The 144,179-nt window shown below is 25.9% G+C and overlaps 1 long non-coding RNA gene and 1 other non-coding gene across 2 annotated transcripts; one reads left to right on the forward strand and one right to left on the reverse strand.

Moving 5' to 3' along the window:
- Positions 1-36,380: 36,380 nt before the first annotated feature.
- Positions 36,381-36,452, reverse strand: Trnah-gug (transfer RNA histidin (anticodon GUG)). The gene has a single exon. It is a non-coding gene; the product is annotated as a tRNA-His (tRNA).
- Positions 36,453-55,678: 19,226 nt separating this feature from the next.
- LOC129607463 (uncharacterized) lies at positions 55,679-113,609 on the forward strand. Its single transcript, XR_008696815.1, has 3 exons — positions 55,679-55,816; positions 74,887-74,969; positions 113,494-113,609. It is a non-coding gene; the product is annotated as an uncharacterized LOC129607463 (long non-coding RNA).
- Positions 113,610-144,179: the final 30,570 nt, after the last annotated feature.

The raw sequence follows: 144,179 nt of genomic DNA on the forward strand, positions 1-144,179 counted from the left end.
AAATGAAAAACGAGGAAAAAAAATCTAAAAATGAGTGCACTTTTTCCATTTACTTCATATTTAGAATTTCAATCGTGTATACACACCAGAAAAAATAATACAAACAAGAAAATAGGAAGAATATTAAACAAAATACTATTTTTTTACAGTGGAGCTTATATAATTTGAACAAGAGGAGTATATCTAAAATCTACTTTCAAAGAAATATACTCTCGATATGCTACAAGATTACGAGTTCGATGGTCTCTCAAATTTCGGCTTTGTCAGTTAAATCTGCGATAAAGTAAAGTCAACATACGAATTGATAAATATACATTCAAATAAAGGAGCATTTATATTCTTTTTTTCCGTAGGGTTACCGAGGGTGAAGTTTAAGGGCAACTCCATGTTCTGAATGTTGTTGTTCTCCGTCACAATACTAAAGTGGCAACTAAGGTGGTTACGAAGCTTAGAATTTTATATTGATTTATTCGAAATGCTCCCAATGTTATACCAAGGCAAAAAAAGCACGGAAGTCACGTAAGAGTGGCACGTGCCCCAGCTTCTGCCTCCATACGACAAAATATTGTGTTACAATTGGTCGGACAGTAGGGTAGGTCTATCAACCACTTTTAGTTTAAAAATCCATGTTCACACAGCGTTGTCGAAGCTCATAGAGCTCAAATGGCTCTATCGACGGCTCCTTTAAGATGTGGCCCCTAATTTATTCACTGATGCATGATATAATTCTGTCAACCTATGACTATAACTGCTTTGTAAGGGCTATAGCTAAGGACCCTTTGCTAGGGTTATAGTCAAAGACTCAAACTTGTGTCCACTCCCAAATGATGCTCTCGGTCTATTGCATTCGGTCAACTACGACACCATCATGCTGGTCTCTCACAACAAAAACTAAATCATCAGCGTAGTCTTATACATTATACCCGCTGTTGGTCAGTTTGTACCGTAGGCCATCCATCACCATACACCAAAACAAAGCCGCTCCCTGCGGGCAGCAGAACTTTCCATCTCTATTTCATCGTCTCGATTAGAATAATGTGTAATTCGTTGCGAGTTTGTACTGTGTTTTATGCATTCAAAATGTTAAATATAAGTGTGTATGTGTGTATATATTACACAAAAATGAATTATTGCAGTGTGTATTTATAATAATTAAACAAGGAACAAAATATAGAAGCAAAAAAATAATAATAATAAAAATGCAAAAATGCAAAAATATTTTTCATTTTTTATTTTTTTATGTATATGCTAAAATTAGGTTGATTTAAACCACAATATATGAATCACCTAAATATACAAACAAATCCCTATTTGTTTTAAACAAAATAATATTATAGTCATATACATATATGTAAATATATGTAAATATGGTATAAATTTTATATACATATTCATATAATATACAATTCATACAAACAAAGTTTGTATTTTAGTTGCTATATGCATATAAATTGATGCACCCTAACGCTTTTTTTTATGATTCACTTTGTTGTGTATTATTTTACAATAGCTTGGACGTATGCACAAAATATAGATATACATACAAAAATATAGCCTTGTATGTATGTAATATGCATGTATATATATGTATGAATAAATGCCAGTTATAATATAACGAAAAGGGTAAAACTTAAATTTATTGTAAACTAACAGAGTTTCCAGATAATTATACAGGATTAGTGGGGATCAATTTTATGAAAAGAAAACTCGTATACTCGTACTGAGCCCCATAATATAGAATAAAATAAATAAAAGATCAGAAAAACGTGTACAGCTTTAAAAAATAAAAAAAAAATAATTTTTTTTCCCCAAGTTTTTTTTTTGTTGGTTTAATTAACTTTACTATTATACACACGTACATATATGCATATAACAGTTTTGTGTCAAGCGTCCTTCTTTTATATCTTTTAGGATTTATTAAAGTTAATTTATATTATATAGAAAATTTAAAAAATTATTTAAAGAAATTTTGTATTTAAGAATTTTTTGAATTTATTATTCTAATTTACTAAATATAATTTATTATACTTCTTTTATACTGCAGTATTTTTCAATAAAATATATTGCTACTAAATTTCAACTTATTGCTCATAAATTTTAATGTATTGATGAAGTGATAACATAATAACAATGAGAATTTTACCCTACATTAGAGAACAGCAGCATCTGCAGAATGAAATTTCAGCTACTATGATATCTTAATAGGTATGTAAATATTTATACGTGTAATTTGTCAAAGTTTTTGAAGTTCGAAAGAAATTTGATGTACCTATATTTCGAGTATTAAAAGACTATTGTTTATCGTTAATTATAAAATCTAACTTCGTGACCGAGAGTTGACATAAAACCGTAATATTTTAATTAATTCCATTATGTCCGAAGTTTTTTCTAGCTTGTTATATTTTTAATATAACACTTTAAAATTTAATTTTTATTAACTTTAAGAAAAAACAAATTAACTTCACACCAATTTTATTTTTACTTATTTGTTTCTTTTTTTTAATAAAAATAAATTAAAATTTTACATCCTTAATTTAATTATCTTTTCCATATAAAATTTTAGGGGGATATCTATACATATTACTTTTCTTTTGTTTATCTACATCCTTGAACATATTTTGTTTACATATATCTATACATAATATAAATATGTAAATTTATTGTACATTAAAAACTAATAACCAGATAAAATTTTCAAAAAAAAAAAAAAACATAAAAAGGAAAGTGTTATTTAAGAATGAGTTGAGTAAAGTGAAAATCAGTGGTGTATAAGTCGTAAAGGAGAAGATCGTAAGAGATTTTATTGACACTCGAGGTTTTTAATGAAAATGTTTGCTCTTACGGTGAAAAATTAACAAAGTGTCACCATTTGGCTAAAAATTTGGAACAAGATTTAAAAAATTACAACTGGGAAATAATTTTCGTTTTCGATTTGGTTTAAAAAAATAACCTCAAAAGCGTTTCTAAATGGCATAAACTTGAATAATTTTCTGATTTTTTTTATAATTATACGAGTATTTCAGTTTTATATTTCCCTTTAGTATTTATATTATTAAATTAACTTAATTTATTTTTATGTTTCCTTTTATTTTATAAGAATCTTTTCCTCTTATATTTTTTGTTAAAGTATTGGCACGTTTACTCTTCGGGTACTTATTACAGAATGACTTATTTTCTAATATCTATATAATAGATAATAATATTCAACAACACATAACGATATAGAAGTAATAATACATCACTGATACAAAATGTATCAATGTATGCACCAAAATGTATCAAACTATACAAAAAATGTATCAAAAATGTGTCGATTGAAACATAAATAGCATAACACACTACAAACTTCCCACATGCTTCTCAAGACGCTTAGTGTTAAATAAAATTTGGTCCAATTAGGTTAAATAAATTATATAAAAGTATGGGCAGTAGTATGTAAACAATATTTTTGATTAATTTTTTTTTAAATTGTGACATTTGAATGTATGTAAGTAATTATTGTACACCACTGCCTAATCGTTTTTAAAAGTTATGTAGAATTTTTTAAAAAATTTAATTACAAGAAAATAATAATTGTGGTTTTTATGGACATAGATAAAAAAGATGTGCATTCCCTTAAACATACAAGATGTATGACGTACGTGTGTATATGTGCTTAAATAATATGCATATACACATAATATTTATATAATTTACAGAAAATTAATTTATTTTTTGATTTTCTGGAAATAATTAATTTGAATTAATGCATAAATTAAAAAAAAAAAAATAGTTATATTATAAAAAATTTTTATTAGGAAGGAGACGGCTGACGATTTTCTAATTCATTCGGTTTAAAATTTAATTCAATAAAGAATGTGGTAAATTTATAAATTACAACCTTTAATCAATTAAAAATTTAAAAATTTCACTTGACACAGTCTGCCCTTTTTCTATTTGAACGTAGAATCATACATGTCTATCATACATGTTTGTATTAAAAATTTTTTGATTTGAAACACATTCTGCCCCTTTTTTTATTTGAATGTAGAATCATACATGTCTATCATACATGTTTCTATTAAAAATTTTTGGATTTGAAACACATACTGCCCATTTAAGTTTAATATAAGAACAAATTTAAGTTTAATAAAATGAAATATAACAATAATATTTGTATATAAATTTATGAGATTAATTACAAAATTTATTTGTCTATACTCATGCACGCATATAATTTAATTTTAAATAAAATTTACACACTAATTTTCTAGGTCATAAGACATTAATTTTAATTGTTATATTAACAGCACATTAAATCAAAATTTTTATTATATAAGTATATAGTATAGTTTCTTATTTTCATAATCATCATATAAAAATGTATGTATGTAAAACTTCAATTCATTCTAAACTGATTGTTATATGGTTGTCACTTAAATATACAATTATTTCATACATATATGTGATATCATAATGACAATGATATATGCAGGAACACAAATTATAAAGCAATTAAGAATTCAAAAATTTGCATAATATTCATCTAATTCAAAGGATTAACGTTATATTTATACTTTAATGTTAAAGATAAATCTAAATTATAAATAAATTTTAATTTATATTCTTCTTAAATAACCCGTGATATTTTATGCGTGATATAATATAATACGTATCCTGTTTATCCAAATATTTATTACCAAATAAAGATTTTTCAAATTCAATATTAAACGCATAAATACTAAAATATTGTAAAAACAGTTATTAATCCATAATACCAATCTAGGCATATTAAATATTGTAATTCTGAAATAAATTAAGAATGAGTTCATAAATCGAATGTGATAAATTTTGTAAAGTAGCGTTTAAATAATGATTTTTGTATGTATGTACGAATATTAATGATTTTCGCTTGTCTTACAGAGTGTATTAGTGATATAAAAGTTACAGACTTTATCTAAGTTTGATTAACCCTTTCCACTCAAATGTCGAGTGTCACTCGACATTGATTTTGTTCCACTAGCTCCACTATCGAGTGATATTCGACATGGTGTAATACCTGTCAAATGTAAAAATTTTATCGATACTACATAATAAAACTAGTTGTTATCGCACCGTTACACGTTCGCATTAACTATCGGATTTTATTCTGCGTGAGAAGAAAATAATTGAGCTTTTCCCAAGAAATATGAACGTGAGAACGAATTAGAGATTTAAGTAAGAGAAGGATAACACAATTTAAATCATTAATTTGAAAATTTAACAAAACACACTGAGAAAAAAAAAATGCGATTTTCGAAAATTTAAGTATTTCAATAATATAGGTGGCGCAATTATTCAAACAAAATCAATCATTTGACACATTGACACATAAACATGATTATGTTACAAAAATAATTTAATAAATTGGGTTTTTTAATTAATATTGTGTAACAGTGCAAATTTTTTTTGCACCGGAAAATATTATGGTACTTTCTTTTTAGTATTTTTAAATTGTAATTTTAAAATATTTATAAATTTATAGCGCTAAGAAGTTTATGTAAGCAAAATTTGAAAGGGTTGTGCATAATTATGCACTCTTTTGAACATGAAAACAACCACAAATGCGCACAACTGTCAAAATTTTTAAATTTGCACCGGTGCAAAATTTTGCACTATGCACAACCTATTTGCACCATCTCGTGAATACCCCTAGTGTATTAAATTTATTGAATATTTATTGTAAAGTAGAAACACAATACTTATTATATGTGTACACAAACCTCTAAGGATATATAAAACGACTAATAAATAACAACGATATGACGTTAATCCTGGTTTAATGGTTAAAATTTATATTTTCTTTTGATCTTTTATGTATGAATGTATGTGTGTGATAGTCAAAAATTATTTTTCAATAAATTTTTTTTCATTCTTTTTTTTCTATAACATTTTCGACAAATTTAACAAAATTTTTTTTTTTTCATAAAAGAATTAACAAAGAAGAAAACTCTGTTTGACATCATCATGTGAACTGTGTTTTATACAAAATGTATTTGTTTGTATGTATGCGTTTTGTATATGTATAAAATAATTATAAATTTATGAATCGTGTAATAAAGTTTCCAGACTTTATTTTAGTATTATTCTTTGCTTTAAAACTTTAATTAATATTGATTGAAACCGGAGCTTTATATAGTTTTTATTTCATTAATCCTTGGTATTACATGAAATATACAAAAGTACCTCAAACAAAAAAAAAAAACGAAAATTAAAAAATGTTTTTATTAATTTATTACATGCAAATGTTTAATCTCAAAAAAATTTTGTACAAAAAAAAAGTTAATGAAAATTTATGAAGAACCAAAACTGTTCTATATGAATTCGTTAATGAACAATTTGAGGCGATAGAAATGCTTACAACATTAAACAGGGATGAGAACTAAATCGAAATTTTTTTAAATTTGCCAATATAAATTCTGTAAATTGTCAAAATTTGGCATTATACAAGTTAAATTTTATGTTAATTCAGTTGTGTTCTGGTATATTATCTAAGTTGTTGCGTACCGGCAGCAAAGCAGTACTTAAGTGATACAAAATGAATGATATAACGCAATATATCAATTTGAATTAGTGACTTCTTTTCGAAAAAGAGAATGCCAAAACAAAACTCTTGTTCCTGAAAGCAATAAAGTAACTTTAATAGGTTAATTGGCTTGGGTGACAGTTCAATTTTAAAACTAATTCAATATCATCCGAGTTTTATTTTAAATGTATAAGAATAGACGTAAAAATAAATACTAAAATAGTTTTAGTATTTATTTCAGCATTCTTACAGGCTACGGTAGTGAAAATATAAAAGCAAACGAGTAGTTTCAGCCGAAACGTGCATGAATTTATTTTTGTAAACGCAACCAACTCAGGTAAGTAATCAATTCATTTGATATAAAAATTTTGATTGATGATTACAAATTGCCATTTTCTTTATTTTACTTTATGATTCGATGTTTAGGTAAATTTTAAACCGCATAGGTTTTACTACATTTAATAATTTTCAATGAATTTGATCTTATCAAAGAACTAACATAACTGATTCGGAGTACTGGAAGGTAGCAATTGTGATCAATTTTTATTTGTCATATCGAACGATGACACCTTTGATTCTGTAACTCTCTGTAGACTCTGTAGAGCTTTGAAAATTACATTAAGATTTCTCAAATATATACAAATTTTAAAATTTGTTTTTAATGTTTTAACAATTTTTTTTTCAATTTAAAAATTTTAAATTCGCCTCTAGTATTTTAGTATTCATTGTTAAAAAAAAAACAAATCGACATTCCACTCTGTCATAAAAATTGACAAGAAGTTTTAAAGTTTATCGTATTTTTGAATAATAATAACATATACATTTAATTTAAAAGGTAAAAAAAAAATTAGTATCTAATTATCTATGAAATCTTTAATAGTTTAAAAATATTAATCTTATAAATGTAAATTCGTCGCATAATTATTTAACTAATCGATTCTTGAATACTAGCTTAAGGTAACACTGAAGAAAATGATAACAAGTTAGTAGAAAATTAAATCAGATTAGAGAAGCAAATTTTATTTTTGTGAAAATTCTTAGACGCAAATGAATTGGATTTTGAAAATGACAAAAACAAATCGTAAAAGTTAGTTATAATTTTAAAAACTAAATTTAGGTACCTTAAATAATCAACAATTTTTATTGTTTCAGTATTTGAGTTAAATTTTGAAATGTCACTGTCATTATTAAATTTTAATGACAGTCACTAATAATTAAACAAGTATATGGATCTCACTTTTTAATTGTATTCCCTTAAGCCTTCAGACAGTACAATGTAGAAAGCAGATAAGAAAATACGGCTTCGAATAAAAAACTTTTGCAAAAATTTGTAAATTGTCAAATGAGCGGAGAAAATCGACTGAAAAAATTACGTAGTTCATTATCTTTCAAAATTTTTCTTTTTTAATTTGAAATTAAACCCGAAAATATTTCATTATTATTAATTACTTTTAAAATATATAGAATACGATTTAATGACGCTTTTTATTTTCATCATAAATACAAAAAAAAATATCAAAACATTTTCATAACTAATTCAAAATCACCTGAATCATAATTTATTCATAACCAAAATAATAATGTTATAAATTATTTATACACGTTATTAATATTTTTGTGATAGGTACCTGTTTTCATATTATATATAGAGCTATTCGCATTATCATAAAAATTTATAAAAATTATTATACATAATTCGCTTCTAAAATTAAGTTTACCTTGAGAAGAGTTGTCGTACCGTTTTTCTAGATTTTATTTTTGTTTTTGTATTACAACGACAAAATGATTTATGATTTTTTTGACTATGTGAATGGTTCTTTATAGTCTGGGTGGACGATTGATCAAAATGTATATATTTGCATATTCTTTGGTATACAGAGTGTTTCAAAAATTAAAATCGATTCGGATTATAATATATGAAGGCTATGAATATTATAATCCGAATTAATTTTACGACATTATTTTTTGGAGTTGTTGACAGTAGTTCACAAGTAGTAAAAACTGAGCTGCAAATTTTAGTAATTGAAAATTTTACGCTTGTTTTCCATATGAGAATAAGAAGCCATATACCGGAATAAATATGCATAGCTACTCATGTCAACTTCTCTTTCGTGTATTATTTATGTTCTGAATAGTTACTAGTTAAGAGTTTTATAACAGAAGAAGAGGAAAAAAGTCTCAAAGAGAGAAAGATGTATTAGAGATATTTCAAATTTAAAATCAATTCTAACTTGAACACTCAATATTTAATCGTTTCAATCTGATTTGTAACATTTTGGTTATAATATCAAAGAGGAGAATATTAACTGCGTTCAAGTTATTCAACAATTTACCAAGCACCTATTTGTACATTTACAAGCACACACTTAGATACTCACGCTTAATAATATGCGAATAGGTTTTTGGGAAAAATATGTAGACATAATGTTATAATTTCTATATGATTTTCATGTTTGGAGAGCAAAAAAATTTTGATTTATAATGATTTTAACACTTAAGGAAAATAAAATAAATCATTTCTAATATTAAATGTTAACTTTTGCAAATAAATGTGAATATTAAAAAGATTAGCGCTTTAAAAATTGAAATAAATGATTAACTGTAGAAAAAAAAAACAAATGAATAAAATATTTAGTTTGTAATTTATTTGAAATATAAAGTTACAGAAACAAAATCTCCGAATCAACGTTTTTGAATTAGTGTAGATTGCAGACAAATTGCAAAATTACACACGTACACAAATTATTTCGTTCTTTTTGGGTTAAAAATAGATAATTGGTCTTAAGCTCACTACGATGCGTTTTGCATTCTTATACACTATATATATAGGTAAATGATGGGATTAAGTCGAAAAACCAAAATTAAAAAAGTAGGAGGGAAATAAAGCAGGCTATTACTCAATGAGATAGCGGGATTGTTTGAAACGGACCTGATTTGAGTTCCGGATCATAGCAGAATCCAAGCAAACTGCAGGGTGAATAAACTCGTGAGAAATGGAACTATTCTTGAGGTCCTACCTGAACCTCAAATCACATATTTAACCACATCATCACATATTTAGTTCTGCGTCGCAAGGCGGATCTGATATCTCTCCCTCGGGGCCTTTGAAACAATCACAGATTTGTGCAGAGGCAGTTATGACAAGGGGGAGACGAAGGCTGTTGAATGTAATTACCGGATCCAAATCGGCTGGTTCAGGTTGAAGTTGGTGGTATGGCAATTCGGCGCGTTACTATTGTGCCATTTTTATTTTATGATGGAATATTGCTATCATAATATGTAGGGTAAGTTTAAAATTTATTGGCCGCTGTCAACATTTTTTATACACAAACGTCTAACATTTAAAATTTTAAATTTTTGAGATAATAAAAGATTACGTCATCTAACATACAGTTAAATCCAAGCTAGAGTATGGAACATTAACAAAATATTACTCTCATAAAAAATGTTAGTGTCACAAATGATTTTAGATAGGTGTTAATAATATTATATGTAAAATTATTATTATTACACATGTTATGTTAAAATAACAAAATATTTTTATTAATTTTCAGACATCTTTGTAATTTATTACTTTTAAGAGATCGTTATTATAGAACATAAATTTAGTTATTAGTTAAAAATATGATTTTGAACAATACAACAAAAGTTAATCTATTAAACTACTCTAGGATGTTTTTATCAGTATTGCCGTCGATTAATAAAAAAATCAAAAAATTTATATGGAATTGTGATTCTTTCATAGATAACTAGGGCTGCAATTTCCTCCAACCTCAATATTTTTTGAAAATAATCAAATTATTACTATACACTTAAAACACTTCTATCTGTAAGAAGTATAATAAAGACAAACTATTTTTGGTTCTTCATTTCATTTGGCTCAGTAAGCAAATCTAGTAAAACATTCCTAAGTATACAGTGCCAGTAGGTATTTCAATTAATTTTTTGCAATTCTTAAATTGTAAGCAAATTTTTAAAGTAAATTATAACAAGTTTCGTATTCAATTTATACTTTTTTAACATAGAACAGCGGTAGGCGGGTGGTATTACCTATATGCATAATATGTTATTGATCCATTTTTTTATTTCTATTTTATTATAACAATTTAAAAATGTTCCAATAACTAAGATAAGATACTAAAACAATATTTTAATAAAAATATTTAAATTGTAATAAAAAAAATTAATAGTAACAATAATAATCGTAAAAATTCATAATTCTAATTACCAAACCTTAAAAAAAAAAAATAGAAAACAATCAAATTTTACAAAAATAAAAAAATACAAGAGAATAAAAAGAAAAAAACAAAAATTAATTTTATTTTGGAATTAGAAAAAAAATACAAAAACACAAAAATTACATGCCCTCTTGAAACTCGTGAATAAATAGTTACGATATTAATTTTTAGTATTTTATCGAAAAAAAAAAAAACTTGATTGCCAATCACCGTCAAATCGAGGAGTAAAATTAGAATTAAGACCTTTTAATTAATAAAAATTCTAGAAATTGAACAAGAATAGAGTAAATTTACTACTAAACTAAAGTTTATCATCGAAAATAAGAAAAATCATTAGAAAAATTAAACACGAAGCTATGTAAATTGGGAATTCAGAACTCAATATTTATCAGAACCACGAGAAACTATTAATAAGAACCTCGTTAGCCATTTCCGGACATTCTAGTAGACACGAATACAATATTTACACTATTGTTATCTAAACAATGTGTCTGAAATGATATTATGGCTCCCATATGTGAATAATCATTTAACCGGTTAAATTTAGATTCCATAAGTGAATATAATCAGTTTATTAGAGCAGTTTCCACCTTCACTCAAAATTGCCTTTCATTAGTTGGCTTTACCTCAATTAATTAAGCTCCTTTTAATCTGCGAAATTCGAAAATCCTCTTGAAACAAGTTAAATTAATTCTGCTATATTGCGAATTCTACAACAAATGAATTTATTTTGGTGACCGCAGTTGTAGACTCGCAGTCGCAAAAGATGGTAACCCTTGTATACATCATTTATGTTCATTATTATGTTGGAAATGAATTTTTTTTCATTTACATAGTTACAAATTCATTTATAAACTTAAAGACCAATTCAAGAAAAATATAAAAATAATAACAAGGAAACAAAAAAAAAAGGAAAATTAATTTTCATTGTCCATTGTTATTTACTCTTTTTTTTTTTACTTTACCTTTTATTATTTTTATTATTACCATTTTCTTATTTTTTAAAATGAATTCACGATCGAGTTGTCACTTCATTATAGCACTATTCAAAATGTTGACAGAATCACGACAAAATCTAAAATAAATAGGAAAAGAAAACAAATAAACCAACAACCAAACTATAAAAGAAATGACAAAAGCAAAGAGAATCAAAAAAGAAGAACAGAAGAAACACAAAAAAAAAAAGAACTTAAAAACCGTTAACACGCTGTTTTGACTTTTCTCATCATGAAAAATGAATTTTTTCTATTTTTTTTTAAACCTTTACAAGTTGGGCTTTTAATTCCGTTATTATTATTATTTTTTCTCTTTCTTTTATATTTAGTGGGATATTTTTAGTTTTCTTTCAAAAATTTTCGTATTTAAATGTAAATAATGGCGCCCTCTTTTTTTTTTTTGTTTTATTTTTCTCTTTTCAATTCATTGAAATGTGATCAAATTAAATTGCTGTTAACTTTTGATAACATATTCAATCACTTCAAAATAGAAAATGTTATCTATAAACATATAAATAGGTGTACACACTTATTTATGTACATACATACATACAAACCTATTACATGCAAAATTAAATAGATTTTTAATTTCCATTTAAGGCGATTTCTCTCTCTCTTTCTCCCTACATAACTATTTTTATATAATTTGAATGACTGACAGTTTGTAATAGATTTAGTGACAATTCAGTGTGAAAAAATAAATTTTTAGAAATCACTTACATTTTTTTTTGTATATGAGCACTTCAATTCAAACTTCAATTGCTCAGTGTTAAAAGTTTATTTTGGATAAGGAAAAAAAACTAAAATTGTTTTGTTTTTAATATTGTTGTTCAAAATGTCATTTAAAAATGTTTATTTGTAAAGTTGATCAGCGTGCATATTTGAAGTTTGACGTTTATTTATGTTGATATTTTGGTTGGAAGACTCCTAATTTGGTATTAAAAAGAAACTATGTTTTGTATGTTCATTTGGTGTATTTTTATTTTGTATAGTTTATAAGTGGGTACAGCATTAAAAAGTTAAAATTCTGTAGATTGAACAGTGATTATAAAAAACTTAAAATATATTAAAAATTCAGTCGAAATTTTGCGATTTTCAGCCAAAGCTTTAAGCGTACTTGAAGCCTATTATATGTCCATATAAACGTTATTTGACGTAAGTCCGGTTTCACTCAACTAATAGCAAATGATCATTTTCGAGCTTTCCAGCTGACATTGTGGAAACGCAGGATGAGTTTCGAAATGGTTTCAAGTCAAGTACTCAAGCTACCATATAAATGAGATTAAACTTTTCTCAAATTACTCGAACTATGTTAAAGGCACAAATATTTAAAGAATACTTTAAAACTCACCATCCGCTCTATAACATAACAGTAATCTTGCGGTATTTTTACTTAGCTGCTCACGTCATAATATTTTAGACAAAAATTTTACTAAATCATTTTGAGTTACAGATTTAATTGTGTATTAGTTCTGGCAATTCTTGATTTCATCACTAACACACCTAAAATTTATTTGTAATTAAAATATAATTATTGTGAAATTTAAGTTAGTAAAACTAAAGTAATTGTTATTAATAGTTCTTTTTTTCTGTTAAAACAAAAATATAGTAGAATATTATAAATTTAATAGCTTAATTGAATTTAATTGGTGTACTACACAAAAGGCTTTATTAAAATTTCCCCACGATTCACTTTTTGTGACCAAAATTTGGTACACAACCAAAAAATAAATTTCTTTCACACCTTCTTTTTCCCTCCAAATTTCATGAAAATTTCTTATTCAAATATTACAATCGAAAATATTTGATATTTTCTCTGAGTTTCTCGCTTTTTGTTAAATTGAACAAGAATTAATGATGAAATGACCAATTAAATTTTGTTATCTTAAAAGATCACACCGCCTATTTTTTTCCCTTCTTATACGTTTGAAAGCATAGAAATGTAAAAGCAAAAATAAATAATAAAAATAATTGAAGGGATGACCAAAATAAAGAAAAAATGACTGAAAAGATTATCTTTAACTTCCCATTACATTTTACGATGACCTTTTAGGCTAAATTGTGATACGTGTAAGAGATATAGAAACAGAAATGTAATTAAGTCAAAAATGTTTCCATTTAAAATATTAATCAACCTAAAACCATTATTAAAATAATAACAATTTCACATTAAAATTTTTTTTTGACATTTGAATAACGCCAAATACTCAAAATTACATATTGGTTGTCATTTAAATAACGGTGTTTCTGTCTTCTCTTTAACAATCGTGATTCAACAAAATCTTAAATTGAAATGTCATTTTTACAAAAAAAAAAAAAAAAAATTGCCGAAAATGTTAATTTTACATATAATTACTATATGAGAATATAAATACGTTGGTATTTTGAACAGCTGCTCCCGAAAATTAATAAAGTAATTATAGAAGAAAAAGGAGACATTTAATTAAATGCGTGCATTTTCGTTTAGATGGTGTTTAAATAAAAAGTTATAAATTAATTAATTTTTTCCCCTGACAATCAAAAATTTAGTTAACTTTGTGATTGTAAAACAAAATGACACTTTGCAAGATTTTACAAATTTTTGTGCGCTTTTGGGCTCAAGATCCTGAAAATTTGAGGAAGAGAATAGAAAAATGTAAATAAAAATATGACTATTTGGTACGGGGTATATCGTTGGGTCAAAAAAAGCTCCGTATACACGTTTCGTGTGTCGACAAAATTGATCTTGTTCGAAACGTTGTGGAGTGTACAAACTAAAAGGCAGTGTACCAGAGCGCTGCATCATTCTAAAAGAAGATCCTTGAACGGATGAGACAAGGTCTAAAGCAGTTTTAGAAAACGGTAAGGTTAATCGCACCACACTGGTAGGGGTGCTGACGGAGTATTGGTTCTTCGGGAAGATTCCTGAGAAGCTTAGAGTCGTTATAAAAGATGCCTGTCGGGGATGTCGGAATATTGTGGAAATGGAGGATGTAAAACATGTTCTTTGCCCCTGTCCCCCTCTAATATTAAAGAAGAAGCGTATCCTGGCGGACATTCCTTTACGACAGTGTGGGGGAGCTGTCGGCGGAGTCTATGGCGCTTCTTTTGAGACTCGATGGTTTTTTAAGGTTTGTATTACATTTGGGTTGTCGGGGTTGTCGGTTGTTGTCCTAGCCAATGGACTCCGTGTAGGTGTTCACGAGAGGTTCCCGTGTCCTACTACTACTACTGCTACTATCACTTTGCGATCATTTACGCATTAATAATCAATTTTTCCTGTTATGCGTAAAGTAAATATGATTAAATATTCATGGTGTAAGTGTTTTTAAATTCAATTTATTCAATTTTTCTATGTGCCTATTTTTCAAAGTGCCTATGAACTATGGATTCCCATAAATTTGTCTGGATTTTCAAATTTATTTAAAATTTTAAAAATATTTAAAAGCATTATGAAAAAAGCATAAGTTCTAATTTTTTTTTTATTTTCAAATGAAAATCAGTTATAAGCTAGAATATTTTTTATTAAAACAAAAAAATTCAAGAAAAATGTGAAAATTCTAGACAAAATTCTATTGAAAATGATTTTTACCTCAGATTTCTATATTTTTATTACACACATACGATCCTAATAAATTTGAAAATAAAAAAAAGGATAATGAAATTATGTTTTCTCTTTTTTTTTGTTTTCTCTCTCTATGTTTACTATAAAGTCAGCATTAGAATTTTCTCATTGTTTATTTTTATTTTTCTATTGCATGTCCCCACGTCGCGCGCCATCATTGGACGAAAAAAATATTTTTTTTTGATTTTTTATTTAATAGTATTTGTGAATTCATAAATATAAAATTTATTTCATGTCATATCTTAGAGATTTATTTTAACATTAAAAAAAATATCGGCAAAAGTTGTAAATTTCTAAAAAAAAAAATGAATAAAAAGCTATTATGATAATTGTATTCGAAATGTGTTACGAGGCAATATTTAAGGATTAAAATATTGGAGAAAAAAATATGAAATGTGTTTGAAGGGGGAGTTTTTTTTATTTTTGCCTACTTCTATAAATGCGAATGCAATATTATGAATTATATGGAATTTTGGATTGAAAGGATTTTGGATAATAATGATGAAATTGATTGATTGTCGCCATAACACAAAAATTCATATATGTATAATGTATGTATGCCCTTGTTATACATATTTATATGTAGTAAAATATTTAGATACAATTTATGAAAGATTTTTATCAATTTTAGGTTATATTTTCTCAGTCAGTTCAGTTTATTGTTATGGTCGTTTTTAAAGAAATCCTTTTTCTTTTATTATTTATTTTTTTTTAAATCAATCTTTTTTTTTATCTTGATAACACTGTCCGGTAATAAACTCACTAAAGAACTGTATACAAAAAAAAAATTATTTTTTTATTTATTTATTTTGGTCGTTTTATTAAATTCAATGGATGGTAATTCTGGTTATGTCTGTGAGGTTGCTAAAAATGAATTATTTTATTCGCAAATAAATTTCGAAATGGTGTTGAGGATTGATATTACAATAAACTTGCAAAATTAATATATTCAACTGCATTTAAGAGAACTTGATAAAGAGGAAAGTAAAACCTCAAACCAGTCACACAATGCAAAACCAACAAAAAGTCTATGTATACTTTCTAAAACTCCTCCTAGTTTTAAATTGGAATTCTTCCGAAATTCAATTCTTTCTTATATTAAACTAGGACAGTCTTATTTAAAAGTTGTTACATGTCCTCTGCCGTGGGCGTCAATAGCTGTTAAAAAAACTAACCGTAATATTTAATATTCCATCGGTCAGAAGTCAGTTAACTAAACGTCGTAATCTTGCTTCGTATCTCTTTAACTACAATACTTTAGTCAACTCATATCTCTGGATACCGATCCAAAATCTTCTTTTTCTTTCCTTATCTATAATATTTCTCAACTGATCCATTGGTAAAGGCGCGGAGCAGTTCTTTTCTGTAAATTTTGTTTATATTAAGTACACATCTACACTATTAGTAACAAAAATACTACTTTTGGCATTTAATGTTTTGCAATATCTACATTGAGTTATAAATAAACTGTTCAAATGGACGAGAACTTTAGTCATTTTTGTTCTCAGTTGCAAAATTTTTTTTGCAAAAATTTATTATCCTTTTCATATTTTTATCTGACTTAATTTGAAATAAAAAAAAAGAAGTAAATAAATATTATAGAAATTCCCTCATATGTTCTTTTATTGTGTTACTTGCGTGTATGCATACATATGTATACGTGGTCAAATATAGCGATAATCTGATTCCAATATATGACATTACCGTAACCATAACATCAGTCATCTTAATTTTTTTTGCTCTTGTTATCTTTTTTTTGTTATTATTAATTCATAAATTTCCTTAATACATAACTGTTTTTTAAATGTTATAAATTTTGTTTTCCTTTATACATAATATAATGAATATGAATGTGTTTTTACAATTTATAGGTTGTGTACAGTTAACATTTTTGTTTCCTATTTATTTATTTTTGTTCATGCTGCAGATTTCCCGAATTTGATAGTGTTGTTACAAAAAAAAAAACAAATGTAGAATTTTTTTTCCAATGTTGCTTTACTTATACGCGTTTGACCATTAGTTGTAAATCTCATGGGATTTAGTTTTTTTGAGATTTTTTTGAGAGTTTAAGCCATCATAATAATATATTAGAGAGAAGAATAACAGTAATTTTGAAAGTTTAAGTGCAATTTGATTGATTTGAATGAATTTTAAGTGGGACAAAATGAAATCCTTGTCAAATATTTTATTGTAAAAATTTTTTTTGTATTTTGTTTAAATAACACTTATAAATATGTTTATTTTTTTTTTAGTTTAGCTATTTCAGAAATTTTTTTATACGTTTTAATTGGAACTAATTGGTACTTAATATTGTTCATTTTTTGTTTTCATAAGTACCTAGATTATTTTATATTTTTTTCTATTTCACTATAATATTATCCTTAAAAACTTAGGAACAAGCACGAAATTGTAATTTTTTATTTGAAATTTATAATCGGCTGAGTTTATTATTATTTGTTATACATATTTGTGAACTGTTGTTGCATTTTTGTTCTGAAATATACATATAAGGTTAATGTTGTTAATTAGAAATTAAATATGGCATCAATGTTTGAGTAACTTGAAAATAATATTAGAAGAGCACTAGTTAGCACAATAGTTTAAAGTCTCCATAACTTCTCGGTTATGTAGACATTAAACTATTGTAAACTGCATAATTTATAAAAGAGCTGTATTAAAGAGAGTTTTTTGAGAGTTTAAGCCATCATAATAATATATTAGAGAGAAGAATAACAGTAATTTTATATATTTTGAAGTATCGACATTTTCGATATATCAAAAAACTATCACAATATATCTATAATTGTGTAATATCCAAAGTATAATGCATTGTATGAGTGTCAAATTTAAAATTTTTGATGCAACACTGCAATAGCAGTACTAAATTGAAAATCGATTCGCATTAACTTTTAACCTTAAGCCGCAAATCATATTGTTAAATTTCTATGAGTGTTAAATTTCAATTCTGAGTTTTGACATGACTATTATTATTTGTGTTGGTTGCTCATTTCAATGAATAAAAAAATTAACTAGTCAGTGACAACTTTAAGAAGTATTGAGAGCTAGTGGGATAAACGACGGTTGCCCGACAAAAAACAAAAGAAAAATTCAAATTTCGTGAATTAAAACATAAAACAAATATGAACTTATGTATACGTTATTACTAAACATTTAAATATAAATATTGTTAAGGAATTTATAAAAATCAAAAGAAAATTTATACGCTCTTACCTGTCAAACTTTTCATTTAGAAAATTAATAATACCTAAATAGGACTCTAAATAGTTTATTTTACAATAGTATTATATCGACTTTAAAAACCTCGATAGTTTCGATATTGGAAACAATCGATAGTATCGATAATGCTATAATTCAATTATTATTCAATAAATTTATGAAAAAATTGATTGAAAGTTCTATTGAACATAATTAAATGACAATTTTTCGATATACGAAGTCAACGACATCTATCGCAATATTTCGGAAAACATTTGTTATTTGTTGTCTTAGCCGTTCATTTTGACAGCTGACTGACTTATTCTTATAAATAGAATCTTTTTTCCGGATTTTTTTTTGTTTTTATGTTTGAACTAATAAGTTGAGGTAAACACAGAAATAATATATCATATTTTAAATTTTCTTCATACAAATTTGAAATAAATTGTGTTAAAATTGTTAATTTTCATTATAATTCGACGCAGTCAACTAATATCTTCTTGTTCCTTGTATTATCAAACATTTTCCATATTAATGAATTCAACAATCATATTTTTGACCATTGAACTCTTTAACTCTTAATTACCTGTATGAAAAATTTTTTTACCTTAATGTTTAAATATACTTTGAATATTCAACAAACTATTAAATTCAATTTTTAATTGCTCTGTGAAATTTATACTTTCCGTTTTATTTTTGTATTTATGTTTTTTTTTCATTAATCGTATTTTGTTCCTTGAAAGCTGCAAAAAAAAAGTAAAAGAGTTTTAAACTACTTTATCTATTATTTTCTTTGAAGAAATTTATTCAACTACAGAATCCATAATGTTAAGAACTTTATGTCCTTTTATAATTGGTGAAAACAAAAAAGGGTTAAAGCAAACGTTTTTTGTTCTTGTACGTGTATTTTTTTTTGTATACAATTTTAACCCGATCTAATTCAATTATCTTAACACTAAAGGCCTTTATTACAGTATATATAGAGAGTATTTTTGTTCAAATAGTGTTTGTATATAATATTTTGAGCTTAGGTGAGTTTCAACGTTAATTTTTTTACGTTTTTTACAAGTTCATTGCGTTATTGCTAGTTTTTCCCCCTGTTTCTTTCTCCCTCTCTCTTTCACTATGTTTATCTTCTGTTCCTTTCATGTTTTATGTGTTTTGTTTTTCTCTGTAAATGTGTAATTTTTCAACAAAAATAAAAATAAAAAAACAAGGTATATAAAAAGTTGGGCTAAAAATTTTCTATACGATTTTATAATATTTTTCTTTCTTTCAATGCGTTTCTCTATATTATATACATACCTTTACGTATTAACCCGGTTCTTTTATCGACACGGCGAAAATATTTTTTCGAAAACCTTAAGGCTATTATATTCAATATACAAAATTCATTCATATGCAATATATACAAACGTGTATAATATTATTTTAGTCCTTTCTTTTGACTGAAAGTATTTAAACGGATGTTAACATTCTGAATACCAGAGGGAATAGAAAATCAAAAAAAAAACGAGAGAAAAATAGAGAAACAAAAAAAAATTTTTATATTCTTTCTCTTTTATATTCGCTATTGTTGTACAATTATAATGCTTAAAACTTATTTGTTACCTAAAATAGAGAAAGAGCACAAAAAAAAAGTAATAACGACATCTAACGGCATGAAAAATAAATACAAAGAAAAAAAAATAAAAGTCGCGTATAAAAAAAACTTTTAATTAAAACCATTTTTTTTCTTGTTCTTGTTATCTTTTTTCCTTGTCCATATTACAGATTTTCTTTTGCTTGAGTTTTTCCAGATTTTTAGAATTACAGTTTTTTTTTCTGTATTTTTTGCTTATTTTTGTGTGTAAATTTATTCGCGTTTGACTGAACACTGACTGACTAAATGACTCACTCATTCTTATAAATATAGAATCCTTTTTTTTCTCGGATTCCTTTTTTGTTATTTTTTTTTTTTTACGTTTGAACTGACAAGTTGAGAAGAACACAGAGATAATTAATGAAAGGACATGGAATTGTATAGAAAGAGAGGTGAGAGGCGGTTTTTTGTTTTTAAAGGTGAGCAAATAATGAAATCGTAATGTCTAATTAAGTTGTTGTATTTTTACCTCAGCTCGGGGGCCAGTAATACTAAAAATAAAATATTTTTGAATTGAAAGGTTTCAATAATAATTTTATGTAGTTTAATAAGTACAAAATACTTGTTTTATATGCAATATTTTAAATTCCTACAGTATTTCCTATACTATTCCTACAACTTTCCTACAATATTCCTACAATATTTTAAATTGTGTTACCAAAATACAGTAAATGAAAAAAAATGAAACCAGAAAATTCTTCTTACTTATTTACCACAATATTTTTTACATTTAGCAGATTTTAAACTAAATTTTATATTTCCGCATTTCTTTTTAGACCATTTTATCACAATCGAAATCCCCCTTCATTTTAGAATTTGTATAGTAAATATGAAAGTCAAAGCGACCTTAATTTTCATAATCCACTATTGTAAATTTTTTCAATTACTATATTTTTTCCTTTTTTTCAACTCTGTCCGTAAACTTGGGCTCAAAATAACACTCGTTACCTCAAAACTAAAAAAAAAAATTTGCAATAACACAAGTAACAGCGATACGTAGTATGTATACATTTAATTGAAGTTATTAAAAAGTTATGCTAACATAAATATTGAATTTTATGAAGCAAAAAGAATATTAAGAAAAAAAAAAGAAAAATAAACAAGAATCGAAAACGAAAATTAAAAAAAAAAATAAACTAGTAACGAAAGCAATAAAAACTACCAACAATTTTCATTTTTCATCCTTTTTTAACAAAACAGCAATAGAACATAGTAAAGAGGCGCACAATATAACAACTAAAATCGCAGCATGATGCATTTTTAGAGTTGTGTTTTTGCTTTTTACTTTGGTTTAGACGAAACGGAAGTTTTGCCATATTTTTTTCCGCCTTTTTCTTTTTTTTTCTCTGTGTATACTTCAAACATTCTACACTCTCTATTGAAACGTTTACCATTTTGGCTAGATTAAAGGGGTATTTTGTTTTTTTTTTTTAGAAAAACAACAAAACAGTAAAATAAACTGTAAAAAAAAAACGAAGAACCGGAAAGTTTTCAAATGAAGTTTAATAAAAGCGTTTGCAAATTTGCGTTTTGATGAAATATTTTGTTTTCACCATTTTGTTTTTTTTTTTCTTTTTTCGATTTTTATTTTCACTTTCTCTACTTTAACTTTATATTTTTCTTTTGCATAAAAAATGAAAATTATCGTGAAAAGTGTGAAATTTTGAACAAAAAAAAAAAATGCATTAAAACTTTCATATTTTTCTAAAAAAATATATAACAGGCAGCCCCTAACACTTGCAACTTGTAATATAGAACCCAAAAAACAAAAAGAAAAAAAAAGATTTTGTTAAAAACAAACACCATAAAATATTGAAAATTAAGTGATGACTTGTGTTAAAAAATAATTGTGTTGGGTTTAATGTGAGTGCACGAAAAGTAAAATAAAATCAAAATAATGATGAGCGCTTAATGTGAAAAACTAAATTTAAAATATTTATACTTACGTACGTATACGTTCATATGATGTCAAAAAGGAGTCGTTCGAATACATTTGGGAATATTGGAATTCAAGCATAAAATGGGTTCTTTGTCTCAGAAACTACAAAACAAGAAAGCGAATAGTATCGTCGAAATTATCATGCAAAAATTATGAAAAATGAAATTTTTCTTTCTTTACATATTTTCATCATCTTTCATTATGTCGTCTTAGTTCTTTTATTCTCCACTATATAATATTCATATAATAGTTAAGAATTATTAAACGTTCTCTTTATATTATACAATGGCAATGATTATTGTTAAAATATTATTGTTATTTTTATTATAAAATAATAACATTAAAATAAAATTTAATTATCACCTTTTGTTTTACAAAATGCAATTTTAAAGGAAATTTATACAATGACTTGTAGAAAAAAATTTTTTGAAATCTTTTTAAAAATATTATATAAATCAATTCTAGTTATACATTTAATGATAATTAAACATTGTTTTTTCATTGTTTTTTCGTTATACTATGTATTTTTAGGAATGTTATAAATTTACAATTCCATTTTTAATATAAAATATTATTTTCCATTGATTTTACACTATAAACGTATCATTCAATTTTCACCGGTTCGAAGCTCAGCTATTTTGAGCGAAATCAATTTTTCACTTAGTGATTCATTGGTTTTTATGAAATAAACTGCGCGGATTTATTTTTTATTACTATTTGTTGATCACATTCTTTTTATTGACAAGATATGAACTAATAACAAAATGTTGACATTTTAAAAAAATCTCCGTATCAAAGTTGAATTTGACCTAACCATTTTCACAGAGAGAGAGAGAGAAAGATAAAGAGAGGGAGAGAAAACGGCCTGTACTAAAAATGAGAGGAATAGTCAAAATTTGAAATTTTGGTTTAAATAAAAAGTAGTTCACGAGAAATTACAAAAATTCATTCCGATAGATGGCTTTAATGTGATTCTTAAAGCGGGAGCTTCTTTTATTCTTTAAACCGAAATTCGAATGACGAGAGTCAGCCAACTTTAAGTTATGGTTAGCACTCTTATTCCTGGCATTTATACGCTCTAGGAAAATTTCAACTAATGCAACACTTTAATACAATTATTATTTCATGAAAAGTGCGATTAAGATAGAAATTTGATATTACAAAATTTTATGAATTCTTATTATTAGTAAGATCAACTATACAAATTTCTTTGTTTTGTTTATAAAATAAATTAAGAATTTTAAAGAATATTAACATTAAAAACCTATTAAGGAATAAAAAAGAAGAGAAGCAGCAAAAACAAGTTTAACTGTAAGAATAATTTAATTAATGGAAAGCAGTTTTAAATTTTTACCACTTATAACATTACACAGTTTCATTCGAATAGTTCATACAGTTCAACTATGTACATTTTCTTATTTAATAATTACTAAATAATAATTATTTTGTTTAAATATTGTTGTACATTAAATGCACTTTTTGGTAAAAAGCAAACATTTTGTCCTTCATTCCATAATTTGCTAAAAAATCTGTGAAAAAATTTAAAATTTTATATAAGTCTAAATTAAGATATACGTTACATTAATATCAGAAAGTTCCTCAATTAATGCCATAATTAAATTAGAGCGCCATTAAAATGAAATCAAAGCATGCTTTTATGTTTCTCTTTGCTTATTGGTTCGGAGAAAATGCGGATTTAGAGTTCTCATTTTCGATATTAGATATTCCACTCTCAACGAAGAAATAACAACAGAAATGAGTGAGTTAAAATTTACCATCAAAGCTTACTATGGTTTAAAACAAAACAATTAATTCGGCATATTTCTTCTCATACTTCTGGAAAAAGAGAAATGCAGAATCGGTATACCATTCTTCTCACTTGAAAAGTACATGACACTTCTCCATTTAAAATTTATTTTAATTAAATTAAGGTAACTCTCAAAACTTATGATGACAAATTAATAAATTCGGCCATTTTGACATTCCCCTACTTAAGTGTTCCCAACCAAAAAAAATTCAAATAAAAGTTGATTGAAAAAAGAAGGTGAACAATTGCTGAAAATCTCAAAAAAATTTTAATTAGTTTGCTCATTTTTAAATCTGTTCAACATCTTAAATGAGCAGTCTAATAGTTTAACTTATTATGTATAGCTATAACTATAAAGCTTTTTTCCCTAAATTCTATAACAAAAGAAGAGTTTTAATCAATCATTTTTATTTCAGGAAAGAAGAAAACACCAAAAAAAGAAAAAAAGAACTTCGAAGAAAATTTTGTGGTAAAATTCTAAGGATAAAAAATTAAACAAAGAGAGCGAGATAGTTAAAATTATCCTTATTTTAAGTTAAACTAGTTAAAATTTTCCCTATAAATTTTATTTGAACTTTGAATGCCTGCCTTCTTATTTTCATTTAAAATAATGTTAAAAAGAACTTAAATGAAATTTTTTGTTCCTTAATGCATGGCAGAAACCAAAATAATTTGTACAACCAATTTTATCCCGGTGAATATTAAAAATTGTAAATAGTTTTTTCGCCGTAAATTCAATTGTTAATTTTGAAACAGAAAGAACATTGACAAGAAAAAAAATTTTGAGCTTAAATATTAAAAGCGTTACAGTTTTCCACGGAAAGCGGAAAGTTTTCTTGGTCATCAGATTTTTCAAGGCTTTATTTTAACCCTTATTTATTTCAATTTTTCAGCCTCAGGGCTCACAGTTCTAAAAAAAGTAGTAGAATTCGCTAAAAATATGATCTTCCAATGAAGAGTATATCGAAAGGGCGAATTGTTTAACACGAACGGTTTTGTTACTTAATTGTAACTAAATATTCACTAAGTTTGGAATTGAAGGGCTGTCTGATTGTATAAGCACATTCTTCTTCAATTGCAAGTAATTTTGCTATTACTTTTCAATTCAGTTGTTTTACGGAGATACCCGATTTTTCATCGTGAAATTTCGGTTTTAGTCGGGTGCAGGAAATTCAGACGACAATTAGAACATAGAAAGACGGCCCAAGATCGGTTTATTATCAATTTTTTTTTTTTGAAAATTTATTAAATTAGTTTTATAAAGCCATCAAATTTAAAAGTTAAGAAAAAGAACTAAAATTTCATTTAAAAATGTAGAGAAAAGTTTTAAATTTTTATTATTAAATTTTTCGCTCACATGAAGATATGTGGTTGAAGTAGGTATCTGTTATATACTAGAGATGTGTGTGAACCACTGGAAGTAATTATAAGGAAGATGATATTAAGGATATGGTTCTTATTTTTTTTATATTTTTTCTTTTTTCTTGGTTTTTTCAATTAGTCATCCGCCGAATATGTTTTAGTTAAATAGTAAAAAAAAAAACTAAATTAAACGGGAAATTTAAAAAAACCACCAACATCTTTTTTTTTCTCTTACAAAAATTTTTATGTAAGAAAAACTTTAAAAATAAATTTTAAAATAATTTCATTAAATAAATTTTCGAAAACTTTTTTTAAATTGAAATTTTTAAATTAGGCAGAAGAAAACTTTATGTAATTATGTAACAATAACACAAAATTTTTAAGAATACAGAAAGAAAACTAAGTGTCAGCAGTCACTATAAAGAGAACAAATAATGAGATTTTATTGGGTGGAAAATGAAAAACTCATAGAACTTTCTTAAAGTGTCAAAAAAGTTATACTTACAACGAAGGGAATTAAATTTTCTATTATATTGAGATAGGATTCAGGATTGTTACAAGGAAATATTATTCAGTAAACAAGTTTGAATGAAAAGTTTTAAGGAGGCCTCTCTTCCAAGACATTTTATGCTTTTAGTTCGTTACGTTCGTCAACATAAAAGAAATTTAGTTTGCTTTACTAATTCATTGTGGCGATACTTGCGCCCGAGCAACTGTTCAAAATTATTAAAATATTATTTAATTGATGTTTATTAGTAAATCTGCCTCTACAAAACAATGCTGATCGTGTAATTGGTGATTGCTAGAATAGAAAACAATTCTTAAGAATCACTGATTTAAAAATGAGGGGTATATAAATTAATACGAGTATCTAATTATATTTTCATTAAGACGTCTTCAATATTTTTGTTTTAGGATAAATAGAATCCAAATATAAGTTTTTAAGTTTTCCGTCTTATTTACCTTCGTCAAAGCCTAATCACCGATAACCTTCATTAAAGTAATTTTTTACATGAAATATGCAAGTTCTCTCAATATGAAAATGCAAATTATAAAAAAGACTGAGGTAAGAATAAAAGTAAATCACAAAAAATAACATAAAAAACTGTAAAATATAATTTCGTATATAACAGATAACAGGTGCATAATTTGAAAAAAGATGAAAAATGTTTTGAAGCTTTTGTTCTTATTTTTTTGAATTTTTTTCTTCTTTTTTCCTCTTCAACATTGAATACTCTATTTTGTAACTGTAGATAATGTTTTTTTTTCAACAATTTAACTCTCTTCGCTTCAGTTAATTATTAATTGAAGCCATCTAAATGGTAAAATGATTTTTTTTTGTTGTTGCAATGGTAAAAAAGTTTTTAATTTTTTCAACATTTGATGTGTCATTTGAGTAAAAAAACAAAACAAAAAAAAAGAATTTTTTTTTTACTTTGTATTCCATTTTTTTTATTTTATTCTTTTTTTCTTTTTAAATTTCTAATTTAATAATTTGTAATGAGATATACCATTCAATAGAAAACAAAAATATAAACTAACTACAACGATATGGCGTTCATGATAAAGGAATCCGTTTTGAATACGGTAGAATTGAGAATGACTTATGCCTATACCATGCGCGTCATTCTAGATAAGACGCTCAAAGAATGCATAAAACTATTAATTTCGGTGTTATGTAACAAATTGTTCGACTATGTTTAAATTTCTGTTTCAATTCAATTTTGTTTTTGAAAAAAAAACGGCGGAAACAGTTATAAATTTATTAGGTACCACAGCTCATTTTGCCGATATATTAAAAATCATCATTATTATTGTTCCTAAACTTGTCATATTGGAAAAATCCTTTCTCAAAATAAGAAACGCACAATATCATTCTTGGTAGCAAAATAATACTCTTTAAATTTTGAAAACCTGGAATCAAACGTTGGGTGGCAGAATTTTAAGTTAACGTTGTGATAAAATTTGAAATGTGAAAGTTGTCGGAGCCGTAATCAAAGCATGGTTCTTGCAAAAACATTAATAATTTTATCATTTAATAAAAATTGAATAACCTCATAAATGCTAGTCATAATAATTTTCACATATTTATACATCCACTTTCCAAGTTAGGCTTTTTTCCTATTTTTATTTGATATATACCAACATAATATGTAATTGTGCAACTGTTCGCATATTATATAATATTAAACAGGTGATTTTTAATTTATATATATCAGTGAAATTATTGTGTGTTATTAATACTGTCATAACAAGTACCTACATTAACATAAGGGACAGATGATTTCATAATAGAAAAAAAACGAAAAAGAAAAAGTATTTAAATAAAAAAAAATCTACCTATTTACACTTGTTTTTCAATTCTACATTAACAACAATATTCTATCATCACTTTTCACCATTTTATAAATTTACCGTACCTGTTCTACCCTCTCTTTTTCTATATTAAGTGTATTGTATACGTATCTCTTTCATCATTATTATTGCTGTTTTTTTTTAACCAAAAAGCCTAACTAGGCATATCGGTCGGAAATTTCTTTTTGATAAAATAGAAGCAACAAAAACTAAATCTACTCACTTAGTGTCATCGATGCAAAAAAAAAAAATAAGTAAAAAGTAAAAATATTGTCTTTTTGGCTTCAAAATACAAAAATTAAAAAAAAAAACAGAAAGAGAAAGAGAGAAAAAATAAATATTTTTTTTATTATTTTAATAGAAAGATATTGTTTAATAATAATAATAAATACAAGAAAAATAATAAATAAAAAAAAAACATTACAGGTAATAACATTACAACAACGAGAAAAAAGAGAAAAAAAAATGCAGAACATCAAAGGAAGAGAGGAACAAAACGGTGAAACATCAAAAGGATTTCTTACTGTTTTTCTATAATTTTTTTTACCTCATTTCTGTTTTTGTTTTCATTTTTCTATTGCCGACAAAGGAATCGGTTCAACTTTGATGTTCATTAAAATAATATTGTGTATTATAAGAGAGTAGGGACTCTTAAGCAACCGTAAGAATAAATTTTTACAAAAAAAAAAAAACATATTGAAATACAAAAAAAATGGAATAAAGCTGCAAAAAAAACAAGAACTTATTAACAATAATGCATATGCATAAATAAAATCGACTATCATTACTAATAGTACATTTATACATACATACTGAAATGCATATTATATAATATTCATAATGTAACCAAACTATAAACAATATATACAAAGTCATTGAGTAATTAAATATTATGATTTTCTAGTTACACAACAATATTTTTCTTTAACTGCGTTTTGCAAAGTTTATGTGTAAACTTATACGTTAACAAGCGTGTGCACTTTTCCATTACATAATATAATACATGAATATATAATATTGAGAACACAGTTGTTGTTACCGGATTTCCTGAAATCTTGATCCCTTAACATATAAAAATTATACATTATAAACAGAGATATTTTATACGCATAACGTACAGAGTGCGGGAGAGATGAAAAAAGAGAGAGAGAATAATATTAAGGATTTTATTACAATAAAAATATAAAGATAAAGTTTAATCATTTCTGTGTTATTTATTCAATTTACCTATTCAAATGTAAATGAATAAATAAATAAAAAATCATTATTGAAATAAAAATCATTAACTCTTTAAATTACTTTATATAAGAGAATAATCTAAAGGAATGTCAATAGTAAAAATTGTATTATCACTCTCTATTGAATTAAATACTTACGAGTATTATAAGGATCAAAACAAAAATGTTTTATTTGAGTAACGCCGCTATATTCAATTTTTAGCTAACATTTATTTTCTAAAAGGAAGGCTGTAAATAAATTTTCTCCTTCGTCTGCCCAGTTCCTTTTATCGCATAGTAATAAGGTGAAATTTTTCTCAAAGCTATATCTTCTAACCATATCATCCCTAGATAGTGCAAGGAGAGGAACATCACCAGTGAGACGCTCCCGATACTCTTACAGTTACCGTTTTTGACACTATCTCAACAATGAGATATAGTGGAGTTAGTTCCAAAATCACCTCCATTGCCGCGGTTGAACGCGTCCCAGTAACGCAAATTCATGCAAGTATCTGCAAATGTTCTAGGTCACTTGTTGTTTTTTCAAGTTTCACTATTTTGCCATCATGATATTATGATATACATCCCAGTCGTGTTGGACGGGGAGCAACCCCAAGTTATACCTGAGATAGCTCTGCACACCATGGGCGCCCAGATAGCCTTAGCCTTTTTCTTTTCTACTGTTTCTCCGAATAACTGAATATTTCCCCAAAATTTTTCACACTCCTAGGGACCAATATTTTGACCAAGCGTCTTATATGGTTAATTATAACCGGCCAATTCAAGCGTCGAACGACATTCTCGGATTTACTTGTATATCTGTCAGATGAGAAAATAAAAAAATATATTTATATATAAATTATATATGCAAAAAAGTCGAGCATCGAGTCGAGAATGAGAACGAGATAGATATATACAAACTTCTTCTTGTAAATTCTACTGGAATTTTGTACATCAAACGATACATTTTTGTCTTAAGTAAGGCCTTTTTACTTTCTTTAAATTAAACCCAAGTTGATCTCATTATTGAATTACATTTAATTGTGTTACTTTTAATCACAGTAAATTACAACTATATAAACGCGGGTGTAAATTTAATTTTTCAAAAAAAAATATAGAAATTATTTAATTTAAATAAAAGAAAAAAAAAATTTACAAATTCAAAAGAATTTACTTTAACTTTGTTATTTATATTTTGAAGTAATTTGTTAATTTTCTTTACCACTTAACTTATTTACTTTGAAAATATTAAAATTAAACATTCCAGTTTTTCATTCTGTGTTTTTCTTTAAAAAGGCATAAAATGGAAATCATAACTTTTGTACAAGCTTCAAATATAAACAAAACGACAAGAACAACAACACAATCAGAAAAATGGTTTTCTCCTTCTTTACTTTACATAAATTACAACAAGAAACTTAAAAATGTTTTCTTTTCTTTTTTAATTTTCATAAGCTTAACTAGTATAATTTTCTAGCTTTAATGTACTAAAATACTTTTTAAGAAAATAAGAATAAGAAAAAATTTTTAAAAGAGTTTGAAAATGAAGCACTCAAAGCTTTAATTTTCCTTCTCTAGGTAAAATGATAAAAATCCTTCAAAATAAAATTACATCAACTTCAAGTTTTTCCATTCTAAAGTATAAAACTCTTTTTCAAGTTCCAAGTAAAATTTTATGTAAAAAAAAGAAGAGGAAGAAAAGTTTTCTAATTGAAAACTTGTTGTATTCTTACCTTTTATTCTTATGTCCTTTTCTTCTCACATTTTTTTTTCTTGTCTTTGCTTTTTCCACTAATTTATTCTAAGAATATCTCATCACCTTATATTTAACCTAAAAGTGTATGTATATGTGAAATAAAATAATATAAGAATTTTAAATAATAATATAATAATAGAGAAACAAAAGCAAAAAGAACAAAATTAAAATATTAAAAAAAAGGATAATAAGAAAATTTATAGAGGAGAAAAACATTAAAAGTTCATTAAACTAACGCTCCTTTAACACCGACTAAAGAGGAACTATTAGAATGAAATAGAATAATTTATTATAGAAATATTATTATGAGTGATACCCAGCCAAAAAATATCAGATAATAGTATCAGTAATAGTGCAATAAGTTTTGAATTTCTTTCATCCTGTATGTGAATATTTTCATATTATTTTACAATAATTTGTTCCAAGGTAATGGGTAATTTTTTAAGCATTTTGTTTTTCGAATTTGAAGAAAAACGCTAAGAATTTCATATATTTTTAATTAACAAAACACTCACTTGTTTTTTTTTCGAATATAACTTCATGTAAATGTACTCCTGAATACGTATTAAGATTTAAGAAGCTACATAAATGAAAGGATCTAATTTTAAAGAAAACCTATTCGGACATTTCAGTCAAAAATATTAAAAATCGCACGCTCATTATTGTTTTCCAAGGTTTCAAATTACTCAATTTATGTTGGCTACCCGATATTTACAAGAGATTTGAGAAAAGAGAAAAAAAATTTAGAATTCGAATTCAGCTAATAAAAATTGCACATAAGAGGTTAAATTGCTCGCTTATTGTCTGAAGACCACTGTTAGGGCGTCAGCATCTCAACTGTGCGAATGTTGAACCAAAGAAATTTGATTAACCGTTAACAACTCTAACAAATCACGTATCAAACATAAAAACACCTTATAATCTTTCACCTTTTATAATTTATGCTGCACTAAATATTATAAAATACTATAAATTTCTACTCTTTCAAATTACTCATTCTTTTACAATAATATTATAAAATTTCGAAATTTAATATTTCTGGTATCTTTTATTATAATGTCCGTCCGTTAAAAACTTAAATAAAACTGATTATATAATATTATAATATATAAAAGTTCAAAGGAAGTACAGGATTCCTTTGTGAATTAAAATTGAACAAGAAGTTAAAAAATTAATAATAAAAGAAAAAAAAAACAGAAAAAATATAAAAGAGAAATTAAAAAACAGTTTGAATTCTCTTTTGATGTTTTCTTTAAAGTGTACTGGGAGACCGATATCGCACAAAGTAATTAAAGTAACATTATACAAATTTATATTCATTTGTGTATATACGTGTGTATGTATTATAAATAACATAAGTATTAATGTACTTTAAATATAGGTAGGTATATAAAGAAAAAATTGTTTAACCATAAAAGTAATTCACCTGGATGGACTTGTTGGAACTAACCGCTTGTTATAATTGCATATAACTAAATATATATATGTATGTATATAATTATGTAATTATATTTTAAATACAAAAACAAAAAAAAAAAATAAGAAGGGTCTTGCTTTTTTTTTACATAATTCTTTCTTTAATCGCCACCACTTATTAACCACTTTATTTCAACTCTTTAAGTATGACTTTATAATTTAAAAAAAAAAATCTTTGTATTTAAAATACTTAGTTGCAAATTTTGTTTTCCCGTTTAATATATGAGAAAATTTAATATTATAGGGTGACAATTTATTTTTAAATTGAGAAATGACTTCGGTTAACTTCATTTATTAATTCGTTACTTTACAAATGCATAGCTCCAACATTTACCAGTTATGCCATAAAAAGTATAAAAGAAACATTATTTAGGTACAATTTGAGGCTACCACAGCCATAGTCAAGGTTCTGATTACTCATGAAAATTTTTCAATGTTCAATTACAATTTCGATAAGTATTTCAAACAATTGCCTCACACTTCCTTAAATCAAATCGATGCCAATAATAACGTAAAGCTATAAAAATTGAAAACTTTTGAGTTAGCAAGTCGATCACACGAAAGAAAAGTGAATAGTATTGTAATAAGAGATCAATACGGAGCAATGTTCAGTGAAATACCATTTAATATACTCTATTTCCAATTTTTAGGCAAGACATTTGGAATGAGAAATTCGTTAGCAATTGTTCAAAAATTCCGGCTTAGGCTGCCATTGTTAAAAGCACGGCCGGGCGTTAAAGAGTTTAAAATAATAGATGAATCATCTTCCTGTGCTCTTTAACATTAAGCCTTCATTTTTTAAATAGCCATTGTCACATATGCATGTACATACATTGAAATTACATAATAGTCATTACAAGAGCGGGAAAGTGTCAAAGGGTAGATTCTTATGATTTTTAATAGTTTGCTTATTTTCTCGATTTTTTTTTTAATAAAATGTTATAAATAAAAAAATCCTTTTGAAGTTTTGATCTACATCTAACCTATTTTTTGAGCATTTTCTTTTTTTTGTAGCAGTTAAGTCATTAAACTTAAAATTGAGATATTCAATAAACTTCCAATTAAAAACGTAATCTAGTAAAAGCCGGCATACAAAAATATTTTGCATATAATAGTCATCATTGTCTAAAACGTAAAAATTAAAATATTTATTTCAATTAAATATATTTACCTACCTTCTTTGTCTTGAGTATCGAATTAAAACATATAGTGTATTGTAAATGTGTGCATTGTTTTATACATGCCTTCCCATTTATGTGTAAACAAATTAGGTAGACCGATTTGAATTGTGCACGTAAATAACCATTCATTATATTATTAATCCTTATGGTTTACATAGCCATAATCAAATACTTCAAAAATTAAATACAGTTATCTTAATGTTTATAAGTAAATACTTATTTATATATAACTGTCCGATGTATACATATGTATATTAAACATTATTCTTTCCGGAATCAGTAAAGAAAATTCCAATGTGAGGCAAATTTTTTTTGAATAAGAACAAAAGATTACTGTTATTGCTAATTTTTATTAAGAATCCAAGTATGTATGTAATGTAGGTATTTGTTTATTTTGTAAATGGCTATTAAGTAAATATGCTTACAAAATATTTTCGTATTGTAATCAAAAAATTTTAATTAAAATTGTTAATATTATTTTTCATGTTGAATTCTACGTTGTTTTCCAAGCTAACATACAAATTAGAATGTTAAGGAATTCTATTTTCTTTAATTAATATGCGTTTTTCGAAAAAGCTTTCGAAAATAATGTTATTATTGGCTTCTTTCCTGCCTTAAAATATGTATAAGTACAAAACTGATTTCTTTTTTACAGAATCACAAAGATGGAAATTTTCTGAAATTGAAAAACCCTAGAACGTCGGAATGTTGAACTGCTCCGTTATATAAAAAAGGTGACTGTAATTATACAACTCACAAAGGTTACTGTACAATCTCAAATAAGCTCTAAAACTCCGCAATATATGTATATAAAATGTCAAAATTTTTTTTTCCTAAACCAAAATTTTTTGCACTTCTTGGTGGCTTATTTCTTTGGCAGCAGAAATTTCTTCGAATTCTTGCGTACTGTTTCTTTCAGTTTTTTCATTTCTTGAATTCCAGTGGCATTTTTAAAAAAACTTAAGTTAAATTTGAAACAACAGATTCCATAATTCAATTGATTGTAATCAAAAATTGGATTACAAAATTTAATTGCTTTTAAACTTCCACATTTTTGGTATTTACACTTATTGCATATTTTGAAATTATTTATGTATATCCTTCAGCACTCGATTTCACAGTTTAGAACTTAAAATAACACGTTATTTGTAAAATTTTTCCTTTTGGTGTTCATAAACCTACAAAGAAATCAACTAAATATTTTTGGACAAAAACAGACAAATATTATTATAGGTGGAGACCTCTAAATGAATAAATTTGAAGTAACCTGAAATGTCACGTTCAACTATAAAATTTGAAAATCAAATTTCTGGTTATGTACGCCTGGTGTGCCAACTGCGTTCATGTCAGTATTAAGAAGATAATTTTCTTTTATTTAAATATCTATGTGTACTTTTTAAGAAAATAGAAAAAAAAATTATTTAATTTAAATTCACATTTTTTTAAACACTTCTTATATGAAATAAAAATTTTTTATAGCTACGCCATCTGCAAATCGTATAATTAAACTATAAAAATATAGTTTCAATATTTTTATATACAATTTTGGTGTCTTTTATTTTTGAAAAACTTTTCTGGGACGGAAGGTACTTATTCTATAAATTTATTTGGAAAAAAAGGGGGAAGAACGCATATAACGTTGTAATAATGAAGATAGAGTTTTCAATCCTGATTTATCAAATAAACATATACAAAATATTCAACGAAAAAAGGATCATATAAAAAATGTACATATTATGCATTTATATGCGATTTAAAAAAAAAAAATAAAATAAAAAACACAAGATAATGTTATTATGTGCGCTTTGAAACGCTATATTTGTATTGCGCGACGTCTGTATGTTCCTCGTAAAAAAATATAATAATAAATATAATAAAATTAAAAAAAAATCTCTGAAAATATGTAAGTAATAAATGGAATGCATTTGAATCTAAAATTTTGTATAGAGAAAAAGAAAAAAATTGGCAAAATAAAAAAATACTAAAATAACAGTATAAACTGTCAAACTAAATCGTCAATAGTTATTATGCAAGCTACTATAAATATATTCAAGTAAAATTCCAATGTGATGCAGTGAAAATTTTTATATACGAGAAAAAAATAAGAGAGAAATACTAAGAATAAGGTTTAATCGTTAGTGCAATCGAAATTGTGATGAAAAAAAAACTTATAACGTTTATGAGAATTTCATCACAGTATGGCACTGCCGTTTAAAAATCCGCCGTCTTATTTAGAAAAAGCGTGTTACGTATAAAATTTAATACACAACATTTCAAATTCTAGGCTCAAATCAAACACTATCTTCAAATGTTTATTAAAACGTCAAATACAAATTAGAAAAAAATTGAATTTAAAATTTTGAGTTTCAATCAATTTTGATCTACGGAAAACTTTAAACGAATATCATGTTTTACGCTATCTACTTACTCAACTCAGAAGCTTTAATAAATTATTCAAAAATTTTTAAAGAAATAAGTAAAAAATGAAAACAAAAATTATGCTTAAATATTTTTTAAAAAGTTGAAATTGTTTTTATGCTAATTCAACCGCAAAAATTTATCATTTAAAAATATTATTGTTTTTCCAATAAAGATGGAAGTATAAAAAATAAAAATAAAATTATAAAGGAAAATGACAAAAAAAAATTTATATAAATTTCAGAAGAAATTGTAAATTTTTAAGCGGCAAACATTTTTTTTTATTTTATAGCGTATATTTAATAGAATTTTGTAAGAATTTTATTGAATTGCTGATATTAGAAAGAAAGAAAAAATTTAGAGGGGCAAAATATCGATTACTTCTATTGATGTTTAAAAAAATGATTTCGATATCATTGAGGAATTTAAATGTTTTTTGACAAACGGCTTGTCAAACATCTGACTGAAAAACAAATTTTGTGTAAATTGAAAAAATATTTGAAATTTTATGTTTTTTTTTTTTTAAATATTCAAAATAACTAAATGATATAGGTAGTATAGATAATAATTTTTGAAAAAAAAAAAAATTCAAAAAAAAAAGTCTCCAATCCGTGACAATGTTTTTCACATTGCCGTGACCAGGATTCGAACCTGGGTTACTACGGCCACAACGTAGGGTCCTAACCACTAGACGATCACGGCTATATGGAGAACTATAAATACCGTTACTTTATATTAATTTTCTTTTATACAAGTTATTTGATTAAGCTTTTTATTTTTATTTTGCTTCATTTTCATAATAAAAAAAAAGAAAAAGGAAAAAACAGAAACTCAATTGAATATAATTTTATAGCAGCAAAATAATTTTTTTTTAAAGGTATAATACAAAAATACACAAATTTAAAAGCATAACCGTATTTTACCTCGAAGGTAAGGTAGGAAAGAATTAACAAGTAATATAAGAAAAAAATCTCATTATAAATGATTAAATACCAAAACACAAACCAAATCAATCAAATATTCAAAAAGCCAAAGCCATTACAAAAAGTCAACTTGTTTTTTTTTTATATTTTTTTCGTTTTTCTCTTTATCCATTGAAATAATTTCAAAGTATAAACTCGTTGTAACGTACCCGGTCGATACATGAATTTTATTTTTGTAAGTATGTTAAATTACTCACTTGTAATCATTTACCATGACGTTTGTTTTTTAGAGTATAGAGAGATTAAAAGAGTACGCACAACACAACAGCACAGCAGATGAATAAACACAATGTAATATGGTAATGTTTGTGGTCTTGTCTTAAATAGCAATAGCATAGCAACATTAATATTATAAAACAAATTTTTATAAACAACAATATTAACACCAACAAAAACAAATTAACAGCAACAATAACAAACAAAATAGTAATATTAAGACAAAAATATTATTATTATATTAGGAACATTACAAGTTGTACAACATTATTAAGCAAATGCCACATTAGTTTGCTGAAAAAAAAACATAAAAACAAAATATTTTTAATTTATGCTCTACACTTAAAATTATCATATTTAATGCTAGACTGTGGACGCTATGATTAAAACACTGTTAAACCAGTAATAAGAAATATACGAAAAGCTTTTTTCACTACAACTGTTTACACCTCTCATACTACACATATATTCTATACTACACGGTCATTTTGATTTTATGGCGTTTGGCCAATTTCAAATTAACTTAATTTTTTTATGTTATTATTTTTTTTTGTATGTTTTAATGTGCTAAAAATTAAAATTATCTACATTAGAAAAAGAATAATGAAAAACAAAACAAAAAAAAAACGATTATCTTCATCAAAAGTGGTTTCCGATTAGTGACGTTTCTCTACACAAATAAAAAGTTAATCTCTTGCGATATACAAACAAAAACTCATACCTATAACCTACGATTTTTGATACTTTAATATTAATATTAAAAGAAAGAGATAGAGATATAATAGAATAAAATTAAAATAAAACCAAAAATAAGTAAGCAAAAAAATAAAAATACGCGTGCAAGTTTAGAGGAAATGACACAATTGTGGTTTTTCATTAAAAAAAAATAATTGAAAAGTGAGGTTTTTTCAAAAAATATAAAAATAGTGAAATTTGGTCAAAAGATTTTTTATTTTTTAAATTAAAAAAAATAATAAAAAAAAAATTTTGCAAAATAAAAAAAATAAGTGAAAGAATCAAAATTAATTACCAATGGTATGTGATTATAGGTAAATAATATTGTTTAGTGACCTGCTTAACTAATTTTAAATATTGTAAGAAAGAGAGAGTGAGAGGAGAGACAGAATATTAAACAAAAAAAATTACAAAATTTTTCGTGTAATAATTTTTAATTCGACCACAATAGCTATTTTGATTCTATTTAGTGGATGAACAGGTTCTTGTGTAACTTGGAATTGTGCCAAAATAAAAATATTGATTTAGCGCTATAAGAACGTATTCGCAAAACAGTAATTTTGCTTGATAATTATTGTGATTTTGTATAACATTTATACAAACAAAAATTTTGTTAAATTATAATGACAACTGTTACAATTTGACGTTCGAAATATGTGGTTTTAGTGAAACGGAGTAACATGTTATACAGCAACAGTAACAATCGATTTTATTCAATCGATGTATAAAAGAGCGAATGTTATACAATTTTCACAATTGTGCTAACATGTGTTGGAAAATTTTACAAATAAAAAATGAAACACTATAGAGGTAGGGGTGGTAAGTTTTCATCCCGCAATGTTTTTCATTATTGACTGCCACGTTATTTTATTACTCCAAATACTCCCAATCCTTCTAATGCAACCTTTGATTCATTCGTACAATGTAATTCGTAACGAAAAATAAGATTATTCAATTTAGACAAATTAAACTGAATCCATATTTTCCGAATTTCCCACATTCTATAACTACTAAAATAAAAATAATATTATCAATATTATTGACACCATTAACTATTTTTCATCATTAAAAACTTGAAATTTAAACAAAAATATTATAAAAGATAAAATTCTTAAAAAAATAAGAATAATAAAAACTTTTTAAAATATTCATAATTTTCTATATATATATATGCTTATAATATATATTAGATCGCGTTATTAAAATAAAAAATTCATTGCCAGTTTACGTAAACACTTAAAACGTATTACGTATTTATGCAAATTTCATCGAAAAAGGAAAAAAAAGATTCAAATATGAATTGCAATCTATGAATGTACCTTTAAAAACGATGGAAAATAAAAACACAAATAAAACTTACTATTCATAACCGTTATTTTTATTTAACGCTATGCATTAATATACGACCTAATATTATACTTTTCCACGTAAGGTTCCGTAAACATAGATTTATACTCACATAACCGCACATACGTATAAAATAATGCATTGAACACAAATACCGGCGCGCTAAAATTTCAAATCGTATAAATGCACAAAAAGGATATTGCAAATACGATATAATCATATAAATGATTACTCAATATTTTCAAAACATCTAAAAAAGTAATAGAGAAAAACGAGAAAAAAGGAAAATGCATTTTATTTGAAATTTTTCTTTTCAACTTCTTTTTTTTTTAGTGTTGTGCCAAAAAATATAAAAACGCTTTGTCAAAATTGTAAATTGCTAAAAATATTTAGAGCATTACAAACATTTATACAAATGCATATCTACACATACATTTGCATATATAATAAGAATTTTTAAAAGCTTTAACTTTCTTTTTTTTACTCGTTTTTCGGAATTAATTTGAAAAATAACTTTGCTTTTAAAAAAAGTTTGCTATATTTTTTTTGTTACTTTTACTATAGAGTAGGAAAAAATTACTTAAATCAATAATATTATTCATAAATATTGTGTACAAAATATTGTTAAGTGTAAAAACATGCATACGTGCGTATATGTTTGCAGGGTGGTTTAAAAATAGGGGTATTCATTGTCGAAAGTAGTGCATAAAATATGGAAGGTTTGGATGTGTTATTTTGGATCAATTGTAATATTTCGTCAGATTAATGAATATTTATATAATATCGTAAATATTTTTTACGATATAATTTACGATATACCATAAAAATGACGTCATTTGAATGAATTATGTATTAATATGACACCATATTGATATATATTTCTTGAAATATCGTTAACATATTACGATATAATTTACGATGTGCCATAAAATTATATCGTGAGGTATCAACAACAAAAAAAACTGAAAGGAAACATTTAATCCTTTTTCTTGATTATTGGTAATTGAGTCCTGCGCGCTGGAATCCAAAAATGATTCGAATATTCGACTTTCTATTTCAGAATGCGATTTCAGAAAAAATCTTTAAAACATAAATGTTGGAAGCAAGTTTTGTGTAGTCACACTTTGGAAGCGGGGGTTGCAGTTGAACACCTACGTACATCTCCAATAATTTATATTTTTTTAAAATCGATTATAATAATTTGGAAAATTGTTATATAATCAATAAAATCCGATTGAATGTATTTATTTTTTTTCGATGAAATTTGATGTCCAAATATGTAGGCGGAAAATAAATTGTTAGACTGTAATTTCTTTTTATAATTAGCAATATTTACTGAACATAAAATGTATATTATGATTTAAATATTTTTATATACTCAATATAATATACACACAAATAGTATATTCATTAACATGTTGCATTATTAACAAGTGTACGCCTATAACTATGTAATTGCGAGTATAAATACAATACAAACATTCAATACTCCTCATACGTTTTAATGACGTATATTATGTGGGAGTCCAGTATATTATGTAGGAGATAAATAAAGGTAGGTATACGAGTAAATATGTATAATTATAAATATTTCAATATGTGAACATTAAGTGAACCATAAGCAGATTAAAAAAAAATGAAAAAAAAAAGTTGATCCTTTTATAATCTGCTGAGCACTCTATGATTATTAAGTTTTCAAACATTTTGTATAAACTAAAAAACAAATTTTATCCTTATTTTTGTATGCGTTTATGCATTTTATATAAAATTTTAATATACAATTCATTGTAGATGTGCTGGACAGAATTTAATAGGAACGATAACCAAAAAAAAAAAATAAGAATAATAAAGAAGAATGTAGAAAACATTGAAAATAAAGGAATCAAAGAGGATTTTTTGTGAAAGTATAGATACACTTACATACACATACCCTATAGGTATGAATGCAAAACTGACCTAAAACAGTTTTGTAATATTGTATAAAAATTACAAGATTTTTATATATAAAGAGTTGTGTGTGAATAAAATAAAGGACTTAAAACTGTTTTATTTATTTTTGATTGTTGCTTGTTTTACTTTCAGTTTTAGTTTTTTTGGACCCAAATGCAATAACCAAAATCCGAATAGAAAATTTATTTATTTTAGTTATTATAAACTTACATATTATAAGCATGTGCACGTCTACATCCTATACATTCATAGATAAAAAATATCCTGTGATATAATATTGAACACATGAGTAAAATGCATGCAGTGTGCAGGACATGGTAGAATATTTATTTGTTACTATTAAAATTTTCGTTACAGATTTATTGTTTTTCTTCCACTACTACCAACTTGTTTCGTATTTTTATTTTCGAGGATATAAGAGAAAATTTGAAATATTTGAATATTAAATATTAAAACTATATCTAAGTATATCTAGGTATAATTTGAAAAGCGTAGGTTGGAATTGGTTAGTTACTGTGGTTACCATTACTAGTTTTATAACTAAATTTAAAATTTGATAAATTTTCTCTAGATTATTAAATAAAAATTTGTTAGATAAATAATTTAATATATGAGCATGAAACTAACAGAGTCGAATATGCAAAATATTTGAATATATTTAGTGAATTTTTGTACTTGTTGTATTTAAGTTAAAATTTGTAAAAAATCGGAATTAGACTTGTATGAGTATTTCAGCAAAATTATTGTGATTGTTTTTTGAAAATTCAGAAATTGTTTTTGCGGGAAACCCCTACCTAATTCATATAAAATAGGATCAGTATGGTGCAGTCTACAGCGTAGTAAAATTGATGATTGGTGATTACATTGATGATTAAATGGCCACCTAATTAACAGCTGATTTAACCAAGATGACATATTTTACACTTAGTTCAGTTTGATAAATTGAATATATTGCAAAATTTCAACAACAGCACACTGTTGGCATCCAATGAACACTTCAATAGATCTAGGATTATTTAAAATTATTGATGCATACAAATATGTATACACCAATAAATTCGTGTTATTTTACCCGAAAGTATATTGCATAAATTGACCGAAAATTGAGGTTTTCAAATTCTTTCGTACAATTTCGGACACTTATTAATCCATTGATGAAAAAAATGAATTGTGATTTAATCGGTATTAGACATCAATCCATTGATGTATGTAGGTACCATCTTCGCATCTTCATACTCCAATGTATTATTAGTATATAACTTAAAAATTTTATTCATTAAACTTACCCAAACTTGGTTGTAAATAATAAATTATCAAATCTAGTTCACTTTTCCTCCCAATATTTTGCTAAAATCACTACAAATGGTTACCTTCATATTAAACTCGAGTGTTCACTACATATATATACGCCTGCATAAAAAATAATAATAAAGAACTTGGTGGAATTACAAAATTTTCTACTTTTGATTATTTTGATTACACACACACACACATATAAGTAATTATTTAAGCAAAATAAAATAAAAAAAATGTAAACAACCGTAAGTATTAAAAAGTTTTACAATAATGCACAAATAATTAAAGTCTGGACATATTCAGGAGACAGAATATTTTGAAAACCAAATGGAACTTTGATTAATATGCACTTTTACTTTACTTTATACTTAATATATTAAAAACGAAAAAAAAAACAAAGAAAATATCAAAAAATTTAAAAAAGGATTGCATTAACCAATATCTACGCTTTTGTATTTGTAATTCGAAAAATTTTTAAAATTAAAATTGACATGTAATATTGATATGGTTAAATATAATGGGCTCAAAATACACCTCCAAACATATACATATATGTATGTACATGTTGTATGAAGTGAAGGATTTATCAAATACTTACATTACATTTACGAATATAACGGGCATTTTTATAAATGTGTGTAGGTTTGTTTAAACTTATTATGTATAATAAATTAATAAAATGAGTGAAATATTGCCTACAGGTGTATACAGAGGATTCCAAATTTGAATAATTAATTGAGTTTTGGTTCAATATGAGCTCAGTTTAAGGAAATTGGAATATAAAAATTGTGTCATTGAAACCTATTTACTCTTGCCGAATTCGTGTATGCGCTTGCTGAATGGATAAACTCATACTTACCCCTTCTCTAGATTCCCTGCGAAGATGCATCGAAATCTCTTCCGTTTTCATGCAGAACCTGTAAGCGGTTCTAAACTATTGTAGATAAGGTGTGTAGAATGTCAAATTGTCTTGTTAATAGTTCCAAGAGTTCTCTATCAGGCAGTTTCCCATTACTATTTTTTATTTATTACTCTCACTTTAAAACATGAATAGTTTCACTTTAAAACATGAATAGTTTCACTTTAAAACATGAATTCAAGAGTAACAGAATCTGTCCTGAGCTTTGGCTCCTTACGTAATTAAAAGATAATGTTTACTGCAGAACTAGTCCAATTTCCTACCGAAAAGTTTCTATATTTTCTACTCAAAAATTACTTACCCTTGCAATTGTTCAGAAATACATAATTTTGTTTCGAAATTAGATGACATTTGTCTCATATTAGGCATATTTCATATTATGTGGAATGCGTTCTCTCTTCTATTTACTCTCAAATGTAATTTGATTCTCTCTCAATAAACTATACATCATTGAAATTCTCCCTTAAATAATTTTATATTAAAAATTACACACTCTGTTTCTCATATTATGAATTTTTCACATACCTATATTATGTATAAGTATACGAAGTTAAAGCATTATAATGTAGTAATGTTGTAGTAATGGTAATATTGTATAAGTTTGGTATTAATTTTTAACTTTGATTTATAGGTATAGAATATTATTTGCACATTTAATGATATGAAGTGCACCATTTGCGGTTTTTTGATTTTTGTGGTTTGAAATCAATATTTATTTAGGATATATTTTACTCAAAAAAATTTTTCAAAATTCAGTTAATTTAGAAAGTTTTATTTTGATATAAGATCAATGTTATTTTATTTTTCGAATACATTTATACATACGTACAATATTCTCACTATATTGGATTTTATTTTTGACATTAATATAAAAGAGCGTAATTTTCAATTTAAAATTTTTCTTTCAAATAGCTAGGTTTTTAGTTTTTAAATCGGATTTGTCTCAAAAAAATTTTTTTTTTGTAATGAAAAACCGCATTTAAGAATTTTAAAGGAATTACAAGAATATAATTAGGTAGATTCATATATACATGTATGTAGGTAAAAATGTTTTTTAAATCCTAATGCCAATATGGTACTTTTCTCCTTATATTTACTTAATTGAACTATTCTAATAAATTAGAATTAAAATGAAATGAAAAATAATGAAGATGAATTTTCTAAAACAGTTTAATTTTGTTTCATAAAATTTACTTTATATTTAAGTTGGTTTTTTATGTGTAATCCGCTTAATTTTTAGTTATTTTAGGTGATTGTATAACCGATACAGTCGTATGGATTTTTTTTTAAATTCACTTTAAAAAATACAACGAATCCAATTAAATGGGGTTTTGGAATTTAGTATAATAAATAATTTTAGTCACCAAAATTTTGCAAGCTTAACTGAATTAGTTTTTGAGTTATCGCTCGGACCACCCGTCTGACAGGCAGATATGGTTAAATCTACTCAAAATTTGACAATGATCAAAAACAAATACTTGGGTCTGTGTCTAACACGACTAATACTTGTCGTTACAAATACTTATGTTTTCTTACGTGATACGAGTGCCCCAAACTTTTTTTATTAGATTTTTCAAAATTCGCTCAAAAACCAAATTGAGTGCAAAAACCAAATTCAGAGCAAAGACTCAATCGTGAGTACTGATTAAATGAGATGAAAATATAAAAATTTTTTATAATATTTCATCCTTTCTCCATTATACGTTTCCATTTTTGCATTGTATATGGTTTTGCATTTATTAAATATTTTCATTCAATTAAAATATGAACTGGAAATCAATTCAATTCCACAAAATATTCAATTTTAATAAATTATTCTTGAACATACATGAAATTTCAATAATTTCAGAGTTATTTTTAATAAAATTTTCATTTTACTTAATTAACTTTTGAATCCTGAATATTTTAAAGTGTACATATACAATATTCGCTCACAATAATAAAATCTATTGTGAATTAACTGCATATTATACAACATCAATTTTATTATAATAAAAAACTAACATATTTAAAACATAACATTGATGTACTTACAATAATAATTAAATAGTGCAATTAATAATAAACTTGAAAATGATGGAAATGAAAAAAAAAAGTTAATATTTAAAATATAAATATTTAAAATAACATAAAAAACATGATGCATAAAATTCATTCAGCATGATAAAACATAATGTATAAAAAACAATTATATTTAATTTATTTAATTATACAAAAGTATTATGATAGCGTCATCACATTTTACATAATATTAAGTAAGTGAGTGAGTATATAACAATGTATATTTTATTTATATTTAGTTTTTATTTTTTATTGCCTTGGTTAATTTTTAATTAGTGATACTAATTACATAAAAAATAAAATTAAAAAATAAAAAATTTAATATTGTGTTAAAATTTACATCGTTTCTTAAAATTGCCACAGTACGGCGTGATTGTCTGCATAGAAAAATTGTCAAATTTACTGAACTAATGAAGAAGTGTCATTCAAGTTTTAATATAAGCAGAAACAATCTGAGAGAGCAAAAATAAACTTCCGGTCAAAGAGAGAATCGATTTGATTACATCATTATTTCCTGCGGGTTCGATAAAATTAGATTAAAAATCATGAATGATTACTTGAAAAGCATCAATCTCTATATTTTGTATATTATTATTCTATTATGGTAATTTACGTCCAGTTGCAAAGTACGATGCTCAAAGTTAAATCTCTACATTTTGAGCAATACCAGTTTTGTTACCTTCTTTTCCGATGTAAGGAATTCCATTGAGCGGATATGCTGTTTTAGAATCATACAGCCATTAAATTTTCGATATACTGAATACTAAAAAAATTAACAGCGACAACGACAGTACGTTAGTTGTTCGTCTACTGTCAATTTTTTCTCATTACTCTAAATTTCAATACATATATAGATTTTTATATATAATTGTCCATTTACATTTTACGATAAGATATTTTACTTAAAATTGTGAACATTTTTGTAATAGCTGTAATAGCGCAAAGAAGAATTTGCGGTTTGAAAAGAAAATGCGTATTGAATTTGCGTATTGAAACTATGGCAACATTCAACTATAATGACAGCCAAATTGGCCATTAAACTTTCCGAAATTATGAAATTTAACTTTCGTAGTAGTATTTAAAAAAAATTAATATAACTCAAGTAGAGTTAAAAATTAAATAAATTCCTGAATTTTATTAAAAACTACATGAAAAAAAATTAAAATAAATAAAATGATAAAAAAAAAATAATGAAAGAAAAAAGATAAAAGAAAATATTGCAAATTAACGCTTAAATGCGATAGTAATTGTGTGTGGAAAACCGCAAAAATTTTTTTTCTTTCTCTTATTTTTAATATAAAATAAAAACTAAATGAAAAATTATTTTATTATATTATAAATAGTAAACTACAATATCCAGCACAATATGCACACCATAATTTTAATATGCACGTAATTCTACATGACGTCTATGTATGTGTGTGTTGGTGTGCGATACATACTTCATCTATTCTATGTACTTAATACTGAAAATTAAATGCAATCCAAGTGAATAATTTGACAATTATTTTGTGCTCGCTATAAATGTAAGTATGATGAGCTTGTTAGAAGGTAATTTTTTTTTCTATATTGGCAATGAAAAAATAAAAGTAAAATAAAATAAATTGAAATAAAATTTTTAATTTGTTTTAGCTTTGTGAAATCATCTTTATTTTACGTACGTATGTGTCATTCTAAAGGCTGTCATGTATTGTGACTAAGGCTGGATATGTTGAAGCTTATTAAAATTGTTTACAATAAAATACAATAACCAAGAAATTAGAATGAAGAGGAGCCACATATTGGAAGGAGATGTAGCTACAAAAGTATGAATTGAAACTTTTATACAAAAGTAATTTATTGAACACAATCAATAGAACTGCAGGCATTTTTAGAAAAATCTCTAACAGAGTACTTTGATACCCCTGTATCAAGATACTGATACAATAATGTCAAATGTTTAAATAATAATAAATTATAAAACACTTAACCAAAATTATGAATATTAAATTATGAATATAAGATTCAAATGAACGAAATGAAAAACAATGTCGAATTAGTTGCAAATTGTGGTCGTATATACATCATTATAATACAAGAGCTGTCAACCAGTTTAGAACATACGCTTCTCGAAGCTTACGTGGTCTTGCTGCTGTTTTAAATACTTCTATAACGCAATACAACCAGTTGCCAAGTAGTTGAAGAAATTTGTCTGCTCTTGCAGTATTAATTAATTTTTTGTCTACTAATTAATTTCTTACACTAACTTATGCAATCAAATACTTTTAAATTTTTTTATTTTTTACAATATTGTAAATCGAATCATGCTAACAAACTCTGTCCAACCTAAATTCTTCTGAGATGATGTTTTAATAAATAAATAAATAATGGCAAGGACATACGTTTAAGGGATTATAAACCATATTAGACCGAATTTATACAACTACAAACAGTATATTAATTTTTGTTAAAAAAATAATTTATTTTATAAAAGAATTTGAATAAAATCTTCTATACATACGCTTAGTTTATTTATGAGTTTTATCAAAAATGCTGTTGAAGAAATTTGTAATAAATCCACGATTTGATTTTTGATATTTTAGAAGCTAGGACAATTAAATATAATATTTTGCTTATAATTGTTGTAATAAATAAGGAAAATTTTAATTAATTAATATTTGGACTTGATTTAAATGCCTTAGAAAACATTTATATTATATACACACATATGAGAGCCATCTAAGAGAGAACCATTAACATATAACTTAATATTATCGAATTTTACGACTCTTATATTATTCAAATGTTTTTGTCTCTTTCCATGATTTTGAAGAGAAACAATATTTTATATCTCCGAATCGGATAATGACAAATTACGATAATGACAAAATTATTAATAGTATGCTAATGAGAGTTTTGTAGTATGGTTGACTAAAATAATAATAATTGAAATAATTTATTGTCATTCATATTGTATAGAGTAATTAGACGAAGAGAATTTTCGGAATTCGAACATTGTTTAATATTGCGGGTCAAAATTGTTAATATTTGCAATAATTTATCAAATTAATTCACAAAATAAAAAGAATGATTCAAAAAAGTAACACAAAAAAAAACAAATGTACGGTCATTCATGGAACTCAATATTAAAATTATTTAATAAAATTATCCAGATTCCAGATTCACAGATCATCCATAGAGGCTGTTATACAGCATCCGCTTTGAAAGTATTAGGTCACAAGTTCGAATCCAGGAGAAAATTTTTTTCTTTATTTACGAGTACCTGCTTTGCATCTTGCCAACGTTCTTTATTTGTTCTTTATAGTTGAATGAAAAAATTTTCATTAATCATTTGAGAACGGCGGAGCCGGATCATAAGTAAAATTTATATACATATTTAACATTTGAACTAATGAATTCTAATACAATTATTGATTTTAATTAAAAAAAAATACAATTGTTTTACACACAGTATAAATTTTTCAATAAATGTTCTAGATTTTTCTAAATTCGCTTATTCGAATACAAAAACACGGACGTTTATACAATACACATACACAAGTATATTAAATGGTTGCTTCAAAACGAATTCCTTAAAGAGAAAATTCGTGATTGCTTAGAGCTACATTCAATAAAAGATGATTTTTTAATATATGGGCAACAATAAATAATTTACAAAACTAATCACATTGAAAATTAAAATACGCAAATTTATAGTCCGTAATACTAAATTAAGCGTTTAAATATGAGGTAGACAAGGAAGAGGAGAAAATGTTTTTTTTTATTGTATAACAGTTTTTTTTATTATAATATTCTTATGTGTTTTGTATACGTTTAAAGTTGGTGAAATGAGTTTGTCACGAAATTTTAGTATCCTTCTACATTGAATGTGCATTTTATTTTGAATATTTTTAAAGAATAATATTTTGTACATGCGATTAGTTAATAATAAATAAATTGATGTTTTAATTATTAATACATTATATTAAATGAATAAATAAATAATTGACTTTGGTAAAAGGTTATACAAATGGTATACGAATACGTACAAATATTCCTGAGCCGCAGTTCATTATTGATGTCCATGAACCTTGTATATCAAGGTTGATGTCTACGGCGAGCGTTAATTTCATTTTGAAACTTGAAAAATTAGTGCCATATTCAATTTTAATCACGCAAGCCTATAATTTAAGCCTAGAATTTACAGTATTTGCTGTATTCAAAATACTGCTCTAAGCTAAACCCGTAATACTTCCAATTATAATTTAATACAAGAGGCAATTGTGATAATTTATATATGTACCTTAGATCAATATAGGCTATGACTTTGGTAATCCAGAGACTCAGGCTTTCGAAACTTGTATATTACAATTTAAATGGGATTTTTTTCATACCAAAAATTTTTTATATTCTTCAGTTTGCATATTAGGTTCAAAACGCGAATCCAGAATTTCAATTCGACAAATTCGGTATCATCCAAAAACAAACTTTTGAGTTTGATTTTGCACGTACACAGATTTTCATTTCTTTCAGCCTGACACAGATAGCTGTCTTCAAATTTCAAATTTGAAATTTCATTCACTTAGTAGACCAGTCACGTAATAACTTAGTTTTAACGGTGCTCCCCAAATTTTTCCAGCTGAACCACTCTTTCTTCTTAATGTCAGTTGTTTGGTTGGAAGGAAAACCTTGTATTTCTTGTTATACACTTTATTCATTCCTTACTTTTTCAATTAGGTCCTTTAGAAAAGAAAAGGTCAAGAGTTATTTACACGCACTTTAACCTAAAAATGGGCGTACATATTTTATTTTGTACAATCACAAAGTATATTTTAAAAGGTTGATGAAAGCAGTTTGGAAAACTACAAGTAAAATTAACATGCAAGTAAATCAATAAAACTCGAATTATGACCTAAAGTCAGTAACGTGCGTTTACGCATAAATTTTAATATTATGCGTGAAAAATTATTTCTATACACACATTTTAACTTAAAATAATTTTCTTCAATCCTCAGACATTCTGTAGACTGACCAATTAAAAAGTTTTATCAAAAACATTAAAAATTTAGAAAAAAATTTTTAATTTTTACTTTTTACAGCTTCATTCGCAATATGAATAATAATGTGATTGCACTACAAATTTTTGAACTCTCCAAAACAGAATATTGTTCTACAGTTATGTACCCATACATATATGTAAGTATATGTGAGTATATGTGTGTATAAATATTGAATTTAAATGTTCTGATGTGTACAAATTAAGCGGTTGAAGTTGAATATTAATTAATTTGATAAATGGCGCCAGGAAGTTTATGACCAAGCTATTTTTAAAATGTAGAGGTTAAGAGAAAAAAAACAAGAAAAAAATCAATGAAAAAATTTTGAATATTGAAAAGAGAAAATTTTTAACATATTATATAATTTATTTCTCTATGTAATACGTGTATGTGTGTACACGTATATGAAAAATAATATTCTGAATATGTCCATGTAATCATATGTGAAGGCGTTTTCTCGCAATTACTGATTCCAATCACAGAATAATATTTTCATTATCAGCTTAGAAAATTTTTAATATTATTTTAATTGGATTGTTGATATTCTGACATAGACGTCTTTTTTTGAAAATTAATAGTTTCAGAAGTTGTAAAATTTTTAATGAGTTCCTCAATCATAAATTGATTAAATGAAATTTTCAGTGATTTGGTGATATTAAAGGTTCAGTGTAGAACAACAGAACGTAGTAGAGTAATAGTGAAACTTACATATACATCATATACATATTTTGCGTTCTTGACAGACGTATAAATAAAAATTCTACGCAATTTTCATACATTTTGCATCCCAGAGCAAGATAATTTCATTTTCGGTTTTTTTCCTTATATTTCCTGTTCCAGATAGAAATAAGTTCGTTTTCTGTTCTTTTACCCTATATATTTCGCGTTCCAGACAGACATAAAATCGTTTTCTCTTCCTTTTCCTTAAATTTCGCTTTCCAGATAGGCATAAAATCGTTTTCTCTTCCTTTTCCTTAAATTTCGCGTTCCAGATAGACATAAATTCGTTATCTATTCCTTTTACTTCTATTTCGGGTTCTAGGCAGACAAAAATTCGCGTTCCAGACAGACACAAATTCGTTTTCTTGTTATTTTACCCTATCTTTCGCGTTCCAGACAGACACAAATTTGTTTCAATTCTTTTTCCGTACATGTTTCGCGCTTCAGACAGACATAAATTAGTTTTCTGTTCTTTTACCCTATATCTTTCGCATTCCAGACAGACACAAATTCGTTTTTTGTTCTTTTACCCTATGTTTCGCGTTCCAGACAGACATAGGTTCGTTTTCGGTTCTTTCTCCTTATATTTCCCGTTCCAGACAGACATGAACTTGTTTTCTGTTCTTTTTCCTTAAATTTCGCGTTCCAGATAGACATAAATTCGTTATCTATTCCTTTTATTTCTATTTCGGGTTCTAGGCAGACAAAAATTCGTTTTCTATTCTTTTTCCGTATATTTCGCGTTCCAGACAGACACAAATTCGTTTTTTGTTCTTTTACCCTATGTTTCGCGTTCCAGACAGACATAGGTTCGTTTTCGGTTCTTTCTCCTTATATTTCCCGTTCCAGACAGACATGAACTTGTTTTCTGTAAAATTTTAGTAGTTATTTCCATGTAAAAAATTTAATATATAAAAATTATGTCGCATAATTCCGTTAACTTACTGAAAACCATCATTTTTTCAATGATTGACATGCTTTTATTCATTACGGTTATTGTAGAACTTTAAAATTTTCAAAGGACATTTTAATATCTTTGATTTTTCCGCGGTGCACATCATTAAACTACATAAATGGAAAAAACAATCTATATGTAGTTTAACGATGCTTAACATTTAATTATTCAAATTATTATTTATTCTTTATTTTTATTTCAACTTTTTGCACAAAATTTATTTTTAATTCATTTATAATTAATATTAATTAGAAAAATATTATTTAAGATCTTTAAAGAATTGCTATTGTGTAATATACGAAAAAAAAACCAATTTTTGATTATATAACCGCTAAGTAATGCAATCTTTTATCCTATACTTTAAAGCAATTACTTTTACACACATTTTTGTTGCCCTTTTTCAAAATCCTTGATATAATCATTATAATTTCTATTTTCATTAGTATATAATATATATGTATACCAATATAAGAATTAGAGTTACCGTTTATTCTTTCTTTGCAAAAGTCTCAAAGAAGTAAATTTTGTACACTCAAAGGAATTTCAGCACGAACAAATTTGAAAATGCTTTTGGAGGTTCAAATTTTAAAAAAACATATCTAAATAGGTGTTAGGGAGACATACCTAAATAGGTGTCAAATCAAGGGAGTTGGACTGTATGTGGATAATATGATATTTTCGTATCACAGTACTTAAATGAATTGCATTAGAAACCATTTGAATTTGAAATATTTCAAAATTTGCATACTTTTATATTAAATTTTTCCTTAATACTTTCAGAGACAGCAACCCTTATATTTCTGATTCAGTATATTTCTATATATATATAAATAAATTGCAAAAAGAGACTATTTCAAAATTTGTTACAATTCTCAAATATACTCGTACAATATATATATATTGAAAAAGAGTTAATCCAAAGTGCATTACCATAATTGGACAATAAAAAATTAAAACACAGAGAAAAATAAAATATACAATTCCAGGACATCTCGTTAATCACCCTTTAATATATTGTTATTATAGAATAGAAGCGTAAATACATACACACATACAAACACATAATTATAATACTGATTATAGATAAATTTTAATATTATATATGTATACTTTTAAGCATATACATTCAAGCATAGCATTGTATACTAATGTAATAAATCGTAATCTAAATCTTTAGAAAAGTTCAAATTCTATGAAAGAATAAAATTTTCCAATGTTTAAAACAAAGCGAATTATATTTTATATAAAGCGCGCGAATAATAAACTTTAAAAATGCCATCTATGAATTATAATTGTAATTTATATATGCATATACGTAGATCGCTGTACATTACACATTCAAGTATACACGTATATTATATTAAAAGTACATATATAGTACGCAACACAATTAATAAATCAAATGGTCTTTGATGTTTATTCGAGTGAATCAAATAAATTTTAATTCTTGATGCATTTTCTGTCCAGTTCTTCTTCTTTTGCTTCTTTTTTTAAAGCTTTAGCTTAAAAATTTTTCATTGTTTGCTCCTTCACTCTTTTTGTTTTTGTTGTTTTAATTTTTCTTATTTTTTCTATTATTTTAATTTACTGCATTTTATTTTGTATATTTATTTATTATAAAAATTGCATTGTATTAATGAACTTGAAAAAAAATAATATTATCACATTTAAAACACAAATAAAATGTATGTCTGTAGGTTCATAATGCCATATATGAATATGTATATGTGCATATGCATAGTGTGGTGTATGTGAATTTGAGTGAAAAAATTTAATATAATAATTCTGTGGTGGGCGTTCAAAAGAGTATAATTCCAAAAGTAAAATTTTCAAGAAAAAGAAAAAACTGAATAAAATTATAGAGTTGCGTATAATCTAGCAATTCATGCAGAAGATTAATGTTTTTAGACATCAATTGGGTTTGCTAAATTTTTAGAAATTGAAAGAACGGGGGCTTATTTTCTCATTTGAGTTGCGGTCATTTCAATTCAGCCAACTATTAGTTTAAACTTATGTATAAAGTTTTAGGGAAATCCCCTGATTGTTTTCTTAAAACGAAGTCGAATTTAAGATACTGATCTGGTCCAGGCTCGCTATAGTATGCAATGCGCTCAGTTAAAAGAACTGCGATTCATCTTTGTGGTCAAAAAAGTACCAATGCAAATTTATAAAGCAGCAACAACCAACATTATTGTGGTAGTAACAGTTGCGGTTTGTAATGGTTTCGGTTATATACTAATTTCATCAATTAAATTTTAAAGGGGTTCTAAATGCAATTTGTTTATATTATTTTTGCAGAACCTGGAGCACGAGTTTTGTTCATTACATTTATCAAATAATATTATTTAAAAAAAAAATGGATTTATGCTACTTTGAATGCTCACCACAGAATTATTTATGGAAATTTTAAAATAAAACTCATCATAATAATAAATACTTACACATTTTAATTAATTAATTTATTTTTGCGATTTTAAAATAAATTAAATTGAATTATTTTTTCATATACAGAGTGTTCGTAATTTAAAATTGTATTTTAATTTTGCAAGTTAATAAAATTGTTAATTGCAATTCGCTAAAATTTGTTTTATAATAAAAAAAACTAAAATCATCTTATATTTTGACACTTCCATTAATTCTTCACTAAGAAAAAAAAAAAACTCAATGTGTCAAAGATAACATGACATATAATATTAATGCGATTTTCTATATTGTTTTCATCAAATGTCAGTCTTGTCAAAGAAATTTAATATTAGATGCAATGTTTTCGCCGAATCAAATTTTAATGATATTTTCAATCAAATTAATAAATTAATAATAACTATTTTATCAAATTTTTATCCTGACAATTAATTACTCTTTGTTTTTCCTTTGGGAAATTTAATAAAAATCTGTTCATTTTTTGACAGCAGTTGTTAAACAGTTGAAATTTTTTAATTAGTAGTTATGAAAATTTTTATTATTAAACTTGATGTCAAATTAATTTTTTTAAATTTGTATAACAATTCCTCAAATATAAATTATAAATTCTTTATATGAAAATAATGAAGAATTATTAATAGAAAATTTGGTTGAGCTGGTACATATTAGAACTGCCTTTAAAAAAAGTTTTATGTAATATTGCATAGTGTAAGGATGAAGCTAAAAACCAGAAAGCTTTTAAGCTTCACATAAAAATTTGCAAAATTTGGCTGTTCAGGGGGTTAGAACTGGGTTTAGTCAAGGCTGGAGGAGATTAATAACCTCACTTATTTGAAGAAGTCAGAAATATTTTTGTTTTAACGAAATGTAGTCTTTATCGATACCAATTAATAAGTTGTCATAATTTGAGATGGCCCCATCCTTGATATTGACAATTAAGAAATGCTATAGCAGTCACCATCAAACGAACTTGACAGTGATAGTAAATTGTACACTCAATGAAATATTGTGCCTTCTACTACTCTATATTTACGTATTTCTTAAAATTGTGTCTTGCGCTAATTTAAAAAAAAAAAAGAAAAAAGAAAATCAAATCCAATAAAAATAAAATGATAACCTTGACTTTGTAAATAATCAACTCTTATAAAATTTATTTCTGCTCTTTTTTTTTCTTGTTATTGTTTTTTATAATATAAGCGCGTTAAATAGCTCTTTGTAGTAAAATATTTAACGAAGCGTTACTAAAATGCAGTAGTTAGTAGTTCAACTAATCTAATTGTTTACTAGTTGTTTTTTTTGTTGTCTTCTTATTTAAAATAGTATGACGGTATACGGTATGACTGTACATAAAAATTCATGTGGTTTTTTTTTTGTAAACTCAAATATAAAGTTTAAAAATTAATGTTTTGCTTTTTTTTTATAAAAAGGTAAAAATTTTAATTGCGAACTTATTTTGCTTTTGTTCAGAACTAGTGATTCTATTGTTACAATTTAATCTCTAAAGACTAATTAAATACTGAAAGAGTTCATATTAAAAAAAAACATAAAACAAATGAAACTATAAAAAATCAATTAAATAAAATAACAAATTAATTCCATAAACGAAAAATAAAAACAAAAAAAAAAAAGAGAAATAGAAAATAAAAGTGAGCGAGTAAAATTAGTAATTTTTATGGAAAAATAATTGGATGGGTAATCCTGATTTTCTGAGAAAAAAAATTGAAACAAAATAAACAAAAAATTTTTTAATTTAATTGGCCACCCACAGTGTTATTTATAAAATGGTATAAAAAATAGTTTACCGTTAATGTTGTCAAGCTAGAAAGGTTAGGCCATATAGCCAAGGTTAGGCGTGCTTGGAATAATGAGACTTATATCGATTCAACGAATAGATACTAGTGCAGTTTAGTCTAAATGATTTCTACAGACTGTCGTGATGCCGTAAAGTGAAGAGGAGGTCGTGACCTTTTTCTATAGCTTGATATCAGTCCTAAGATGGTGGAAACCAAAATTCTTGTTGTCGTTATTCTATTATAGATTTAATGAATGATAAGTATAAAGAATCTTAACAAGTACATGACAAATAAACTAGAATTCACACCTGAAACTTGTATTCATACTAGGTTTAACTGAATTTATTAATAGAGGTCGCCTTAGCCTTACCTAATCAAAGTTAACCTAGGTTTGTGTCAATCGAAAATTGGTTAAATTTTTATAATAACGTTCTTTGTAATATATCACTAAAATATTTCTCTTAATAAAAGTGTCTAAGGACTGGCATTTATAAATCGAAGGCCACACAAATACTGAATCAGTTAAACGACTTTCACGCAATCGTCAAGCATATCTTCTGCAATCTCATCCGAATCATATCCGAATTGATATAGTTGGTTTTTTTGTCAATTCCCAAATTGGCAATATCCAATACTTTACTAGCAGTATCATTATACATCAAACTTATTCCTTGCTCGACAGAAATTTAAAAAAACCCGGTTTAATTCACTTGATTTCACTTGATTAATGATTATTAAGCGCAATATACAAAGCGACACCTATTGAGTTTTGTTTATACAGTCGAATATATTCTGAAAAATATTTTGTGTAGTTGCTAAGCTGTTAGACAAAGCATATGTCAAATGATCACTAAATATTTCAAAAAAAAAGAAAAATATACAAAAATAATAAAAAAAAATTTACAAATGCTTCTAATGCACTTCCTTGTTTATTAATAAAAATTTACGCAATTCTTGTTATATACAAATTTGGTGTGGCCACCTTGAAAGTCATGTATAAATTTTGTTTTCCTTTTATATTAATTCCATTTTCTTTAAATTTTTCCTTATATACAAAAATATTGTATTCCTCATGAAAATTAATTAGAAAATTCCATGGGGGTGATAGTGATGAATTTATTTTATTGATGAAATACAGCTAGCTTATTTATTTGTGCATACATACTGATATATATACATATATATATTAATTAATTAATTTTTTTTCTTTTTCGGTATTCACTTATACTTTTTTTCAAGGTTATTTAATTTTATATTAGTTGTATATTTGCGACATGTGGTATTCTTCTGGGGATTTCTTCATAAGTATAATGTTAAAAATAAATATAGATTTTAACTTTTAAGATTTATTAGAAAATTTTCCATGTTTAGCATAAGCAATTTAACAAAATTATCATAATCAATCACTTATATTGAATTGAACGTGTGTTAAGGATTTTTGAGTTTTCTGTTTAAAATTTGAAATGCAAACACGAAAGAAATTCAAAATTTTTTAATATTTTCAATCAGTTTTCTTCCATTAAATATAAAATTTCTTGTAAATAATGAGAGAGATTCGAAATTTCTTGAGAGCATAAAAATTAATTTATATAATCATTTACTAGCGGCGCGATTGCAAAGCTTTGATGGAAATCGTTGAATTTTTTAACACATTTTTTAATTAAACTGGAAGAGATAGATTTTTGTTTTGAAGAAAATTTCTTAAACTTTTATTTAAATAAAGAATTTAACTAAAACGAAATTATAATAGAATAAAATAGAACATTTTTTTTTATGTCAAAATTACACTTTAATCCTTTGTCATTGTATAAAACTATGTCGCACAATAGAATTTACACAATTAATAATTTATTTTCTAGAAAAATGTAAACTAAAATTTTTTTATAAATTTCATTCTCATATAGTAAATATGTCAAAGTGACATCAAAATTTATATAATATAAAAGGTCTTTAAACAATAATAATCGCACCAAATTCAAAACACATAAAAAATCAAAGACATGACAACATGTAAAAACACGAACAATAATCACAAATAAAAATATAAACTAATTAATTAATTTGCATTACACCTAATAAACGCTGACCCAAAAACATCTTAATATAATGTTAAAATGACTCATATGGATATTACTACACAGAATATTGAATAGAACTATTTGGTTGTCACCTATAAAAAACAAAATGCAGGAACCCAATAATTTCCATGCAAATTCTCTACTTGAAAAGTGTTGTGTTTAAAAACTATATTATGCAATTCGCATATTTTATATTTTTTTTAAATTATTATAAACTATGATGTGTACAGGATGATTAAATGATTAAGATATTTTTTAGGGCCATGGCAATAGTTATGGGCTAGAGTTTCTTAGTAAATTTGGGTTTATAATTAGAATATCTAAAGAGATTAGCTTGCGAGGGGATCAGAAGATATAGAGAAAGAATCTATATTTTTTAAAGTGTTACTGATTGGCTTAAATCGAGTACTACAGTGTAATTCTTGAAATTGACCATGAATTTGTGAAATTGTTCCTAACAGCTATTCCCGAAGTTTAGTTCTGGAATATTATTTTTAACTGCTCAGATTCTAGATTACCATTTGAATGACGATTTGCTTCGCATTGCTTCGCACCCTGTAATATTGCGTATAGAATAATCGAAGAATTTCAAATGCGCACATGAAAAATTTTCTTCGTACATTTTATTATTTCAAAAGCAGGAATTGTGTGTACGTATTTATTTGGATGAAAAGCTATTAAAATCAAAGACATTTTTTATATTTTTATTTTTATAATTTTTATAATTTTTTACAATTTTAATTTTTTACAATTTTACTCGAATATATTTATTTTATTTACTTACCTTGGTGTATTTTATGACTAAGATAAATTTCATATGCCGTCTTTTGACATATTTGTTATACAATAATTTTCTTATTTCCTATATACTTTGCAAATTAATATAGAATAACAACGAAAATACAGTATTTGTCATAACATTCTTAAAATGTCATCTAATTTCAATTTTAAAACGTGACATTAAATGAAAATTTTTCATTTGGTATAACGTTTACATTGTTATTTTACTATGTAGACAATATTTATTTTGTAGTTGTACAATATACAATGAATATTTAGTAGAAAGTGCTAGAAATTTCTTGTAAGAATTTGAAAACTATTGTCATAATTTGCGGAGATTTAAAAATTATATGAAAAATATATTTTAATAATTATACATAATTTCCTGAATTTCCTTGAAATATCAAAGAGATGTCAATTTATTGAATGATTCGACAATAGAGGGCACCATTAAAAACGTTAAATATAAGCATTACATTAAAGCAAAACACTTTAGTAAATATGTTTAGACAAAATGAACTATTTCTTTTGTGAATAGCATGAATTTATAAATAATTTATAAAAGATAAGGCTACTGACTCCATAGACAGAAAAATACTCCTCAGGGTTCTTTTTGAACGTGACTTAGCCACCGAATATAAATGGTTCAAAAACTGCCAGCTGCTACAGTTTGTGATGCGCATTCTCCACCACGCCACTATTTTTGCATCCCCGGCAGATATCCGATGAGGAAATACCTCTTAGCCACCATTCACAATAAAGGGTATCTGATCAAAATGCCTACCGCAATACTGAGATCCCGCTAGCTCAGAGCCAGCAACTCTGTCATCCTTGCACCGCTTCTCTTCGGCCATAGGGTCCTCGTTTTTGCACAGGTCCGCCCGCCATACCAAAGCAAGCTTCACCCTCTTATAGTTTCCTGATCTATAATGCCCTTCATCTCTTCATAGACTAACTTTGTTCGGGTGTTATGTGAGCATTTTCATACGCCGATAATTTTCATATATTTTATATCATTATGCCGATAATTTTCTTATTTTTTCAGATATCATTATAAATTTATAATTTTTGGCTAGTCTTAAAACTTGCTTTTTGTATATTTTATTTTATTTTGTAATACAAAAATATTTCTTTATTCTTACACCATTCACAATGACTCATTTCTAAAATTTTCTTGCAAATCCTTAGATTTCCATAAAAATAATTACAGAATAAAGAAGGTAAATATTTTTATTTTTAATATAATTTTTAAAAATTTAATGCATTCGAAATTCTTTTTTGATGAGTCTATACAATAATTAAATTAAAAAATATTAGTCATAATCTTTTTTATTTCATTCGCCATTTTGGTTTTTTTTTTTTGCTTAATACAGAATTTATTGCTAATATGGAGGAAAATGAAATTAATTAATTTTAACAAAGAAACAAACACTATTTTTAATTATATATATAGTGTTAAATAAATGTGAGAGTAACGTCAATCAGATTAAAATTTACATTGAAATCAAAAATTAAAAAAAAATTAATTTTGACGCTTACGCTGGGCTGCCATTTCGCCCTCCCCGAATATAACCTAAAAATATATTTGCATTGTTGAGTAAACTTGTTATTTTTTTTTTAATTTAACTTGATTCCAATTATACAATTAATGAAATAAGAACTTATTTAGCTCTTTTAATTGTTATTTAGCCCTTTTCATTGTTTTTTTAAAAAATTAAATACTTATATATTATATTGTACCTATTAAAATTTAATATCGCGCACTCGAAAACACACAAATTCCCTAATAATTACTTTTAATCGTTATTCATATACAATTCATGTTTGTATAATTTCATTAATTTAAAATTTCATTCGTCTTATTAAATCAAACAATAATATTTGTGTACGTAATTTAATAATACCTTCTTAAATTACAGAAAAAGAAAAAAAAAACAGTGACAATAATTGTACATTCCGAATAAAAATAATGAATTTCAAATTCTATTTGTAGTAAAGTGTTAATAATCACAGATTAACAAAAAATATCAAATGAAATGCATAACCCTACATTCATTACATAAAATCAAAAAATCTAATAAACCAGAGCTCAATACCCTTAATTATTAAGTTTTATACATTTAAAATTTATTATTGCACCATTTCAAATAAAAATCAACTTAAAGCAAAAATTAAGTTAATTATAAAGTAGAAAAAAAATTGGAATTTTATCATATTTTTTTAATCTTTGTTTTTTCATTCCTAAAAGAAAAAATATCACCTCAATTGCATTGAGTTAAAAAAAATTCTTTTTATTTCTTTAATTTTTTATATTTAATACGTTGCTATTCCTCAGTTTTATTAATCGTGAAATGTCAAAGTTTAAAATGATTTCGTAAATTAAATTGTCTAAAATTGATTTTAAAACATGCAGGTAGCGGCATCTTGCGAGAAAATGTATCACTACAATTATCTGGATAACTGCGGTAAGATGGTCACCTTCACAGTTAAAACTGAAAAAATGACGTAAGAGATAAGAGTACAAACTCTATGATAGGTCATGGAAAAAATCAATTGCCAACAGTTACAAATAGTCGGTCGACAATTCGTCTACCGCATGAATACTCGTACCATAGGTACACAAATTTTATATTCTTTTCTTTGCTCCGTCTGACTTATATTGAGAGTGAATAGCTCAAAAATACTAAAATAAAGAAAGTATAATTTGCTTCTACTATATATGAGAAAAAATTATAATATTTTTGTCTCTTTTTTCTGTCACAATTTGAGTATTCATACTCAGAATAAGATTTGTATGAGAAAAAGGGAGTGAAACTAAGTGTAAAGTAACAGTACTGCCACAAATTAAACAGTATAAATCTCAGGTATTACTTCATGTAAAAGTGGGTGTGAAATTTAAAACTTCCCCTGAGGAATCGTATAAATTACCTTATTAACATCAAAAATTAAAAATTAATATTATATTTTTAATTATTCCCAATATACATTTGCATTCCGTTATTATATTTAAACCCATATGATTAGAGTATAAGACTTTTAAGTTACTTTGACAACTCAAAAAAAAAAAAACTGAGACCAATAAGTTAAATGTGAAAATATCATGCAAATTCATTATTTTAAATTTTAATTAACTTCCCATGTTATTTACTCTTTTTCTCTTGTTCTTCTCTCATTTTTCTTGTTGTTTATTTATTTTTTTTTACAATTCTACACTACAATTCTTATCAAAGAGTTATTAATAATGATTTCACATACTCTCACATACAAAATACAAAAAGTGTCAGGATATGTCGCGTTTAAAAATTCAAAGACAAAACACACTCAAAAAAAAAAAAAACAGAAAACAAAAATTTCATTCATTTGCTTTCATGCCAATTATTATTACTCAGTGTCAGACATGACGCTAGATAAGACCTAAAACCTTCACATATTTTTAAATATGAAAAAAAGGAATTATAATAATTATTATTTTTAATACTAGCCCTTTCTAATCTAATTTCATATCATTTTTTAATACATACACACAGAAAAAAAAGAGAAAGAGCAAACAAAAAAAAAACATTAAATTATTTCAATCATGTCTGATTTCTAGGATCTAGAATAAGTAGTATTGCAAAAAAAAAACAAGGAACATGCTATGAACATGCAATAATTTTGATAAAAATTGTATATTTAAAAAAAAAAAAAGAAGAGAGCTATAATTTACAAATCCTTTAAGTTCATAGTCCTTTAAGCTAAAAGCTATTTCAGTTTATTATACTATAAGCTTAATGACCTCCAATATATAATTTGATATTGTTCTTGTTTTATTTTTTAATTTTTTTTTTTTTATATTTTGTCATTTAATAATCTGCACAAACACCTCGAGTCAAAAAATTATACAATAAAAATTTGCTTAAGAGCAAAAAAACAAAAATTAATCGCAAAAGTTGTTGAATTAAATAAAGTTAACCTGGTCAGGTTTAAGGTAACAGAACTTTGAGAATTAAACGATTATGCAGGAATACGGGAATGCCGAAATGTGGCAATCAACAGCTATTACCATCAACGGTGGGAGAGAATTCATGAATACGTATAAATGATTGGTGAATTATTTTGATACGAAGATGGCGTACTAAGAGTAACAGAGTAGTGCTGGGAGCAGTACTAAGAATAATAGAGTAATACTAAGAGTAGTACTAAGAGTAAGGATTCTAAAAGTAAATAGAACAAAATAGAATTCATTTAAGAATATGCTGAACAAGTTATGGTAGAAATTAGTAGTGTTTTCATTTATTAACCCTGAACAATGCTCTAACTCAATCAATAATATACAAATTCAACAATATTATTTTACGATAATATCCAATGACATGGCTCAATCAGTCAGTATGTATTCAATTATTAATGCATTCTCAGTCTAAATTCTACAACAAAAACGTTGTACCATTTGAACATGCATTATAAACGGGAACTGAACTAATTTGATAACTTACACGTATCCTTATTGCTCACATTCATATCATGAAAATCATATAAGATTACTTGGTTAACAACTAATAAAACAATCAAAAATCATAAAAATTAAATAAAAAAAGAAGTAAAAAACTTTAAAACATTCCACAATATTCTCAACTGTGGATAAAATTTTCTATTTTAATGCGGAAAATTTTATTTGACATTTTTACGGTCAAAATAAAGCTGTTTATCGTAAAGCAACAACAAAAGCAAAAATATTAAAAGTAACAAAGAGAAATTCCATTGCACTTCTTTCATTGTTGTTGTTCTTCCTTTTTTTTTCTCTCTTTTGATTTTTTCATTTCTCTATTCTTATTTTCAACTTTTTACTTTGTTGTTGCTTTTCTCTTTTTTTTATAATTTTCAACTTTTTCTAAATCCATTGCAAGAGCTTTGTTTTTATTTAATATCCATATTAAAAATGAAAAAATTAAAAAATGAAAAAAAATATTTTTCTTTCCTAAAACGATTTGTGTATTTCCATGTCACAAAAGTGGAAAATTTCAAAAGAAAATTTAACAAAAAACTCAAAGAAAAACAAAAAATATTTAAAGAATTTCATTTAGTTAGAAAATGCTCACCATTCAAACACATTACTAACACTCACCACATCTGTACAGCAAACGCTCTTTTATATTGCAATATGGGCAACTTTACCATCACCATTCATTCTGTATATTTCACCTTATATACTTCCAGTCATTTATTTTACAATAATTCAAATTTTATACTGTATATAGTTTAGACATTCATTATAATATAAATATTAAATTTAATATAGTTCCGCTTAATATACATGAAAAAAATATATTGTTGATTGAGTATAGAAAGAACCGCGACCCAACACAATATGGTAACTACATGAACACAAACTAGAGAAAAAATTACTTATTATAAATAGTAAAGAGTAAATTTCCCGATCAGTGGACTATTTTAGAGGTATAAGAATAATTTTTATTTCCCTAAAAATTATTCTTATACCTCTAAAATAAAAATTTCTTGTCACGATTTTACCGAGATATTTTTCTGTTAACTGGAAATAAATAGAGATGAGTTCAATAATGCTACTGCGAAGCCAGGAGTTATTAGGAATTTAATAAAGGATTTCATACAATATCGATTGGTTCTATTATTAAATAAAATTGAGGATGAAATGATTTTGTGGCTACATCGAAAGTTTTATGGTTAATTCGACTCAAAACCAACACATTTCAATGCTTTGAAAATCGGTATGATTTGCAACATGTATGAATGTATATGCAACACGTTCGAAAGGAATGACGTTTAGGGTATTAATTTATATGTAACGTAGGGCTCGGCATCAACCATTGTTTTTTTTTTTGTTTTACTTGCTATTAATCTAAATCTGTTAACGTTAATACATTAAACTATCATACAATTCAATCATACCGAACAAAACCAATGAGCCAGGTTTATTCACCAAAATTGTATTCATACTGCAACCGTTTCAAAATGAGGTTCCATGCAACGTTATTTATTTCAAAATTATATAAAATTCTAAATTTCCCTTGAATAACGAATCGAAATGCGGAATTTGTTTCATTATTTACGCTTCGGAAACGAATAATTTCTATTTAAAATCGGGAAAATGGAAACATCCATTCAAACGAACAATTCATCAGCGCATATATAAAATATTACATCATAACATAACAAAAAAAATGATTTTTTTTTTTAGTAATTTCGCTAATTGCAGATGAGACGACATTTTTAAAATCGCATGCTTAAAACAGTGGAAACAAATATATCACATACAATAACAATAACACAAAAAAAAAATCGCGCACAAAGGAATTCAAAGCGGAAAAGAACCAGCAACAATGACAAAAAAAGAAAAAAAAACCAAATAAAAATTTTTTTAATAAAATTTTCTCTCATGTTAAAGTAAAACAAAAAAAAAAAGAAAAATCATATAGAAAAATTTAGTAGAAACACTATAAATGACTCCACACTGCTCTATATAAAATAACAAGGAACACTTACAGCGCTTTATAAATAATTTTGTACCCCCTACTGACTTTCGAATCTTAAAACAAAAACTGAAAAAAACAAAAATAAATTATAATAATAATAGTGGGTTGAATTAATATTTATCCATTCCTGATAAGCAGAATATTATACTCAAATTACAGGGTGTCAAAAGCTCTCGCTGTAGTGTAAGGTTCATTCTTGTGGAGTTTTCTTTATCGCTCAATAGGAGCCAAATTTTTAAATGTCTCTTGTTAGATCTAATAGTCTACTACTTGTAATGCAAAAAATTTAAAGCGTAAAATTTTGAATAGAAAAAATGTTCGAAATGAACTATAAGTATGTATTGGTGCTCTTATGGTACGTTTTATGCCTCGCCTGTCTTTCTCCTTTCAATGAAATTATTGATTTTTCTCTTCATAAATTTGAAAGAGATTTTTAAATAGAGAGAAAGTCAACACTTTGTGGTGCAATTTTAACATCCATTTGCTCAGGTCATAATTATTTCACAAGTCATAAACTTAGTGTTAACCAAGGCTCTTTGGTTTATGCTAATGACTTCTTTATTTCATAATTAACACCCTGTATTTATTATTGCATATATTTTAATAATGACATATAAAGTATAGACCCGCGTATACATGCTTTACATTCTTGTAATATAATTTCTTTTAATTTCTATTTGATTTTGTATTTGTTTTTTTTATTTTATTTGTCTTTGAATGTCCTTCGAAATTTGGTATAACAAGTGAAGAGAATTTACAGACGTTATAAAAGTATGATAATAATGAAAATAAACCATGATAATCACGACCACGAAATGATTTATTAGTAAAAATGTTGGACAATGTATAGAGATGATTATAATGATGATGATCATCATTATCGTCATCATCGTTGCCATCATTATGATAATAATAATGATGATGATATTGATGATATAAGTCAGTCATGATGATATGAATATGTTCGCGTTTCATTTCCATGTGTAATTATTTTTCCATTTTTTCATTAAAAAATTTTGACTGAAAAGAAGAAAAGAATACTCGTAAAAGAGAGTTTGGAAAAAAATTAAAAGGAAAAGGAGGAAAAAGGATAAAAAAAAAATGTAATGAAATTTTTCTATAATGAATGAATGACCAAATAGATGGACAAGTAACAATATTCTTCTATTTTTCATAATTAAAACATGAGAAAATTCTTAAGTAAATTACTAAAATATTAAATAACCTTTATGGAAAATTTGATAGTGGAACTAAAGTGGCGTTTAGAATATGATTTTTTTAACAACGTGTATAAGCTAAGCTTGTTTTATTGTACATACGAGTGGACGTGTACGAGTTAGTCGGACAAAAAATTTTAAAAATTTTCTTAACAATTGTGAAGTTGATATTCATTATATAGAAGAAGGATTATTATGAGCGGAAAAATGTTAGATGATTCCATTACTGAATGGCCATTAGAATAAATTTCATAATTTCGTCAAAGGTTTGGTTTTCGAAATACACTGTGGTCAGATATATCAAACATTTCTACCATTAGGAATTAAAGACGGATTTAACACGAAATTGGCTCATGTAGCAGTTGATGTAGCACTTGAATTACATTGCTGAATAAATCAAGTTAATTTTCTATCCGTATATTTCGGCAGATTTCGTTGATTTTATCTCATAAAACTTGGAATGAATATTAACTGGAATTTCTATATTTTCTGTTAACATTGCATAAGGTAAGTGAATTCAAGAAATAATTTATTACATTACCACATTACTATTCATATTTGAAATATCCTTTTTTCAAATAATTTCAATATGAAATCCATTCAATATACACTCACCCTCACTTACATCCTTTATAATATTTACATTTCGCATTCATATATACTTACAAATAAATAAGTTATAAGAATCATTTACCATCCTTTGTTATTAACAAAAAAACATTGTTATTCTTGCATTTTACTCAGAATAAACTTAATGTTGACTTTGTACCTCAGCACTTTCACATTTTAATATTTTGAATATTTAATAATATTTAAGTATGTACATGTGTATGTAATCTTATTGCCATATTATACGCGAAGTTACTTGAAATTTTGAACACTTGATGTGTGGAAATTGTTTTGTTTTAAAATAATTATTTACTAAAAAAATGAAAATTTTTTTTCTTTAGTTTTCAACTACAATAAAACATTATAAATATTTTATTTGTTTTCCGTTTTTTTGCTGTTATTACATTGTTGTCCTGCTTCTTTTTCTTCTGCTTTCTTTCTGTATAAAATGCAATTTTCTTGTCATTTTTCTGTTCTTATTTTTTCGATTTCTATCCCATTTCTTTTGAAATGTCATCCAAATAAAATGATTAATCGGAATATCAAGCTAATTAGCACTTTTCAAGAAAAAGAAGAAAAATGAATGAACAAAATGAATGAACGAAAAATGAACGAAATGTGAAAACAATAAAATGAATAATAACCATTATTGGACAGAAGAACCGAACTGCAAGAAAATCAAATATTTTATGAAAACTTAAAAAAAAATATTGTTAAATATTCACATGTGTATGTCGATGTGTGTAGGTGTGTATGTAGGTGTGATATTATGCATTAAGAATATATTTTTGCTTATTATTTTAATTTTAATTATGTAAGTTTTTCTGTTGCTTTTATAAGTCTATGGTTAACAATAACCATAGAGTTTTTGCAATATTAAAATAAAAAAGAAAAAAGTACTGCATTATTTAGACTGGACAAAAGCAAAGTTTTCAAAGAATAACAAAATAAAAGAAGAGAAAAACGTCAAATAACATTTTTAAAACAAAGAAGTTGAGGTTAGGTTCATAATTTTTTTTTTAAATTGAATAATGAAATTTTGTAATTTTCTTATTTATTTGTTATTGTTTTTGTTATTATTTTTTTTATTAAATTCTTTATTTATATTTTAAAAAATGATATTTTTTAATTTTATATTTTTTTTAATATGAATTTTCAAATTTAATTTTATTGTTTGACGTTCTATGGTGGGAATAAAATAAAAATGCAAGATATTTTCTTAATTAAAGGTTTGATAAATGTTTCTCAATTTTACTTAATATGGGAACAAGGAATTGACATATTTTTGTTTTTTTATTTCTCATGTTTTTGTGTTTTTGTTGATTTTTCATTAACAATTAATGCAAAAATTCATTTTATATATAAATTGAGTTTTCAGAATGTTAAATAATTTATAAATGTACATATATACATATTCTTGTAATTGTTAATGATGTATAAAAGTCTAAATCGGTTCTCTGAGACAAAACAGTGCTAATTCGAAATATGTGATTTTAAAAGAATTAGAATGGAAAAACATGCTGTTGGATTAACCTTTGAAGTACAAGGTAAAATTTTTAATAAATTCATCGAGTTATTTAGTACAACTCTCTCCCAATTTCTACATAAGTGTTTTACGATCGCTAACAAAATTAACACTGACTAAGAGAGCATAAAACTAGTATGAAGTTACGTCTGGAGAATATGAAAGTGTGAGAGAGAGAAATATAGAAAATAAATACAAAAGAAAAATTTACTACCACCTTGTCGGTTAAAGGTTAACATTTGCATATAACAAAATATATACGTACGCCTAACTTTTACTTATTTAAACAAACCCGATTCTTTTGTGTTATTTGTGTTTTTATAAGGTTTTTAAAAATATTTTTTTTATAGTTTTTCCGTAAATATTTTTTTTAAAGTTTGCCGTAACTTTCTCAAAGTCGAATTTTTTTGAGTTGATACACTTTTATTCCTGAGGCTATATTAAATAATAAATTCGATTTATTTACTCATTTTTTTTTCCCTTTTTTTTTTTGAGAATTAAAATGATGATCCCTTTTCAAAACTTTTAATTTTAATTTATATTCCATTTTTAATGGTTTTTTAAGCAGTTCCAAAATGTTATTTTTGTTTGTTGATTTATTTGTACATGTAAGTATGTTGGAGGGAACAAAATAAAAATTTCAATAAGTGGTTATGTTTTTTTTTTGTGTGTTTTGGTATTCGATATTGTAGTATTGTGAGTATATTAAGAATACAGGAAGTTTTAAAATTATGGTTGAGAAAAAATTTAAGGTTAGAATATTGAAAGCTTTAGTAAATATTATGGTTACGGGGGCACTCCAAGGATTCGAGCAGGCGGTCGTACATATTCTGTGTCCTGCTCTGGCTATCAAAAGTTGCAGATGGTTTGGACAGGCCCTTCTTAGTGATAGGGGGTCACGTCCAACTCCGGATATTTACTTGATAGTTTCAGTGAGATATAGCGAGGCCAATAACTTGCTTCAACAATCTACAATCTACAATACAGTAAATATTATAAAAAAATTTTGGATTATTTATTCACAACAACTTCCTATCGTGTAAAATTTAATTTTCACGTACGAATTTTTTCTCAGAATATGTGTTAAATCAGTTCTCAGTGTACAAATTCAAGAAGGGTTTTTAAATTGCCTAATACTTGGCTTTGTCATACAAATTCCTTCATTTTTCTTTGTTTTCGAAATTGTGATTTCTTTAAAGCTTGTAATCAAAATCAAAAAATTTAAGTTGACTCATCATTATTTTGTTCATTAATCTTCAAATATTTCTATTCTATCTATATATACAATCAAAATATACAAATATATCCTTTCTTTAAACAAGGCCATCAGGGACCCAATAAATTACAAAAAAAAAAAAACAACACTAAACTAGAAAAAATGGAAATAAAAAAAAAAATAAACATGATATTTTAAATATGTCAAGTTAATATACAATGGTCACGTATTATAGATTTCAATATTATTTTTAGAACCTGCGACGAATATTACAAGTAACTTTAAATGCCGTTGGTATATTTTGCAAGTCTATATATGATAATATTTAGAAATAACGGTATATAAAGTCAAAAATTTTCATATATAAAATTGCTATACATAGTTCCAGTGGTATAGTAGTAAATTCTAACCTTATATTTTGTAGATAACAGGAAAAAAAGGACAGGATTTATTGTTAACTGGACAGCTTTGATGAATGACCATATTTATTTATTTATTTTTTCTTTTTAGAAATAAAATTGGCATGCAAAAGAAGAAAGAGGTACGCCATTTAATTTGATTTTGTATTGGAGAATTTTCATAGAAAATCTCTTCTTTATTATAATGTTCTCTTTTTATTTGTGTGTGTATGTGTGTGTGTTGGTTAATGTTATAAAAAAAATGAATAAAATGAGTAAAACATTAATTTAGAAAAAGCTGTTAAAACTGTTTAAATAACTGTCACAAAGGCATTTAAAACAATTTTTTTGTTTTAAATTTTATTATTATAATTTTTATTAACGGTAAAAATGTTATATTTTTATAACGGTAAACAAAGAATGTGTTATATGCTGAAGAAGCTCCGCAGAATGGGAATTCAAAATTATATAGGGTGGAAAAACACTATAAAATAAACAAAAATTCCCAATAGGAAATAAATGCAAAAAAAAATTATTTCTCTCTCTTTTTCTTAAAAAATAAATTTTACTTTTTCGCTATGTTCCAGTCAGTCCGTGCACCCGCTTTCAAAAGTTTTACGTCCTTTGATATTGACAGCTGAAATTTTATATATAAATCGTTTTTGTACGAGAAAGATTCTCCCAAAATTTTTATCAATCCATCAAAAACTATCCATTTTTATAAATATTTCACGCCATCAAAAAATATAATTTTTTACCTTGACTCAAGTAATTAACCCTTGAATTCACACTTATGTTAGCAGTTCTTTAAATTTTCTTTTATCCTATCCTAAATGTATGTAATTTTTGAAATATTTTCGTATATGAATGAAAGTAATTTAAATAACTTAAATGAATACTCGTATTGTTTTTAACAACAGTTGCTGAAGGGAAAATTGCTAATTAACAAACCATTAGTTTGACACAACCTTATTTACCTTAATCTTCGTTTAATTTTATAATATTATTTTATTTTTGTTTTTTTTTTTTTATTTAATAATCAGACATTTTATGTAATTTAAATAAACTACGGAAAAAAAATTTATTTTAAAATATTCGCTTAATAAAATATTTATTTTACTTTAGAGACGATGACGCGTCCGCAGCGATTTTAATATAAAAGCGGAATTTTTTGTACTTAAATATTTGAGAAAAAAAACAACAAGAATTCCGTAACGATTCATTCATTTTGTAAAAGAGAAAAAATTTGTCAAAAATTCAAAACGCATTTTTATAGTAAGTTACTGTTTCCAGATGGCGATCAGATCGCGCTTTGTGATTTTAAATATAAATAAAATGTAAAATAAATTTTATGACATGTCCATAATTCTATTTTTGACATTTTTATGCAAATTTTAAATCCTTTGTGGTTTTATCCAATTTTTTTTTCGTTAAAATTCTTAAAAATTTTATTATTTCTAACTTGTAAATGAAAAATCTTGAAATATTTTCTGTCTACTATAGTGAAATTACTTAAGAGTGAAAATTGCATTGTTGAAAATGTAAAAAAGTTCAAGAACAAATTTTTATGGATTAACGTTGTTATTTAATTGTAGAATTTTTACGTTTTAATGCGGAAATCTTTTGAGTTGACAGTGTTTTTCTTTTGTAGTATCTTTATTTAATTTATCAAATATGCAAATTATTAAATATTTTTCTGTTTTCAGAATTTTAAATAAATTTATTTAGAAATTAAATGTCAGAAATCTCAAGACGCATTTAGCCAGCTTTGTTCTGTAAAGGTGCCAAATTTATCCTGTAAATTGAAAAAAAATGTGCAACGTTTCTTTAGTTTTGGGTAATTGGACAAAGATGTATATTGTAAATCGGGCGTTTTAAAATGGATTCCATATCAATAATTTTTTATGACAATAGCAACCAAGTGAATGCAAAATTCAATTATTTTAATTATTAATAATACGTTTTTCTTAAAAATAAAACAAGTGCCACAAAAAAAGGTTATTGTATTCAAAGATAATAAACCTTTTGTCAAATTTCTTAGTCTATTAATTAAGAAACTACGAAAATTAAAATTAAAAACACCAAACAAAAGCTAACGGAAAACATTAAAATTCTCATATGAGTAGTTATTTTACATTACAGGACAATAAAAATTTTCATTAGAACTATAAAACAGAAAAAAATTGAATTCCTTTAAAATACAAAAGATTTTCGAAAAGGAATCTTAAAAGCTTCTAATTAAAATCATAAAATTTTTTTTTTTCAAATGAAAGGATGTAAGTGTAAAATTTTCTAAGACAAAAACGAAAACAGAAAAATTAACTTAAAATCATCGTCCTTTTGACGCCTAATTGAATAGAAGCGAATACCATTAGGATAATAATCCTTTATGAATATTACCTACCAACATATTTACTATATTGTCTATATTTCTAGTTCTTAATACATAATTGAAAACAAAAAAGAAAACTAAAGGACAATGAAATTGCATCTAGACTCTTATTAGGTGTATAATTTGACTATATATTTATGTATATAGAACTAGTAATAATAAATGAGTATATTGAAACACAGGGTGGTATAAAATTTATAGATGATTTTGTAGCAAGTATTTTCTTCTTTTCCTATTTTTCGCATAACTATAGACTTTTGCTGTTGCACAAATTCTTTGCATTCCGTTTTGACACATTAATTAGTGTTCATGGAAATCGTGTGCGTTTCACTGCAGAAATCGTTCGAGATCCTCGCTCCTGAAGAGCTCAGGTACATTTTGAGGATTTGAAGTGTATAGATCCCTAGTAAATCTGCTTCGAACAAGAATCCGTACACTATTCCCAAGCATTTATACTATGAACGGAAGCATTACAATTTCCAAGAAAGTGTACTGAGGTCTTCTTTCTCCTTCGGCAAAATGTCAAAGTGCCTTCGCTCTCTACGTCCAGCTTATACTGAGGTATCCCTTGAATCTGTGATACACCACGAGACCTTGGTAAGAATTCTCACTTGATTTTTACTCAACCCTATAGTTTCTTAAAGATCCTTGTTCTGTTGCAGGCCTAGAAGGTTCTCCAGTCGCCCTATAATTTTCTCTCTGATTCTTTCCTTAGTTCTCAATAAACTTTTCGATTACACGTTATGGCTTCGCACTCAACACAGAGTGACCAAATCGTGTCTCTACCCAATTCATTCAGCTTCTGAATACAGCTCACACGGCCCAAGAGTATATTGAAAATAAAGGCTTCAATTTCATGGAGTCTCTTGGAGACTTGGGTCCAATATTGCAGGATGATTATTATTTCCTATCAACGAAATCCTCTTTAAATGATGTGCACTTCAACTTGAAACATATTCGGAAACGTCATAATAGGTTCGAAGAATTTGCTTCTTGGCAAAAAAACACGAGCATCCGTGGCCAGATATATCTTTGACCCATCGCTATAGGAATTCATGATAGTTGACACTGTTAGGTAAGGTTAAAATTCGTTCTCTCAATTCCTTCTAGTGTTCACCAATGATTTTTGCTTGAAACTGTACCGCCTTGCCATTTTGTTAATAAAAGTTCTAGTTGTTTGTAAAACTTCACATTGTTCCACTCTGCAATTCAATATGTATTTGCTGTACGAGTAAAATATAAATACGATTTTTAAATAGCTAGGAAATATTCAATATATTTGTATGTATTTACATGTACACTGGTTCCGATTCTCTCTGTCTGTCTGTCATATTTATCCTTTATTGTATTATAAAAAGTAATCTTCAAAGTAAAATGAGAAAAAAGCAAAAAAAGAAAAGAATCATTTATTGTTTTTTATTCTTTTGAAAATTTTCACACAAAAAAAAAACCTGATGATTTCCCAAGCTTCTCATTTGCATTTATATTCGAGTACTGCAGCAACAACAACCTGAAAAACTATTAATGAAAATTCTATAATAAAAAAAAACTATGAATGTAAAATAAAGAAAGTGTGAAAAAAAAACACAAGAAACACAAAAGATTCAAAATATTATAAATACAGGATACTAAAATAATAGTTATGAGATAACACACATCACACATAGTGTTAAAAGAACAGATGAAAAGCAATATAAGAACAAGAGTCCTTTTCAAAGAGGACACCCATATATTGTAGTTGACTATATCAAAGTCAGAATCAATTAAGATTTTCTCATATGTGTTTTTTTTCTCATTCACATTTATTGCACTTCTTTTTATACTTTACTTACATCCTCATCATATTCTAGAAATATTTTTGTGTTGCAAAATACCAACAGAGAAAAACAAAAAATTCTTTAATCCTCATCATCCTTATCACTTAATAACATCGAAATTTTCAATTAGAATTTTAATTATTTTCTATTTTTGTTTGCTCTATTTTCTTTTTTTTGTTAGAATTTTCTTTCAACAAGAAGATCCGGCTATTTTCTGTGGATGCATACACAAGAAAGTACTCAAGATGAAAATTAGAAGTCAAGGTAATTATTATTTTTTTTTGTTTTACTGTTTCTGGTTTTGTGAAAGAAGATTATAAGAATATGTTTTATCCTTCAAAAGTTTTATGGTTTATAAGTTTTTTTTTTAAATTTAACAAGAAAATATTAATGGGTTAGCTAAACTATTTTGGTGCAATTAAAATTAAAACTAAATATTTATATGTGAACCGGGATTATATTAAGAAGAACAGTAGTTTTTTTGTTCAATAATTAGAAATTTGGAATATATTGTGGTTAAGAGAAAATTATTATCGAAAAACATGTAAAATATTTTATTAAATTATGAATGAGATCATACTATGGAACGAGTATTTTAATGATAAAGAAAGTTTGCAGTCTCATGAGAAATTAATTTCTTATTAAAACCGGAAGCAATTGTTCTAGTTTGAAGGCTCCTTAAATTAGATACTCTACTGCAACAAGTTAAGGGGTACGACTTAAGGAGAGGTATGACAAAAATTGTTTGAAGCAAATCGTGATGAGAGGAATGGGCAGTTAACACGCTGTAGGTTTTGTTGTAATAAGCAGGTTTTGCATAATCTGAACAGACATTTAAAAGAAGAAGTGTTGAGAAAACTAACAGATAATAGCAGTTGTTGTAGAGATACGAGAAAACTGGACTCATATCGAGGAAAACTCTATGTTCATCATTTTCTTTAATGAAGCTCTAATGAAAATTCTATTGAAAATGAATCCAAAATAGAAACTATGTATTAAAAGAGGCGTTATTATTCAGGAGGATAATAACGCAGGATAATTTCTCAGTATTCAGAAGTTTGAATCAATAAATTATAGATGGAGAGCTGTGGATGCTCTATAATAAAACACATGCCCTTTTTTTTATATAACATACATATGTCTAAAAAATGTAGAAATTTATTAAATTTCTTGAGAATTAATTTATTTTATTGAAATTATATAATTTATTCTTATTTTAAGAGCGGATAATCCATTAGGGTATTTTGTATGATTTTTTTTTCCTCCGTCCGGGACCGGGGCCCTTATACCCTGCCCACGTCGCCCAATAGGACCTTTTATGATTCTCATCCCATTCTACATTAGTCCTATACCTAGGCCCTTGAAAATCTGCAGTATAGCAGCCACACCAAGCCGCAAGATTTCAATCGGGGTCACAAATTCCCCGCAGACGCAAATGGGCCACCACCTCGCATTCACACGATAAGTACTCCATCGCTTCGTCCTCCTCTAGCCATAGAACGCAGACCCCGTTCTCCACCCTGTTCATCTTTTGTAGTTTTAACCTTGAGAATGGCTATTAAGTCTTTTGGCCCTTACAAGTCTCCGGGAACGGATGGGGTGTGGCCTATTATGCTGCGGAGGGCACCGAGAGTGATCATTGATTGGTTGGTGGTAATTTTTCGTAGCCGCCTGTATATGGGGTATGTCCCTAGAGAATGAAGAGAGTACGGACGGTTTTTGTGCCGAAGCCTGGTAGGAATTGTCATGTCAGCGCGAGGGATTTCCGGCCAATCAGCTTGTCGTGTTTTGTGCTGAAGACCATGGAGAGGTTAGTGGAAAAATATATAAGGAATGAGGAAAAGGAGTCGGGTCTGTCAAATGACTAGCATGCCTACAGAAGAGGGAGATCTGTGGAGACGGCGCTGCACGCGGTGGTCACTCAGGGGGGGTGTCTCTGCAGTACAAGGATATTGGCTGCTTTCTTGGATATTGAGGGTGCCTTCAATAATGTGAAGGTTGAGGCTATCGTAGGGGTTCTCGAAAATGTAGGAGTAGAAGAGACATAATCAGATGGATAGGGCAAATGCTTACTACTTGGGTGGTGGTGGCCGAGTGGGGCTCAAGTAAGGTGACGATGCTGTCGCTGAGAGGCACTTCTCAGGGGGAGAGGGCCTGTCGCCATATCTATGGGTCATGGTTATGGAGGGTTATCTTAGGCTACTGGGGGATGTTGGATGTAGAGTTACTATGCCTATGGCAATCCTACTCTCGGATAAATACCCGGAAGACCTGAGTGCAATAATGAAGGGGGGTCTTGATAGACTGGATGGTTGGGCGCGGGGATGTGGTCTTTCTGTGAACCCCGTAAAAACGGAGCTGGTGTCGTTCACGAGGAAAAGGAAGATGCCCGGGTTTGCCCTGCCTAGGATGGCGGGAGTTGAACTGGGTTTGGCGGGTTGTGTGTGATACCTGGGCGTGATTATGGATAGTAAGGAATGCGTTGTTTGCCTGGAAGGGGGCGACTGGTTGACGTTGGGGAGGGAGTCCTCGTCTGGTGTACTGGTTGTATGAGTGTGTGGTTAGGCCTATTCTGACGTATGGGGCATTGATCTGGTGGCCAGCGGTAAAGGAGGAAGTTGGAGAGGGCGCAGCGTATGGCGTTTGTTCGGGTGACAGGTGCATTGCGTGCTACACCCACTTTGGGTTTGGAGGTTATTCTCGACCTGGATCCGGTGGGTGAGCAGGTGAAAGCGGCGGGTGCGAGGAGTGCCTTTAGGTTACAGGCGATGGGCATATTTAAAAACAGGGAATACACACACAGTAGAATTCTGGGAAAATATGGAATGCGGCCTATGAACATTAGGCCTGATTTTGTGCTGCCATATACCGACTGGAGAATTGATTATGGGGTTGTGGTTCCACAAAGGGAGGATTGGAGTGTGGGGGGTTATGCACGCATGATGGGTTACCTATCTACGGATGGGTCTAGGACCATGGATGGTACGGGGGCGGGGGGTCTTCTCCGAGGAGTTGGGGATAGAGCTATCGATTAGGCTGCCTGATGGGTGTAGGGCCTTCCAGGCAGAGATTTTGGCGGTGCTCAGGGTGGAGGAATCGGCTGCCACAATCGGAGGGGATGCGAGCTGGCAATTTTTGTGGATAGTAGGGCGGCGATGGGGGTCCTCGCGTCCTATTCGGTTGGGACGGCTTTGGTGGGTAGATGCAGGGGGGCACTTAGGGCACTTTGTGCTATGTGCAGGGTGACTGTGTGCTGGGTTACCGGTCACAGCGGTATATGAGGTAATGAGATGGCAGATCGTCTTGCGAGGGCTGGGGTTGGCGGAGATGCTGGCATGGTAGACGCGTTGGTTAGTCTTTTGGTTAAAATTGCCTTTTGGTTAAAATGACCAGGAGGCTTGGGGTTGTTATGACGGATGTATGTCGTGGATGTCGGGATGTGACGGAGGTGGAGGATGTAGAGCATGCGCTCTGTGCCTGTCCGCTTCTGATGTGAAACAGAAGGCGTGTCTTAAGGCCTTATTTTTACGATGGCATGGGGGACCTTTCCGGGGTGTCTTTTGCGCGGCTTTTAAGCTTCGCCAGGGAGGTTGGCTGGTTCGGATAGGGGGTCTTGTGTGGCGAACTGCATGGGGTTTGTTGGATAATTACCTCTTTAAATTTTTAAATCAATCCTCTATTTCACCTAATCCGAATGTAATCTACTTTCTGCAAAAAAAAATTCAAGTTCTCACATTTTAACTTAATTATTGTGAGGGTCACTTACACAATCTACCTAGAATATATGCATATAGAATTAATATTAAATTTCAATTTAATTTCATAATATTATAAAAAATTCATAGAGTAAGAGAATGAATTTCTTTTTTTTCTCTTCTTGACTTAACAATTTTTTAATACCATACGATTTAATTAAATTTTCATTAAATTATATTTTATATTGAATTGAGCTGGTACCAACCATTATACACCTTACATAATATTATTCAGAAAATCATAAAACTTTTCCACAAAAACAAAAAAAAGGTATTAAAGATTTAACGGGTTCAGGTTTTAGTATTCTTTTTCATTATAATCTAAGCTTTAGAATCTTATATTTTATGAGAATCAAAAAAAAAAAATAAATAAATAAAAGCAAAAAAAAACTCCCACATAATTTAAATTAATTTTTTTTTTAGAGTAAAAAAATTTCTCTAGGATAAACAAAAATATTTTCTATACAAAAATTCACAAGGTTCAGTGTTTCAACCCTAACAAAAAAAAAAAAATATCCTTGCATAAATTTTGAATTTCATTAAGTATTATAATTTAAATTCAAGTTTATGCACCCGATTCTATTCTTAAACCATATAACAGAAAAAAAATTATATAAGTAAAATATAAAAGTTTATTTATTTTAAACATTTTATGAGCTTTTGTGTTTCTTCTTCAACTTCTCGAACGTCTCTATAATATTATTATATTGTTATATTTAGAACTGCAACGATAAAAGAATGAAACACAACATTTTACATTTACATATTTATAGCATATACAATTCAAGTGTATATACTAAATATAATAAATTCGAATCGAATCCAAATGATTTGTAAAATAGCACATTTCCAAAAGAAATCGGTTTCTTTAAAAAACTGATTATATAACAGTATTTAAATTTGTTCGCCGGCAATGTTGTATGTCATAATTATAATTTAAATCTAGGCGAAAACGAAATCTAAGTAGGGAGCCGTGACAAGGAGCCGTAACAGAGAGCCGGCTATTTGGGAACTTTAAATATTTCGTTATATTTTCTGATAAGGAGGCCCTTTTACTCTTAGTCATCTGTTTATGTATATGTGTTCGATAAGATTCATTATTTTAATGTAATACGTTGCTAAAAATTCCAATTTATTCTAATTCTAGGAAACAAACATCTTACGAGAGGTGGCAATGGCAAGGTTTTTGAAATGAATAAGGTAGTCGAAGATTTTTCTAATTCTACATAATAGAAGAATATGGAGTAAGGGGGGAGGGGCAGGTTAATGGTTTGATTTTTTGACAAAATTAGTTATTTATTAAGGTCTAGTCTAAAAGATATGCTAAAATTTTTGAATCCTAGAGCTTATCTAAATATTTAAGAGATTTGAAAAAAAAAACTGCGGTTCAGGACGACCGTTATATCCGACGGCTATTATGTTATTGTTCTATCTTGCAATGGAAGGGGCAAATCGGTATTTTGTGCGCCGCTCAAGAATGGTTTAAATTAATGTAAATAATTGTCAAAAATTGGCATTTTTAAAAGTTCTGAAGGGCCAAGACTGTTTTAGGAAGGAGAGGGAGTTTGAGGTGAGTGAAACTTTCCTCTGGAGAGATAAGTCTCTCGAAAATTTTTTTGTTTTGCTTATAAAATGTCAGATTTCTAGCTGGAAGAGTTTTATATTTTGCAAACCAAATCGTTTATGGACGAGGACAGAATTAAATTAATAATCTTATTTTTTTTTCTATTTCATTAAAAATGTGCTAATAATAAAGTATTCAACATAAAAAGAAACCAAAAATTTTAACCGCATTCTTTTTAAAACGGATAAAATAAAAAAATAAGCATAGCAACATTAAAAATTAAAAAATAACCAAAATATAGAAACGATTTTAAAGGAGATTTTTTTTATTATTATTTGAATATTTTGAGTGCATCATCACTTAAGATTAAGTTCTCTCTTTCAAGATTTCAAATATTATAATATTCAGAGATTTTATATACCCATACATACATGTACATTTAAGCGATTTACGTCCAAAAATTCTATATTTCTATTTAACACCCACTAGACTCACAATATAAGAAAAATCTACATAAATTTTATGTTCACATGAATACTTGAGTAATGAAAATGAAATAAAACAAAAATGGAATAAAAATATTGGTAAACAAAGCTCTTGGCATTTAAAAAAAAAGGAAAACAAATAAAAGAGGAGAAAAAAAGTAGGAAAAACGATCTTAAATTTTTTTCTATTTTTTTTTTCCGGAAAATGAATAGAATAGAAAACAATAAGGATACTTTTATGTAGACTAAACTGAAGACCAGATTTTAATAGAACACTTAAATTTTGATAAGGGTTATTTTCAATTGTTTCATTTTCTCTTTCTCATTCTCTCCCTCTCTTATACAGCATCATAAACATGTAATGCGTTCTAAATATAATAAATGCAATATTTCAACATTACCGTGTCTATTTTAATTGACATTAAAATTGCTTTCAAAATAATTTCAAGAAAATTTTATTTTTTTTATGACTTTTCATATGTATTAAAGCTTCTCATGAAAACGAGAGTATAGAGCACTCTGACCGTCAAACTGTACTTTTTGTCAATGTATATTCGTAATATGGCGACAATGAAAATTGTTCAATATTGAAAGGCGCTAAACAATGTGAATAATACGTGCAAAGCAGTTAGTGATAAAAGAGAGCAATGCACCTACTTGAGATTTTAATATTCGGATAGTGAGAAGAGAGCAAAGACATTTTTCGTAATACAAATTAATTTTCTCAAAAAATTTTATTTACTTGTCATCGTATTTTTAAGCTTGAATGAAATTTTAACGGAATATGATGACGCAATATTTTGGCTGACAAAATTTTGTAATTTGACAGGTGACTTTTGAATTTATTAATTGTTAAAGTTTAAAACGATTGAAAGAGAATCTTTGCAAAACAAAGGAATAAAGAGAGAATACTGAAAGATAAACACACAATATAATATATCTCATAAAAAATATATGAGCATAACAAATTTAACCCTTTGTTGGTATCAATTGGTAACAAAATAAAAATATTGTATTTTCATTGAAATTTTTCTGTTTTCACAAAAATTCTCAAAAATACCTTCGAAAAAGTTTTCTCTTTATAATAACTTTTCTGTCATGATTTTCATACCCGGTATTGTGACTCAAAACCACACACAAACAATTATTTTTTTTTTGAAATAACACTTTTCATAATAAAAAGAAAAAAAATTGTTGTATTTTTACGCTCACTTTATACTTGTTTTCTCTTTCTTTCTTTCTTTTTCTTTTATTATTACTATTCAGCGTGAAAAATGTTTTTTTTTTATTTCATTTCGAATATAAGGACCTGAAATCACTAAAAACTTTTATACAAAAACACACTCATAACATGAATGAATAAAATAAAAAAATATTTATGATCGCTCAGATTTTAGCATTTAATATCGTTCTTTTTCTAACTTAAGCTCATAAAGTCGCAATTTAAAACGGAAATAAAATTTTTTTTTAGAAAAGAAAATTTTCCTATTTTTTATTTATTAAAATTAGTTTTTCTTTTTATTTGTTTTAAAATTTTTAATAAACACAATTTTATAGCTTCGAAATGTGCATTAAAATACTTAAAACCAAAAAACAAAAGTAAAATGGTGGGAACGATGCAAAATCCTATTAAGGTTTCCTCATAATTGCCCTGGTAACAGAGAGCTTGCAGCTTGTTTTGGAAAAACTACTAAAAAATTTTTTCTTAATTCGAATTTTTGTTTTTGTTAAGAAAAACTTTTATTGCCCTGTTGCGCTTTTCTTCAGGCCATTTTAAAAAACAAACAAGAAATAATAAATTATAAGAAAATTTGTTTTATACTTTTAAATTAAAATTTCCAAAAAGATTTTATTATTTTTACTCTTTTATGATTACAAGCAAAAAACTGAACAATTATAAATATGGCAAACTTAAATTTGGTAAGAAATTTGGAATTTTCAATTGTTTCAATCTATCACAATTGAATTTAGCAGTGTTGTAAGGCTATAGGCGCCAAAGTTATGCTAGTTAAGGTACAGTTAGTCGCCAAAATGATCGGATTTCAGTGATATCGATGACAGTCTTAAATTTGCGACATATTGCGAGAAAATAAATGGAATAACTATTTCCCCGGAGCCTAAAAATATGCAATTTTTAAAAATCTTCTCTATATACGTAATACGAAAACTTTTGACATTTATTTTATTATAATTTTTCAAATACATTCTCTTTTTGATTTTATACTCTTTAAAACTTGTTCTGAATTTGTGCGATAGCACAAATTTCATTTTTAACTTTATTCTTTTCAATATTCTTTTATTTTTCTTCTTTTCAAATATTTTACTTTCTTTATACTACTCAAAATTATTTTCATATATGTGAAAAATCTAAAAACTTCAAACAAAAAAACTTGCCCCAAATTTTTTGCAAAAACTTTTCCTTTTTTTTTCTTATAAAAGAAAAACATTTTCATTTTTAAGATGCTATGCAACTGAATTTCTATACAAAATTATTATATAAATTAAATATAGTCGTAAAACTTTAAAATATAATTTAATTTAAAATATAATTATAAATTATTCATATATAAAAAAAATTAAAAAAAAGAAGTCATATAGCTACCAAATTATTTTTCCTTTTTTTTTTAATTTTTGTAAATGCTTTATTATTAAAACCTGAAGAAACAAAACACGAGAAAGAAACAAACAAGAAGTGAGTTGTACTTTTCTCTTATTTTTATTATTGTCAAAAGCAACAGTATAAATGCAAAAAAGAGAAAAACTATTTATTTTTTTTTTCTTCTTTTGCAAGAATTTTAATGTTTAATTAAAAAAAAGAAAAAGGAAAATAAAATTTTGAACAACCCTGGAATGAAATACAAAGGAACAAGAAAAATTAAAAGAAATTATAGAGAAAAAAGAAAGTTTAAGTATTTAATTGTATAAAATATTATATAATTTTTCTCTCTTTCTCTCTCTCTCTTTTTCAAATTAAATAATTGGATATAAAATACCTTTATAAGTTTATTATTACATACACACATGTTCCACACTCTAAAGAATTTTTTGTAAATTTTAAGAAAATTTTCAATAATTTACTAGCGACTGGTGTAACATATATACTAGTTAGTATAGCAGTTATAATTGTTATACTTAGCTATAGTTGATCGTTATCATTATAAGAGTTAGTATAACAGTTATAACAATTAGTATAACAGTTATTACCATTAGTATAACAGTTATAACCGTTAGTATAACAGTTATAAAAATTAGTATAACAGTTATAACCGTTATACTAATTAGTATAATAGTTATAACAGTTATAACTACTGTACTAATTTGTATATTATATCAACTTAGTTATCTAGTTTCAGAAAACTGGAGAACTCTAGTTACACCTGAAAAACCAAAAATAGAAATAAAATTATAAAAAATTTATATTTTTTCTCAGTATACAAACATATTAGCACACACCCTAAAGATGCAACAGAACAACTGGTTTTTCGTTTGTTTTTAGTAGCAATATAATAAACACAAAATCTAAAAACTTGTTCCAAAATCCCAAAATATAAAGCACTAAAAAGTTAATGCAAATGGATTCAAACAAAATATTTCTCTGAGTGTAAAAACTACTTCAGTTTCCTAAAAAATTTAACATATTATTATACCATATACAATTTGTAGTTTGTTTGTTGGTACATAAAATAACATGCAACTTTAATAAAAAAAAACAGCACATATACAACCCACTTTCATTTCTTGAAAAGGCAAACACACTAATTGGGGAGCATGAAAGGAAGCAAGTTGAAAAAAAAAATTATTTAATATTAAAGATCTAAAGAAAATGACGGTCAGTAATTAAAAAATATGAAAAATATTTTATTTTTTTTCTTGTGTAATAATTTTTAATAAAAATAAAATTTAATATAATTAATATTTAATTAAAAATTATATTTGCAATGGAATGCTTTTTTTTAATATTCTTGCACTTCTATACTCATAACTTTCAATATAACAATTTCTTTAAATAAAGACAAAGACGTTCTTCTTTTAGCTCTTCATTTAAAAAAAAAAACAAAATGGAAAATCTAACCTCAAAAGTCCACTTAATTAACTAGAAATATTTATAATAATTAATTTTTAAAATTTTAATTTTATAATTGGAAAATAGTGGAGAGAAAATTAATTAAAAATTAAGAGTTTTTATATGATTTGGATTTGTGTTCTTTTTTTTTTTAAGAAAATACTTGAAAAACAAGAAAAATATTTTTAAATATTAATTTTTATTAAGAAAAATATTTAATTTTGATTATCAAGATTTTAAAACTTTTTTAATATTCAACAAATATAACAACATCATTTCAAACATGTATTAAATTGTTGGATCAAACATTTTTTTTTGTCTAATTGACATTAATAATTAAAGCCAATCAATTCAAATTTAATTGAGAAATTATACTATATAGGTTTATTGGTATTTCGGCAACGTGCCTTGATACCAATTTTTAGATTTTTATATGTTATCTTTTTTTATTTATTTCCTTTCTTTTTATTTCTTACTTATTTTTAGAACTTTTTATATTATGTCTAAGCGCGGTGACGTTTCGGAAAAGCAGAACAAGCATGGCTTAAAATTCTTCTGATTACAATTGAAAGCCGGTGTGGTGAATATGTTGAAAATGTCAATTAACTTTATGATTTACCAGCATGTAGGAAATTTTTAAGAGTTTATATAATTTATACCAGTGATTCAACCGGTTCATTAACATATTATGCATTACTTTACTAGTATAATGGGTTTCATACGAATGATGTATAACATATTTTGCATGATCAAAACCTATGTGTGAAACCTTATATTCTTGTAATGCAAAACAATTTCTATATCAAGAACATAAACAATTTCTGTCTATCTGTGCTGATTACTTCACACAAAGCCATTAAGTATATTTACAAACTGATTCAAACATAAAATATTAAATATTGATTGGTGATATAATTAAGAGGTAACTTTTAAATCAGCTAAATGGCAGCTAAACTGCAATACCTAATAACATAAAAATAGGAAAATATAAAAAGTCACCATTTTTAAAATTTTAATTTAAACACCAGCCGTTGTTGGCGCAACAATGTCTCCATGTTTGTTTTATAAAATTTAAATTAAGAAGTTATAGTTTATTTAAATTTTTGAAGCTCGAATAGAAAACTAAATTATTCATTTCTTACAATTGTTATTATAATAAGCAATTTGAGACAAGAATTTTCCAATGAATTCAATAGCTCTCTAATGAAAATATTAATTAAAAGTATAATCAAAGAATTGATCTCATATTCACCTAATCTTTATATTTTCATTTACTTTTACTTAAGATAAATGACACAATTCATTAGATGACATTCATTAGATGACACAATAAGAGTATGCAACCCCCTCGATCCCAAACAAATGAATTCATTAACTTTAAAATGTACATTCAATACAAAAACAATAATTACACGCCCCTATATGCTGTATGAGCATTTTGTTCGTCATAATGCTCAGAAATCCTTTAATCCTTAAAATATTAAAATATAATTGTATACTTTTGTCTAAAACCCTTTCATATTTACTAATATATACAAAATGACCACAACACTGTAGATTAATAAAGTTAAAACAAAAAGCAAAAAATATTCCAAAGTTATCCCTAGTATTCCTTAATTATTTAACAAAGAATAATAAAAAACTTTTTCAAAAATAAATTAAATGAACCAAAGAATTTTACACAAAAATTTCATTGAACAAAAAAAAACAAAAATCTTTTCAACATCCTACACGATTCGACCATAACCAATTCATATATAGACTCATAATCCCATTATGTGATTGATCCATTCCTCCTTTAATTTAAATAAATTTTAAATGACTTTTCTTTATCTACGTACTGATTTCATTTTTCTATTCTATTTTCTATTTTATTTTATAAATAATTCAATAGAAAATTTTTTACTATAATTGCATATCTTTAATTCGATCCCAATTATAATTCGAAAAACAAAACAAAAACTTCTACTCCTAGTCTAGTCACAATTTCTAGTCATTTTTTTTTTTTTTTTGATTTTATTATAAATAGGACCTAGTCTAATACAAAACAAAAATTCATTTAAATTTTTGAAAAATTATTGAAAATTTTTTGAATTGTGATTAGATTAGAATATTTTTTTTTTTCTATACTCCTATCTATCTATGTACCGTTATAATATTTTAGAAATTGTCGTATGTGCCAACAATATTAATTTGGCGTCAAATAAATTTTTTAGAAATATTTCATGTCGTTTTTTTTTTTTAAAAATAGTAAAAATACATGGGGTGTTCAATACGTTTTGAAATTTACTTGTTTTCCAACAAATATTATGGGGATCTTAATGGTAATGAGATAATATGAGGGTAAATCAAAAATTCAAATCAAGGTATGAGGGTATCTCAAAAATTTCCATCTTTAATTCTAAATTTGTGCAAATGTGGCAATGTTAGTTTGGTTCGAAATCTCAAAATCAATTCATTTAGGAAATAACACCTGTTTGCATGAAATAACACCATTTTTGATAACGGTAGTAACGTAAGTAACGGTAGTAGCTTAAAAATACAATTTATCTTTTTTTTAAAATTTGAAAATTTGAGAAGTATGACAGCTGTCAAAACTTAAAAATATTGAGCTGTAAATATAGTCCTAAACATACCTGCCAAAGTGTTCGAGAATTTTCTATTCGTTTCGAGAGCAGAAGAGCTCTTGGTTAATTAAGTTTTCGCATATTTCTTTTTTCTCCTTTGTTCACTCCCTTGGGGAAGTAATTGAATTTTATTAAATTCTCTATAGTAGCGTCATTAATCTTGAATTGGCCTGTGTTTCGGTTATTTATCCTGAGGGACTTGGTTTTGTGTGTGTTTATTCGGAGTTCTGCTCTTTTTGATTTATCTTGTACGAAGTGGAGTTCCATTTGCATTTCTTCATATATATGGAAAAGCAGGGTAATGTCTGCGCGACGTTTTTCATTATTTCATTTAGAACTGTATTGACGAGCACCGAAGATAGTAGACAAAACTTTGTTTTACTGTGGTGCCTATGTTATTTGGCCTGCTTAGTGCGCCACCAAGTAGTAATCTTGTTTAATCTGGCATTCTCACCTTTCTTGGTGCCTCCCATAAATTTTCGGGATAAATTATGTTGAATGGTGTTTCAAAATTACACCTTAGTTTCCGAATATCTCTACTTTTTATAATCGAAGATTTTTCAAAATTTCTTCCCGCTATTACTAAAACTGGCTCTCTATTATAATAGACAGTTCAATAACTCAAATTATTGAATTTTGGGCTGTCTATTATTCATTTATTCGCATTCTCAATCAAAATCATTTACAATATTCCAAAACTTATTGAATATGCCACGTAAATATCTACAAAAATATTATATTTTATGAATTTATTCTACAATTAGATTTATTATTTAAATTCTCTTAAAAAAAAAACAACAACACAAGTAATATTAATTTCTCATTGCATCTAGTATGCCTTACTCAAAGCATTTGTATAAAAATTGAATGAGGCATGCGAGATGCAATGGAAAATTTATTTATATGCGCCTATATATATACAATACAAAATATAATAAAAACATCAAAGTCCATCAAAATCTTTTATAATTTTACAAAACTACACTTGTATACATTTTAACTGGATTTCATTCAATTTCATAAATAAAAGTTATATATGTATATAACTACTATTATACAAAAGCTACTATTTTTTATCTGCCGCTGCATTCACCACTTTGTATTCAAAAATTATTTATGAAAATCTTAAATAGAAACGATGATAGCCCCTCCATCCATACATGTAAAAATATTTATTATAAAATATAATTACCAGGATAATAATATTATACACATGTATAACACTAACACCATACTGTATACCACATATCTACTTATAACCTTACCCAATATCTAAAGTAATCATCCTTTTCTACATATACGTATATCAAAAATTTTCACAAAAATTAACTTAAACATTCTTTCAAATTCAAATTTAATAATATAATATAGAATGAGGATAATTTTCTGCGTCCTATATTTTATTGTATAACAGTTTATGTATATCGCTCTCAATGTATATTATATAATCTCCGTTTACGTGTATATTTCTTATTCTAGGATTTAAAAAAAAAAATTAAAAATCTAATTTTCATCACGTTCTTTTGAATTAGTCAACTTTTTATACTGCCACCCTATTTTCTAACACTTTTAATTATAAAATTTATGTCATTTCAATCTTTTATACAATAAAACTGTATATGAGTATATAACATGTATAAACTAAATTGCCTATTACAAAGTATCCTTATACTATACTCGTACATTTTATTATTAAAATGAAAAAGAGAAAAACAATAATGATAAATAGAAGAAAAACAAAAAAAACAACAACATAAAATAAGAATGTTAAAGGATAACATTTATAATAATATCAATGAATGCATCCTAGGCTATTAGAAAACAGAATATAATATTATTATAATTTTATTATATACACAAAATACTCTTATAAATATGAATATAAGTGAGTAAATTACCACAGAGTGTTCAAGAGAGAAAGAGAGAGAAATTTTAAAATTATGAAAATTTTGAAATTAATTTGGAAAATTTATGAATTCAAGTAATTTTTTTAATTATTGCTCCAACTGTTGTTTCCGAATAATATAAATGTAATAATACCAAATCTTCTCTTATATTCTGATTCGGACAAAGTTAATCAAACAAAATATGTAGGGCAGAATTTTGGTATAATTCAAAAAATAATAAATTTGAGAGAGAGAAGTGAAGTAAACAAAAACAAGTTCAGCAAAAAGAGAGAAAAATGGCCAAAATGTTAAAATTTTGACTGAGGCGAGTTTAATTATGTACATGAGAGAGGAGCATTCCAAAATATAATTCTACATTCTATTTCTGTCGAAATCAAATTTAACTACCCTGTACATGTTAACTTTAATATTACATAATTTTTAATTATATATCTACAAATATGGCATAATATATATCTGTAAATAATTCCGCTTATACATGTGTAAATGTGGAAAAAGAAGCCATATCTAATCAAAATATTCTTTCTGATGCAATTCTAAAATTGCATTCGGTTTCTCCACTATATATATATACGAGTAGAGTAAAGCGGTATACATATATGTACAATATATACTGAAATATAGGGTATAAATGAGGTTATATATGAATATATATAGAAAAACCTAAAATTGGCTTTCATGTAAATTAAGTCTAATGCACTCGCTTCACAATATAATATTATTTTCACAACAGAACCCATTAGAAACTAATTGCAATTTAAAATGTACATATAATAAGAATGTGTAAATAAATATACCACCCATATATACACATATATACATGTATGTATAGATATTAAATTAGAATAGAAACTATAGAGGACTTTGTAATTTACTAAATTGATAACAAATTATAAAATATAATTTCGATACAGAAAATAAAAAGGCAAAATAAGAAAATTAAATTTTGTATAGAAAATTTTTTTTGGGAAAATTTAGAGGAAATTTCAAAAATTTCACGATTTTGTGAATTTTCTAATTACTTTAGATTTTTTGCTTTTTTTTGCTACCTCATAGTTAATTTGCTTTTTTTCTTATTGTTCCTTTTGTAATAATCCTATTCAGTAAATGGTTCCAATACAATTCCAAATATTCCAATACAATCAAATAATTGTAAGAAGTGGAAAAATGAACAAATAATAAAGAAAATTCGAATGATTAGAATTTTAATTTTTAAAGAATTACAATAAAGGACATTGCATATATTGGTTGATTATTTAAAATTACGAGGGTCGTTTAGCAATTATAACCATACGCACATTCATACATGTTGGAAATTTGTAAAAATTTTACATGCGTAATATTAATTGGATTTCGAATTTGGCCTTCCAATTAATGTAATGCATAGTATTCCTAATAAAATGTGAATTTAAAATTATAAATTAGATCGCACACATTCCTATTAATATTGTTTATTAATAAGGGTAAAATTTGAATCAATTCTAGTTTAAAACTTTCAAATCTGTGCAAGAAAATTCTAGGAAATCGACTAAAAAAAATGAGTTTAAAGAAATTCAACGAACCTCAAAATAATTCTGGAGGGTCCGCTTCCAGTAATTTGTTTATGAAGAATCACCCGTGTTTAAAATAAATATAACTTTCATGAAAATTTCGTCATTCACCTAAAAGTATGCAATTTACCTAAAAATATGCAATTTTTTAATAAATTGCCCCTAAACATATGCAATTTTTTATATAAAAATTTACAAACAATTAACGTTATTTTGTTAATATTAATGACCATTTTGATAAAAAATATTGCCAAAAGTCCGAAACATTAAGAAAAATATTTGGACCTGAGCATAAAATCATATTAAAACTTTTAAATTACAATTTCCAATTTAAAATTTTGCAAAAAAATAATTAAAACAAATAAACAAAAAAAATATGAAAAAATGTGAAAATTTTCATTAAATTTTCATTAATCCAAAAAAAAATCAAACGAATTCTTTGAAATCTCCGAAATTCACTCTTCCTGTACATTTAATATTACAGTAAGACACCAGTATTACTGTAAGCTCAATCTACGTCATTGCAACACAAAGCCAAAATATTACCAAATCCAAATTCAATTGAACTATTGAAAATGTAAAAATCAAAAAAAAAAAAAAAACATAAACAAAATGCCATCGAAATTTCAAAATTCTAAAAAACAAAGAAAAAATCATTTCTAAAAATTTTCTAAATTCAAATTGGGACTGATTTTAAATTAGAAAACAAAAAAGAAATCCAAAAATAAGTTTGAAGTCAAAAAGTCGGTCGCCAAAAATATTAATTATATTTCGAAAATCTGGTAATGAATTGCATTTTATAAATGGCTGTGTTTGTGTGTGTACGTGTGTGTATTTCAAAGGACAATAAGAACAAAAGCACACAATAAAAATGAAAAATTTCTAAATATTAAACAAAAATATTTTAATTTTTTTCATTTGATTCTAAAATTTGATGACAAATCTACTTACATAAAATATATTCCAAATACAAATATACTATGTATATTATATACACACACACATATGTATACCTATACAATATATGTATATGGAGATTTGTAATTGATTACTTTTCAAAAAGGATAATTTTTGACATGGTTGGTTTTTGTGGCATTAACAAAATATTTTCTAATTTTAGTTTCAAATATTTTTGGTTTAATTTTGGGTATTTGTGTATGTGTTTTTTTGGTTTTATGTATGTATGTATAGTTATATTTTATGTATGTAGGTATATATGAATTTTTTGTATAATTTTCTCTTTGGTAACGTTTAATGAGAAAATTTTTTTTGAAAAATATTTTCAAATTTGATAAAATAATTATTTTTACATTGTATGTATGTATATTTGAGAGAATATTCAATATTAGTAAAAGCAGTAGCCAAAATATTAAATGTATAAATTTCAAAATTAAAATTCATTTTTTAAATTAATATATTGTTGAAATATAATTTATGCTTTATTGAACAAAATAAATTAATTGATTAATGAAAATGCTTACAGTGTTCTCATGCGTTCTTCTTAATTAAAATTTCCTTTTTACTTCGCCGTTTCGGGTCTATTTGAATTAATTTGGTTTTTGAGCTTAATTAATAGTTAAATATAGGCAAATCATTAAATTAATTGTAGTTCTGTAGGGAATTAATAATTTTAATTATTACATTAGTTTTACTGTATTTGTCCATTCTCTATACAACAGTTTCTTTTTTTGTTTGTGCCCTCTATTTCGAGAGCACATACGTATCCGCATCAAAAAGATATACTAAATGCTGCGAAATGAAAAATTTTTAAGACGAATTTCTGTTCGTCCGAATCAAAAACAATTTTTAAGTTCCACAAAGTCGCTTAGTTCAAAGGTTAGATTCCATAAAGGTTAGATTCCTTCAGATTAACCGTTATTTCACTAATTTCCGTTCACAAGATGTAATTTATCTCCCGCACAAAAACTCAGATAGATCCAAGATTCCAGCAGTTTACAAATATAGGAAATATGTTTTATTATAATAATTTCAAGAACTCACTGCCGCAAATAATTGTATAGCTTTAAAAAATCTTCAGCCACACCTTTTAGTTTTTGTTTTTGAATATTTCTAAGCATTTTAATTAAGAGTCTTAAGTACAGCTATCAAAGTATTTATATTAATTATAGGTTTATTCATTACCCTTCTGTGTTCCCTACTGTTCATAAATAACATCTAAAAAATTCTCCTTTATTGGAAAGGGTCATGTTACACACCTTGTACTTTCAAATTCATTGCAATTTTGTAACATTGTTGCATCCTATTTAAGATTTTATTACATTTTAAACTAATTTACTGGTTCTATATCAGCACAAAACAGTAAAATGAATTCGTATTATAATAGTGGACTCATGCATACTCAATTTTTATAGGGACACTAATATAAATTTCTTATAATTCCCCATATAAATTTATATGTGTTTGTACAACGAAAAATAAAAGTAAATCCCTTCTATCATGAGAATTGCATGAGAATTTTATCTTCAAAGTATTGTAAAATTTCATTTTTCTATTTTTATACGTATGTGAATGGATGTGTTTAGGTTATAAAATATTAAAATATTTGAAAATGTATTGAAACTTCTTTCCCTGTTAATGTTCAATTTGAAGGAAATTGAAAATTGTATTGAAGACCTTAAGCACATTCTAACTTTTGCAAATTTAATTAAAATTAAGACGGTAGTTTCTCAAGTAATTATGAGATTACGATTAAAAATTAGAGAATTGTTTTTCTATTACGAAGAAATTAGTAATAATCTTCGGTTGAAAGACGCTTCAAACCACGGGAAAACGAAAAGAAATCTCCACACCAAGTTATTTGGAACAAATTCACGCCAGATTTGCTTTCAACCAATTAGTTTTTCCGTGATGGAAACAATTTACCGAAGGTCTTTGAGAACGAAAGCATAGGAGAGATATAATCAACTCGTTGCGACACAACTCCATTAACTTCATCTCGGACCATCTACAATCTACTATAGCTTCATGCCTCACACGACCGCTAAGTCACTGTAATGCAGCTTCACTGTAAAATTAAAACTCTAGTGAATTCAAAAAAATTCTTCAAAGTGAAACATTGTACAAACTCACTTATCATTACAAGTTAAGTACTTTGATGAAATTTTTTTAAATGCATTCTCATTACTCACACTTATATACTAATTCATCTACCTAAATGTATAGAATAAATAATGTATATTTATATAAGATTTACAATAAATCTACAATATGCAGTAAAATTGTACTGAATTTAAGTTGAGTTGAAATATAATTTTCTTTAACTTAATCCCAACACACAATATAAATACACCTTATGCTGCATCTATGCGGCATATATACATAAGCTTATGTATATGTAAATGTTTACTTAATTCAATCATATACTGGATATATCAATAATACTTCTTATTACCTATATATATGGTATGAGTAACTCGTAAATATTTAGAAAGATCTTTTGTATCCTTTCTAAACATAAAATCCTAAATTTATGCAAGTAAAATGGCAACATACAACACTATCATATATGGATTGGGAATATGATTAAAAGGAATAAAATTTTGTACTCTATTTATAGAAAATACTTTATTTGTGTACTTTAAATATTTTGACCATACACGACAAAATGTATACATATATATATATATATATTGAAGAAATAAAAAAAGAAAATCGTATAATAATCCTTATAAAATAAAGAAACCTACACACACATGTATGTATGACATGTTCTATCATCATACATATATTATGTATACCTCATACAATTCAAAAGAAGAGCTCTTCCTAGTAAAATATTTTAAAATTTACTTTTAACTTAAAGGATATTATTTCCAGGTATTTTTCTATATATATATATATATATATATTTTAGATTGTAAGTGCACACGCTCATGGTCTATTTCACTTATATTTGTATAAGGAGTAAGTTTCATCAGAAATATTTAAAATTTTTATTTATGTTGATTTTTACAAATCGAATTCAAAAAAGATAAGAAATCCATTCCTTGTTACTTCAAAAATTAAATGATAGTCATCGATACGTGCAGTAGGGCTTAGACATCAAACATTTTTGTATGAATTTTGTATGATAAAACATGTTTGATTGATAAAAATTTTAATTTTTTCAATCAAACAAAATCGATGAACATTTATACATTAAAAATTTTTTTCAAACTTAAATCGAATCAAACAAAATGTATGATTAATGTTTGATACTGTGTTTGATATCAAAATTCAATTCCAACTTAAAAATGAAGTGCTTAAGTGATTTGCTAAATTACAAATTGTTATAAAAATTTTTGGAAAAGCCCCAAGAAATAGATCCACAACTAATTTGTTTTTGAATAATTATATAAAAAATTTCTAACTCACAAAAGGAAGCGCGACCAAAGAAAGTTCCGCGTCCCAGTAATAAAGCTGGGCATGAGCACAGAAAATGAGTTACCGTCTCTCCTTATAACAGCAGTTCCATTAACAAAGATCGTCCCATTTTCCTTTCATGTTCGCCAATCAGACAGTACCTAATTGTCCGATGTTACCCCGTGGGAGAAACATCTAGTTCGACTTCTGACGTAAGTCTATCTAATACTAAAATTGTTTGATCGTGCCGCATATCATTTCATTTTGCCATCGGCTGTTGGTTTGTTTGATTGCCGCATTGTGTAGCATTAGGTTTTGCGTATTCAGAGGCATTCTCAAATCCCCTTTTTCAGGTAGGGAGTTTAATGGTTAATTCAGCAAAATTAACTGTAATTATTGAAAAAAATTGCATTCAAAAATTTGTTCGGAGCACCATACACACACCATTAAGGAAAGTAATTTTATTTTTGATCTTTTAAGAAGAACAAAATTTTTGATACAATTTTCCCAATATTACCATTTAATTAGAATGGTTATTAGTCTTATATAAGATGCAATCTCTAAAATATATCAAAAAACCAGCATTATAAAAATGCAAAGCAAGGAATTAAAGAATTTCTCTTTTACAAAATCAATCACTTTCAGATATTCAATTAAAATCAAATTCAATTTATTTTAAAAAATCAAAAATTTTCTCTCAAAATCCTCTGTTTTTTTTTGAGATATCAAACAAAAATAATTCTTTTCATTCATAAATTGCTTAAAAAAATTTCTTTGTATTTGCCATTTTAAGTACAAAATTTTATTAAAATATCCTTAAGGGATTTTTATTTTTTTTTGAATTTTTAAAAATTCCTACAAATTCATTCCCAAAATCCTTCTCTCATTCATAAGTATGTAGTTTTAATATTTTTTTAAATGGTTTGAACACGAAACAAAACTTTTAATGTAACAAAGAATTAAAAATTAAGTAAAATTATTTTTATTTTTGTTTTTGTTGTTTTTTTTTTAAATGTCCATTTTACGATAAATTTTACATAGAACCGACTAACTTCGAATTAAAAAAAAATAACAAAATTTGTAGAACAAGAGAAAAAATTTGTTTTAGAATTTAGAAATGAGAATATGAACATGAAATGAAACAAAAAATGAAAATAAAACAGGATATCCAAATGAAAAGGACATCTTTTCCTTGTATTAAATTTCTGTACAACAGAGAAAAATTTAACAAGTCTTAATGTTCACTTACATGTGCACAAATTTAATTTGTACATAAAATTAGGATCTTGTTATACAGAAGACTCTGAATAATTTTCGAAATCGCTTAAAAAACAGAATTATGATTAATACTTGTTTGAAATCATACAAAATATAAGTACTCATACAAGTCGTACAGATGTTGTATAATACACAAACATAAACGAAAAGTAAGTGATTTTTAAATATCTAACAAAATTTCCATTGTGATAGCAATCGTATTTGAGGTTAGAATTAAGAAAATTTTAGTTCACTTGCGACTTTATACCATACGTATTATGGGAAACGGTATTTCAATTTTGAACAAATGGTATTATACTCATACTTTGGTATGAATGATTTTTTATTTGAACACAATTCCAACAAGTTATTTTGTAATTTTACCTAAAACAACAAATAAAAGTTAATAATTTTCATTGATTAAAAAAAATTATATATCTAATCGATTTACCTGCAGTTAGAATTCATTGTACCAATCCAACAATTCCTGGAAATGTCAATCAAACATGCTTCAATTCGGAAATCTTTGATAAATATCTTGAAAAATGTATATTGGTTCTGGGAAAATTTTCAAACAAATTTGCATTTTCTAATTTAATGTCACATTTTTCAAAAAAGTATAACAGTTTCGCATTTGTACAGTAAATATTTCTACTTATTGTTATATTCCAGACAGAGCAGACTTCTGTATTTGTTCTGACCATCGTTTTTACCTAAACAACAAAGTGACAATATCATTTTCTTTCCGAATCCTCATCTGTTATACGAGAAGACTGAATACACCATATTTTTAATATATTCCCTACTCAATCTTCTTTATTCATCTCCCTCATACGTGTTCCATTAAAATAATTTTTTAGTTTTTTAATGCATAACATTAAAATTTTTGATATTTTCTGAGAAAATTTTTTGATCTTTTCATTTAAAATTTTACAGGATATTACGTATATTTCTTTCATATAATGGGGTAGTTGTACATATACTTACATGTCTTATTTTATATATTGTTATACATACATATCCTTAAAATTTATTGCCATTTCTCGAAAAACTTGTAATGAAAACAATTAGAAAAATATTGTTTTTAATTTTTCTTCTTTTCATGTCATATTTTTTTTTTTGGCAGTAAAATTGTTTTTACAAAAATTAAAATAAATTTCAAACTTGTTAACTACAAAAAAAGAAAAACAAAAATTAGAAAATTTGTTAGCAACAATGTTGCTTACCTCACTTACTTTTCAAAACTATACACAAAATGTTTATGAATAAATTTTAAGTACACTTACATATATGGACTGACTGTGGAAAGTAATCAGTGTAAGTCACTTTTTAAATAAAAATGAGTCTCTGTATGCAAATGGTGGTTTTGTGGGGACAGTGACTGAACTGCGCTGCACTGACCTTGAAACTGTCCGGTACTGACTGTCGCGAACCCAAGTTGTTTTGCGAAGGGCTTCCTGAGCGTTCGGAAACCTTATATTTGGAACAGGTATATTATAGGCAGGCACGTTAGGAGGCAACAATAAGTCGGGAATGCCTATGGTGGCCCAGATACGACGTTAATTTAACAAAATCTACACAAATGCAAATTATGCTTTATACTTAAACTCTTATCTTTTGAATTTGTAGTGATTTCCAAGGCTTTTATAGTTTCTTGCAAAAAGTTTTGCTGCTCTTTTTTCAAATTATCTCAAAATTAATATTTGCTGACTTATGTTGATTGAGTTCGGAGCCCATCATATTATGTAGTTTCATAATTATATATGGGTGTGTATATGAAGTTAAAGAATGCATTTATATTAGGATATGTACCGTAATTTTTTAAGTGTTTTGAATCTTTTATTCTACTTTTTTTTTATCTAATTTTTAATGTTTTAAATTGAAAAGCCACAAAATAATGTAGAAACTTTTTTCTCTATTTAAAACATTTAAAATTAAATTGTATAGTGAAAATGGAAAATATTGTAATACAAATTTTACATTGTTCTGCAGCTACATTGTTTCTTTGACTATATAGGAGAGGACAACCTGAGCAACAAAAGAATTATTTTGAACTTACAAAGTAGCTATTGAAAGTAATGAGATAATTGGTTACCATGCGTTTATAAAATTTTATTTTGTTTCCGAACCATTATAGCGGGGTTACACTACTTGATTATTAAATATCGAAAATAATTTGAATTTTAAATTAAAAAGTCGGGTCTTGGTTAATATCGTCTTTTGGACTCAAAGTTTAATTGAAATATATATTCTCAAATCAAGCTAAACTCACGCCTTTCTGTTCTGCATTACAGTATAGAACTAAGCTAAAACTAACAAAGTCCCGCCATTAAAAAGTAGAAATTAATGCGAACACTTATTTAATCCATATGCATATACGCGAAAAGGTCAAATTAAAAAGGCGCCAGACATTTTGTCGTAATAAAAAAATATTTCAATTTCATTTAAAAAAAAATTTGACTTTATCTACCTACCTACACACCTATATACAAATATTAGTTTTATTGCATTTCCATAAATTAAATCAATTGAAAATAAAACGTTTTTAATATTCTTACACACTTTTACCGTATAAAAATAAGTGTTCTTTACAAATAAGTCTTCAAAAGTAATTAAAAATCTAAGCCATATATTTTAAATTTATGTAAAACTATTAAAAAACTTGCTTACTTAAGACAAAAATTGTCTTTAATTTTTTTTTTTTTGTGTTTTAAGGATTTTTTTTTTATTACAACGCATGCAATAATAAGAAAGTAGAAAAAAATGCGATAATCATTAACCAGACAACCGCATTAATAACGTAATAAAAAATATATAAAATTTTATTTTTACGTGAAAAACTTTGAATAGGAGGGCAAAGCTACAATGTTAGAAATACGTGATGTTTCAAATTTGCACTTTCAAATTTACAATTTTGAAAAATTACAGATATTTAGAAGAATTTTTTACAACAAATATTATTTTTTATAAAAAATATCAGTTTTTATACGATATGGGAATATTACGATATTATGATAATATGATATTACGATACAATGGTATGATATTTCATAAAAACTTTACGGATTCGATATATGATCAGATTTTACGATATATGGATTTTACGATATTACGAAAATCGGTTATTACGATACCCATACAAAAAAAATCTCATACAAAATTATGATATTTATACAAAATTCCCACATTGAATATTACGATATTGCGATATAATCGTATGATATTTTATATAAACTTTTGTCCTTACAAAATATCAGATTTTACGATATTGCGATAATTGAGTATTACGATAGAGTGTTCTCTGAGAGTTTAATGCTTTCTAACAATAGTTTTTGACGTTTCCTTTAATTTCAATATTTTCAAATTTAATTTTATATTTTTTTTATCTTCACAATTCTTATTCCTTACTGTTTGGTTCTTATTTTTGATTGTTTTTGTTTTTTTTTATAATACCCCGTAAGAAAATTTAATTACAAAACTTTTAATCTTTTAGCACAGATACAATAAAAAAAAACAAAAATTGAAATTACACAAAATTTTCAACCCTATAATATTATTCTCTTTGAGATATTAAGAGTAAATAAAAAATTCATTTATGAGAAATGGCACATGAGTCATAATGAAGAGTAATTATAACAACAACAAGAACAACAATAACAACACTTATATTTTTTTGAAATAATTATTTAAAACTTGTGCGTATGTGAAAGCATTTTTTTCTTATTATATTTTCATTTTATAATAATATCGTAAACTTTGTGTGTGTCTTGTGTGTTTTCTTATGGAAAATTTGAACTCAATTATATTCTTACTTGCATTCATGTAGTGTGCTATGTATTTTTCATTCCAGTACATGTTTATTGTGTTATCAACACTCTTGCATATGAATTATATATGTAGGTATATATTTTGTATTAAATTTAATATTGAATCCAATTTACTTAAGAGTCATTTAAAATTTTTCTTTAAAAAAGTTATGCCTGTACCTATGGGTACGTATAGGTACAGTCATATGCAAATCTTTTTTGTATGTAGGCATGAAAGGAAGAAAAGCAGTTTTTAACCCATAAAATTTTTTTTATTTTTGTTTTTTAAAATGAACGAGTCAACAATTAAAATTGCGTGAATTTCTTAATTAAATAAAAAATAAAAATAAAATATTAAAAAATAAAACAATGAATTCTTTTTTTTTCTAAATTAAGGTGTTTGGTGGGTGCATTATAAGTTGTGTGTAAAGCACAACATAATAAAATTTCCTCCATAATGAGATCTAAAGTGTCTTTGTATATACACACATACCATATATGTATTTTGCGAGAGTAATCCCATTTAATTTTTAATCACACGCACATGTTTATATGTATGTGTGCTATATATGTACACATGTATGAATTTTAAATACGATTATAAATGCAAACGCACTTAATCTTAACTTCATAGTAGAAAAAAGTAGTTATGGTCCTTTTATCAAAGAAGTTGGAACATGTTGAATTAAAAAATTTTCTTTTTTTTAACATCCGCACTTATTTTGCTACGGTTTATTGCGTCTTTTACTTTGATATAATTTTTTTGATTTTTTTTGCTTTTGTTATTTATATTATTATATATATTATTATGCATAAATTTTAATTACATAAATATGTGTGAGTATATACATTTGGAAAATGTATTTATGAAGACGAACGAAACGCGTAACGCGCCCTTCATGATAATAAAAATTATTATTAATTGTATATAAGACTTGTGACATACATAAAAATATCGCATCGCCCTCCTATAATCACATGTGTATATGAACAAGTCTTCTGCATTTTTGTTGAAGGGCTCGATGTGATTCAATAATTTGTTATTATAGTTGATTGATTTCAATTCAATATCTTTGACAACGTTCTTTATTGCCGACATTAATGGCGATAACGTAATGTTGCTGTAGACAAATAGTAAGTGAAAAAATTATTATGAAAATTGCATATTTATAGGGTTCACAAATAAAATAAAATTTTAATAGGGGACGTGACTAGCTATAAACGATATTTCTTAAAACAATAAAATTAAATTTCTAATTAATTAGTAATTATTTATTGAACCGAATATCAACAAGTTCGCTGAAATATAATATGCTTGTAATCAATGGTAGAATGACTCCAAAATTATTTCAATGCAATCGCAAATATTCGATCTTCAATATGAGATCGCAGTACTGCATATTGGAAACAATGTAAATGCAATGACCTTAAATATTCGACTATTTTACTCTTCTACTATTACTCCTTCAGTCTGATTTCACTTCCTTGATTTCGACTCTGAATTTTATTTACTATACTCTGCAGTATAGTAAGTAAGATTGAATACTAATTAAAAATTATACACAAGTTGTCTTGAATTTCAGCTCGTACTCGCACTTTCTTATTTCAGAGAAAAAAAATTAAGTTAATGCTCTCACATAATATTTGTTCGTAAGTGTGTATAATAAATTCTTAAGTTGATATACACATAGAATATTACAGAACTTTATGATTTTTTACTAGAAATCAAATTTGCAAGCTATAAGATAAATATAATGTGCAAATTTCTGTACACTCAAAGTATATGCATTAAGATATTCAGAAAGGGTGTTAAATGAGATCAGTGACATTTTATTACAATTACAATATATCAAATACTTTTATTTATCATTTATGTTAAAACAAAAAAAAAAAAAAGGAAAAATTTCATCAACATAAGATATTCAACAATTCATATATCTCATCCCCACCACCCCAATTCTTCAACTTATAATTTATTATATATTATGTACAAAGATTACAAAAGACCCACATGCCTATGTTTTAAATAATAATCTAAGCAAAATAAAATAAAAAAATTTTTTTTTTTTTATTTTACTGTTGCGCCCTTAATTTCAATTGATTTTTTCTTCTTCTTTTCATATTTTAGCACACTACATTAAGTGTACAATGACGCATTCATTATGACATAAAAATATATATATATATAAGTAAAAAAGTACAATATATAAGAGCAACAGGAAAAATGAAATAGAATATTGCATACATACTAAAAAAAAAACAAACGTACTTATGTGCGTGTACAGCAATTTATTAGAAATTTTCTGTACCACCTACTGGTAATTATATGTACTTATCTAATACAATTGACATCAAAAGGTATTTCGACGTTGTTTTCTTAATTCCTAAAGTTTAATTATTAAAAATTGTCATTTTTGCAAAAATTACTTATTTTGCCAAATAATGATAGAAATTGGCATTTATATTCACACTTGCATAGGAACAAATTAATTCAGTATTTCCTAAAAACACAAACCGAACCGAACTGGCAAATCGAACAACGGTGGTATTACAGAAGAGTTATGTGAATAGATAAAAACCAATTGAGGGTCTTAACTTGGTTCATATACTTAAGGAGCCAGTTGACTCTAAGTTGAGCCTGAAGGATTATGGCACCTGTAAATTTTGTTGAAAAGAGTAGAAGGTACTTATGCACTTTCTCTTGAAGCATGACGTTTTGACCCACTAGAGAAGGGAGCCTCTTGGCAATTTTGTATTCGCAGCAGCAAGACTGTTCGACATTTTGGTTTAAGCGATCTTACTTATTTCCTAAAATTATTTTTGACGTTGACGCTGATTTTATTTGAAACGTCAAATCTACTTTTGATATCCAATATTATTTCATTTGAAACATAGTTCTGATTGTAATTGTAAGTTTTATTCCAGCGCCACCATTTAACTAAAAATGAACATCATTAATTTCTCCCCAAATGATTTTTATGTCAACTTTATGTCACATGTACCATAAATGTATAAGTATAAAATCAAAAATTAATTATTAGAATTTGAAAACCAACAAAAAATGTAAACATTTATTTTTATACTCATAAGTATTAAAAATTTATTTTGCACGCTTAATTATTTTTGTATATATAACATTTAAGAGTGTGTATAAGAAAAAATTTTAAATATTAATCTGAAAACAAAAAAAAAACAAATCTTTTAATATTTTTATTATTAAACATCATAACTATAAAATCTATTTAGTAGACTTCCTTCCTTCATAAAAATAAATTGGAAAAAATATTAAAACGTTACAAAACACACTTACGCTCCAACATACGCACGCATACGTAATAATATATGCAATTTATTTTTTTGATTTTAAATTTGTTGTAATAACATTTATGTTAGTTATATAACACATCATACACATAATACTCTATAATATGTAATATACATACAAGTATAATACATAAATATACACTATTGTACAGTCACTTATTTAATCAGTCAAATGTATATTGTATAACAGTATAATAATAATCGTCAACATCAAAAATTATATGTCATCATTTTTATGTTCAATGCCAACCCACTAGTGTAAATTTCATCTATAAATTATGACATTTATTATGATTACAGTTAAAAATAATAAAATTTAACTTGTATAATATATTATTAATGTTATATTTTATTTTATGAAATTTCACAATATAAAAAATTTTTAAGGTTAATTTTTTGTGTATATTATTCTTAACGGTGCATAAGACGAATTAAGAAATTTTTTAAATTTACAAAAATTAGTTTACTCTATTGAATTGTAATAAAATCAATTTTAATAATATTTCACTATAATTGTTACACTATATAGTCTTAAAGCAGTAATTCAATAATCTGCAACAACACAAAAATGACATAATTTTCCTGTTAATGCTTATGTGTTCCCACTACAGGAGCAGAATATATAAAACGTCAGTTACCAGAGTAATTCTTTATAAAATTGTTGGGTGTTTTGAGTGAATTAAAAACCTGTTGTTTACGAAAAATTTGAAATTCTATTACAGATGATTGATTATGAGAAACTGAATAAATTTAAATGTCAAGGATTTGACAATTGTTTGTCATATAAAAATGTGAAAAAAAACTACTAAATAAATCAAAGAACGTAACTACTCCTCTAAAGTATTTCTCTGTACAAAATATTCGGTAAGTGTTATACATTTTAGACACTATTGTTTATTACTAACTGGAATTCAACAGAAAGCTTTGCAGTTTTTGTTTCAATGCAGTACTTTCACTTAGTTGTCAAAAATTTATTAACTAATTCAAAAATATTTTAAGAATAATCATGCTCTCAGAGTTCATAATATTATAACTTTCAATCTCATCTTTTCTTGAATTCATATTGATTATCTCCCTAAATCCATTATATCGTACAATAACAAATGTAATGCGAATATTTCATTTCAAGCAAAAAAAAATATTCTTCTTGTCATTATTTCATCGCCAAGATGACTACTTTTGATGTAATATTATTTTATTTAGGCGATTTAAATTGTTATACCGTTATTATTATTATTATTATGCATCATACGTTTATCCTTCAAAATAATCAAAATTATAATATTACCAAAAAAAAAATGACTATTACTGTCATTGTCGTCATCATAATCATCATCATTAAAATAAATGTCATACGCAAGCGATTATCTACTGAAATTTATGTATACAATAATTGTCATACGCAAGTTTATAAACCATTTAAGATTTTGAGTAGATGAAAATCACATACAATTTTTATCATTTTTATATTTTTTGATTAAAAAAAAAATATTTTTTTACAAATTCGGAAATGGTTATTACCAAGTCAAAATCCATTTCGTCATAGTCGTATGAATTACATATGCTCATCTTCGTCGCATCATCGTAATAGCGCGCGACAGTTATTATCGTAAAAATTCTTTTTTTTTTTGATGGAAGATTCAATTTTGCTTTTTATTTAATGTGTCATTTGATTTTTTTCCTGTTTTTAAGAATTTATGCCGGAAACTATCGAAAAAAAAGAAAAATGAAACTTTTTTTTCATTCCTATAGGTTTTTTTCTTTTACTACTTAAGGAAGTCAAATAAGGAGTTCATAAAAGGATATTTAATTGAGTTGAAAAATAAAATAAAAATTTATAATTTTCTCTTATTTTTGTTGTTTGTTATAAAATGTAAATATTTTACGTGTTGTATTCTTATTAATCAGGATATGATACTCAACTTTAATTTTGCGCACCCTCTAACAAGAATTTTTATTTATGTGTATGGCAACAATGTTAAGAAAAAATTAAATTTGTGTTAATGTTGTTGAAAAATTCTTTTAATTTCAATATTTTGAAACTAAAACAGCTTAACAGTGTTAGTGTTACACAATAGGATTTCCGAGGAATCTTGTTTTACGCAAGGTAAGCTAAAACCGAATCATGACATGATTTATGCCGAAGTTGGTTTTTTTTTTTTTCTCCTTTCTATTCCCCTAGGGAATATAGGGCTTCCGCGTAACCTCGCCAATTCTCTCTGTCTTGTGCCATCCTTTTTACTTCGGGCCATGTCTTGCCGCTCCGCTCACATTCTGCCCTAATCGTTCTTTACCACGTTGTTCTTGGTCTCCCCACACTTTTCCTCTCTTGGGGATTCCATTCTAGGGCCTGGCGCGCCAGTGATGTTGTTGGCCACGTCAGAATGTGGCCTATTCATTTACACTTTTTCCTTCTTATCTGGACCCAGATCGGTTTTTGCTTTGTCAGAATCCACAACTCCTCATTCATTATTCTCCTGGGCCAGAAGATGCGGCACATAATCCTATAAGACACCTGTTTACGAACATTTGCAATTTTCTCATGTTGTTCTTTGAAGTTGGGTTTTAACAAGAGTATAATCTTAAATACTGTTTGATCATCTTTCTAATGCCTGATAATATCTGATATTGTCTGAACGTGTCCTGGGCGCGTAAAGTTTTTCCAGCTATTCATGTAACTAATTAAGTTTCTTTTAGCGTAAATCACCATTTATACTTAACCACCATATCTCTGGAGCGAAAGTTTTATCACTTTAGCGTTGAAGTTGTTGCCGACTATATTATTGTTCCATTTATTTTGTTATTTACCCAATTCTTTTCAACTTTAGCTGATATTTACTCGTAGTTTATTTTGACCTTAAACAGTACCTCATTATACACAGTTTTTTTGTCCGATCCATAGGCGGCAGCTTTCTGTTTTTGTTAATATCTGGTTTAGTTGGTGTACTAGTTCTATGGAAATTTCTTTATACAACTGTAGGACAGATGGATGACGCAATCAATGGAACAAGTTAAAGGCAGAAAAATTAAAAAAATTTTCACCTCGAACTGAACCAGTCACCTAATGCTTTCTAGGCGGACTCTCTACCAATTGAGTTATAGAAGTATGAAGAAATTGCCATCGAATTGTATTTGACATTGCTCTTTACTGTAATTCACATGTTTACTAAGTGTTGTTTACATTAATACATGCAAGCTTCTATTTGAAACACACAATTACTTATCCTTCTCATAGAATATTAGTTCGACCTACAATAGAGTTCAGAGAATTTTTGCCTATACAATGAAATTTGAACTAAATCCCAATATATAGCACAGCCACTACATACGAAATTTAATTTATTTTTGAATACCGAATAATTTTTACTTGACAAGACAAACTGACAGGCGTAATGCGGTAATACACATATATAAAGAGGCTCAAGTAAATTTTAATCATAAAAATAATTTTTAAAAGAAATTGCGGTAAATTAGTAATAAAAACAAAAATTCTAACAAAGCAATTTTTGTTTTTGTTTGCTCAAGACGGCCGCCTGCCATTATTGTGTAATTTTATTTTCTATGGTGTACAAAATAATCTGCAAAAATAAACCAATACAATTCCTTCCTTATATTCTTAACATCAAATAAAATTCAAAGAATAATTAATTTTAATTAATTTTCAGATATTTTATTGGATTATTTTTCATTTATATTTTCAATTTTTCGTTTTTATTTTCTTAATAAAATAATAAAGCATTACTGAAAATACTAAAACACATTTTATAGCACAGACATTTAAAAGGCATTAAAAATTTAAATGTAAGTTAAATGCAATTAATTAAAAGGGAAACCAACAAAAAAAAGCAAAGAATTTCTTTATACATGTACGTAATTGATCAACTCTTCATTATAAATTTTCCGATTTTAATTAAAATGCGTTTTTAAATCAATTAAAAAACGCAAAATATACACTGGCACTCACCATACACAATGTCGAATGCAAAGAAACAAACACAATGAAATGGCACAACAAAAAAAAAACAAAATTGTGGTTGAAATTTTAAAGAAAAATGAAAAATTGTAAAAATTGCACTAAAATAATTAAGAAAACACGCTTTATAAATAAAATTACACCCAGACCTTTACTTTTTTTTAATATATTTGCTATAAAAAAAATTTCAAAGAAAATTAATTAATTTCGCACAATTTCGTGCAATTAATCATTAGCGTATGAATACTATGTGTGTATATAAAATTTACATGATTGTATCTAAGTACAAATATCTTCATTGTTCAAAGAAAACAAAAACCACAATTAGCAACTACAGATAGCAACACAGGCGAAATATAAAAAATGCGCAGTGACTATTATTCCAAATCTTTTTATCATTCAAGTATAATGCGACAACGACAACTCATTCGCCCATATCCGTATATTAATTTATGCGTGCACTATCAATTAAGTGATAAAAACCGTATTATATTTTGTATATATTTACTTTGAGACACTATTAATTTAACATTAGTTTGTTTTTGACAAATATTCAATTGAAATGATAACGTTTGTAATGTAGTTTTAAAACATGGTAAAAATTTTACTGTCATAATGAATAGTGCAACATTAATTTGTAAAAATAAGCGATTACGCGACGCAGTTAACATAAAATTTACCAATAAATTCACAGGGCTGCGAATTTATTAACTCTTCTTAATTAAACATACATACATTATTCCCAAATCCGCCAGCCTTTCCAAAATACCAATTCCTCCAAAACTTTCCTCTAAAATACAAAAATTGTGTATTCTATATTTAAATATCAAATTTTTAAGTCGCAGGACTTGCGATCAGAACATAGTTGAAAAAAATTAAATTCCCGTATTATTCTGACGACCTCATATATTTCAAAAAGATCTTATAATTGTCAATCAGTATTTTTTATTTTGTCTGTCAATTTATTTTTCTTTGTTTTCGATTTACCATATTCTGCTGAAATAAAAATTTACATGAGTATATTTTTTACTATCACAATTAATATAAATGAAAACAAAAAAAAATAATAATAACTAAACTACCGATTGTGAATTGTGCCTGCCTCAGTTTATTTATTGTGTCGTAGGTTCATTTAACACCAATAATTCGCACATTTATTTGCATAAATGACAAACGTTTAAGCAAGCCATCTTCGTTGTCGCCGTCACCGTCGCCGTCGTCGTCAATCGTCATCATAATAATATCATTTTGTACATTATGGCGAGAAAATTATCAAAAAAAAAAAAACAGCAAAACAAAAAGGCACAAATTATAAAAAACGAACAAACAAAAAAGAAAAATACAGAACACTTTATGTGTTTGTATGTGTATGTATGTATTTTTTTGTTTTTTTAAGTTAAATACTAAACGACCTTGAATGTTGCGCCAGGTCATGGTTCTGATAGATATTTTCGTTTCAGAAAATATTTTTTACTCGTTTTGTTTTTCTTATTAATTTTGTTGCTTCATTTTTTATTATTATTTTTGTCAGTCAGTTTTTTTTTTTATAGTTAAAAAGAAAATTATTTTTAATAGCAGGGAATAAGTAGTACGACGATGATAAAACGTACGCGTGCGTTCAGACATAAAAAAAAAAGATGACAGCAACAAAATTTTTTACAACTTTTATTTTGAAAGCTTTTTATTCTCGCACTTTTTATTGCTCTTTTTTTAGTTTTTAATTTTTTTTGTGTAATTTTCTTTATTTTTCTATTTTTTTTTTCTTTTTATGAAAAAAACAAATTAAGTAAACGTTTCATAATAAATTTTGTTTTTGTTTTTATTTCGAACTTTTATGCTTGAGTCATTCTAAGCGATTTAGTATAGTTTAAAAGTTCATTATCGAACCCAATTAATTTACAAGTCAAAATTGTTATTCAAATTTTATTGCCCTAAAAATTATACATAAATGAGTAAAGTACTTAATGACGATGCCTTATAAACGTCAAAAGTACAAGTAAGAGCGACATATTTCGACTGTTAGAGAAATTTGATTATAGAGAACTCACAACAAATAATGTAAATATAGTTGGCAACTCTTGCACTTGTTGAATATGTGACAGTTTTTTGACGTACATAGTTGTATTGTTTTAAGAAAAAAACTGCCCTTTAAAATTAGCCCGATACGTCAAGACCCTGCTACTTCAGCCAATAGGATAGAGTGAATGATTGTGTGTTTATGTCATATATCCTCTGTAATGTTAGATAGCAATCCTACTGTTTTAAACTGAAAAACTTTGAAATTATATGCGTAACAGGTTCAATTAGAATTATAACATAAATCACATTGCACGTTGGGCTTAGATTGCTCGCTAATTTTTATCAGAGTCGACAAAAATTAGATATATAAGTGTAACGGTTTTGCCACGCTTGACCATCAATTGTGACATTTCAGTATATTCTCCAATGGATGCCAACGAATTTCACAGGCTTAGTTTGGTTTTCAAGAACGGATATGAATAGGAGGACATGTGATACAAATTGAATTAAATGTCAATTAGTGTATGTCAAAAATGAGCTTTACTCCGGCGTCACTGCAGAGTTTCAAATATTATTCATTGTCAGGGATGTTTTCACTATTTTTGTTGAGCGTGAATTTATTATTTTCACCCCTATCTCTTCAGAAAGAATTATTTTTATAAGCCCCATATTGTAATAGAATTCTTATATTTTTTGACATTTCAGTCTAATATGGCAACCAAAAAAAGCTTCTTATTCTAACAAATTCTTTGAAAATTCAAAATTATAGAATTTCGTAACTTGGTATTTATGATTCATTTCATTTTTTTAAATATACGAAATATACTTATATTTTAAGCACAAGATTTATAGTTTTTTAGCAAAAATGACAATTTACAATAAAAATATTCTTTGTATACGTTATACAAAAATATAATTTTCATGTTTGTTACTTTTATGTACAAATGTATGTAATAATTTTTATGACATTTCGAGGACAATAAGAAATTTTAAATCGAAAATAAAATATAAAAATAACAATCTTAAACGCAAACTCAAAATAAAGTTGAATGAACGTTGAAAGTTATTTTAGAATCAACTAGGTGTACGTGTATGATGAATAATATGTGATGCAAGCATGTTCTTCTCAATCCATCATCAAATTTATTTATCATAAAACACAAAAAAAAACAATAATAAAAAAATTCAAGATTTCATTTTTTTAAATGATTATGGCCGTTTGCATGGAGGTATATTATGTATGTATGTTTGTGTAAGTACAAAATTTTTCTGTGCAATATTCCGGAAGTTTACAGGAAAATTAACGTAAGAAAGATATTTATTAATTATTATTTGTGATTCATTAAAAGTATTGAAGACTATTCACTTTTATGTATTATTGAAGTCGACTATAAAAAAAATTGCTCTCAGTTCCAAATTATTGAATGCAAAAAGATTTAAATTGCAAATTGGTCATTTGAACATTTATTGAATTAATCATAGACCCGGGATCAGATTATTACCGGCATAAATATGTTGTAACTCAAAAATAAATTTTTTTACTATTTTGTCAATTATTTCGAACCATATCTTGTCATTAACTTGTTTGATATAAGTTTCTAACCTCAAAGGAATCTGCTAATATCTAAATAATATTATCGATTGGGGTATATTATAGATTTGATATACCCCTACCCCTTCTCTTAACGTACCGTTAATAAACCCCTTCTCTTAACGTACTAAAAAACACTTTACTAGCAGTCAAGTCGTGACTACTTTTATAACAAATTTACAATTTGCAGGTGTTGTTCGTAACTTCTTATTTTTCAATGGACGAAACTAAATCAAATGACAATGAGATAGTAAATTTTGACATTCGAATGACATTTATTTAATAGTATCTCACGGTTGCAAGAATCACACTTCGAATGACAATTAATTTTTTTTTTGTTTTTAATTTTTAGTTAAAAAAATTAAATTATTAGTTCCATCTCATTATTTTAATAACAAAAAAAAAATATTTAATTTAATTCTTTTTAGAAGGACATTCCTGCCATAATTTAAATATTCCATCTTATTTATATTTTCTTTTCTTCACCATATTTTAAGTATACAACGTAATTAAGAGTCTGAAGTGCGTAATATCTTCACTACCGTTTCTATAAAAGGTAAAAGAACTTTATTACACGTAAAAATGTATTACAATCCATGATCATTAATATTATATTGGTGTGACATTAACGGCAATAATAACGTTAATTATAATAATACAAATAATTAACGTTGCGTTGTGCTCAGGAAGATGCGAGCAAGTTTTAATAATTTACAAGAATTTGCATGTTGAACAAAGACTGCACATTTAAATTATCAACACTTCACCTACAACATATACAATATACTCAACCAAATCTGGAATATATCAAGGATTTAATCCTATTAACAAACAAACTATTATTAATTATCATTATATAGTAGTTGTCATTTTCCCTCCATAGTTAGTTTTAATCACAAACACATTCATATTTATTGTTATTCAAGATGTCATTTATAAATTTTAATATTGTATTATTTTACGATAAGGCGCATTTAAAATAATAATGTAAAAATATGATATAAAAAGAAATTGAAATTAGTGAATTTAAGTTTTAGACGGGTTCTTAGCCAAAATCAAGAAAAATCATTTTTATGCACACATACACAAGCAGATAATATACCTGATATATAAATTATTAACTGCAATTACTTTGCATTTTGGAATTCACTTGATTTCTATTTACATACATGTGTGGATTTGTGTAAAATTACTTGTCATGGCGCATCTGGAATCCGAAACTATAAATAAATATCAAGTATGGGGAATAAGATTTTATTACCTATTATTAAATATCTATGTATATCATTAATATCAGCTTTATAACAAAAAAAAAAAAACTAAATTAAAATTTTCTACAAATTCTCGGATAAGTTCAAAATACCTTACATGGCCATTTTAGCTATATAATTTATTTATTTTTCGTATTTTTTTTTTATTTTCAATTTTTTAAGCTGTATAATTTTTGTGTCGTGCGAGTTCAATAAATTATTTTATTTTAAGTTTTTGTATAATATTTTAGATATGAGTGTATGCATATATATGTATGTATATATAAGGGTATTTTGCCTGATGTTCAATTTTCTGTTCTGTCTGTTGTCATAATATACAATATTTGTATAATATTATGAAATAATACGAAAAACAGAAACAAAGTCATAACAAGAAACGATAAACTTAAATAAAAGATGAAGGGCATGAAATAAGTCCACATGATAAAATAGCGTAATATTGGTCTACTAAGCCTCTACATACGGAAAATATATGAAAATGTTCCAATAATTTGGTATTGGCTAATATTCCCATTAAAAGCGAAAAAGTTTGACATTGTTTTCAGTTTAAATTTACGTTATCGTAAGCTCTCCTTTTTGTTTACTTAGACCTATTTTTATTCTCTATAATTTTTAACTAAGAGTAACCGAAAGAATAGATAAAACATTTTGCTTTATTGCCACAGAAATACAACTTTATATTTACACAGTATGCAAAAAATAGTGCAGAGTAAAAACTGCTACATCTTTTATATAAAAATTCTGTTACGAGTATAATGTTATTCTGTTATAATATAATGGTATTGCATGAATTTTTAATATGAGAACAAAAATTACCTAACTAGTTTCGGTTGTAGTCTGAACGCAATGAACTAAAACTACTACAGCTTCTGTATAAAAATTCTGTTATACTGTAATGTTATTCTGTTATACTGTAACAATTTTAACGCAATTTCTTAATATGAGAACAAAAATTAAAAATTATAAATTTACATCTAACTAGTTTTCCGTTGTTTTCTGAACGCAATCCTAATGATGTGTTGTCCAAATTACGCTTGTAGTGTCTTAGTCTTTGAATTCTATGGCAATGTGACTTATGCCCTTATTTAATATTACTCAATAATATTTATTATTTAGCTATTAAAATATTGAAAACAAGAACATGTGGTAAATTTTTTTGTTGAATTTTTTTTTGTTGTATTTTGCATGTTGAATTTAATTTTTCATTATAATTTTTTTTGTTTTTTTTTTTTAGTTTATCACTATTATTGTGTATATGTCGTATGTTTTTACTGTTGTTTTATAATGGAAGAGGTTAACGATTTTTAGCTTAAGGTAGGTGTTGCGTTTACGTGTTAACGACCGTACAATGATGTATGACAAAGTAATCACCATGGACTTTTGAGGAAGGCAAAAATTGTTTTTTTTGTTTTTTTTTTATTTTTTCACTTTTAAAACTCACTAAATTAATTAAGATCGAATTTCTTTATTGGGAAATATTTTTTTTTGTTTGTTTTTCATTTTACTAAATTTTATTTTTTTTTTTTAAAAAAAAAAATTTTATTTTTATTTCTTTACAGCATTTATGAATTATTTTGCTAATTTATAAAAAAAAAACAAGACAAAATAATAAAGGAAATTTAGTTATGACAAATGATATTGTAGAATATAGGGACATTTTTTTTTTTCAAAAAGAGAGAGTGAGTAAGAGAGAAAGGTTAAGAGAGATCATAAGAGGAAGTTGATTAATATTTTATTTTGTTGCATGAAAGTATTCAATTTCTGTTATTGTTACTGAATTGTTGTTGTTTTTATAGTATGTCATTGTTGTTATTATTATTTTTATTGTTATTATTATTATTATTATTATAGAAATAATTAACATCAAGGTAAAATTGCCGCTTAATATATATTTTTTTTTTGTAAAATTTTACTGTTGAAAAATTGAGGGAAAATAAATAAAATAAAATATTAAAAAGTTTCAATACAAAGGAGGGGTTGATGTAACCGAATAATAGATCAAAGATTTAAGCGGGTTACTTTGAATTAATTACGATATTGTATTGTATAGATAAAATTATAATATTTGTGCGTGTAAGTATATATGGAATTATGTGTATACATATGTGTTTAACAGTGGTTGAAATAAAAGGGATCTTTGTTTTTCCAATAATTTTAAATGTATGTGCCTATATTATTTCAATTGAACTTTTTAATTTGTTGTGTCTTGAGGAAATTATAACACTTTATGAACAATAATACGTTCAACAATATAATTCTTTGTTTTAATTTTAATTAGTATATTTTAATGATTTTACTTTGTAATTTGAATTACGATATAATATAAAATGTATAGGTACTTATAATCGTACCTCTTTGTTTTATTATTTAAATTCCAAATATAAAAAAAATTATTTTAAGAAAATTGGATTAAAATTTTTTTTTAACAAAATATTTTTCCTGTTTTACTTATAGTGCGTTGGCACTATAATTAATTTCTTTCATAAAGTAAATAATTTATTAATTGATATTCCGGAATTTATTAACGGGATTTGTGATTGAAATTCTCGATTCGAAAATAAAATTTTGATTATTCTTTTTATACGTTCAGTGATTTAAGTCACAAAGACTTTTATATATTATGAAATTTTCATAAAATAAAATTTTAATTATCTTGGATTATCATTATACGTTACAATCCCTCCACAATGATGCTTTCTTTATATTTAAAATCACTCAAATGTATGGACACAATCAGCTTTTAAATAGATATAAACAAATTTTTCTGTATAATCTTTACCCTTATACCATATAAATTCCTTTGTAAAGCTTTGAAGAAGTTAAGAATATGACCAGCAAACACTTACGATATTAAATGTGAATTACGATATTTAATGTTTATTTAGCACTATGGTAAAATTTTATGTAATACGAATTTCTGAACAAAATGAGAATCAAATTTTAGCAAAAAAATTCAGGATATCCGCATGATAATTGGTTGAACTAGTAGTCATTGCCTGCATAATTACAGAAAACTATTTTGAAATTACCAAATTACATGCATTTTTAGCTTTATTCATAAAATAATAAAGCTGTAAATGTTAAAAATTAATTGCTTTTAAAATCATGTAAGTTTCTTTTTTTTATTTGTCTAATAAATTTTACCATTTTTTTAGATTACAATTACTTAAATCTGAATTAACACCGTTATTAAACCAAATATATATATTTTTTACATTCAAAATTGCCCTAATCTTTTCTATACAATTAAATTCTATGAAATTTAACATATATAATGCATAATATTATTCGACAGAGTGTTACTAGCATTTAAAATTCACTAAATTATATTCTGAAGTTTAAGTCAATTGCTTAATCTACACTAAACAATAAAATGTATAATAAACTTTATTATATTTCGTGGTAAAATTATTTTTTTGAATAAGATTTTAAAGTGTTTTATGTTATTTTAATCTATACGAGTATGTGTATTGTATATGTAGCCCAGTATATACACGAAACGTTACAATACATAATTTCCTTTAAAACTAAAATTTAATTACTATTTATTAATATGAATTCTTTTTGTATTCAAGCAAGTTTATTGGCAGTTTTTCCATGTAATATACATAAATATAAAAAAAAAATGTTATAAAAATTATAAAACTAAAATTTTATTCTCAAAGATTTCCCCCACCATTATTATTTATTACTGTATTTTATATTGTATAAAACTGTGTTGAAACTGTTGTCTTTAAGAACGGAAAAAAGTCTCAATAGAGTTGGGTTTTGTGTTCTTTTCAAAAAAGATTCCATATATTTTGCACTTTTATACAGAAATTTTTGAAGCAGCTAGAACAATTATTTTTAAAATGTGTTCTTCTACAGAATTTTTTTAAAATTATCAAATTTGGCAACACTTACTATAATCGTATGAGTTTCATATAAATTTTTTAATTCAAATGTCATAATAATTATTTGGAAATGTCAGTATGTTTTGAGTGATTGCATTTTGATTTCATATTTTTTTGACAATAATTTTGTTCCTTCCATATGACATTATTAAATTGCTCTCTCTCTCTCTCTCTTTCTATTTCTATTAAGTTCTAAGTCCCACCACTAGTATAAAACCTTATTCTTTAAGAGAAAAAATCAGTGTTAGAAAACCATTATATACCAAATAAACTGATATAGACTATCTGAACAAAAAATAATATTAAAATTTTTATTTAACTTTAATTAGTTGATAATAGAGAGAATATAATTTTTTTTTTTAATTTTATTATAAAATAGTTATAACAGTTTTTTTTTATAACAAATAAAGATTTAGAATATACTTTTAATATTTTATGTTTCTGAACTTATTTCTGTCTTTTTTTTTGTGTTTTTTTGAATGCGGTCAAAAAATAATTGAATTTAAAATGACCGGAAATATGCATCAAAAAATCTCAATTCTTCAATAATTTTTTTTCAGAGTTGTTAATAATAAAATACAGTTACTATTAAGAAAGAGAGTGAGGGAAAGACAGAGAGAGAGGGTGGAGAGAATGACTTTGAAATAAATATAAAATTTTCGTACAATTATTTTCGTAAATTCTAATTTTTTTATTTTATAATACTTAAGAAAAAATACACTGAAAATATCTGCAATAATTTTTATTATATTTTATTTATGTTTTTTTTTTTTCTTTCAGTGTACAATCACAAGGAAAATTGTTATTTCTTTAATTTTATTATCGTAAAGAACATTGACACTGATTCATAAAAATTATTTTTTTTAGCTTGTCTTCTTGTTCTACTTACTTTTAATTTAATTGTGTTTTTTTTTTCTTCTGCTATAATTTTAAAAGCGTTTTTAAATGTCTAGTATAGGTATGGTGGTTTTAAAATTTTTTTAATAGTTTTGTTCTGTATATATATGCGTACCATAGGAGTATAATAAATCCATCTATTATTTTAGGAGTTCACATACAAACATATACATTCAAACATTCATAATAGTAATAATAAAATATTTGAGTATGAAAACTGCACCACAAAATACCAATATAACACCACCATTATAATAATAATTTTCACAATCCATCCATTAAATTTTTTTTTCCTTTAAAAGTTTGTGTATTTTTATTGTTTTGGTATATATACGATATAATTGAACAAAAAGTAATAAAATTAATATTAAATTTTTTAAAATGTATTACAGAAAATTAGATAAAAAAAAAAACAATATAAATTATAAGTATTCATTGAATATGGGAAAAACGGGGTAGGAATTTTTGAGTAAAGGAACAATAAATTTTCAATTATCAAAAAAAAATTTTATATAATTTCTAATATAATTCTCTGAGAGATTTTATAGTGTTATTCTATATATGTAACTTTAAATTTACATTGATAATTTTATAGGTACATGTTGAAAATATGTAGATACAATAAACTATAACCTTGATGTCTCTTCACAGACGTCTTCGTCATGTTTCGACAAGTAAACGACCCTAAACATTGTGCAAAATTCGTCATAATTTTTAGCAAATGTGTCAAAGCAGTAACGCGCATCTACGAAGTAAATTGACCTAAAACAAAGACATTATAAAAATATAATAATATTAATGTCTTTGCCTAAACCCAATAAAAAATTTTTGGAAATAAGCTCTTGAAAGCAGTATCGCTTAAAGAAGTTCTTTTAAAAGAATGGGCAAATATAAAACCTTAAGAGACATCCAAATTCGTTTGTAGCACAAAAAATCGTTTGTATTTTGTAATGGTAGCCAATGGCAACTCAAGAAAATCTCAATAAAAATTTTTTACTAACTTTTTTCTGCAATAACGTGAACAATAATATTACTGTATGAATACTTTTTTGATGTTATTTGAAACCAGTTCTTAACAATGTAAGTTAACGATTCTTATATGCGTAAAATAAAATATACGATAAAAGTTCTTTGACCATAATGACCATATTTGATAATCAAACAAAAATTAATTACTAAATCTTATCTCCAAAATATACCCTTACTCTAAACACATTTTAAATCTAAATTAGTATTTTAATTGATTCATCTTAATTGTTTTCTTATAAAAAAGTTTTTATTATACAATTTCCTCATTGAAAATTTTTAAGTATAACATACTCGCGTACTTAAATTTTAATATTTAAATGTATATTATGTACACACACACACATACTAAATCTAATAAAATTTAATGTACATACACATTGAATGTAGAATGCGTTAAAAATCCAATTAAAACTTTTATTATTGGAATTGTTTTTTTTTTTTTTTTTTAAACAATGAAGAAAATTTTTCATAAACTATGGCAATTATTTTAATTTTATATTTCAATCAATTGACTTAAAAACAATGTTTTTACAAGAAAAAAAAATCACTACAAATGAAAAATTTCTTAAATAAATAGCCGAAAATAATCAAAAAAAAAATGCAAAGTTTACAAGCAGTTATAAGAAAGTAGTTAAAAAGAATTAATTTCAACTTTTTGGGTGATTATTTTTTTCAGTTTCATCTATTATTATTTTAAGTATATAATTTTTTAATTTAATAGAGAAATATAAAGCCGAATAGTGGTGTTGTCATGCCACTTTTACGAATTGTTTTGATTGTGTACTTCCATTCATAATGTTGAATTGAAACGGCGAATGTCGTATAACAAATTTTAGTTAAAACAGAGAAAATTTGTTGTTCTTCTCTTCTTCTTTTTCCCTATTTATGACATTGTCCTCATGTTTTCTTTTCAAGCAAAATATAGACAACTATTGTTCTTTAGAGTATTATAGAATTAATTAATGAGTAAATACATTTATGCTAACATAGATATAATACAATTTTGATCGAATGAGCTGGAAGTCCAAAACTCTCGCCATCTTTTTGGGAGCCTACCGATAATCTTCTACAACTTGGACACCCCTATCATGACTGCTATTGCAATTCTGCCTTCCGGCTTGCTTCTTCCATTTTTTATTTCTTCTTCTCTCCCATTTATGCATCTCATAAATCCAGTGATAACAGTCATATCTTGTCACTAAAGCGATAACTCTTTATTTCTACGCCTTGCATTTTATTTGGTATCTTGTTCATGCCTGGTTTCTATATCGTAGGTCAAAACTGGTCTCCCAAAAGTCTTGTCTGAATTTCGTTTTACGTTTTCATCAGAATTCTAACAAAATTTATGTATATAGTTTTCCGGTATATAACAATGGTGATACTGTTTCTAGTCTTTTAGAACTTGCTACGACACTAAAATATTATTGAACAGATTCGTTATCTTCTTTTGAAGATGCTCTTTTTGAAGTTGAATATCACTCTCGTACGGTCCGGAGAATTTTTTTATAATTAATAGTATCCTAGAGTTCAAATCACCAACAAGTGACGATAAAATAAATTTCTGAATTGAATTTAATTCTTGTATTTTCAATGTTTTCAATAAAGTTATGTGAATATTTTCATTTAATTTCTAAAAAAAAAATTTCTATTCCAAAACAAAATTCTTATTGGTTTTCATTTCTTTTATTGTTGTTTTTTTTCTATTTTTCTGTTATTACATTGTTTCATGCCTAAATTCCATTTCGTTCCGGTTCAAGAATTTTTCTATTTTTTTTTCCTGTATTTAACCTAAAAATAAAAGAGAGAAAAAAAATGTGTAAGAAATTATTTTGAATTATTTCCTATTATTTTTCTTTTATATGTGCATATTTAAATAAAAATAATATACAAATAAATTGAAATAAATTATATATTTAATAAAGAAACAACAATAATAGAGTGAAAATAAGTTAAAAGGCATTTTTGTGTGTTGTTAATGAAATAATCAATGTGCGTTTTTTGTTTTAATTTTTTCTTCGTATATGGCAATAATTGACAATTTTGTTCATTCAATTTTTAGGTTAGAAATTTCTCTCAATGTTCTTGTCATTGTCATGAACCTGAAATGAAATTGTTTTATGTCATGTAAACTTTTTCTTGTATTATGCTTTATTTACAAAACAATTCACTTAAAATTTTTGTTTTGAATTTTTGAATGAGTTTCGGTTTTCTATGTGTGTTATTTTCCCCGAACTGCTTTATATTTTATTAAATTTTTACCCTTTAATTTATTCTAAAAATTTCATTGACAAAAAATTCTTTAACTTTTTTTTTTAGTTTTTCTTTTATTATTTCATTCTTTTATTTTAATTTGTGGTAATTTGTCTTAGAAAAAAAATTGTTTTTCTTTCTTGTATGTTTGGTCAACAACCAATCTGTCAAGAGTGTTAAATAGGCAAATAATAAAATAAAAGGCAAAATTTTTTAGTTGTTTTTTTTTGTAGTTATTTATTTGATTTTCTCTATTTCCGGTAGAAATATTTTAAAAACAAAAAAAAATGCCGGTACCGGTATTTTAGGTGAAAAGTATATAGAATAATTAAACAGGTATACAATATTCAATTCACATGCTTACTAGTTCATGTCAGAAATGTTAAAATATTGCAAGAAGGTACTGTTAATATGCCTCTTTAATTCCCATTGATATGGTAATTCTTTTATGGAAATTTTTGTAGGAATTGCCGGTATAATAAATTAATATTTTAAATGAAATACTTTGGTTTTTTTAAAGTTAATATTGGGGAATTAAAATTTTAGTTTAAAACTAAAGAAATTTTTGGTTAAATAGTCTTAAAAAAAAGTGTCATATTATGACAGAGTAATTTTGGCCTTTAAAAAGGAACCAAAAATGATTAAATCTAAATTAATTTGTGGTTTCGTAATGAAAAATGCAGAGTTTGTACACTAGTGTGTCTGAGATCAATATTATTTTGATTTTTTGAATATGACAACTGAACATCAACGCACAGTTTTATTTCTTTTTTATTGTGAGAGATTGCAATTAATTTTCCAAGGAGCCGTTTTAAATTCGACTTGAGAGTTTAACATCCGTAAAATGTTTAATACAATACTGATTCAATTAAAATCTTTACATTTCAATTAAATTTAAATATCACTATACATAAACCAAAATAATAGAAGAAAAGAGGAAAAAAAAGGTCACCATTGAACGTGCTTAACAAGTTAAAAACACCCCACACGATATTTTGTACTTTATTTTTAAAGGCAGGTAGCTATAATATAGACTTAGATTCATGGTTTAATAATTTTCTATTTTAAAATTAAATGGCTAATTTATTATTCGAGGAAATAAAAACAAAAAATGGTGAATTAATTATTATAAATCAGTGTCAGTTACTTGTCAAGTGTGTTCAAATACTAGAGTAATAAACCTACTATAGCTATAAATATACCTATTTTTTTGGGGCTATTATTACAACAAACTAGAAAACAAAAAAAAAACCTATTAAAAATTTTTTTTATGTTGTAACGCATTTTCAAGGTCTATCTATTTATGTAAATATAATGTAAGTAACTCGCATATTAAATGTAAACGTAATGTAACTCGCATACGAAAAAAAAAAATCTATTGTGAATAAAAAATCAGTTCATAAGTTCATAGTTGCGTTACAATTTTTAAATTACCTAAACATGTTCTAATTTTTAATGAAGGTTTTTTTCTCTTCTAAATATTTTGATGTTTATAAGCGCTGCTGTCATATCATCGCCATTATATTCTTCTTTACCGCGAAGGCAAAGCATTTTCATTATGTCACTTTTCATTTTTTTAATTATTGTTATTTTCTTAATATATTTGTATGTAAGTACATATATAATATTTATTTACTGCTATTTAAATTTTATTTTTCTTGCCTATTATAATATAAAATAGAACTAATATTATACAATTTGCTTCGGTGAAAGTTCAAAGTAAAATATTAAAGAAAACGAAAAAAAAAACTGGAGAACAAGAACGTGTTGTAGAATTTCAACTGAATAACTCTCGGATATTCAATTTTCAAAATTCTAAATTCACAAGATTTTTTAACAAAAATCTGCAAATATAGTCATCTAGTTTATAGATAAAATATTTGACTTACGGCTAGCGCTGTTTATATGAGAAATGTCAAAAAATTAGTTCTGTGTAAAAATGTCTGGGGGACAACTTGTATGTAAACTAGAATTAAAGACAATTTGTATGAAAACTATCGGAAACCTATAAAATTATTTTCGAACGATATGCTTATACCAACAAAACGTCGAATAATTTAGCCAAATTTTAATATCAGTAAAAAGAAACCTTCCATATTATTTCACAAATTTTTTTTTTGTTATTATCTAATGGAAATGCGCGTAATTAACTTCTGGAAAGCAATAATTTGACATAAAAGTAAGTTAAAAATGACATTGCAAGTGGGCCTAGAAATTTGTAACACTTTTCCGAAACGTTTCCGAAGGCACAACCATATAACGTATAATTATGTATGTATGTATGTATGTACCCAAGTGTGTAGAAATGAAAAAAATAAACAATGACAGAAAAGAAAAATAATAAAATTAATGGACATGTCAGTTGAAATTGAGTTATTAATATTCAGTGAGCGGATTTATAAGAGTATAACATTTTACAAAAACACAGAAAAAGAAAATACACCCAAATAAAAATTAGGGTGATCTTTTCTCTTCTTCTTTAGATTTGAGTTTTTATTATTAAATAGATTTTTTTCCAAATTTAAATGGTTTCCATAACTATTTTGAATTAAGTTAATAGAAATAATTTTATGTGTTTTTTTTTTCTTTTGACCAATTACAAATTAAAGCATTAAAACTCTCACTCCAAAACTCTTTAGATATAATATTAAATTAAATTCAAAATTCTCATCAATATTGTCTTCAGAAATGCTTTCTTTTTTCTCATTCAAGAAAAAACTCGCCGTCATATCATGATTAATAGAATAATGTCAAATATGAATGACATATTCTAACTTTTATACCATTTATTAAAATCACAAAACCGAAAAACGAAGATGGTCTAGAAATTAACAAAAATTTTTAATGGAATTACGTAAAAAAATATTCGTGACTTTTTCAACAATTTGTCATTTATAAAATATTAAGAAACGAAACAAGAAATCAAAAACTTTGAACAATTCCAGAACTCCCCTTCTTTTTTGAAAAAATTCTAACAAGATTCGTTAAAAGTACAAAGATTTCAATTTATGCTTGTAATATTCATTACATTACAAAAGAGTTTCATCCTTTTCCGGAAGAATTCACTGTACAGCAATTTGTTTAATTAATTTGTCAATATAAATGATGATTTAAAAATGAAATTTACCAAAATTATCAAATATTTTTTTGTTATTATTTTTAGTCATAATTTTAATTTAAGAATTCAAAAACCCGAAAAGCATCATATAAATCGTATAATTACTTACCACAAATTTGTTATTAAATGCATAAAAAAGAAAAAAAACTTCAACATGAGGGCAAAGAACTGTCAGCGAGGAAAAAGGATTCGGATGGCAGAACTTTTAACAAGACGTTTTGTGCTTCGACCGAATTGAATAGAGCAAACTCCGCTTCTTAGAGGTATGGTTCAACTTTCCGGCCATATATCCAATAACTAACAACACACTAATTATTGTTCGATCATCCAATGTCATTCCGTTGTATGCTTGTCGGGGCTGCCACAATATAGGAGTGGCAAAAGACGTCCGACAGCTTTTGCTGTAATAAGCAGAAAAGAAGGTGCTTCGTTATTAGAGCAAAAGCTCTTATAAGTAAAAGAAGTTTATGGAAGCCGTTCAAAGGCAGACTCAGGATATTTATGGTGTATCTTTAGAAAGATTTGGTGGTTCCATTTCTAGCGATGATGAATGTGTTTTGGGGGAAATCCCGATGCTCGACTTATTTGCCTTATGTATGGTGTCGGCGTTCGGATGTGCCATTCCCCTTTAGTACTATAAAATTAACTAAGTTCCGATAACCTAAAATATATTATAATCAACAATCTGTAACTGTAAAGTAGTATAATATCTACGTCGGATTAATATTGCACACTTTATAGTGAGAACTCAAAATGATGCACGAAACCGAAGGTTATAGTTATAGTAACTGCAGTTTACTAATAACATTGATCCTATGAGACCCAAATACTCCCAATGAAAAAATTGGGATTACCTGCACATTAAAAATTCACTTCTTTCTAATGTCTGTAATTTTAAAAGAAGTATATATTGGAATTATAGATTTTCCTTCATTACTAAGTTAAAGTCGTTATGGTAAATTTTCTATAGTAGGAAATTAATAATTATTAATTTTAATTACCCAAACATAAACCATTGTTTACTCATGTAAAAACCATTACTTATATGTATGAAATCTAATATTGTAAACATGTAAAATGTAATTACATTTTAGTTATGGCATTTAAAAAACTTCAATAATTATCATAATTAATTAACCAATTCTAAAAATATTCTAATAATAATAATTAATCCACATTACAATTTCCTATTCTAATTAATTAATATTAAATCAACCATATAGCTTATATATTTCATGTTCAATGTTATAGTTAATTTTTGTTTTTGTATAATAAATAACATTTTTTATAAATTTATTTCCATTCAATAAGCATTTTAATAAAAGTCAAGTTCAATAACAAGCCAAATATGATAATTAATTAAAACGCTGTATATACTTATATAATATCAATAATTACACATAAATTTCAATTCGATACAAAATGAATTAATAAAGCGAATCGAAATTTTCAATTAAAAGCAATCAAATTCTAAATTATTTTTATCCAAATTTACATTTCATACATATATAAATTTTATAAATTTTGTAATTGGTACCATTTCTTTGGTGCCTAACTATTTATGCCTAGATTTTTAATGATATTAAACCATATCAACTCTACATAACACCACCTATACTATTTTGCGACTAATTGTTAAAATCCAATTATGAATTTTATACTCTTTTCATGTACATATAACTTCAAATATTGAAATATTTTCGATGAAAAGGTGAAAAAAGAAACTATAATTCTAATTCACAATTAAATATGTAAATAAATGGAAAATGTTAATTATTATTTTGAAAATTTTATGTGCGCTTAGAAAATAACAAAGAGAAATTTATTTAATAATTATTTTAGTAATGATTTCGAAATTCAATATTCATAAATAGTAATTTGATCCTAATATATTGAAAAGGAGTAATAAAGTATCGTTTCCAAATGGAAATAATTATTAATTAAAATTATCATAATTATCTTCCCCATATACTATTTTAATAATCGATTTTAGTAATCGATTTTAATCTGTCACAATCATATCTGACGACTTAATACAAGGGTTTAGTATTAAGCAAATAACATCATTTAACCGTGTAACATCGTAGATCCAACTAAAAATTATCATAATTATGAAGTGTTGTCATTTATGGGAAAGGATAATAAAAAATAATTACACACGTAATAATGTCCATATGTATATTAGTTTGAATAATGTTATAAAATTGCCACTCCTTTTTGTAATGTTAAGAAATAATTATCTGAGATATGTAGACGTAAGTATATAATGTAAATTTATAATGAGCGTCAAATTCTAAATCGATTTATTCATTACTGTCCATATGTCCGTCCACATATACATAGGCTAAATCAAAACTAAATTGATACTTGCGGAATCAATTCAAAATTTGACATTTGCCTACAATTTATATATACTTAAAATTTGACATTTGAAACTTTATATATACGAAATATTTTACAAAATTTCTATAACTTACAGTTATATATTGTACTTAATATTAAATAAAATTCAATAGGACATGTAGTGTAACTAAAATTTATTTTATTGCATTCCTCAGTCATATTTACTGCTTTTAATAGGTAATAAGGTGTTCTAATACTAGTTCAAAAATATTTATAATTGCAAGTTATAATTGTGCATTTAAAAGCGGCTACTTTAGATGTATGAAAAGAAAAATATATGGAACTGTAAGTGTATATTATGAAAGTCAAAACTTAATAAATTTAATGTCAAATAGCTATAGCGGCGCTCTCACCAATTTTATTTTCATTCTTATTTAATTAATGAATTTTTAAATGCATATATTTTGTAAGCATCTTCTTTTAACTCATTCTACTTTTCCCGCTTATAATCTATTAAAAAGAAATACTTTTTCTTTTCTGTTTTTTTTTTACCTTTCTTTTAATTTATTTTTATTATCTTACAGCTACTACACCTGGAAATTTTATGAGATTTTTTGACATAAATTGTTTAGTTAAAAAATTTACAAAGAAAAAAAAATTGTCTTCTAATAATTAGAATTGTATTGTATGTATGTGTATATAACGCATATATATGTATTGTATATATACAAATTACATTATGTTAATGATATTTTATGTTAATTAGGAAAATTAAATAACATGATCATGAATTTTAAATTACATGAAAACGAATTGATTATTTATATTTATTTTATAAAATGATTAAATTAATTGTGATAAAATTATTTTCATTAAAACATTTATTATGATGAAAAAGTGGTGCTTAAATAATGATGGTGTTTTTGTAGGTTTAAGCCGATTATTTATTAACAGAAACGACAAAATTAAATTCGATGGGAGTTTTGTAAAAATTGAAATATCTTAAAATAGGGGGGGATTTCAATCTTTCATGAGAGAATACTGAGGGAAACCATCATGGGAAGCTGCTCCTTGTGATCAGGAAGATCGATCAGAAGAGTCCAAATCGAGTTCGTTCTATTGCTGGCTTCTCTGCTGGGCATTTCCCGGTAAAAAATCAATTGCACAAACTAAATAAATCCGGATTCTTTTTTGAAAATTTTAGCGGGAGCATATGTGTTACTATCTCGATAGCCATGAGGAGACTTAAATGGTCCAAATCGCTTAGGAATATCTTAAACCCAACTGGATAGTTTTTCAAAACTGGAATACTATATAAGTCGGATAAACTACGGCCGGCTGCTCTGATGTGCTGAGGAAGTGTTGTTTTGCCCATATCTCTCTTCAATAATTTAGAATGTACATTATATCGTAATTCACCACATAATACATATATGCATTCAACAAAATTAACCATTTTACTATTATAATACCCGACATACTCAACATATTCACACAATTTTAAATTTCTTCGTATATTCTAAATCTCAAATCTACAAAATTCTATATAAATGCAATTTAAAACATCGTATCAAACATTTACCTCAAATAATATAACACTTTAGGATACAGCAAAAGATACTGCATAAAATGTAAGGAGAACAAACACTTTATTGAGAATTATATGCCAGTATTATGTATATGTATATGTTATACTATATCATAGTTAACATGAATCTTAAAAATTAAAAAAGTATTAAGTATGATATGTTTGTATATCAATATTTATAAGTAAGTATTTATATAACTGTTATACAGTATACGAATGCATGCTAAAACATATCTTTATAAGGATTAAAAATTTATTTTGAGAAAATTATATTTATGCAATAAATTTAAATTGAAATGAACCTGTTTTATATAAGATTAAAAAAAGATTTTTAATTATACTCCACATACACGCATATACATACATATGTAATATAAAATATTAAGAGAAAATTTATTTTTATTGAATTTTCATTTAATTATTTACAATTTATTTGATTATTTCCATATAATATTCTTAATACTAAATTAAATTATAACATGAGTTGAATGTATGTATATTATAAAATATAAAATGATTATTACAAGAAATAAATTAATTATGAAAATTTCATTTTACTTATAAGAGAAAATTTTTTAAAGAAAAATTTTATTTTATTGTCAAATATTTAAATTAGGTATTACCACACTATAGCATTAAGATTTAATAATATTCGTATAATATTCAATTCTTGAAAATATATTAATAATAAAATAATTATATTTAATTGATTTACTTCAAATCTGTGTAATAAATGATTTAATTAATAAAATTTTATTATTCATATTTAAATATATGCAAGTATAAAACTTATTATGTGTGAGTTTTATGATTTTATAATATTAATATCCTTGTTGTCGTCCTAATACTGTTATACATATGTATAATTCATATTATTGGAAGAATATGATAATTATTTAAAATTTTTAAATATATATAGATAATTAAATAAATATTTTACAATTATATTTTGTTTTTATAATGAAGTTTATTTTATAAGATGCTTCATTAACTGATATAAATAAATTTAGCTTCATACTAGCCTTATAATAGTTGAGCTTTTGTTGGTTAAGCTAAATAATTCACAATAATTATTAGTTTTTAGAAAACGGATTCAAAATTTTTTCAAAATTTGAATATAAGTACTTTGGAATGACTCTGGACATCAAATGGAAAGAGCATGCTAATAGAAATAGAGTTGGAAAACAAGTATGTATAAAGAAAACTATTGTTTCCCAGGTCGTAGCTCTGAATTGGCAATTACATACAACAAGGTGTTGATATATAACCAAATAATAAAGCCTGTACGAACATGTGGTATCCGCATATGAGTTTGTACTAAGCAAACACTTGTCAATTAAATAAAAACGTTCCAGAACAAAAACTTTCATAACATTGTAGGTGCTTTCTATAATTATATTCATAGAGATTTGGGTATTCCCAGAACAAACAAATAAAGTAATGAGAAACTGTGCCACGAAAGATAGAGTGTGTTTGGAACAGCGTATAAATATTGAGACCTCTCAACTTATGGGGTTACAACAGTAAGAATAAAACAAATGAGACTCTTTGATTTAGCCTAAAATGCTAAACAGTATTTGAGTGCCTTCCTTCAGGGAATTTAGATACAGAAAAGACGATATGTGGAGATTTATGTGTTTTAAGTTGAACATTTTTCTTTGGTGGAGATTATTTTAGTGTTACTTAGTTCTAATGGGAGTTTATTATCTGGCAAAGTTTATGCTTCTTTTTTCTTTGAGTTTCTTTTGGTTTTAAGAATCCAATTAGTTTCTCTAGTCCATTCATGTTCATCTGTTTTGTACATCACAATATTTATTGTGTAATCCTTAGTGCTGTTTGAAATTATATGATGTTGACCCAGTAATCTTAAATTTTCTGGCTTGAGTTTGCAAATTTGATTTCTCAACTCTTTACACAAGTTTTCAAAATCGCTTTGACGCAAATCGAAGCTTCGTTTACTTTCCTTATGTGACGGGCTTTTTATATTATCTTCAGAGATTTTACTTTTGCTGTCTTCGTCATACTTTCATTCTTTATAATCTTCTACGCTTTTTTTTTAACTTCCTCCATTGGAGAGAAGTATGAGTTCTTATCAAACCCATTCATTAATTTCGCGAAGTGTTTTTTTTTGCCACTGACGATTTCTGTGAACGTCTTAAGAACTCCAACAAGTACTTTGGCAGCTATGGTATCTGCCAAGACTTCGGTAGATATCCCTACCACAATTGTATTCGTGTTATTGTTAGTGTTGTTAACCCGAGCCACATTTTACGATTGCCGTTCCTCTCTACTAAGTTTAACTTCGTCGCCCAGATGCGTTTTAGACTGGGTTAGATCTGACGATTGTACTCAAAAATATATCTGTTGATATCTTTGTCTCTTGATGATTTGACCTGTATTTAAAAAAAAAAATTATACGCTCCGTAGTATCTCTAATTGCTAATTTATCCAAAAAACGTATCTAAAAATTTTCCAAACATTTAAAAAAGTTAAATTTCTTTTATTTAATGACTTTAAAATAAAATCCTCTCAAAAATTAAAAAAAAATTTTACTCTCTAGTCGTAAAAATAAAAATAAATAATTATTATTAATGTTAATTAGCAAAATCTTATTAAATTTAAAAAATAAAAAATTTTTCTTACTACAAAGTAAATGGAAAAAAATAGGTTGATAAGAAATTTGTTGCTTCTATCATTAAACCCAGCATTTATTTTTCTCGCTCTTTCAGAATTACGTCAACGACTTCATTGTGGTTAGACCTTCACAATATGCTTTCTATTTGTTGTGTGTAGAATCGTAAACTTAAAAGGAAATAAAATACATTTTGTTGTTCTTATTTTATTTATATATTCTTAACTTAAAAGTACATAAGCGTGACCGAGTTTTGTTTTTTGTGTTATTCTATAATTTATAATCTATTTTTCTTATTTTTTTTGAACTTCTTATCTTATAAATTTTACAAAATAAATAAATAAATTCATTAAGAGATCACCTATGGCTTATCTTTAGTAGCATTGACCGATAATGAATCAGAAAAATAAAATATCGCAATGAACTCGTTTACTATACGGTTCGGTTTATTTTAAAAATGGAATTGGTTTAGGGAACGGTACGGAGAGTACTGTTTAGTATACGAAAATAAAATAAAAATTACAAAATTTTTAAAATTTATATCGTAAGCTTTTGTAAAAGAAAATAAATATAGGTGGTGTTTTTTAGATAAACAGAATTGTGACAGATATAAAAATGTGTCAATAAAATGTCATAATCGATTTTTCTATTAAATAATCATTACTTACTTGTGACTTTTTATTTTACAAATACAAACCCAAGCATAAATATTATTGTTGTTAAAATTGTTTGATCTATACGATTTTAAATTAAATTGTAATCAGTTAATTTTTCGGAAATTTACCAAAATCCATGACCAAACCTTTCACAACAATATTTCTTTGTGGATTTCACGATATTATTTCTTCATTTCATTTAGCAGTTCATCCCATATTAAGAATTTTAATATTAAGTTCAAAACTGCAATTCAAAAAAAAATTTTAAGACGTAAATTATAACCATTAATTGTAAAAATAGAACCAAAGCGGTGAACGGCAACGCGGGAGATTTCCATTTCTAACTCCAGCGATACGGCCTAATCGACTGTTCGGGATTTCGCATATAATGCCACACACATGAAAGCAACAATTATCAAAGAAACCGGCAGTGGTAAAATAGAATTTTAGACCGCCGTTTGTAAAATTTGCGGCGGCAAATTCTAAAGGAAGTCCGTTTAAAAATTTAAGCAATACCTAAAATCATTGTAAAAGAGAATCGTACTATTTTAAAAATTATGATAAGAAATTTGTTTTTAAATTTTATTAAAATAAATTGTTTTATTCATAGTATTCCGTACTGGTTTATAATAAGTTGAATAAAATGTACACTGATAACAATTTTGTTTATCCTACCTCTTACTTTTGTAATTAGTGGTATCCTTTTAAGTTTTAAATTTGTCATTAATGCAGAAAATTGAATTTTATCAAAGGAATCGATAATGAAAACATAATTTATAATATACGTAGCGTTACATTTAAAAAACTCCAATAAAAGACACAAATTTTACATAAAAATTAAATAAAAAACAAAGAAAAATAAGAAAAAAAATAATATGTAAATCTCAATTTTAAATTCAACCACTTTGACATTAATAACAATCAGCCAAGCTATTGATTTTACATAATGAAATAAAAAAGATAAAGGACAACGATAATAATAAAGAGCACAGTAGTAGTAGCAGTATTTGTAGTAATGAAAATTATAGCCGAGCATAAAATTAATAATAATAAACGGCAACATTAACAGCTATTCATTCCATTTTTTTTTTATTATTTTTAAATAAAATTATAATATTAATTTAAAAAAATAAAAGGAAAAAACAACAAACGTGCAAATAACATGCAATAAAAGTAAAGGAAACTCCATTATCCTTTTAATATAAAATAAATCTATTTGTATGACAAAGTATTTCCGATCAAATACAATTATAACTGTACTTTCGTATAATATATACGAATATATACAGAATTCGTTCCTTTTGAAGGAATAGTACACTCTAAACTATTCCACTTACTGTGGTTGTTGGGAGTATTTTGAAAGGATAACTGTGGTTTATCTGGAAATTCTGTTATACAAGAGTAAAAACAATAACATGTAAATTTAATTATCAAAAATTTGTTATAAAAATAAAGCCGCATATACCGAAATAAATGTGCGTAATTACTTCTATCAACTACTAGTACGTGCCCCGCTGGCGACTGAAAGTGTTATTCGTTTAAAGTGTTATACACATAAAGTGTTATACACATAAAATGTTATACACATGAGATGTTATATATTTTAAGTATTACACACCCTTAAAAGGAACGAACCCATTTTGTAAGTAAATTTTACAATAATTATACATAGCACATACTTCTTTACACATAAATGTTGTGTACATACCTCACATATTATGTCATATTATAATATACTTGTATGCTTATATTATGCCTATTATAAAATAAAACAAATAAAATTTGAATATATGCAAATGAATTGTGCCAAAAAAAAAAAGAGAAAAGAGCAAAACAAATCAGAACAGCAAAGAAATATAAAAAATACAATATAAATATTTGTTGCATACTGTATGGCGTTGATTGAATTTAATTAATTTTAATTAGCAGATTAAAAAATTACAAAAATCTGGATAATGTGGTATGTTATATTAAATGAATGGCACTCCAGAGAAAGGATGATAGATTGCATAATTGTAATTTCATTACATAAAAAAAAGCAATTATTTTTACATGAACAAGCAAATATACACGTATACGTTCGCACATATATGTATACACGCGCATGGGGAAATACGCACAAGTAAAATTGTATTTTAACCAATTTTAGCACACTTTTTCATTTATATTTCATACAAATCAAATATTCAATATACAAAATGATATTTATATATGTATATACTTCAAATTATGACAGATGCAGAGAGGAATCCGCACAACTCTCATATTTTGATAAACACAATTCTTGAATCTTAAATATCAACTGTCATAAGAATTCTAATTTTTATTGTTTTTATAACCTTCTCGTCGTGAGATCGTCGTGGTAAGACTCTTATTGTATTTAGTGTTCACAATTATTTTATGCAATCACAAACTAATTTATAGTTGTTACAATTAATTTGCAATTGAAAGCTATATAGTATAGCAAAAGTCCAGGAGAACCTATTAAATTCATTATTAAACTCTAACATAAACTTTAACATTTTACCTCAATTTTTCATAATAATTTACTATAAAATAAATTAATAACTGTACATATTATTATTTAAAATCTATTATACATAAAATACTTGCAAATACATAAAAATTAAGTTAAAGTGTGTAATAATATACGCGTATATGAATAAGTGTACGTAAATGAAATTAAGTAATCAGCTTATTAATGGCACTATACCGTTTACGTTTAATAATAAAAAACAAGTAAGAGAGAGTTAAAAAAGCAGTAATAAAACACTTGAATTAAAAAAATAAATTTAATTTTATAATTTTAATTTTTTTTTCGTGACTTTCATTTTTATTTTATTTTTTATGTTTTCAATAAAAAATAAAAAAAACAAAGAGATTGCATTAAAAGCTCTTAAATTTTTACACAATCTTTTGTTTAATATTTAAATTTTATTTTTCGAAAATTTGTTCTATTGAAAGTTTTGTATAACAATTGTACGCAAATTTTAATGGAACGTACTCTTATATAATAAACTTATACATATTTAATTATTATTCTCTAATTACTCTCAAATTTCGACCGGTATATTATTACTCTTAAAAATGAGAGCGTTTTCCAAAATATTGATTTTCGTAACCTTGACATTCACTTCAAAGTAGCGAGACTACTTTATGGTTTCTATCGTAAAACATGTTAAAACATTTTAAAAGAAGCTAGGCATCTCATTTTTGTGAAACGATCTTTCAATTTGAAATTGGGCTGAAACCAACAAACCAATGAACCGAACATTAAGGTGCAGAAGTTTTTATTTCACATGTATAAGAAACCCTTGAAATATTTAAGAACCATCGATACGATTTGAAATTGTTGGGTGTAGAAGTGGTTTGTGTCTAGAATAAGTTTAAATTGATTAATCTCTTAAAAGAGCGAAATAATTTGACAACAACAATGTAATCAAACTAAAATTAAAATAAATAGAAAACATTTTTATAGTATCTAAAGGTCATAAATTCGATTTTGATTTAAAAGTTTTTATCCAATAAAATATTATTAATTTTTGAAGCAGCACACATAGTTTAGTTTTCGTAACCATATTGTATACAATTTATTTTATTAACAAAACAATTTATAATTATTAATCTCTCTCTATTTGTATGTATGCATTTTCAACTGTTATACGAAAGAAAAAACTAGTTAAAAGTAATTTTCAATTCATTACAATTTTACTGTATTCCGCCATATTACAAAATTATACCTGCAATATACACAATATGGAAATAGTACAAAATTATACACACTAATTAAACTTGTAAAATAATAAAAAAAATTCAAAATTAACACTGCTTTTTATACCTCTATCAGAACCATTTGATTACGTCCGCTTGTACACAAATATGAACTCTATCCGTTATTGACATACATATGTACATGAACTCGTATGTGTTTTAGTGCAAGTCCCTGAAAAGGAAAAGATTATATAGTTTCAATAAAAATTTTAATTTATGTGTAAGGAAAAACAAAAAAACAAAAAATATAAAATTACATTTTTAATACCCTATTGTAAATATTGCATATTAAATATTACACTAAACTGCAGTAATAAGTACAAACGACCCATATGGCCACATATACATACATAGATACCTACATATTTATAGAGCACTAAGTACTTCGATATGTTCAACAAATGTACAATCGCATTATTAGGACTTTATTATTATCGTCAGTTTATTTTGACCCGATGTAACTGTCCAGTAAAACACCAACCAAATTCAAAATTATAATAAATAAAAAAATTACGTTATGAATAAATCTTCGATTTTCTAGAGAATTAAAACAGAAAAATTAAAGCTGTTTAAAAATTAAATTCCCGTTACATAATTGCCATCACAAATTATTTAATTTAATATATGATCTAAAAATTGTTGCAATTAAAAAGATTGTCGTGTTGCAAAAGAGTCTTGTTGCGGGATATAAGAATAATTCGTTTTTCTATTACATAATAATTTTTCGGCGATGTTGCATCTGTTTTCATTCTGGACGAACTAAATTTAGAATTTTAAAAGGAAATGGCACTCGACAGGATTTAATAGAAGAACTCTAAAAAGACTTCACACTGTAACATTTTGAGTTTAAAAAAATTAATAGGACATTCGGTACGACATTTTCGGCCACAATCGAAGTCCTGTCTTTGAATACACTTATATGGATACCAGCCAATTTGTTTTCGTTTTTTGAGTACATGCTTGTTTATTTGAAATATAGAGCCTATAGCTTCCACTATTCAAACATTTTTAATTTTTAAGTATAAAATTACCACATTTTTATGAAATTAAAAATAATAATTTTAATAAAATTACACCTATAACAATTTAATAAGTTGTGAACATGCAAAATCTTTTTAATGAATTTTTTATTAAAATTAAAATTTATTATAAATATTAAAAAAAAATTGTAATTTATTTAACAAGGCAGTGCACTTTAATTACCTACTATTATTCAGAGAAATTAAATTTGGAGTTTTTTTATTATTGCTAAAAAGCAAACCTAAGAAATGAAATATGGCTGCAATTATTTTTTTTTAAATCAAAATATACACATATCACGTTTACCTATAGTTTAGGAGTTGAAGGATTCAATTAACTTTATAGACCAATCAAATTAAATTTAACAAATAAAATAATTTTTTTTTTATTTTTAAATTTAATTTAATAATGCCACTTTTTATAATGGAGGAATTTTTATCATATATTTTATTGTTCTTCATAAATTTTTTGAAGTGAAGCAGAAAACTGCAACTGCAGACTAATTTGTGTTTAAATATCGAAAATCGCAAACACATACATTTTGTTAAAATTAATCGAAAAATTTTAAACATGATTCATGTAGTGAGGTCAAACCGCAGCACTGTAATTCGATTCAAGTAAGTAAGTTGATTTTGGTACATTTATCATAATTCGTATTTGGTTTCTTCTTACAGAAAAAAATTATATTACATTTTCCTAAAACTAAAATGTTTTGATTTAAGGCATTTCAGTTTTGACAAAAGTATTTTTACATAATTTCAATTAATTCAAACGAATTTAAGGCACCTATATGTGTATAAGAAAATAAAATCTTCAAGTCATTCCACCAAAGCGGAAATAATTAATAAAACAAAACACTTATTACTAAAAAAACTTTAAATTTAAACTTTTACAGTTGTTACAAACCAATTACACAGATACCTATTATTCTTGTATTTATGGGAAAATTTTTACTTTCTTACAAATTAAATTTTCAATTTCATTCCAAACTTTGAAAATTTTCTAATTGAATTTACTAAAATTAATATAGAAAATAAAAGAAATTTTAAAGTTTCTATGAATATTTTAACAAATTTCTCTTTAATTTCTTTCAAAGTAATTATCGTAATTGCATCAAAAACACTACTTTTTTCCAATAACAATAATTTAGAAAGAATTGTTTAGATATAAGTACGTGTTCATATTGTTGAAAAATATTTTTGTAATCATATTAAGAAATTAAAGCTATCAGGATGACCTAAACGTTATAGGCGACTCTTGAAATTTAAAGCAAAAATCGAAACTAAAACAAAATTTTTCAGGTCGTTGTTACCGATTACCGCAAAAATACGAATTCAATTTGAAAGTTACGGTAAAATTTAAAAAGTATATTTAATCAGAGTTGAAAGAAAGCTTATGATTTACGTTAAAAGATTACAAGAGCGAGAAAACCCAAAGTTGGCACAAAATAGTATTACCACCGCTTATAGAGATGAGTTTTGGTATTGGCGGAGTATAGAAAGGTGATTGAAATGAACGAAGTTACATTTGTGCCGTGGTCATGTCTAGCGGTAAGTGCCTTGCTTTATTTAATCCAACGTAATATCTAATAAGTTAGCTAACGTCAGACGTCCCAACTTAAGGTGAAACAGCATATATGTTTATTTAAAATTAAAAATAAAAAAAAGACACTCCACAGCGGGAGATGTATTAAAACTTTCGGCCTTTCGAAATTCGCACTTTCATTACTTAGATAAATAGACGAATCATACGTAAAAGAGATCTTGTTACTATCACGGAACATAATAATGAGAGTGAAGTTACTCTCATCGCCTCTCAAATTTTTATTTTCATTTACTATTCTCTATTATCTGCAATTAATAAAAGATTTAGTGGTGTTGAAAGTAGTGAAAAAACAACAATCGACTAATTTCTATTGAAAACTTTAAAAAATTTCTTGAGTTAAAAATTTAACTTCTATAAATATTACAAATCAATTATATTTCTTTGTATACATACATACAAAATAATAGTTATACCTAATGACTACCTAAATAAAAGAGAAAAACGAAAAAAAAAACTCACATTATTGGAAGAAAAATTACTGCATCCTTTGAGAATTTCAGTTTTGTGTCAATCGCGTGAGAATCAAAAATTAATTTTGATTTTATTATGTTATGACGAGAAAAGAACGAATAAAGAAAAGTTGGGTTATAAAATTAAAATAAATTTGACCATTCTGTGATATATTTAACAGTCGTCACAAGACCCACATTGAAGTAAATGTTTTTATCCTATGTGTCATTACAACAGCAAATAGGTAGGTAGTAATTTCAGTTTATTTTTTTTTTTTTTTGTTATATGAACAATTCTTTTCTCATGTAGAAATATTTATTTCATATACAAGTATAATAATAACTTTGCGGAATTTTTTAGTTTACTTCTATAGTATTCTAAAATTTAGGAAATTTTTTTTATGCAAGAAATGTTGAAAACTAAAATTTATGCATAATTTGTAATTAAATATATTTATTTATTTGATTCCTCAGTTTTTTAGAATGTTTTACGATATTTCAGAATAAATTGATATTTTAGGATTTTTTGTACATACATTATCATAATGTAGTAAATAACATTAACGTTTCATGATAATACGGTATTCTTACGAAAATACAAGATTTTTACGATATTAAGATATTATTTTTATATTACGATATAAAAATTGAATTTAAAAAAATAATAAAAGGGTATTTCACGATATTATTCAGATAAGAGTAAATAACATTAGATTTTACGGCAATTCGGTATTTTTACGATAATACAATATTTTTACGATAATAAAATATTGCTAAAAAATTATCGAAATTTGTAGAACGAATATTTGAAAGTCTGTGAAATTAATCAGGTTAAAATGAATACCCAGAGGTTGTAGTGCTGTCCCTAATAAATAGGCGAAACAATTGAGTACCAAATCCCTCGCCGATTCGAAACGATTCGCCTTCACTTTCTTAGTCTTTTTTTTTTATTATTTATAAGTTTTTATGAGTATTTTCATAAGTAAAAACAGAAACTATACTATAGCCGCTATTGTAACACTTGAAAAGAAAATATTTCAATTTATTTTTAATTTAATAAATAGTGTGATAAACTTTATTTTAATGACTATTATAGGCCGTCGGTTTCCCGGATTCAAAAAAAAAAGGACAAAATATGTATTGAGATTGCAATGCACGAATTTCTTTTATTTTTATTACAGTTAATAGTGAAACAAAAATCATTATCCTTACGCTTATTTTTATACACTACAAGTAAACATTTTTTTTTACGTGAAATAAAAGTGAAAAACAAATTATTTTCATTTATAAAAATGTTTCTTAAACATGCTTAAGTTTAATTTTTCGTTTTTATTGGTTTAATATTTTTTTTTCTATATAGCAGTCAAAACTGTTTCCTTTAGATAAATTCAAGTGAAATAAAAAAAATATGTTTATTTTATTTTGTGTAAAGTGAAAAAATTACATAAATGCTGCTATACTGCAAAATATTATGGGATTTTATTAGAAAAACTACAAAATGATCATTGTAAACTGTTTTAAAGGAAATCTGCTATACACTTCTACAATATGTAAGGCGGAAATCAGTTTTGCCTTTTGACATTAACTCTTTAATTCTCGCTTAGAAAAGAGAGTGCAGATAAATAAAACACTTTTTCGCTTTTATACAAAGCTTGAACTCTCTGTCTCTCTGCCCCTCTCTGTGATCTCACACAATTTAGCGATACAAAGTGCGGTGTTCGTGTCAGTCATATTGGATTTCGACTCACAAATATTGGATCATTTTTATTCTTATTTGAACTCTTACACTTATTTTTGTTCTTTGTAACTCACTGAGCTTACGGAAAAGTAAATTTATAATGAGGTACAAGGAAGAATAAAATGTACGAACTACTGTGAATTTTATTTACCACCTAGTATGCAGAGTAATGCTGCATGAATAACATTTTCTCCTCAAAATATTATTCTCTGCTTTTGAGCAGTTAGCAAGGAAATTTTCTTATAAATGAAAAGTGGAATTCCAAATTCACCAACAAATATTTTTATATAATCTAGAGGGGCACAACACCGGACTCAAATAATTGTGTCATTTTAATGCATATCTACACAAAAACAAAAAAAAATATATAAAATCAAAAGGGATTCCATTTATTGTAACTGTAAATTGTAATTTGTTATATTTTCTAATAGTTTAGTGTAGTGTTGTTAGAATATGTGTGCGTGTTGTATAAATGTTGAATTTGTACTGAAGTTGTTAATGCAATATTAAAAGAATAAAACTACACCTTTCCACTATCGCATTATTTCAATTTCACTTTATTGTTATTAGATTTCTTGTGTTTTGTTGTTGTTTTTAAAGGTTTTTAGTGACTTTACGATTATTACAACAATAGTAAAAATGCATGGCTAGTTAATGTGCATTAAAAGTTATTTTATTACAATTATAGTTAGTAAATACGTGTATGTATATGTAGGGTAATAAAAAGAAGGATTAGAATTTGCACTAAGTAAATATATCAATCTACATTTATGTGTACATAAATATGTAAGTACAAATAACAATACAATAAATTGATATATAAAAAATTAAAATCATTAAATATAAATTTGTCAGGAAAAAGGATATTAAAAGTGTTTATTATTATGTTCTATAACTTCAAAGACCTTATACATAGACATGTGTAAAGTAATTTTCCGGTTTGATTAGACATTTGCAAAAAAAAAAACATTTGGAAGTTACAGGTTTTTAAAAATTACCTCCGACCTGTTATCAAATCAATTTTAACAAAATTTTCTTACAGTAGAGTTTAACGAAATGCTCAACTTGAATTTGAATGGACAATTGAATTTGGCCTTACAATTGAATCTGAATAACTTCAATATAAATCTCAATGAAAGCCTTTGTAATTAGAGCATGCAAACCTTAGGAAAATATGCACGTTGTTGAATATCAAAAAGTTTCTATAGCATTTGTTGTAGACTTGTTTCATTTCCATCCATTGAACTAAGATCGAATAATGCAAATTTGGGTGTGATTGTCGTAATTCGCTAAACCCATTATTTTAGTTTAATCCAGGTGGCAATCAAAATGATTTGTCAAAATATTCTGAACAAAAATTTCAAAAATTGACAGTTAATTTGACAATAATTAACTTTTTTTTGTCTATCTTTTATCTATGAGAAAAAAATTCGATATTTTCTACAACCATAATTAGAATAAAACCAATGGCTTCATTTACGACAGAGTACTGTTGATTTCCTATAAATATTTTGTTTTTTTTTTACTGTAAATACTATAATGTACCATAAAAATTTTGTTTATATTTCAACTTTTATATTAAAGTGATATTAATATTGTTATAATTTTAGAATTTAGTATTATTTCCTACACCTAAGAAAAACTCCTTCAATATCCGGTAAATTTCCTGAATTTCATTTTATAATTTATTATTAATGAATGCATATGTGTGTATATATACATTGTACGATTTACATTTACCAATATTATGAGATGTATGTATATTTAAGTATGTCGATTCATTAGTTATAGAAAGAGAAAAAAAAATTTAAAGGAAAATGTAAAATTTGATAAGGAAGTCAATATGAATTACTGTTATAAATTTGATAATAAAATTAACACAATAAAATATAAAATTAAGAAATACTTTTTCCCCCCATTTTTGGTTTCCTTATGTTGTAATAATAAATAAATATATAATATAATAATTTAATTTAAGTGAATGGGAAGAAAAAAATTCTCTAATTTAATAAATAATTTAATTTAATTTCTTAAAATATAATAAATTTAATTTAATTTTTGAATATTAAGATATAATGGACAAACTTTTAAAGTTATTTTCTTGGAATCTTGAAATATTTGAAAAAAAAAGAATTCAGTAAGTCTTAAAAAAACTCTACTTTCTTTTCGTTCTTCGCCTATTATAATCCTTGTCACTTACACTTGTCAGTCTGAATATCTGTCATTTCGAGATAATTAATTTTGATTTTCCCTAGATAATACAGCAATAAGATTTTACGTATAACTGGAATATTCCAAATATTGTGACTCCGGCCGTTTTTTTATATTGACCGCACGCTACCAAATGTTATTTTTTTGTTATTTAGTCGCCTAATGGCGGGGAGCTACCCGCCTTTGTAATTATTAGAGTAATTACAGAGATTACAGGAGATTGGTAGGAGATCGATTGTTCAACTGAATTGATTGATACAACTACGATTCTTTCTCAATCAATTCATACGATGAATTGGAAAATTACAAAAAATTAAAATAAATTTTTCTTTCATGAGAGTTACTTACAGCAAATATACACTGTTTATTCGTACATATACATGCATATTTGACCTTAGTTACTTATAGAAGAATGTATGCACCGTAAAAAATGCAGCTAGTAAAAAATGTTAAAATTGTTATCATGTAATAACAATAATACTAAATATTGGTATGTTTTGCGAATATTAAATAACATAAAATGAAAAAGAGACAATAAAAAGGTGATTGTCTTAAGTGATTTGATTGTTTTAAACTACCATACCAACTGACATCTTGCCCCCCTCTTCTCTTTCTCTCTTCAGTTCTAATTCAAAAGAGAATTATATAAGTATATAATTCTTATATTTCTTATATTAGAAATATAATATAAGTATATTTTTTGTCTTAAATAATAATAATAATAATAATAATAATAATTTTTCTTCTGTATCAATTTCTCACTTAAATACTTAAAAGATATTTGTAATATTTTTATTGATAATTTGTCTAGCCAATACGACGACATGTTGCTTGACAACTTTTCGAAATATTCAAAATGAAATGGGAAAAAAAAGATCGGTAAACAACTAGTTATTTTGTCTAACTATGATTTAATATTATTAATCTATACATACACATATACATTAGCAGAAAAATATTATAATTTATAGTAACTAGTGTGTGTCATTAATGTCAACGTAATTATATTTTCACATATTTTTATTAATTTTTTCTTAATAGCGACATTGATATTAAAAGTAATTACTTCAAGGTATGCACTAATGCATGTGTATGTATTGTACATAAATGTTCTGTGTATCAATTAGAATAGTTTTTTTTTGCAGTAATGCCTTATAACAATAATCATTTAAAATTCAATCAAAATTTTACTATTAAATAACTATTAAAATAATTCGTTAAAATTCCTCATAGTTTATTCAAACTTCTGCAATTATTTTTCAAATTATCTCTTATCGCTGCATTAATTTAGTTATTGCAAAATTTTTAAAAATTCATTCATAAATCATATTAGAGAATGCAACCTCTGTGATACGAGTAGAGAATTTTAAAAGACCCTAAAGTCTATTTTCATAAAATAATCATAATACGCTAACGACGCGCTATCTACTCGTATAATATTTGAACAGGCATCAAAATTACATCATATTATGATTAAACGTCATCAACTCTCAATTTCTTCAATTTTAATACCTTAAATTTTTTATTTTTATGCTCTTTTTTACTCCTCTTATACTCATATATGTATGAAATACGTTATGTTTTAATGACATGTTTAGTAATGTCGTATACATACGTATAACAGATGTCATAAACACTTAATGCGTTTCTATAAGGAATCAAAAAAATCTTTTAATCGTATATTAAGGGTATTTCAAAGTTATTACTGAATATTTTTTTACGTTGATCAATAACAAATATTTCAAATTTTTATTGACAATAATTAAGTTCAATTAAATAGAAAAATTTCCTATACAAAAATGTTATTATATATTATTGCCGGAATGTTTGTTATCTTAACGACCAATGTTGGGTACTCTATCTCAAATGTTTTGAAAAATTACGCACCGTATATAAAACTATAAAAAAATATTATTAATGATTCTGAAATTAGATGAGAAATTTGTGTACCTACTGTGCTAATTAACGTATGTATGTACAGGAGTTTGTTGTTCACTAGAAATGAAATTAGCCAAATTAAGCACTAACATGAAAATTTGTATCAGTTGTAAACAAAAACTTGAACAATCTTTTTCGATTTTGTTAATTATCATAAAAAATATTTTCCAAGTATATGTTCAACACTACAAAATAATCGAAATAAAAGAATATCGAAATTCGATATTTCGTTCAAATCCCATCTCAATTAGATTTTAACTAATTAATGTCATAAATTGAATGGCAAAGAAAAATTGTCAATAAAATTAAAATCAAATCAATCTTATCAGAATTCAAAAAAAAACGTAAACAGCGCCATAAGGTTAGCCACTTTTGTATACAATACCTGATTTGTTTTATGCTGTCATATTGAATAACAATATACAGAGTGTGTGAGAATTATATACAGAGTGTGTGAGATGGTATTTCCGAAGTAGAGTGATGACATATTCGAAGAAACGGATTCAAACGAACAAAAAGTAATAAGGAAGATTTTTTTATAAAGTTGATTTTTCAGAAAGACACCCAATTTTTAGGTTGAGCAGAAGCTGTTCAGATCTTCCATTTCATATGGTATGTGTGACAAAAATTTCATGAATAACATTCCTATAAAGCAAAAAACTGGATTTTAAGTCAAAGTCATAGTGTTGACTTTAGCAATAACCTCGAGGTTCAAACACTCAGCATATATGTATGTATGTACTACAGATTTTTATTATCAATAACAATATGCCAACTTATCT

This window comes from Condylostylus longicornis, unplaced genomic scaffold (assembly GCF_029603195.1).
Source record: "Condylostylus longicornis isolate FDR11 unplaced genomic scaffold, ASM2960319v2 ptg000027l, whole genome shotgun sequence".
Taxonomy (NCBI): Eukaryota; Metazoa; Arthropoda; class Insecta; order Diptera; family Dolichopodidae; genus Condylostylus; species Condylostylus longicornis.